At 45.0% G+C, this 142,395-nt stretch overlaps 23 protein-coding genes across 23 annotated transcripts; 14 read left to right on the forward strand and 9 right to left on the reverse strand.

Annotated features, from left to right (window-relative positions):
- Window positions 1-4,184: 4,184 nt before the first annotated feature.
- Window positions 4,185-4,367, forward strand: CORC01_00039 (uncharacterized protein; the record flags this gene model as incomplete). Its single annotated transcript, XM_022611697.1, has 1 exon — window positions 4,185-4,367. A coding segment is annotated over one exon (183 nt), but the record flags the coding sequence as incomplete, so codon positions are not given.
- Window positions 4,368-4,654: 287 nt separating this feature from the next.
- Window positions 4,655-5,443, forward strand: CORC01_00040 (uncharacterized protein; the record flags this gene model as incomplete). The annotated part of the gene is made up of 4 exons (XM_022611698.1): window positions 4,655-4,680; window positions 4,735-5,070; window positions 5,124-5,191; window positions 5,256-5,443. 4 exons carry the CDS (start codon window positions 4,655-4,657, stop codon window positions 5,441-5,443), a joined length of 618 nt encoding a protein of 205 aa, XP_022481703.1.
- A 9,113-nt stretch (window positions 5,444-14,556) lies between these two features.
- Window positions 14,557-15,943, forward strand: CORC01_00041 (uncharacterized protein; the record flags this gene model as incomplete). Its single annotated transcript, XM_022611699.1, has 2 exons — window positions 14,557-15,022; window positions 15,081-15,943. 2 exons carry the CDS (start codon window positions 14,557-14,559, stop codon window positions 15,941-15,943), a joined length of 1,329 nt encoding a protein of 442 aa, XP_022481704.1.
- Window positions 15,944-17,920: 1,977 nt separating this feature from the next.
- Window positions 17,921-19,501, reverse strand: CORC01_00042 (alpha-L-fucosidase 1; the record flags this gene model as incomplete). The annotated part of the gene is made up of 1 exon (XM_022611700.1): window positions 17,921-19,501. The coding sequence occupies one exon, from the start codon at window positions 19,499-19,501 to the stop codon at window positions 17,921-17,923; it is 1,581 nt and encodes a 526-aa protein (XP_022481705.1).
- A 3,817-nt stretch (window positions 19,502-23,318) lies between these two features.
- CORC01_00043 (efflux pump) lies at window positions 23,319-26,649 on the reverse strand (the record flags this gene model as incomplete). Its single annotated transcript, XM_022611701.1, has 11 exons — window positions 23,319-23,747; window positions 23,821-23,981; window positions 24,049-24,558; window positions 24,612-24,683; window positions 24,741-24,764; window positions 24,825-24,999; window positions 25,051-25,102; window positions 25,179-25,264; window positions 25,330-25,756; window positions 25,874-25,907; window positions 26,148-26,649. The coding sequence occupies 11 exons, from the start codon at window positions 26,647-26,649 to the stop codon at window positions 23,319-23,321; spliced, it is 2,472 nt and encodes an 823-aa protein (XP_022481706.1).
- A 1,792-nt stretch (window positions 26,650-28,441) lies between these two features.
- On the forward strand, window positions 28,442-32,033 carry CORC01_00044 (hydroxymethylglutaryl-CoA reductase; the record flags this gene model as incomplete). Its single annotated transcript, XM_022611702.1, has 2 exons — window positions 28,442-31,566; window positions 31,658-32,033. 2 exons carry the CDS (start codon window positions 28,442-28,444, stop codon window positions 32,031-32,033), a joined length of 3,501 nt encoding a protein of 1,166 aa, XP_022481707.1.
- Window positions 32,034-32,500: 467 nt separating this feature from the next.
- Window positions 32,501-40,183, reverse strand: CORC01_00045 (polyketide synthase; the record flags this gene model as incomplete). Its single annotated transcript, XM_022611703.1, has 6 exons — window positions 32,501-38,400; window positions 38,454-39,027; window positions 39,069-39,585; window positions 39,659-39,992; window positions 40,048-40,105; window positions 40,163-40,183. The coding sequence occupies 6 exons, from the start codon at window positions 40,181-40,183 to the stop codon at window positions 32,501-32,503; spliced, it is 7,404 nt and encodes a 2,467-aa protein (XP_022481708.1).
- Window positions 40,184-41,421: 1,238 nt separating this feature from the next.
- Window positions 41,422-42,930, forward strand: CORC01_00046 (beta-lactamase; the record flags this gene model as incomplete). Its single annotated transcript, XM_022611704.1, has 4 exons — window positions 41,422-41,554; window positions 41,661-41,940; window positions 42,024-42,735; window positions 42,805-42,930. The coding sequence occupies 4 exons, from the start codon at window positions 41,422-41,424 to the stop codon at window positions 42,928-42,930; spliced, it is 1,251 nt and encodes a 416-aa protein (XP_022481709.1).
- A 547-nt stretch (window positions 42,931-43,477) lies between these two features.
- On the reverse strand, window positions 43,478-45,296 carry CORC01_00047 (P450 monooxygenase; the record flags this gene model as incomplete). The annotated part of the gene is made up of 4 exons (XM_022611705.1): window positions 43,478-44,144; window positions 44,218-44,380; window positions 44,685-44,856; window positions 44,922-45,296. 4 exons carry the CDS (start codon window positions 45,294-45,296, stop codon window positions 43,478-43,480), a joined length of 1,377 nt encoding a protein of 458 aa, XP_022481710.1.
- A 643-nt stretch (window positions 45,297-45,939) lies between these two features.
- CORC01_00048 (beta-ketoacyl synthase domain-containing protein) lies at window positions 45,940-55,719 on the forward strand (the record flags this gene model as incomplete). The annotated part of the gene is made up of 10 exons (XM_022611706.1): window positions 45,940-46,461; window positions 46,544-46,756; window positions 46,827-47,052; window positions 47,116-47,448; window positions 47,522-50,318; window positions 50,405-50,625; window positions 50,709-52,965; window positions 53,052-53,394; window positions 53,489-53,903; window positions 53,993-55,719. The coding sequence occupies 10 exons, from the start codon at window positions 45,940-45,942 to the stop codon at window positions 55,717-55,719; spliced, it is 9,054 nt and encodes a 3,017-aa protein (XP_022481711.1).
- Window positions 55,720-55,990: 271 nt separating this feature from the next.
- CORC01_00049 (uncharacterized protein) lies at window positions 55,991-56,395 on the forward strand (the record flags this gene model as incomplete). The annotated part of the gene is made up of 1 exon (XM_022611707.1): window positions 55,991-56,395. The coding sequence occupies one exon, from the start codon at window positions 55,991-55,993 to the stop codon at window positions 56,393-56,395; it is 405 nt and encodes a 134-aa protein (XP_022481712.1).
- Window positions 56,396-57,703: 1,308 nt separating this feature from the next.
- Window positions 57,704-58,711, forward strand: CORC01_00050 (uncharacterized protein; the record flags this gene model as incomplete). The annotated part of the gene is made up of 1 exon (XM_022611708.1): window positions 57,704-58,711. The coding sequence occupies one exon, from the start codon at window positions 57,704-57,706 to the stop codon at window positions 58,709-58,711; it is 1,008 nt and encodes a 335-aa protein (XP_022481713.1).
- Window positions 58,712-58,880: 169 nt separating this feature from the next.
- Window positions 58,881-60,122, reverse strand: CORC01_00051 (uncharacterized protein; the record flags this gene model as incomplete). Its single annotated transcript, XM_022611709.1, has 5 exons — window positions 58,881-59,001; window positions 59,091-59,191; window positions 59,267-59,363; window positions 59,506-59,843; window positions 59,907-60,122. 5 exons carry the CDS (start codon window positions 60,120-60,122, stop codon window positions 58,881-58,883), a joined length of 873 nt encoding a protein of 290 aa, XP_022481714.1.
- A 3,640-nt stretch (window positions 60,123-63,762) lies between these two features.
- CORC01_00052 (uncharacterized protein) lies at window positions 63,763-65,736 on the forward strand (the record flags this gene model as incomplete). Its single annotated transcript, XM_022611710.1, has 4 exons — window positions 63,763-63,791; window positions 63,861-64,930; window positions 64,983-65,527; window positions 65,599-65,736. 4 exons carry the CDS (start codon window positions 63,763-63,765, stop codon window positions 65,734-65,736), a joined length of 1,782 nt encoding a protein of 593 aa, XP_022481715.1.
- Window positions 65,737-71,498: 5,762 nt separating this feature from the next.
- Window positions 71,499-71,993, reverse strand: CORC01_00053 (uncharacterized protein; the record flags this gene model as incomplete). The annotated part of the gene is made up of 1 exon (XM_022611711.1): window positions 71,499-71,993. The coding sequence occupies one exon, from the start codon at window positions 71,991-71,993 to the stop codon at window positions 71,499-71,501; it is 495 nt and encodes a 164-aa protein (XP_022481716.1).
- A 7,121-nt stretch (window positions 71,994-79,114) lies between these two features.
- Window positions 79,115-80,659, forward strand: CORC01_00054 (uncharacterized protein; the record flags this gene model as incomplete). Its single annotated transcript, XM_022611712.1, has 1 exon — window positions 79,115-80,659. One exon carries the CDS (start codon window positions 79,115-79,117, stop codon window positions 80,657-80,659), a length of 1,545 nt encoding a protein of 514 aa, XP_022481717.1.
- A 770-nt stretch (window positions 80,660-81,429) lies between these two features.
- CORC01_00055 (LysM domain-containing protein) lies at window positions 81,430-84,185 on the reverse strand (the record flags this gene model as incomplete). Its single annotated transcript, XM_022611713.1, has 3 exons — window positions 81,430-82,473; window positions 82,573-83,642; window positions 83,738-84,185. 3 exons carry the CDS (start codon window positions 84,183-84,185, stop codon window positions 81,430-81,432), a joined length of 2,562 nt encoding a protein of 853 aa, XP_022481718.1.
- A 1,329-nt stretch (window positions 84,186-85,514) lies between these two features.
- On the forward strand, window positions 85,515-91,775 carry CORC01_00056 (uncharacterized protein; the record flags this gene model as incomplete). Its single annotated transcript, XM_022611714.1, has 8 exons — window positions 85,515-85,663; window positions 85,751-86,044; window positions 86,170-86,319; window positions 86,387-86,537; window positions 86,666-87,108; window positions 87,200-87,515; window positions 87,567-89,639; window positions 89,865-91,775. The coding sequence occupies 8 exons, from the start codon at window positions 85,515-85,517 to the stop codon at window positions 91,773-91,775; spliced, it is 5,487 nt and encodes a 1,828-aa protein (XP_022481719.1).
- A 661-nt stretch (window positions 91,776-92,436) lies between these two features.
- On the forward strand, window positions 92,437-94,334 carry CORC01_00057 (dihydroxy-acid dehydratase; the record flags this gene model as incomplete). Its single annotated transcript, XM_022611715.1, has 2 exons — window positions 92,437-92,556; window positions 92,673-94,334. 2 exons carry the CDS (start codon window positions 92,437-92,439, stop codon window positions 94,332-94,334), a joined length of 1,782 nt encoding a protein of 593 aa, XP_022481720.1.
- A 424-nt stretch (window positions 94,335-94,758) lies between these two features.
- CORC01_00058 (uncharacterized protein) lies at window positions 94,759-96,291 on the reverse strand (the record flags this gene model as incomplete). The annotated part of the gene is made up of 1 exon (XM_022611716.1): window positions 94,759-96,291. The coding sequence occupies one exon, from the start codon at window positions 96,289-96,291 to the stop codon at window positions 94,759-94,761; it is 1,533 nt and encodes a 510-aa protein (XP_022481721.1).
- Window positions 96,292-111,570: 15,279 nt separating this feature from the next.
- On the forward strand, window positions 111,571-111,720 carry CORC01_00059 (uncharacterized protein; the record flags this gene model as incomplete). The annotated part of the gene is made up of 1 exon (XM_022611717.1): window positions 111,571-111,720. A coding segment is annotated over one exon (150 nt), but the record flags the coding sequence as incomplete, so codon positions are not given.
- Window positions 111,721-124,295: 12,575 nt separating this feature from the next.
- Window positions 124,296-125,805, forward strand: CORC01_00060 (uncharacterized protein; the record flags this gene model as incomplete). Its single annotated transcript, XM_022611718.1, has 5 exons — window positions 124,296-124,552; window positions 124,646-124,746; window positions 124,829-125,123; window positions 125,176-125,566; window positions 125,626-125,805. The coding sequence occupies 5 exons, from the start codon at window positions 124,296-124,298 to the stop codon at window positions 125,803-125,805; spliced, it is 1,224 nt and encodes a 407-aa protein (XP_022481723.1).
- A 15,975-nt stretch (window positions 125,806-141,780) lies between these two features.
- On the reverse strand, window positions 141,781-141,930 carry CORC01_00061 (uncharacterized protein; the record flags this gene model as incomplete). The annotated part of the gene is made up of 1 exon (XM_022611719.1): window positions 141,781-141,930. A coding segment is annotated over one exon (150 nt), but the record flags the coding sequence as incomplete, so codon positions are not given.
- Between the last annotated feature and the right edge of the window lie 465 nt (window positions 141,931-142,395).

The following is a 142,395-nucleotide window of genomic DNA, read 5'->3' on the forward strand; positions in this document are numbered from 1 at the left end:
TAATATTAAAAAAATTTATTTTTAAAAACTCGACTTTTTAATGATATTATTATATTTAAATAAATGTATATATATATCGGATTAGAAGCCTTACTCGACCTCGAGTTAGCGCCAGCGTAAAGATGTTACGGATAGGCTATGAGTAAATAACTCGCTAATACCGTAGGACTTAGACTGTAGGATAAGCGTAAGCCACAGACGGCGGTAAAAGTGGGAGTGGTGGCATGAAGGCTATGGAAGTAGACTTGCTAAGAAGAGATTTAGCATTTCCAAAATTAGACAAGGCTGGTGATTATGATAGTAGAAAAGATGCTGTGAGATGTGCGGACTTGCTGTGATGCTGATTGCCTTTTGTAAGAGGGAAGAGGTGTTGAGATGAAGTTGACGATTAAATGAGAATAATATATGATGACATTAATGAGGAGAAAAGTGAATGAGTTGTTGCAATGATGAAATAAGGTAAACGATAGAAAATGGAAAAGTTTTGTGAGCCGCGTTCGTGAAATGCGAGACTATAGGCGTCTATGAATAGAGCCAGGTCTGACACTCAGCATGAGTGGAGCTGCGTTTTCGATTATACAAAAGGTAGATGTCCCGAGGCTCGTTGAGAACATTCTTGGCAGTAGCTGCCAAAGCTTAAGTGAAATCGATGTTGATTTCGGAGCCCCGGGTTGGAACATGCTGTGGGTTCGTCAAGTCAGTGTTCAAAACTTGTTCATCTTTGTGGCTCTTTGTTAGCGCTGCGCCGGCTGGAAAGCCGCATCTTGTCTTTTGGCCACTTCGTATGTCTGCCATGATGGCATGGGCAGGAGATCAAGCATGATCATGTGACAATCACACATAAAATTCTTCAACATGTCCATTACCTCTCTATGACACATAATCATGGGGGTCAATATGTTTAGAAGCGACGGGCCGGAATCACGCGATGAATAGCCCATCTCTTGTATCAGTGCGCTGGGAGACTTAGGTGCTGCTGACTCAATCATTCTATGGCGACAGGCAACTTCAAGTGCTGCAGCCGATTGCCTTTGATGCTGACGATGGTGAATGTGAAGGGGGCAACAGTGCTGTATTGCGGTACTGTGAGAGGCGTTTGAAGGAAGGAAGAAGCTCCCCGGGAGATGAACCGATGATACGCCGTGGATGTGCACTTCCATAGGCTTAAGTTTTGTTGACTAAAGAATACGGCTCTCCGAGGTTAAGCCGCGAGGGAAGAGTAATTTTAGCAACAGGGCTAGACGTCTGAGTGGGTAAGGGGTACTAGAAGGAGAACTTATCGCTACAAAAAGTACGGTGGTCTTAATGAAGCTTTGTTGAATTGCTATTCTGCGTTTGTCGCCGCCTATAGCGAAAGGATGTAAGAGTGTGCCCGAAAATGCAGAGGGTAAAGAACGAAAGAATCCGTTAGTCAATTTCTACTTAATAGGCGTCTTGTTCATCGTCATCGCCATCATTATCACCAGCGCATCAGGCTATTGCTTCCAGGGCTATCCCCAGAAGGCATGTTCTAGCTACAACTTTTTAGAATCAACGTCCAAGCTGGTAGACCTGTTTCCAGAAAAAGATGACAAACCTTTCTTACTCCTCAAATGATCTTAATCCAGCTGTGGGGCCCAATTAATGTCAGAGCGGTATCTCCGAGTGATACTGGGTCTTGCGTTGATGCGCTGTCATTTTCTCTACCGGCCTGCACAGTATTGGCCGCTCCATAAGACACGACTCCAATGATATTATCTCATTGAGTGCGAGTTAACATCAGTGCAGATCTCACCAGATTATCGACAACTAGATGCCATTTTGGAATTTATAATTTATAGAAGCAAGGAGAATAAGGTCAGATTACTATCTGATTTGCTACTATCCCTCAGAAAAGTGCGTATCTGTGTATCGACTTTAACTTGCCCTCGATGGGATATCCTCACCAGATCTTGCTTTTAATCATTCGCCCCGCTGAAATCTCAACACGTTCGGCTAGGCGGCTGTAGTCTTTGGCAATAAGTGTGAAAGTGTTGAGCATTTGCGCCTCCCACGTGTTCTCTGTGTTTTCCACCTTTATCATTATAGTGGATGCCACACAAAATTAACGCGTTCAAATCGATTCCATTCGCGTTGACCAGCATGGGAGAACTGATGGAGGAAAGGGAACAAGAAAGGGTGATGAAGCTGGATAAAAGCTTAATACCGATGTGGCAGGACTCATGTGCAGCACTAACGATACCTTTTCATGCGCGAGGCATGTGGAAGGTTTCAGCTTCGGAACATCCCAGCCAGGTTGTGTTATATTATTGAAACTTTTCTAAGCATCCTGAGAGTGTAGATGGTTCGGCAGCAACTTCCCGCCTATTAGTCCAGCCAAGCATCGAAAACCAAATTCCATATGACCATGCTCACAAAGAAATGTGCTGAAACTCGAGTAAGTGCCAGCTGTGGTGGATTTCATAGCTTCAAAGACAACTTCTCATCAACTCCATCTGGCGCCCGTTAAGAGGGACTTCTCGAGTCAAAACATACAGAGGAGTGTAGAGTTCCTTCCAATGCACATTGAGGCACCGCTTCCAAAAGCCCAGAACCACTTACGCATGTTGCTCAGCTCTGAGGGTGTTGTGTTAAGCTGACTCCAAGGGCAGTGGCCTTCCGCGTTTAGAAACATTTCTGCATTTCAATAGAGGCTGTGAGAACGATGTCAAAAAATAACCCTATTATTGAAGAGAACTGATTACCAATAGAAAAAAAGTGTCTCCCCGAATCATTTTGCCCCTCACTGGCCTGAAACAGACTTCAACAACCAGGACCTGCCTCAGTCAATTTTCAAGCTTCCCCGCCGCTCTCCCTTCCTTATAACGATGAGATGATGGAGCACTCTGCAGGTTCCGTTCTTTGTGTTAACCGAGTATGGTAGTGTGAACTGACATAGAGTTTCAGCAGGGTGAACTGACATAGAGTTCCAGCAGTGTGCACGGTCATATTGTCTTCGGCCTAGACAAATGCGGTGACCGTGCCTCATATTTCACAACTATTAGAAGCTAAGACTGGTGCTCATGTCCGCGTGGCTTACACTATGGTCTCAATTTGGCCTAGAAGCTGTGGATTACCAAGGTTTAAATGAAGATGAGAGAATTTGCCCACATGGACACCCCGAATTATGAGTGAAACAAGCGTGTTTAGAAAACCCTGTTACCATTGCCGAAAGACAGCCCATTCCGCTAATCTCCTATAGTGGCAACTAAACCTATTAGCGTCGGGCTCCGCGTGCAGAATTGTTCTAGCGTCCTTGAATCAGTTCTAGCATCGTGAGACAGCCATCGCTTTCTGGCTTAGGGCTATGAATGTAGCGCCGGCCGACGCTGCTAGCAGCCTGGAGCAGGCGCGTCAGTCTTGTCTTAGACCTTGCGACTAGCGCCATCGCCCGTCGGCGTCCATACTCAAATCACTGTCAAATCCCGCTCCTAAACTGTTCCGGCATGGTGAGCGGCACCTACGGCGGCATCAGTCTCTTGATCAGAGTAACACTGCGGGTCATTGGACCCGCGCCGCGGAAACCACCCCGCTGTTGGGGAAATCAGATCTCATACTTGAGCTTGTCAGTCCCGTGATACAAGGGTATCAAGGTCCCGTTTTTCTCTCTTTTACATTTCTCGCGAGGTCTCTCACCACTATCGACAGGGTTTGCGTTGGCAGGGATTTTCGAGTTCATCATCCCCAAACAACCCGACTAGTACAAAGTAATCGCCCTGATGAAGTCCAATCTCCTGAGGATAGCCATCTTAGCAGCTTGTGTGGTGGTAGAAGGGGCGGAGTCAATCTTCGACACAAATACGACGGCAGTTGCCCAATGGCTTGCTACAACGCCAAAATGCTCGGTACGTGATGATCCCCTTGGCTAAGTCACTGTTCCTTGTCGTTGACTTCTCAAAACCGGTACAAACCAAGTCCTATAAGAACTTTTACTTAACCAAATCATCTTAGATGCCATGCTTCTCCGAGGTTCTCTCATCTGGAAGCTGTCAGCTCAACGGACTTGCGAAATGCGCCTGCACGAACGATGACATTCAACTAAGAGTTTCAACATGCGTACAACTGTCCTGTGACTTTGCTGATCAGGTTGGTGAGTGCATATCGCTTATGCTTAGCACTTTTGAGCCTTATACTAAAGCTTTTCCTATCTAGATGCTACACGAAAATCACAAATTCTGTGCCACGAATACCCGAATCAGCAACGGAAGGGAAGTTACGCTATATTCGCCATCACGCTGCCAGCTATCTCGACACTCATCGTGTTTCTAAGACTTTTCGCCCGCTGGACCGTTGCTCATAAGCTATGGTGGGATGACTACGTTACAATGCTCGCTTTGGTATGCCCGTGACTATTCTCATCCCGCCTCTTGACTCTGCCTTGGGAACTAATAATCAAAGGGCTTGCTCATTGTTATATCGGCATGTGGCGTAGCGAGTAAGACACATACGGTTTCGCCATGATAGGGGATACATATGCTGACTTGATTCTGCAGTCTGCTCCCTAGGATTTGGGAAGCATTACTGGGTCATTGACCCTAGTAATGCCAAGCCCATTCTACAGGCAAGTCGACCTTTTCATGGCTGTGTCTTCGCGTTCAAGTATCTAATTAGTGTGCATACCTAGTTGTTCTACGCGATGCAAATCATCTACGTTCTCGTAACGTGAGTCTCGCACGAAAGCCCAGTTGTGGAAACTTGTAAGCTAAACGTTAATAGTGTCACCGCAAAGATCACAATCTGTTGTTTCTACCACCGAGTCTTCCCAGGGAAGCGATCACAAATAGCTGCGAAGGTCGCAATTGCGGTGCTCATAGTCCGCGGGCTCATCTTTTTTTTCCTGCTCGCGTTCCAATGCGTTCCGCTTACCGCAATCTGGGATAAATCGGCCAAGGGACACTGTCTCAACCTCAAGGCCATCGGGTACGCGGGTGCTATCTCTGGTATCGCCGAGGATGTGGTACTTCTCATTATGCCGATCCCCGAGCTTCTGCACCTGCAGCTAGGACTCAAAAAGAAGCTCGGCTTGATCTTTATGTTCTGCCTCGGCTCATTGTAAGAAGCATAGCCTCCTCTGTCTTGATTGAAAATACTGACGAGGCATTTAGCGGCTGTATTGCGAGCGTCGTTCGACTTAAGTCCTTAGTCTCCTTTGCTAATAGCTTCGACCCAACATGTCAGTCACCACCCAAGGGAGGAATGTTGCGACATTCGATCGTTACTAACATTCTTAATGCTAGGGGATAATGCAGATGTCGTGAGCTGGAGTGGCGTAGAGATGAACGTGGCCGTTGTGTGCGGCAGCTTGGCGGCACTGCGGGCCCTGATTAACTATCTAATACCTTTCTTTACTACCGTAAAGGAGGACACAAGCGAAAGCATGTATTCTTTACAAGAGGATAGAAAAGAAGGGGCGATTGAAGTATGAAGAAAGCTATCAAGCGAATTCATTACCTTGAAATAAAACCATACTTAAAATCAAAAATCTAGATATACTACGTCTAATAAATTATAATACTGTCTCTTTAAAATGCTCAATAAAAGTAAATAAAAAATATAAAACATAAAATAACGTTAATTACATAAGGAAGAATAAACTCAATTGAGATTTCTTTTTTATTATATATAATTTATGTATATTAAAAGCCAAAAGTTTAGAAAATTGAATATTTCATTATATATTTAGCGTGGTAGCCGCCATAGACCTGCGGGGGAACCTATGGTCTTGTTATGTATGTTGGGTTGTAACATTAGGGTGCAGTGAGAATAGAAAATAAAGAGTAAGCGTTAGTTCTATCGAACGGTGGGACAACCCCAGCGCACCGCTAGAAAAATGGGAACTGAGTCCTGCGATCGAACATTCACTCCCCACTTTTCCTTATCGCTTATCTCTTAGCGGGAGAGAAGTCAGCATCTAAGTAGGTACGTTGGCGTGTCGTGACGTAAAGAGCTCTCAATTGTCACGTCCATCTGCCAGAAGTTAGAACTGGGCCGCGCCACATCTTCTGAAAGCACCACGTCCTTTTGATGCCATGTATGGCCGTTTGGAGCGCGCATAGAAAGGGATATGGCATTCGACTCCAACAGATTTCCAACAACTTACAAGAGACCATTATAGAAATGATGCACTTGCGGATGGGTGTTGTTGACCACGGGGTGAAATTTGTGCCTGCAACACATTGGGGTTGCCCACGTCCTATGCCAATCAACGTAAACCGCACCATCATGGTGGACTTGCCAAGCTGGAAGATACGCGCCATGTGCCCAAAGTTCGCATCCCAGGAGCAGATGACACTCGTATCCTTCGCGTAGCCCAACTGCCCATAACCTTCCTTATACTTCATCGACTCTTTCATCCTCGGGGCCCCACATGAACCAAAAGAGGCGCTCAACCAGCAGCTCCATCACCCCGCACATCCAATCAAGCATCGGCCACGAAGCACACTTCTCGGTCCCAAAAGGGCAGTGTGCTTGGCGTGGTTGGGCTGAATAAGATATTATCGATCGCAACCGACTGCTAGCCTGACGCTGCCTCGAGATCTTGAACTTCTCGCTGATGTGAGAAGTGGTGCTTACGCAGAAGGGGTATTTGGCCAAAGCCGCGGAGCAACTCACCATTCATTGCATCCAACTCGGTCAAAGGAGCTTGAGCGCTCTGCTGGGAGTGCGTAGTGGCGGTCGAGGAGTTGTGAACGATATGGCGCGAACATTGTCGCGCCAAGTCCAGTTTAGCGAATTGGACATGGTTGAAGCATCGATTAGCAGTGGCTTACACCTGTGGAAGAAAGCTTGGGGCATTCAATTGAGTGTGTTGGGCGTGAATTTGTCAAAGAGGCAGGCAATCTGGGTATCTTGCGGTCTGATGGGGGTGTTGAGTCTATGTGTGGAGGAGGAAGTGGGAGACGCTCCCAGCAGCTTGAGCCACAACCTTGGGGGCCACACGCCACACGAGCCCATACTGAGCGGATGGCGGGTCCCCAGCCACACTGCCCCTCCGGTTCCCTGACGCCACCCCCACCCTGCGCCAGTGTCTCCGGCAATCGGTCCATCTACCTAAGGTACTCCTGAGACTACAGGTACGGTTAGCCTCGTAGCACCTGCCTTCTCTTTGACCGAGGTGGTTCGAACGTTGCTGTTCTGCTCCACGGCCGCCTTCACCTTGATCCAGATGCGATCGCGCTCGTCGGACGAGTGCACTAATCACCGTAGTACGTCATTTTTATTTTCCTCGCCGAGCTCCTTTTGCGTCGCCAGTCTCGACAACACAAGTTCGACAAGCACCGGAGCCTGCGCCATAGTGGCCTTGTGAGATTTGTATGTGCGTCGGACGCCAAAGTAGATCGAGATTAATAGGACCGCAGATCCATTTGTCGATGCCTTGCCAAGTGTTTCGTAGAAAGCACTATGGTTGGCCGAAGAGGCCAAAACCGTAGAGTCTACCAGAACAACGACACACCGGGTGATGCTCGGCTGTCGTTGAATCCCTGGCATCTCATCGACTAATGCATCCGGGACAAGTCCTCCGCTCAACCGCCCGGGCGCCCCTCAACCCAATCCATCCAATGCATGTGCTTGGGCAGAGTTCTCATGAGGCTATGTGCATAGTGGTTTTGGTGCTTGTTGATGGAAGGAAGTGAGGGGATCATGAGTATACCGCCGTGTAGGTAGCTTAGCGTAAAATTGGCGATAGGAAGACGATATGGGGATTCGGAAGCCATGAGCTAATCGTTTGCCGGAGAGGGTGACCTGGGTCTTGGACGGGTGAATTTTTAGGGTTAGTGAGAACGCCGCCGTCTGATTAGCTAAAAAACTGGCGTCTGGATCGCCCCAAGATGTGACCGACTGACGGATGGAGGGTCCATCCTCGGGGGTGCTGCAGAAGGAACAAGGATTCGAGAGAAGACCGTGACAATCGTAATTTGACAGTTGGAAGTCGCGCTGAGCTCTGGGCTGATCGATGAGTTGGCGGAAGGAGGGTACGTCGTCGAGAGACGCGTAGAAGGATGGTGTGCCATCAAGAACGGCAATGTAGAAGGACGACGCATGTCGTCAGTAAGGCAGAAGGGGAAGTCGACTTTGTGACTCGGCCGATTAATCACAGCGGTCGCGATTAATTAAACGGTGGAAGGAGCAATTTGTGTCACGGTAGGTACCTTTGGTGATGTGTATGTATGTGGAGGAAGGGAGGGAAGTATATAAGGCACCTAGGCGAACCAGGCCTTGAGGCTAGAGATGGATGTACCTTATGCTACCTGCCCACCATATTTTCTTCAAGGTTCCGCCAGAAGTCGAGCTCGCCGCGGGAATGCCCACAAGACTCACTCCACCAAGTCTTCGGCTGTAGGAACACTGGCCGCAGCCCGATGAGAGAGCATGGAAGGTTCGGGCATTCCAAAGCGCCTAATCCGACCTCCTTCCGCTCAGATAGAACACCACATACTGCAGGAAGGATCATTGCGACATTTTCTCAGTCATCAAACTAGGTGCTAGTTACTGTTACAGGAAGGGGTAATCTCATACTCATACCTCAATCCATTCTACTTGAGCTCGCTACGGAAGGATCATAATTGACAACCTCCTCCACCAACTGATCTGGCATCAATCACTTGCTTCCGAGTATGTCACGGAGGACTCGTGACTTTCTCCTCCTTCAGGGATGTGGAAAAACAGTCAATGTCTCGTTACATGTCAAGTTATCAAGGAATCAACAAAATCTGGAAACGAAAGTTGGAGTCTGCGATCCCGTTTACCTCAATCTGCTTTATGTGCGACACAAGTACAGATCTCACAAGGTCACCATTTTCGTCCGCTGGATTCACCTTGGCGTGGCAATCCCTCCATCCCTCTGTATCCCTCGGCTTCATCCCGCTCATCTCGCCGAGCTGTTCGGCAGGCGAATAGACACGCCTCCTATCCTCATGTTCTTCTCGCCTCGGCGGTCAATTTATTTTCACCTATGGTATTGATGGCCTAGGAACCTTTTCCCTTGGACAGTCCTACATGCCAATCTTGTCTCTTTCTACAGATTGCCACATCACGTCCACAAACGTTGAAATAGACTACTCAATGTCATACGGCAGCATTCTCGCCAATCCGCCGTCATCTTCAACCTTTCAAACCATGAAGAAATATATGCGCAAATCTGCAGTGAATGCAAGCACATACACTCAGGCGCAGTGTTCAATGAGAACGAGGACCAAAGCTCCAGCCAGAATCAACATTTTGATCTACAAGAGCCATCTACTTCCCATCCAGCAATCACTCTACAGCTTGCCCGACATTGGTTCCCCTCGACCCCACCGGTTGGAAACGTCGCCGTCGTCGCGGGAATAAGGACGTTTTCACCCACCCTCAAACACTGCCGCACCAGTGACGAATAACCAGCATGAGGAACAAGGTGCGGATTCCCGTGCTCAAGGGTCCGCAATATTGCGACCCGGCCGTCATTAAACGTTGCCCCCCACGATGACTTGCCAACTTAGCTTATACGTAACTTGTAAGTAAGCCTGGCCCAATCTTGGCTTTTCTCCTTTAATTATTCCGCTAACTCGAGGACTATTCTGCAGGAAAGCCCCCATTTCAAATTAAAAGAGTCTGAACATAAAAATGAACATGGTTTTACATGACTTTCGGTGTCAGGCTTGTTTGGTTCAGAAGTGAAGAAGTCAGCAGAGAGTCACTTTACGAAGAGATCTCGAGATAGATATGAGTTGTAGGCAGCATTCGAATCTGGCTGGGCGCCTAAAGTGGTTCTAAGAGGAGGGTTTTATATCCCTCAGATGACTAATAGGGGCCTACCAGAGGAACCCTTGTCAGGGATCTGACATTTGGGCACTGCGGCAACAATCACATCTATGCCTTTGGAGGATTCGACCAGTACACCGACGAAGTCTACAATCGTATCTTCAACCTAGATGTGGTCAACCAGCATTGTAGTTTGGTTAACACTACGGCGATATCCCGGCGTAAGGACGGTATTGGTTTACACGTCGGCAAGGCAAGGCTTTTCGGCTGGAAAGAAGCTCAATAATCGTATATTGAACTATATGAAGCCAGGAGATGGGAGAAGGAGGAGGTGGACGTAAAGTTGGATAAGTTGTCTATAATCATGGCGCCCCGCAGGTTTTTCCATCGTCATTATTTAACAAAGTCTAGTCCACACTACTACTCTATACCGCGGTGACAAGATTATTCTCTTTGACGGCGAAGTTCGAACGAACACAGGACCTATCTCCGCAACTGGATTATTTTATTCTCGAGACCGCGCACTAGACACATCCTTTAGTAACAGGTCTCGCATCGAAATGCCGAACATAACACTCACTAGTCCTGCACGAAGATAAGCTGTTCATCGTTGGAGAGATGAAGGATCACGAGAACGGACTTGCACTCCTCGACCCGACCAGGATCACACTTGGGATTTTGAACAACAGCAGTCAGAATGAAATGAAGCGCTGAGCAGGTAGTCACCTAAACGGGGAAGTTCAGGCCAATAGAGACAGAGGAGAAAGATGGGCGAGCTATGGAGAAATCGCGGATTAGAAATACGAAGGAGGGTGAAACTAAGTTATGGCGAGATCCATGGCGGTTGTTATTGACGGAGGTGTTGGAAAAAGCAGGGTTTCCTCGACCTAAGCAAAGACTAATATTACAACTATGACCATCAAGGATCGCATTTTCCCTGTCGACGTGATGACATTGACGAGGAAGCATTACTCGCATCACTAACATAGCCGCCGCATACTAGGCACACCCGTCGTTCTGTTGGAAGAATTGAGGTCTCATACACCCGATGCCAGCGATTTGCACTACCTTGTCTCCAAGTCTCTCACCGCCTTCGCCGTCGCGGCTCGTCCTTGAGGCCGTCAGGGTTATCGAGCTATTTACTACTTTTGTCGACGCCAAGGAAAGAAGCTACGATATGAACACCGATGCACTACTCTTGGAGTCACCTCTGAGACTTGTCCGTTCTTGGACATGGCAACGAGCGGAGACGTTTGATCTTGTCTCTTATCGTTTATCGCAGGGGCGCCATCATCTCATCCCACGACTGAACTCTGATGGCTACTATATTTGTTGTCAGCACTCTTTTGTTGCTATGCCGTCGGGCTACGTTGACCGTATGTGCCAGTGCTAACCCGTGCTTACGTAATTCCATCTCGCTGCAATCGGCGATTTGCAATTGACGATTCTTCAAACGGACATATTTAACCAGTCGCAGTCGTCAACATTTGAGGTCTCAGAAATCTTTAGCTACGCCAAGTCAACTGCGACTTAGACTACAGGAACTTACTGTTCATACAAGTACGGGCAACAGCTGTGCCCGACATCTGCTGTGCATTCTGGCACATGTTCGAATCAGCTGGACTCTTTTACTCTAGATACTGCGATGCTCAGTCACGCATCCCTCTCCACCTATGTTGGCTCGGCTGTTATTGTTGTTATGATATAGTACTCGTGCTTCGCTCCACAGGCACGTAGGGAACTTCCCACCTTCCTCTTGGGCCGTGTGCCCCTGATGCAGCAACAACTTGTCTGTCCCAGTCTGTTACCTATCACGCCCATCTCCTTGCTTACTATTTAAAAGTAACAAGTGAATTCAAAAGTACTTTTAACAAAACAAAAGAGTATACGCCGTAGTCATCGACATTGTAGCGTTTTTTTTTTTTCGAACGGGGATACGATTCCGGATGTATGGGAGATGGTGCGAACTACTGGGAGAGTCATTATTGCAGGACTGGCCTGAATGCGACACGGGAAATGTTCAAACGTGCGAGCGGCAAGGATTGATGTCAATATGAAATCGTCTGCGTCACCTACTCATACGGTCAGTAGATGGATATATCCATACGATCCTGTACATAGATGGTGAGATGCGTGTGACACTATTGGAGTCGGCGTGGTTGAGACTCTCTATTGAGAGATGCGGGCACGCTTCTAGACTCCGATAACGACAATCTACTCACCGTGGCAGGCTAGAGTGGTAAAGCCAAAGAAAAAGAAATAACATAAATGCGATAGTTTACAGTTCAGTCCTATTCACATAGAGTACCACTCAGGATCAAATTATGCAATCCACCTATAATCAATCTGCTGAATTCCTACTTTACATACAGTTGCACAGGGAGACAAAAATTCCGTATTCTGTATAAAACTAGCGTTCTATAGAAACCCTAAACTTTCGAATATCGTTTACTAGAAAATGATTCCTTTTATTATATGAATAAATCAGCTTGTCGTTTGACTGCTGTTGATCTGAGCCCCTGACAGTACCAAATCATCGAGTGTCGTAGATTTATCTAGACGACTCCATCCTTCTAGGTATAGAAGTCTTTCCTCTTCTGTTTCAGTTGGTTACTTGAGTGTTCGGGGAGATTCGCCGCTTTTAGACTTCGGGGTACTGACCAAATAAGACACGTATCCATTCTGAATTGGTCTCTGTTGTGTTATTTACGCGGAATAGTTTCGTAATGATAGCCATTTCGAGAAAACTTCCAGACTTTTAAGAACCCGTGACATGAAACTGGGGGTTTTCAGCCATGCTCGCTTAGAACCGAGCTGCTCTCGCCTTGAAAAAGCTTGCTAGTGCAATTGGAGCTTTTATAAAGAGTATTAAATTCCTTCCGGCCTATCAGGTTATCGCTCAAGCAGGCATCTGCGCGGCTCAAGCTGGCATGATGCTCAATAACTGAGCCATTATAGTATTGGATTCTGGAATAAACAAAACTCCGTCAACATTTTGGCACTTAAAATCTCCGTGGGCCCCTATATCATTTGAATAAAAGGTTTTGGGGTGACCTATCGTCGATAATTTCGAAGCCAAGCCACCCAGAAACTCGCTTAGACGGGAGTAAATATTAACAGACTTATTGACCGCCTCTGTCAGAATCTCCAGAGAAACAGTCGCTCCGTCTCATGGAAGATATACGTGTTTAGCAATAGCCTTAAGGCCTAGGCATAGATCACGATCTATAGTACCGATTCATCGTTAAGCTTCCGCTTGCGAGTAAATATAAGTTTTTGCAACAATACTCACGATCGACCGCTCGAGGCTTAATCTACGCATGGCTTTGGAAGTTACATGAAAACAAAGCATCGGTTCCCAAAGCAAATACTAAAAGCGGGAGAAGAGCAAACATCCGTAAATTATAGACTTTTCCGCAATTGCAAAGGCAGATAACTTAGTTAGGAAGAAAAGCGGGTTCGGAAATTACTCTGTTAATTTTTCATAAACTTTCCAAAATTAAATGAGTACTTTAGGATTCCCATTATATATAGATAAAGTTTTAGGCGGGCGAGGTAACTTCATAGTTCACGGTTACACATTTCGGCTATTAAGGTGCTGAGAGTGGATTTTCATTATCGCCGGCTATTCAAAACTGTTTTCTCAGTCCGCGGATACCGAGCCCTAATAACACAGTTATGCTCACGGCTCCTCCGGATCAGACGAACCTTTATTGAAAGAATGTAAAATTGGTTTCCTCTATCCTGTCTTATGCCACACTCGTGCCTGTTTCATTTAGAAAATAATCGTTATTTTCTCGGTCCGCGGATACCGAGGACCAAAACTCTAATTACGCTCGCGGCTCCTCCGGATCAGACGAACCTGTACTGAAAATTAGTAAGAAGGTTTCTCTATACCCTGGTTAGTGCCAACATTTGCCTTCTATAATGGTGGTATGGGTAAGTTTAAACTCCATGTCCCTACCAGGTAGTGTGGGTCTGGCCCATGCAGAGCAGTGACTCTCAATGGCCAAATTTGTGCTTAACGTGCTCGCAGATCTCAAAAGTTGTGCTGCTGCTATAATCTCTGGGAGCACGGCCGAATATATCTGATAGGGGCGTTAAACTTTGGCCTGATACAGTAGTACACTCTGAAAACAATCGTCGTCGCTAAAGGGGCCCTTCATTTGCTAAGCCACTGCTGCAGCTGTCATGCACGGTTGGGACGAACCCACTTGCCATCTTTCTACATCACCCTCCCCCATCAATTACACCGGTCGTGAATACTCTGCTCCATTTCACGCTTCCAATGTTTCACTCGAGCAAATATTATGTTAAACCTACTTTTACTTGTCGTAAGTGGAGTGCCCACGGCTCTCAGTCTCCCTCAACCCTTGGCGCCTTATTCAACGCCGACTTTAAATAACTCGGCCCGAACTGTCGAAATCGAGGACACTCGTCAAAACTTTACATATGGGATTGATGACACCCTCATCGGCGTTAATCCTTGGCCTGCCGGTTCTCTAGGTAGCAAGGCCGTTAATCAACAATTCCAAGATTTTGGCATCCATCAGGGACGCATCCAACAGCTGGTAGACCAAGATGTGGCCGATATCCAGGCGGCAATGAACCAAGTATATACTTACCTCATCGCATTGGTGACAATATAAGGGTTTTCTAATTCCGAACCTCCAGACACTCCGCCTGAACTCACTCGAGGATTATTCCAAGCTGTACAAAGGACGATGGCGAAAGAGCGTTCCGAGTGGGATCGCTGAAGGGGTTCTCTCCAATGACCAATCGGACTTGCTTTTCGCTATGGAGCGCCTCTCAGTACACCCCGAAAGCCTCCGAAGAGTCAGACCCGATGAGATTGTAACTATACAAGTCGAAGACGAAATTGCCCAGAAGATCTCCACACAGACGCAGAGCAGCCTCCAGGCGCAAGGACGCTTGTTCATTATAGATCACAGCAGCTTGGCTAACCTCACGTTGACGGCCGGCAGATACGCCGGCGCTTGTCAAGCCTTCTTTTTCATTCATCCGGTCTCAGGCGACTTTCTACCACTCGCAATCCGCCCGAACAATGGCTCGCCCCTGACTTACACCCCCCTCGACTCGGCTAATGACTGGAAGTTGGCTAAAATATTGCTCAACTCTAATGATGTCTGGCACAATCAGTGGTACCATCTGGCAGCAGCACATTTCTCTTCCGACCTTGTATGGATGTCGGCTACTCGGGCGTTCAGTGACGCCCATCCTGTCTGGGGCCTGATCCGACGCCGTAAGTTGTCAACTCTTAGCCGTGTCCAAAGAGTGAAACTAATATAGTACCGCAATAGTTGGTGTCAACAGTTTTGCATACAGAGTAGCAGCAAGTGAAAGTCTCGTCTGTCCCGGGTGCGATATCGAGAAGAACTTTCCATGGAATGGCGCCGAGGCCGTCACGTACAGTCAGCAAGTGTGGCAGTCTGATGGCAAAGCTTGGCGCAGAAACTACCTCTCCACCAAGCTCGTTCGACGAGGTCTCTTAAACTGTAAATACGGCCCGACGCTAAAGTTTTTCCCGTATTACGAAGATGTATCCGTCATCATGCACGCCATGCGGGCTTTCCTCACGGACTTTGTGGACGCCTACTACGAAAACGACGATGCCATTGCAAAAGACGTGGAGTTGATTGGGTGGTTCAAGGAAGTTGCTGTAGAGGCTTCTATTGTCGATTTTCCAAGCTCGATTTCAACGCGACTTGAGCTTGTCGATGTGCTGGCCCACCTGGCGTATCTCATCTCGATACTTCACGGATCGCTCAACAGCAACAGCCTGGTGCAGTATAGCGGAGTTCTTCCGATGCATCCTCTCTGCCTCTATCATCCCTTTCCTGTCGAAAAAGGGGTCACCAGCCTCCTCCCTTTCCTCCCCGATCTCAATGCTTCATTGCAGCAGATTGCCCTCCTAGCCAATTTCAATCAGGGTCCAATTATCAACACGCCTGATTCCATTTTATTCCTTTTTGATGAACCTTCATTCAAAGGAAGAGTGAACGACAAGGTGCGGGCCGCCGCTGAGAGGTATACATCAACCCTCCAGAAGTTTAGTGATGAGGTTGGCAAGCGAAAGCTAGATTCGGACGGGCTGTCCCAAGGCATGCCATTTGTATGGAACCTGTTCAATCCGGAAACAGCGCCAGGCATCCTAGCTGCTTAAGCTTGAGGCTTGAAGATGTACTGTTACAACCGAAAGAATAGCTCGGCAATGTTAGTGCACGGTAGACGCATCAACTACGGAAGCAAGTGGGCTACGACGGTCGGCAGGAGATAATGCCAGAGGGGTGGTTGTGCCAGTTGCGAATCAGCGCTACCAAGAATAGAGTTCGTAGAGAAATTATTTCACATCTCCCCCACTTCCATCGCAATGGGCCGTAACTCGTTGTTTTCAGGCTTTCCTCGAGATTACTAGCAGAAGCACCTTAACAACATCAGAGGCTAAGCAGATGATCCCTAGAATATTCTGCTTGGGACATGTCGTCTATGTGTGATTTAATGCGGTCTAGGTCAGTGAACAACAATTTCATAGCATAAACGATGTACGTCTTAGAGGCTCTAGTTAAAGCATCCTGGTAACAAGCGGCGGGCCGATACTCGCGTTGCTGATAGACATCTAACAATGCTACCTCCCTTCACCTACCAAGTAGCACTCTGCCCGCAGTAGCCTTCATACTGAAGAGGTGCCGAGCGCTTGAGCGGCACATAGCCGCTCACGCATCTAACTACTAAACTCGAACAGGACAACTGCCTCTCGTGCTGCTGTCCTTGTATAGCGTCAAGCATGGTGAGAAGTTGGGTACCATCCGGGCAGCAACACTTTTGCTAATTATATGAAACTAGCGCTGTTTCGTTTACCGCGCGGCAGTATTATAGCGTTGGGTAGTATTTAGTCCTTCGTCCAAATGCCGCACTACTTCGGCTAATCTGTCCCCGTGATGGTAAACTAAGATGTTAAACGATGTATTAAGGATAGAACGATAGACTTAGCTATGTTTAAATCTATACTGATAAAGTCTGAATGTAGGTTAGTCATATCTTGATAGAGAAAGCTATTAGTATTTCTTTCTAGGTTAGCTCATTTTATAAGGAGCTTAAGAATGTCTTTTTAAAGGATACTGTCCGAGTGTTAGAAGTATACTTAGAGGACTTGCCTATTTTCATAAAAGGCTTCTTAACGCAGCTTTAGAATAGAATACTAGAGCTAATGGACTTCGATGTATTTTGAGTTGTGTAATAATTTGTGCACGGCCACTTTTTTCATCTTCTCTATTGACTACTCGGGACTATAGTAACGCGGCTTTTCTTCGCTTTCCTATCTTCTATCCACTTTTCTGTTGACTATAAATATATCAGGTACCAAGAGATCTTGCTTGTTTGACTTTATATGCTTTTTTCTAATGATGGAGGTCCGTTGCTCCGGGTGCTGATCTAGTATGACGATGCCGTAATCATTAATCCGATGTTTTAACATTCCTAAATAGCAGTCTCCGGAACTGTCTATAATAATGGCGGCTATTCTGAATTCTAGTTGTTTTCTAATATGTTTATAACTATATACAGAATCCGACTCGATTAGTTTCTGATACGTTCCTTAACTATTCCATGTGCCGATGTTATTCACTGATGTTCAGTCTCTCAACAGCTTCTAATATCTTAATCTTTTGACTTTTTTTTAATGTATCCATACACCGTTTTCATAACTGTCGAATTCTGTCCGCAGAAAGTGCCTGAGGGTTATGCAAGTAGCAAACGCTGATATGGAAGATACATCGTTAAAGACAGAACCCTTCAGGTGTAATATGCGTCATCAATCGAGAGCCATGTGATAAGACATGTTAATTTGATCCCCTTAGTTTCACGCCGGTCCATTTTGCAGAATCAAAAGGCACTAGAGAGATTGCCACATCGAAAGATGAGGGCCTTCAAATAGACCCGATAGAAGTTGTGAAGTTGGTTGAGAGGAAACACACGACAAGCACAAACAATCTTCAGTTTCCAAAATAGTCTCTTGCGGATGACAGATGTACACATGGAACATGATCTTAAAACATTTAGATAAGACTTTTAAACGACACTCAAGAGGCGGCCAGAAGCAGGAATTGATTCAGCGCAGACACTATGATTTTTGTCTTCCAACTCACGATATCTGAGTGCCGAGTACTTGAATATTCTGTATCAGAGGCACTGCATTTGCCTGTGTGACCCGAAACCGGATCTGGGTAGTTTCCACAGGAGTTTCAAGCCGGTCGATCCGTTTGTAGCCGAGGGAGGTGCCGTTTACAACTGTCTTGAATGTTCCGTCAACAACACAGTCAATGTTATACCCGCCAACTCGCTGGCCCAGGGCAACATGCTCTTGGACAACGAAAGCATCGACATGGCTTGTACCATTCAGGTCAATATCCAACCAGCCAGTGCGTTCTTCATCATTCATGCTCCAGTACGTGTCGGTTGAAGAACTCAGCACGTTTGAGGGACCAAACGTAGAGTTTTCCCCGCCTCGGACACTACTAGCCGTGGTTTTTGACTCGGTAGTGACCAGGTTCCGACCAAGGAAGTCGTCTCTGAGACGCTTGAGTTCCATCAGTGCATCAATATCTTCCTTGGTTATTCGACCCGATGCATCCGGCGGCACGTCAAGTAGGAGGCTCACGCTTCGCCCGACAGACTGAAAGTACATGTCCAAGAGCTGCTGTCCCGTCTTAGGCTGTTCGTCGGCGTGCCAGAACCAGCCGGTACGGACTCGAGCATCGGCCTCGGCCGGGGTCCAATGCAGCCCGTCTCGCAGGCCTGTTTGTAAATCTGTTTCGCTGAGACGCTCTTGGTCCTGTGTTCGGCTGATGGTATGCCAGTTGGTGGGGACCGTGACCCCGTCCTCGTTGCCCACCCATCGAGCGTCCACACCTTGGTGACCCCACATGATTGCTGCCGGTTGATGCGTACGGATAATGTCGCGAAATCCTGCCCAGTCAAAGGTTTGAACAGTGCTAGAGCCGCTGGCGCCGTCCAGCCAGATCTCGAAGAGCGACACAGAACTACCATCTACAAGAGTCATATCCACCAGTTCCGTGAGCTGGCGCCGGTAAAAATCATTGTAGTCACCGGCGCTATTATCGCCAAAGATCTGCGGCTCGTCGAAAATAGTGCCGTTAAGCAGAGGCTTCGGCATGGCTGGGTCGCGGTGGATGTCCCAGGGCGACAAATACACGCCAAACTTGAGACCGTATTTTTTGGCTGAGACGGCAGCCATGCGAACGACATCAACTTCCAGCCCAGCTGCCGTGCGGTTCTTAGCCCAGCCTCCGTTGGCAATCTTGTATGTGGTGGTTGAGGTGTTCCACAGCGCCATGCCGTCATGATGTTTCGCGGTCAAGATCATACCAGACATGCCCGCATCGGCGAATGACTTGGCCCATTGGTCCGTGTCGAGCGCCGTCGGGTTGAAGACATCAGGCATCTGTTGGCTCGTACCCCATTCTTCGTTGGTGAAAGTGTTGGGTCCAAAATGGATAAAAGCATAGTACTCCATGCAGTGCCAGTCAAGCTGACGCTGAACGGGGGTCTGTAGATAGGCGCTCGGGGCAGCCTGAGCGTTGGTTGGGCTGATGACCAGGATGAGACATGCAGCTACGAGTAGCATCTCGCGACAAAGAGAACCCATGAATTTTCTCACTCGCGCAAGTAATTGATGAATATCGAAAATCTCGTCTGCAGCCATATTGGTTCGGCCGCTGAGTCGCGAAAACAATGCCATTTCACGACTTTGCTAGGTCCAGTATTGTCCGGCCGGATAGTTCTGAGTTATGATTTAACCTTTTCTCTACGGCCATTTCAATTTCCATGCTCAGTGGCTTTTCACAAGGGCGAGTTTCTCCTCACCATCCCAGGCTTCCCCTCACTTCCACGGGTTATGCTCAACCGAATAAGCCGCAGCGCCCCACTCATCATGGTTTTGATGTTACCTCGCGACAAGCTCAACTTCCTAACAGGGTATAGATAGCTCTCCATGGAATGTCACATATCAGATGTCACGCCTGTTCTTCAATTTGAGCTCGAAAGCTCCGGGGCCTGGAAAGTACCTGACGACTCTTGTTGTTCATGTTAGTGCTGAATCCTTTGGTGACAATCCATGCAAGATGAAGCCCACCGCACTCGCAAAACAACTGGAGAAGTTTGGTTGAGGTTAGGCGAATCCTGTCTATATTGTTCAATGCCACGCCGTTGTTTGTTAGCATTTGGATTACATCCACCACGCCAGGGTTTATGTCAGTGTTTTGGAATGACAGGGGAATTCTGAAGCGGTCGTAGTTCTCTCCTGTCTTGGTCTCCGTTTTTTTAATTCCTATGCGATGTATTGCCTAGTTGTATTTGCGAAGTGGGTAATGCGTGAAGACTTCATGTTCGTTGCGTTGAGACCTCTAACTACTAGTTGGTAAGGTATTAGCTGATTATGGTGCCACTGCCGTACCCGAACTATGTTATAATAATGGTTATGGTTTGCATCGGCTTCACGATGATTGTTAAGGTGACAGCTGTCATTAAGCGTATGGAATATGAACCCCAAATCTGTGATGGAGTCTCATTTTCCCGTAAATGTCAGCTTGTCAGTGCGGGTGGTGGCCATAGGCAGGGAGGTAGCCCACCTCAGTCCTCCAATGCACTTGTCCTCTTCACCGGAGCCGAGATTATTGGAAAAGTACTGGTCACAAAGGATCAGTAAGCCTCTGTTTTCACCTGTTGCTTCATCGATACGCTGGATAATTGGCGCGAACCTCCTCAATGGCCATGTGGCGCAATGAGGTCATAGTCATTACCCTCAGAATAGTCAATCTGGCAGTATTGGTACAGCCCAACATTGTTGTTTACCACTGACAAACTGTATTCTAATTTTTGATCATTCTCCTCAGACTTCGGATTGCCTGGCGTCCCTGACCCCGACTAAGAGACATTGCAGACGTTCTTTATGGTGCCACTTTGTTTCCAGATATTGCGGGAAACGTTCAAAAAGCATGAATCGAGATTCCCCAAGCCCTCTTCAATTTGCGAGGGCTTGATATCCAAAATCATAATGCCATAAGTAGCGTTATACACGGCTCTAGGTATTACAGTTGGTCACTACTAATACATGATCGCTTTGCGGCATGAATATTCTTGCAGGTAGACTATGCCCAATTCTTCACGTGCAATATTTCAATACCTTTGACATTCATGCCGTATTCTGTTGCCGCCACTCCCAGAAAAGCAGCACACTAGTTGACCAGAGCATGCATGATGTGTGTGGTGGCCCTGTTGAAGGTTTAGAACACAGTCTTAATAAAGCCACGGCGCATTGCAAACGTAGGATAAATATCAGCCCTTGACACAAATGCCAAATACGCATTTTCTCTATGATAAATTAACAGGTGCGTGAGGTCTGCTGGCCTCCCCGTTTGACTAATATATGATTCAAAGACTCAGACGAAGCATAAAGCCTAGATCTACGACACCGTGCAGTTGATGCCTCAGTTTGTGGAAAGACATCCAAAGTCCCGGGGTGTCCGTCAGCCCCACAACACACTATAAAGAAGACGATAATTTAGCGAAGTACTGCCGTACAGCTTTAGATTTCCCAGCCCTGGGACGTGGAATTTCAGTGATACACACCACACATAAGGTCAACGGCCTGAGCCGCTGAACCACCAAAAGTTGAACATATGGAAAATCGTACTAGAGAGGACTTGGTCTGTGGACAACTTGAGCGGATTCGGATTGCCTGATATGCAGTTGACTTAATTCATTTAAGGTATGCTGAGATAGGCTATACTAATACACGTTTCAGCTACGCGGTCAGTGAAACCCATAGACGAACCCCTATGAGGTTACGAGGCAGAAATCAATTGGGTATAAATTTGCCGACTTTATCTCTGACCACCCGACAGTCATTCCCGCATTCATATCCTACCAAAGTGAGGAAGTCGATTCGGTCTGTCGAAGATTGGAATTTGGCTTAGAATCAATTTTCCGGTCTACTCATGATTAGTTTCTTTCCGTCAATTTTAGGTATGAAAAGTGAGAAGTCTTCTGTCATTTTTGCATTCAGAAATGATTGGGTTAAACTCGTAGAGACCACACGAACGAGAGGAAGATGCCAAGTTCAAAGACTCATTCAGGGCGACCTCCAAATATCATTTAGGAACAAGATTCTCTTAAAGTGTCATGATATCCATAAGGACGTTCGTAGCGAGTAATTCATTCTTCAAGTTTTCATCACCACACGCTTTATCGCTAATGCATGCTCTGATTGTGAGGTAGCTCTTCATCAGCTACCCACAGTAGGTGTGCTGCATTATTTGTATATTCAGCAATACTCAAAATAATATTCTTGCAGTCACAGACGTCTAGTGACCACCTCCCCTAATCTTTACATGGGAAAAGGTTTTCGCGTGACTGAAGACTTCCCACGTAACTAAAGGGCTTTGGTCATGGGACTCTTTACTGTGATCGGGGAGAATTCCGTCACATCTATTATTTCGAAAACGTAATTTCTTAGTTACGCTTACTAGTTAGTATCCGATGTGTTAGGTCACGCTAGCCATTACGTGACCAATGTTCTTTAATCACGCTAGTTCTTACAGGACGGTGATGTATTTAACTGCAGCCCTGAGACATGGGATGATTCCTAAGCTAACTAAATAACGGTGTCTATTGGCATGTAAGATCAAGTCGTCAAAAATTTCGAATTCATCTTCATTGGATATAAGTTGCGGATTGGCTGCGGTCGAACTATTCGAAGGATACATTCTAGACCAGGATTCACATTGACGTATTAAGTGTCTGAGAGTCTTGCGCAGGCCAATTTCGCTTCAGTAGTCTCGCTCATCTAAGTAGTTAAAAGTCTCTTTAAACTTATAAGATACATTTAATAAAATCTTCAAGTTATTAATAAGTTAGAGGTAAGTTTAAAATAGCTCAGATTTAAACCTATTGAATTCATTAGCTTTCCTAAGTAAGAAAAAGCTTTTACTAATTAAAAAAATAATTTCTCTAAGCTAAGCGTTATAGATTTAATATATCAAAGTACGTTTTAATATATTATATTAAAAAAAAGTTTTTTATAAGTTGATATTAGTTAAAATAGCTTTAAATACTTAAAAAACTTTTGCTTTTATATACTAAGCTATTTAGTAATTATTACGCTTTATAGAAAGTTTAGTAACGATTAGATAAAAAATAAGGAAGTTATTAAAATTTGAAAGTAGTATAATATACTTTTAATGATTTATTTTGAGGTGGTCTGGATGTGGTAATCCGTAACTAGGTGTGGGACGTTAGATTGAAAGCTTGAGAGAGATATAAATGAACCCATCTTGGATTCGTTGCAGGCTGCAAGCCTCTAATCAGTGTGCCTTGGTATTAAAAACGGTAACAATATTCACAGAAACATTTCTGCCACAGTCGAAAGCTAACTCTTCCACCCTCCACACCTTTCATCTCTACAGATGCCACTTCAGCGAGCGCCCACCTGGCTTAGTTAGTCAAGTCCTCTTACAAGCCATCTAAGCCTCATTGCTCTCTGTTCTGCTTCCATCACCCGATGCTGTTTGGATTTGAACGCCCGAAGGATCACTGCCCTTCTTTTGCTGAATCTTTCGCCATCCCATGCCCCAAGCAAACAAAAACGTCCCTGCTGAAGCACCCAGCGCAACGTAGAAAGTCTTGTCGATGGCATAGGCGTAGGAGCGTAAAACACCGGGAAGCTCGTCTGGAGTGACCACCGAGGAGAAACCGGTTGCGCCAGCATAGATTATGGCGTCCACGTCTGCCGTAGGTGCGAACTTGGGGATGGCCGCTTCTAAGCAGCTGTTGAAGACGAGTTGCGCAATCGTCAGCGCGAGGGACCCTCCGAAGGTCTGTGTGAAGATGACTAGTGACATGCCGAGCGGGATTTGCTTGGCTGGGAGCGTGTTTTGGATCGCAATGACGGGCTGGTTGGCAGGAAGAGAATCAGCTAGGAGACGTTTCTGGTGTGATCTGGGAAACAAGAAGGAGAGGTCTCACCGTTTGCATGCCACAGCCTCGACCGAATCCGGCGACAAACTGATACATAACCCACTGAGCAACCGTTGCCTGCACCGTTAGAGTTGTCGTCAAACCAGCGCCAACAAGCATGATGGCGGAACTACCCAATGCCCAAGGTAAATAGTATCCCATTTTTCCAACTGTGAATGTAAGTTATTCAGAACCATGCAGCCAGTGGCATATCCATCATCCCTATTGATTACTTACTAAGTGCGCCGGACAAGATGGCCATGACCAGCTGAGGCAAGATCCCGGAGAGGAGATAAACACCGCTCATAAGGGCGGATGCTCCTTTGACCGCTTGGAAGTAGATGGGCATGTAGTATGAGAAGCAAAGTAACGCGCCAGAAAAGAAGCCTAGGTAAAGGGATGCGCTCCAGACTTCACTCCGGCAGGCAACAGAGCCTGGGATCATGGCATCGTCACCAACGCGGTGCTCCCATGCCACAAAGATGGCCAAGGAGACGCCGGCCCCGCAGAACAGGCCGATCGCGGTAGGACTGCTCCAGGGGTAATCGGACCCTCCCCACGAGAGTGCCAGCTCTATCATGATGGCGAAACCAGCGAAAAGGAGGAAGCCAGTCAGGTCGAGTTTGGAAACTATTGTTTTCAAACGCGTTTGTCCAGACGCAATTTCAGGGGAGCGATGATCAGGAATACGAATGGTGAGGAGCAGAACAGCCGCCAGAGCACCAATGGGTAGGTTGACGTAAAAGCCTAAGTGAGTTGTTAAAAGAGACATGTCGATTTGATATCAGAAGGACACTCACACCATCGCCAACTAGCTCCCTGTGTGAAAGCGCCTCCAACGAGCGGTCCACACACGATGCCCATTTGGCTCACTGATTGCCAGTCAGAGGCGATATCACTAATTTGGTTCTGCTTTGATTGTTACTCACATCCCATCATGGTCCCTACCATGACTGTGTACACTTTCAGTTAACCAATTGAGTAAGAAAACAGGCAAGAGATGAGCCACGCACGCGGTTGCTTGTGTATGGGGGAACTGGCAGAGACGATGGTAAGGGCACCATTCATGATACCAGAACCACCGATGCCGGCCACAGCTCGACCGACTATCAATGCCTTGGACGACTGGGCAGATCCGCAAACGGCAGATCCGACCTCGAAGACGAAGAGGAAAGCAAGAAAAGTGTACTACACTGTGTTAGCCATGTGGCCGGGAAAGAGAGCAGCCAAGGGTTATACCTTGTAGCTCGTCAATGTGTATAGCCGGCCAGCTAGAGGTTGGAGGGCGCAGCTATTGTACCCAAAAGTAGTCAGCAAGTGGATAATGGGAACGACAACGTGGGCTGGATCGGCGGTGGTGGAGGGACGTGACGCACTTGGCCAGGAGAAAGGCGCTGCCGTACCACCCGACGTCGCCAAGGGAATGGAAGTCGTTTGTGATTTGAGGAATCGCCTGTTCGCACGAGGTCAGAGGCTTATAATATAGCAGATGGCAGATTTGGAACAACTTGCCGTCACGATGATGGACATGTCGAGGAGCATGACGAAGGCAACAAGAGTGACCGAGGCAAGCACCAGCCAAAGCTGGACGCCGGAAATATACTCCTGTTTTTCGACATCCTCCACCACCTCCTGCGTATTGCTGAGATCTTTCGGGGGTATTTCGTCGACATGATCGCGTTTTTCCGGCGCGCCGATGGACACAGAAGTGTCGTTGACGGGTTTTTCCATCGTCCCGGATGCCGGTGGCCACGCGACGTGTTTGTGTGAGATAGAGGTCAGTGGGGGTTTCTTAAGGGCAACCGAGTATAAAAAGAAGAGCGAGTTATCAAAAGCACGTTCGTAGCTTGATGCAGAAATATCAACAGCCAATAGAGATGGCCGGGTGGAGACAGGGCTGCTGCTGGTGCTGTTATCTTTCCGAGAGAACCAAGTGGCTTGGCGCCTATAAACCGTCTTTATAAACAGTAAGCTAGGGACGGGGCGAGCCGCTGCTTAAGTAGGCTGGGCTTGGCTTAAATTCCTCCTCGGTTACGGACGGTGTTAGTCAGCTTTCAGGTACCTAGATAAGACAGCCGACGCGCCGAGCGAGCGTTCTGAGTGAGAACACAATCAATAGCACATCCCAATCGCGGTCCTTAGGGAGCGCCGCCGTTACTTACATGTAGATTCGCTTATTCCGTTTCGCTATTACTACTATATTGACGAGATAAACCGCGAAAGCAGCTGTGAATCCAATCAAACCTGCTCCTACTAGGCGTTAAGCGCTTTGGGTTTCTAGTTCTTATACGAGTTAAGGAAACGCCTTGCAGCCTCATCAACGTCACCCTTCCTACTGGGAATGTGGTGCCCGCCCTGAAACTGTAGTATGTCGGCGTTTCCAGGGGAAAAGTGCGTCGCGGCCAGTTTCCGCGACCCTTGGAGAGCAAAATCTTGCAGGCCTTGGAGATGCACACTCGGCACGTTCATCAGGATCGCCTTTTGATCATCCGGCGACTCGGTCTTTATGTAGTCTGTGGCCTCCTCGGTGTAATAGCAGCAGATGAACATGGCCACATCCATCTTTGGGAACCACGGCGGCCTTCCCGTCTGTTGCTGCCAAATCAGCAACGCGGCCACCAATGCGCCGTCGGAGAAGGCGATGACCCCAACGATAGGAATCTGCGGGTTGTTCTTCTGCCAGTCCTCGACAACCTCCTGGACGGGTTTATTCACGGCCAAAAGCCGGCCGCCCACCGACGAAGTCTCCGCGCTGGGCTTCTCTTCGTCGTTCGCTCGGTTCACTCTGGTGGTTTTGTCACCGTCGTCCTTCCAAAACCATGAACGGTACGGGCCCATGCCTCGAAACAGCGACAACACACCAGGGTCGGGTTCGGATTCGAAGGGAGCGATGGCATAGACAAATTCGAACTCGTGTCGTAAAGCCGTACGAAGTTTGGCTGTCTGGACGCGGAAAATGTTGGCTAAGCCACCAAATCCATAGATACACAGAAGCGCTCTGGGGGGCTTCGGCAGACGTCCATTGTGTGTACTGCAGTATCCCTGTGACTTGGGAGTCGTGACAAAGAGACGGAAATAAGAAGGGGGCCGTTTTCAAGAATCAATCCCGAAGCTTAGAAGGAGACTCTACATGGAACAATCTGTAGATATGTCATAGCCTGGTACACAGCAAACTTTGGCTGCAACGTCTTGGATATCAATAAGATTGATCCAGCTCACTTGTCTAGCGTTCCGTTCCAACAGGTATTTCCAACTTTGCTACGAGCTAGGGAATCGTATCCTTTGGGAGCAGTAGCAATAATCTGGAACTGGTGGCCCGCCAGAATACGACATAGCAGCTGACATCCTCTTTCTCCATATGCATCTTCCAGCCCCTAGAAGTCTCCTCTTTTGTCTCCATAGCCGAGTACATGCATAGCCGAAGCAATAATCGAGTTATCCGGGTGGAGCAATTCGGAACTTCGTTGCCGTTTCACCAATCAACCACTCTGGAGATGATTGCCCTGTTGTTGGCTGTAATTATACGTTTTTTTTTCGCCAAAAAAACAACGTACCCGTATCGGACCGTAACAACGTATATCACGTTTTCAACGCTAGTTCAAACAGGCAAACATCTCCACTGTCCGGAAATAGGATATGCCGAGGGGTGAAAGAGTTCCGAACGGAGATGAACCCTGGCCGAAAGCGCTACCGTAGGGGCTAACGTAATGCTGTCTTAACCCCAAAGAAACAGCGTTTTGATAGTCAAAATACGACGTTTTGCCAAGAAAACATTGTTGTTCTCGATCCCCAGCTACAACCGCTACGTCGTGTCTGTCTGACCCGCCAACGCCGCTGGCGGGTCGTAGGACTCAATGCTGGGCAGCACAGCACTCCAAAGGTCCACAAACTGCTGCAAGGCAACTCAATCATTTTCTTGTCATCGATCCAACCCCGTCGCATCGTGGTCTGAACCCGTGCCGTACGACCCTTGGTGCCACTGTTGGTCAAGGAGTTGAGGAGTCGAGGAGGATTCGAATCCCTCCTTCTTCAACATCCGCCTACCAAAATGGTACACCAGGATCGGAATCCGGATTTCCAATCTGAGACCCAATCCCGACCACGCCAGCCCCCGACGTGAAGAAGCCGCAATATTGCAGGTCACTTGCCCTACCACCGCGGTGTCAATCTCGTTGTCTAGTTTTGCCTGGCCTTTTCCTTCACACATACATACTCTTCGTCACACGCAGATACATACGACGCGGCAGCAATATCGATTTTCCATTGGCGCCCTTCAGAGATATCGCCGGCTCTGTTTTGAAGCAGAAGCACCCCTCGTTCTGATGGATCCGGCCTACCTACTACTTCACACCTAGAAAGCTGGGAGATGAGGTATGCCGCCTGGTTTCTACTGTGACACTACTCAATCCCCCTTTGGTCCTCCAATGCGGACATCCAATGCGGCCGGGATCGTATCTAATGCAAGCAGTCAGCGCAGTCAGCGCGTCGCAAGACCTCTAGGGGGGATGCCGGTGGGCAAAAAGGGCGCCAACAAATCATTCTATCGTGATTGCTGACGACGGATGTCGAGCAGATTGTAGGATCTACTCTTTGTGCTCAAGGCCCGTTTTGGTGCAAGCCCCAATCCGTCATGATTCCCTCTTCGCCTCCACCGTCCCGCTTCCGGGGTGAACAGCCGGACAACCGGCCTTCTCCGCCTTCCAAGCTAAACAGAAAAGTTGCCTCCATCATACAATGCGTCTCGAAGATCGCCTACACCCACCCTGTACACACAATATGCATCACAGCCATCTTAGCTAGCACGACCTACGTCCAAGTCGTCAAGGAAACCTTCTCGGATGCCACCCATACCACGTCCATAACGGCCGAATGGACCTCCTTAGCCGACGGAAGCAGGCATCTCATTGCTGGCCCCGAGACCAGCTGGGAGTGGAACAACTTTGACGTCGCAACCGACCTACCCAACGAAGCCGAGCACTTGGCACTGGCTACCCTCATTTTCCCCGACTCATCGACTGACCGCCTCATGTCTGCGCCTTCTCCGCATACTGTTGCTTTCCCAAGCAATCTCTCCGTCTCTCATCTGCCGCTGACCTTAAACAACCCGACCGCCTACTCGCATGAGAGCGCTCTGGCCTTCTCCATCAAGTACAGCGAGGTCCCTGACTTTCTGGCCGCAGTCCAAGAGATCCCTAGCCTGCCTGCCGACGATGAATCCTCCGCCGCCAAGTTGAGAGAGACGGAACAAAAGATGTGGATCATGAAGCTCGCCTGGGCTCATACCAAGAGCAACGTCGCTCGCTGGTTCCATGACGCCTGGGCCGAGTTCTTCTACCTGGTGAGGAGCGCAGAGACGACCGACACCATAATCATGGTTCTCGGCTACCTTTCCATGCATCTGACCTTCATTTCTCTTTTCTTGAGCATGCGGAAGCTGGGATCCAACGTGTGGCTAGCCACCAGCGTCCTCATCTCTTCCACTTTCGCTTTTTTCTCCGGCTTGAGTATGACGATAAAGTATAGTGTTCCCATCTCCACCGTTCTTTTGTCCGAAAGTTTGCCGTTTTTAGTCGTTATTATCGGTTTTGAGAAAAAAATCCTGTTTACCTGTGCCGTCTTGTCGCACGCATTACAGCACCGCCGTCTCGAGGAGACATCCACTAATCCTGCCCAGGGGGTTATCCAAACCGCCGTGCAAAGCGCAATCAGGGACAAGGGATACGAAATCGTCCGGGACTACGCCATTGAGATCGGTATACTTATTACCGGAGCTGCGTCTGGCGTCCGGGGGGGTCTACAGCAGTTCTGCTTCTTAGCGGCCTGGGTCCTTGTTTTCGATTGCCTCTTGCTCTTTACGTTTTACACCGCTATCCTCTGTGTTAAATTGGAAATTAACCGCATCAAGCGTCATGCTGATATACGAAAAGCCCTGGAAGATGATGGCGTGAGCCGCCGTGTCGCTGAGAATGTGGCCTCGAGCAACGACTGGGCACTGAACGGCAAGTCCGGAAAGGATGGACTCTTATTTGGCCCGGAGGCCCAGAGAGGAATCGTGCCAAAGTTCAAGTTCTGGATGGTAGCAGGTTTCCTCGCCGTCAACACCGTCAATCTTTGTACCATCCCTTTCCGTACTGCTGGTGTGGCATCCTGGACTGGTGGGATAGTGGCGACGCCCCCCGTTGACCCCTTCAAGATTGCCTCCAACGGCCTGGACGAGATTCTCTTTAGGGCGACAGGACTTCAACAGACCACCGTGGTCACCATTCTGCCTTCTATCAAGTACGAGCTGGATTTTCCTTCGGCATACTACGCTAGCTCCTCGACTCAACACGGCGATCATATCGGTGACGACAACAACCACCATCAGCCTCTCGGGTACGGATACGGAGTTGGTGCACAAATGGTCGGCATCGTCTCCACTAGCCTCGAAAACACAGTTGTCTTGAAGTGGGTTGTCGTAGCCCTGGCCATGAGCGTGATTCTCAACGGCTATCTTTTCAATGTTGCTCGATGGGGCATCAAAGATCCCGGCGGCCAACACGATCCCACTGACTTCCCCGAGGCGGCTGCGGCTGAGTCGTTGATCGGTACGCGGGGTACTGACTTCCGTTCAGGTGAAGCCGAAGATGCTATCCAACCCGAATTTATGTCTCCTGCATCGACCGATGATGAAGACGACGCAGTCAAGGCAGGACTACGCGAAGCCAATGTCACCCCCCACAGCCAAGCTCAGCTGGACAAACTACTTGCCGAGAAGCGCATATACGACATGACGGATTACGAGATCATTTCACTTTCTCTGCAAGGCAAGATCACTGGGTATGGCTTGGAGAGAAGCCTTCGGGATTGCAGCCGCGCTGTTCGAGTGCGCCGCTCTATTATCTCAAGAACCCGCGCGACGGCCGAGAAGACTTGGTTCCTCGAACAGTCCAAGCTGCCTTATGAGAACTACGACTGGGAACGGGTTCTGGGCGCTTGTTGTGAGAACGTCATCGGGTATATGCCTATCCCCGTCGGAGTCGCCGGACCCTTGGTCGTCGACGGCCAGAGCTATTTCATCCCCATGGCTACGACAGAGGGAGTGCTTGTGGCCAGCGTCAACCGAGGCTGTAAGGCAATTAATGCAGGAGGAGGCGCTGTCACTATCTTGACCAGTGATGGCATGACCCGTGGTCCCTGTGTGGGCTTCGACTCTCTAGAGCGTGCCGGCGCCGCTAAGAACTGGTTGGATTCTGAAGCTGGCCAGAGCATAATGAAGACGGCTTTTGACTCCACTAGCAGATTTGCGCGTTTACAGCTCATCAAGACCGCTATTGCTGGCACTAACCTGTATATCCGATTCAAGACAAGCACAGGGGACGCTATGGGTATGAATATGATCTCGAAGGGCGTCGAGTACGCGCTTAACGTCATGGCCGCCGAAGGAGGTTTTGAGGATATGACGATCGTCTCGTTATCCGCTAACTACTGCATCGATAAGAAGGCTGCTGCTATCAACTGGATCGATGGGCGAGGAAAGAGTATTGTAGCTGAGGCTATTATCCCTGGTGAAGTTGTTAAGAGCGTCTTGAAGAGCAATGTGGATAGCTTGGTCGAGCTTAACGTGTCTAAAAACCTCATCGGCTCTGCAATGGCGGCTTCTTTAGGTGGCTACAACGCCCAGGCCGCCAACATCGTTGCCGCAGTCTTTATTGCAACTGGCCAAGATCCTGCACAGGTGGTTGAGAGCTCCAACTGCATCACCATCATGAAGAAGTAAGTATCTGTCCCTGCATGACTGTACGCGCATCAACACACTTACACGAGGTTTTGGGTTTCTATACCAACGGATACTGACAATTCCTAGTCTCAACGGCAGCCTCCAGATCTCTGTCTCGCTACCTTCTATCGAGGTCGGCACATTGGGCGGCGGCACCATCCTCGAGCCCCAGTGCGCCATGCTCGACATGTTTGGCGTCCGGGGCTCTCACCCCACGGAGCCGGGCGCAAATGCCCGCCGGCTGGGACGCATTATTGGTGCCGCCGTCCTCGCCGGGGAGCTTTCGTTATGTTCCGCCCTGGACGCCGGTCACCTTGTCAAGGCACACATGGCTCACAACCGATCCGCCCCGGCCACGAGGAGTACTACGCCCGCCCCCAGAACGAATGGAGCCACGACACCTGTCGGCCTCACCATGGCATCGTCTACCGGGGAGGGACCAAAAAACGCTACGACTGCATAGGGAGGAACTTATAGATGACCAAGATTAGAAAAACCGGTTTTGTTGCTTTATGTCATATCACCTTCTACTAATGTATTTCATTTTCCATATATTTATAGACATAGGCCAAAAGGGGAAGAAATCGATCAGAGAGATGCTCGCACATCTCTGTGCTGCTCCAAGACTGATCTTCCTCTGCCGCTCAGCTAGGTCTGAAGCACTCACGAGCAGTCCCTCTATCTATGTCTCATGGTTCCATGACGGGCCAGCTAGCTAGTACAAATGGGCTGAACTGTGTCGATGGCATCCAGGTAGTGTTGTCTTCGAACAGTATAACTTGTCACTCGGACCATTTATCGAGCCAGGGTGAGGTTCCCGTAGTATGATTGATATGTGACAAGACGACAAAAAACCTATCTACCCCTATTTTGCTCGCAGAACAAGAAGCATTCCCATTCAGCTCTGCCTATTGTCCGCACCGCCGACTTCTAAGACTGATCCGCCTTGATATGACCCAATTTCCTCACCACCACCTCAGCCAGGCCTGTCACCGTGTTCCCTTCCATCAGCTCGAAGATGGGCACGTCGACGTTGAGCTGCGACGTGATCCAGGTACGCAGTTCGATGGCGACCAGCGAGTCGACGCCGACGGACGTGAGACTCTTGGACGCCGACATGTCGTCCTCTGCGAGTCCAAACATCCTCATCAGCTTGCGCGACATCTCTCGTAGAACGACACCCATCGCCTCGTCGTAAGAGGCCGCGCGGCCAAGTTCCCCGCGCATGTCGTCGAGGCCCTGCTGGCTGGAGGACCCCGCAACCCGGCTTCCCTTTACAGGAGCCTCACGGTACTTGAGCCCCGTGAAGCGAGCCTCCTGAATCCAACGGGCCTCGGACCAGTGGGCTCCCATCGATGTGTTTATGCCCGTGACAATGACCCCCTGCGACGGGTCCGAAGAGTTTGAGGGCGCAGAAGGGGACCGGATGGCCTTTTCGAGCAGCAGCAAGACATCCTCTTCATGTAGAGCTTTATAGCCGATCCTCACGAGACGCTCCGAGATTGACTGGCCAGCCTCGGCAACGTATCCCATAGACTTGACCATGCCGAGGTCGATGGTCGTGGCCGGCTTGCCCTGGGCTCTCCGATGTTGCGCGAGGGCGTCTTGGAAAGCACTGGCGGCCGCGTAGTTGGCCTGGCCCGCGCCTCCCATGACGCCGACGAGGGAGGACAGCATGACGAAGAAGTCGACATCCTGGACAACGGTCTCGTGGAGGTTCCAGCTTCCCTGGACCTTGGGCCGCAGCGCCGCGTTGAAGTCGTCCGCCGTCATCTGCGTGAAGAGGGCGTCCCGGAGCACCATCGCGCACTGCAGGACGCCTCGGATGGGCGGCATCTTCTCCTGCTCGCGCCGCCGGAGCATCGCCGCGAGCTGTCCTTCGTCCGCCACGTCGCACGCGTGATGCAGCACAACGCAGTCGCGCTGTTCCAGACTGGCCACGAACGGGCTGCGCTCCGCGCTGCCCCGGGACAGAATGATCAGGTTCTTGGCGCCGTGGTCGACAAGCCACTCGCAGATCCTCCGCCCAATCCCTCCGAAGCCTCCCACGACAAGGTACGATGCGTCGGGTCTCAACCTGAGCGGCGACGCCCCCTTGCGCACCGGGACCAGATCCTTCTCCGACGCCGTCACGACGAGCTTGCCCACGTGTTGGCCGCCCTGCATGGTTCGGAACACCTTTTCAATGTCGGAAATGGGATATGCTGATACCGGGTCGACCAGACCATGTTGCTCATCCTTCAGGAGCTTCATGATGTGCTTCAACGCCTCTTGGACCGCGTCCCCCTTGGCCCTCTCCCAGGCGAGGAGATCAACGCACTGGAAAGACACGTTCCGCATGAACGTGTGCATACTCAGCCGACTGTCCTGCTCCAGGTCCTTCTGACCAATCTCGACAAACCTGCCAAACTCGGCCATGCAGTCAAAGGTTGCCTGCAGAAGGTGGCCTGCCAGCGAGTTCAGGGCCACGTCCACGCCCTCGCGGCCCGTACACTCCCTGATACCGTCGACGAAAGAAGCGTCTCGGCTTGAAAAGACGTGGTCCGGGCTGATGCCGAACTTGTGGCAAACAAAGTCGCGCTTGGCTTGGGTTCCCGCCGTGACGAAAACCTCGGCGCCTGCCAGTTGCGATAGTTTGATGGCGGCCTGGCCGACGCCGCCCGCGCCGCTGTGGATAAGGACCCTTTCTCCCTTCCGCAGGTTCGCCGTCGTGAAGAGTGAGATGTAGGCGGTGGCGAAGGCTTGAGGGATCGAGGCCGCATCCTCGAAGCTCATGCCACTGGGGATGGGGACGACGTTGGTCGACGGGGTTTGCACCCTCGTTGCCCAGTGGCCTCTTTGGAGTGCGCAGACACAGTCTCCCACCTTGAGATTCCCTTCGGCTGCTGCGTCTCCCAGCATCGTGATCACTCCGGCACACTCGAACCCCATAAAGGGCTCGGGATCTTGCTTGATTTGATCCATGGCGACCATGATATCCGTGAAGTTCAACCCGAATGTGACCGGTTCGATTTCGACCCAGTCGGTCGGGAGATGCGGAATTTCCTCTTCCCGGAAGCAGAGCGAATCCAAAAGCCCCGGTCTCTCGACGTGCATCCTGAGTCGGCTGCCTGGACTGCTCTTGAAAGGCTTCAGCACGGCCTCGGCTGTATCGAAGTCTCTCCAGCTAGGACTGTTGACGGCGCGCGGGACATTAACGGTGCCGTCTCGCTCTGCATATTCGAAATCCGAGTGCTGGTAGGCCGCGCCCAGGGAGGTGTGGAAGACTTTGCGGATGGCATCGATCGTCTCGGGGGTCCACGGGTCACGCGAGGGATCGATGTCGAGCGAGATGCATGGTTTCCCGTTGGTCTTGTTCCGCAAAGTTCGCAACAGGCCGACATGCAGAGCCTTCCTGGGATCATCACAGTCCATAGTCGCTCCCCTAGCCACCCAGATGACGGCTCTAGAGTCCATCAGCATCGACTTGACTCGCGTAAAGGTGTCGGTTTCCATGCTTGAAAGCAGATTCTGCTGGACTTCGCCGAGAAATATGACCGTCTTGCCGGCAACATCTGCTTCGTCGAGCGAAGTTATGGACGGAGCGGAGCCTGTAGTTGTGGCGCCTGCGACGGATGATTGTAGATCGTTCAGCCACTCCGAAGGAGGAGGACGGTCGCCGTACACCAGAACGGCATCCGAGGACGAGTCCGTATCAGTCGTCACAGGCTCGACTGTTGCCGAGGACATGATTGTGCTGATCATGTAGAAGTCCGGATCGTTGCAGTCACGGACTTCCAGCTCCACACCATTAAAGCCACTCGCACCCAGCATGGTGCGCCACAAGTGAGGAGTGAGTGATGGAGTCAGCTGTCGTTCCTCCTCCTCGCTGAGCCACCAGCCTGGCAGTAGTCCAAAAGTGAAGAACAAGTCGAGCTGGTCGTTGGTGGTCTCAACGAGAACGAGCTTCCCCCCCGGCTTGAGAAGTTTCCGAACGTTACTTAGGGTCCGCTTCATGTTGGTGGTCGCGTGCAGAACCTGACAGGCCACGACAATGTCGTAGGAGGCACAATGAAACCCCTGGCCCGCCGGGTCTTTCTCGATGTCCAGAGTGCTGTAGGTCATTACGTCTTGCCAGTCTGAAAACCGCTCACGCGCAGCTTCGAAGAAGCCTGCCGAGACATCGGTGAAGTCGTAGCGATCCACGGGCTTGGAATCTCCCAGCGTACTCAGTATGAGTTCCGTGCAGCCTCCCGTCCCTCCTCCGACCTCCAGGATACGGCACCGGGGATTTTTGTGTGCAAGTAGTTTGATGAGCTCGCTCGCTTGCGTGTTGGACCGTTTCCACTTGAGCGCCTCGACATAGTACCTGGACAAGAGCCGCCCTTCCATCATCGGCTCGAGGGGCTCGACCTGGCCACGCAACATTGGAATCAACTGTGGTCCCAAACGAGTGATCATCTCGCCGTTGACGCCGCCATCCACGACCCTGGCTCTTACGCCCGCCTTGCGCTCGGCATCATCGAGGAGCCAGCTGGAGCTACCGGGGCCCAACCGGTCCTCGCGGGCGAGCGCAAGCTGTGCCGTCATCCAGTGGTAAAACTTTTTCCAGTGGCCGTCTAGTCGTTCGATGTCATCGGTCGTTAGCAGTTCCATTGCTTCCGTTATGAAGTGGATCGTGCATCGTCGGAGGTCCATCATGAGATCCTTTTCCCATGGCTCAGCTTCAGCGCTCAACTGACTATTCAGTCGACCGAAGTCCATCATAGTGATATCTGGGGCCCATGACCAAGAACTGCGAATATCCCCACCGCCGTCGGAATCCACTTCTTTGCGCGATAGACTTACTCCAAGAGACTGAAAGGAAAGACCCTCCATCTCGATCAGTACGTCTAAGGTAGAAGGGTTATCGTCGCCAGTCACGCCATCAAACACGGCCAAGTCTGCGGAAAACGACTGAGAAGACTGTTTCTTCACACAGACTTGCGCACCCAGCACGGATCCAGCCCCAAAATTGAAGAGGGTAGATACTACTTTGAGCTTCTTGAGCCGTCTTGGTACCAGAGCGGCCTTCAATCTCTTGCCTGTCGAGACAAGTGGGCAGTATGCCGCCTGGATAGCCGAGTCCAGCGTAGTCGGGTGCACTATATGCTGACTTTCGTAAGAACATGGCATGATGGAGGCAGTGTCGGCGACGTGGAAAGTGCAGAGGGACAACCGTCCGCTGCTCTGAATCCGTGAGATGTTTTGGAAGATGGGGCCGTGACATATTCCCGTCTCGTGCAAAGATTCCCAGAGCATCTTTGGATCCGTCTTGCGGCTATACATTGCCGAATCCATCATCTTCAGCGCCGGCAAATCCGGAGCGTCCCATCTCGTTCGGCCATGCTTCTCGATCCGGATCAGCCCAGTGCAATGCTCAGTCCAGGTGTTCTTCTCTCCAGAGATGGAGTGGACAGAAAATGCGTACCAGCCCTTGACCCCCAGAGACTTCTCATCACAAGGGCGAATGGCCAGGCGCAACTCCACGTCCAGCTCTGCGTCGACAGGCAGTACGAGAGCCTGCATGAGTTCCACATCCCTTAGATTGAAGAATGTCTTCTCGTCCGGGCTTGGCTGATGAGCTTGAGACATTGCGTCAATGGCCATGGATATGAACCCGGCACCAGGAAAGACCACGTCAGATCCAACGATGTGATCCCGAACCCACGGAATGTCAGACATCCGGAGCGTGTTCGTCCAGGTTGTCGAAGATAATGGCAATAGCGGGTCTCGCGATCCAATAAGATGGTGTGGCGGGTGCTCGTTCTGCCTGAGAGCTCGACTGTTGCGCGGCTCTCTCCAGTATCGGATTTGGTGGCTCCAAGAGTACGTCGGCAGGTCGTGGAGAACCTTGACTTTGGCGTCATCTCGACCGTGGGGAAAGTTGATGGCGTCCATCTCCAGACGATAACCTTGCCGCATAAGCGCCGTTGCAACGGCCTGGGTAGTGCCTACAGCGCATTTCCCGCGAGAAAGAGAACTGAGATAGGAGACTCCCGCTTCTCCAAGGTCCGGTTTCTGCATGATTTGCGCTATCGGGCCGGCCAGTGCACCATGAGGTCCGATTTCGACAATGACGTCGACACATTGATCCTTCGTCTTAGGGTCCCAGCACATCTCGAGAAAGGAGGACTCGAACTCCACGGCTTGAAGCATACTCTCTGTCCAGTGGCCGGGAATCAACAAAGATTCAAAATTGCTCATACGTCTTCCAGTCTTAGGAGACGAATAGACCATCGAACCAGGTGTTATCGCTAGGTCGACGTCGTTCGCCTCAAGCAGCCCAACCAGCAGCGTCGCAAATCTGGCTGCCATTGGCTTCATGTGACTAGAGTGGAATGCCTCGGTAACTTTGAGCTTCCTGGCAAAGACTTTGTCGGCATGTAGCAGGTGTTCAAGCTCTGCAAGGGCGGGCAGGTCGCCCGAGACAGTCACACTGGACGGGCTGTTGACACATCCCACCACCAAGTGCTTGGCTTTGTTGTCTCCGATGACACGAGAGATGTAGTCATCCGTCTCGCTTCTACCGAGGCCCACGGCCATCATGCCGCCCTTGGGACCCGATGCCGACTTATCCTTACGCGTCAAAGCACCTCGGATATAGGTAATGCCAATCGCAGATCGAGCCGACAAGACGCCAGCTGCAAAAGCTGCCGCGGCTTCTCCGCTGGAATGACTGGTGATGCCTGTGGGTCGAATCCCCCATGACCAGAACAGACGCACGACTCCGATCTGAATGCCGGTTGACAGCGGCAAGCTGAACTCGGCATCATTCACTCGTGTCGTCTCTTCGTCGCGGTGGAGCTCATCTGCATGGTTTAGTTTTGGAACCCGAAAGATTGTTTGGATCGTTGGAACTTACCCATGATTGTCCATGTTGCTCCCATTTCCTTAATGTAGGAATCGCATTCAATGATCGCCGTCTTGAATACAGGGTAAGCCTCGAACAGTTCGCGGCCCATGGCATGCCATTGCGCCCCCTGGCCGCTGAAGACCCAACCAACGCGGATCTCCTTTCTAGATCTTTCGGGTCGGTTCTGGCCGCCATCTAGACTAGATAGGATGCCATCGAGGCTGTCAGCCGCAAAGACAGTTTTCCATGGGAGAACCGAGCGACGAGACCCGAGAGTGTGTGCGAGACTAGCGAGTAGGGTTCTCTCCTGGTTTGAGTCGACATTTTCGATGTAGTTCCGCAGGTTCGATATCATGCGCTGACACGCCGGTTCGTCTTTTGCACTGAGAATGTAGGTACGAGCTGGGCCGGAGGCTGCATCGACTGTTGCAGATCCGTTGGTTTCGTCTTGATCCTGGTCCTGGGAGTCTGGGTTATGCCACTCGAGAATAACATGGGCGTTGGAGCCTCCGAAACCGAAGTTATTGACAGATGCGCGACGGATACCATCTTTCAGCGGCCAAGTTTGGGCGCTCGAAAGGAGCTGTTTAATGTTAGCCTCGCAAGCACATAAAATGAGGGTACACGCGCCTTGATATGTTTTTCCTTCAGCATCAACTTCCTGTTGGGTCTTAGAAACCGGGGGCTGGGGGGCATCATGCCCTTTTCCAGGGATAATGCTACTTTGATGATGCTCGCCAGACCACTAGCAGCCTCCGTGTGTCCGATATTGGCCTTGACAGAGCCGGCATACAAGGGCTGACCCTGAAATGCTCTTGATATGGCCGAAATCTCCAAGGGATCCCCTGTGGGTGTTCCAGTCCCGTGAGCCTCGATGTAGGACGTCTGCGATGTGTCGATCCCAGCTCTGTTGTAGCATTCCCGTATGAGCTTTTCTTGTGCTATGTCGCTGGGGGAGGTGATGGTAGATGTTTTTCCGTCTTGATTCAGCGCCGTTTCCCGGATGATGGTTCTGACAGGGTCGTGATCGGCCAATGCTTTAGGGAGCGCTTTCAACACGATAGCGGCCACTCCTTCACCGCGACCGTAACCGTTGGCGCGAGAGTCAAAAGCATACGAGATGCCGTCAGGGGACAGGAACCTGATCGCAAAATTAGACGACTCGACTTACACTTCGTTACTGGAATGGGGATGCGGGAAGGGATTGGCCTCACCCGAGATTGGACATGGTCACGAAGACATCCGAGTTCAACATCAGGTTTGCACCAACCACAACGGCCATATCCGATTCTCCCGCACGCAAGCTCTGGCACGCCAGGTGCAGAGCGGTCAGTGTCGTGGAACACGCAGTGTCGATGGTTACACTTGGGCCACGCAGATCGAAGAAGTGCGATATGCGGTTTGCTACCATCGCCCCCGCATTGCCCGTGATAAAATAGCGAGGCAGAGATTTCGGGTCGCGGTTGAGTGAATCGTGATAATCTTTATACATAATGCCACCAAATACCGCTGTGTTAGTTCCTGCGGCACTTTCGAGAGGAATGCCAGCTAGAGAAGAGTGTTAGCACTAGCACATTGTACGTCTCAATGCTCCGGCACATACCACTTTCAAGAGCCTCATAGACAACCTCCAGCATCAAGCGATGATGCGGATCCATATCCTGTCCGTTTATCAGATTCTGTTGTCGCTGGCCTCAACAAGCAAATTCTGTTCTCACCCTAGTGACTTCACTGGTCATATTGAAGAATGAAGCATCGAACAAAGCAGGGTCTTCATCAAGAAAGTGCCCGCCCTTCACATGAGTCTATTTTGAAAGAGCCTGCTGTCAGAAAAAATGATGACGAGTATCGGGTCCCTTGGTCCAGTAGCTGTGCAAATCAACGTGGTAAAACGTACCGAACCAACCCTTTGGCCATCTGGGTGAAATACGCCGCCCACATTGAATCTCGAAACTGGGATTTTGGACCAAGTACTCCGTCCTTGCTCAAGCAGTTCCCATAGCTTTTGCGGACTTGTTGAATCGCCAGAGAACCTGCAACCCATGCCAACTATGGCAACGGGGCTATGAACGAAGGCTTGACTCGAGGTCGACATTTTCCCTCAAGATGCTAGGCAGCGAGAAATGGTAAGCCGTGAATCTAAAACAACGATGAGAGATAAGGGGGTGTAGATGAGTAAAATTGGGTTGACAATCGCTTCAGCTTCAATTTGAGCCTACTCAGTATACCTCTAGCTGTGCACTTAGGCACAGGGGCAGCTATCAGAATCAAAGAATCACGTGTAAATGGTCAAGTGTTATGGAACTTTTGATAAATGTGCTGGTTGTAATTACCCGGCTTGGTGCCAGTGAGGATACTCAATGCGATTTGCACGTCCGAATCGTGATGCCGAATCATACCCTGTGGATCTCGGCAGCTCGAACCTCCATATTTACCATCGGTACTGCCTGCTCAATACATAAACACTCGCTATATTCTAGCGGTGGGTGACTACAAGGAACGGTCAGGCTGTGCTTCAGTCTATCCAACACATCGGCATTAGACCCCTGACACTGCATGACGATGATAGAGACGATCGGCGTGACTACGCACTAAATCAAGTCACCGAGAGCTGTGAGCCTATCGTAGTCCTCGGATATCACCATTATTCAGAGGTAAATTAACTATCGGCCTCTGTGGGGCCGGACTGAAATTTGCATTGTAGCCAACAGATCAGTGGATTATTTGCATATAACCCCGATCCAAAATCCCGAAACACGCCGTGTTATCCGCCGGGTTTAAGGTACCTAGGCGGGTACCAGATAGAGCGGAGCTCAGTATAGTATGATGCAAGCTTCAACGCCAGGTTTTCTGATGTGACAGCCCAGAACAGACTGACTGCTGTTATTTCAATTTCTGTGAAGTTCTTTCACGTTGCACCTCTTGAGTGAGCCCATCACGCAGCCAGCGTCGTTGAGCCTCATCTTCAAGCCTAATCATGGGGAGTATTGCTTTTGATTGCGGTTCAACCGCCGATACCCCCACAATTCCAGCTATGGAGGCAGCGTTTACGGCCGCCGTGAAGTCTGGGAAGATACCGGGGGCTGTTGTCATGGCAAAGAACACTACCGGTATGTTCTTTGAATGAATTACTCAACCTCCCCTCCCCCCAGAGACAACCTGTGCAAGCCTTTTACGCATTCGAACAGTAACTCAACGGCAGAATACTTTCTAAAGGCACAATCGACTATGCGCGTTGCTTCGGGGCCAGGACGGTAAGACGTGATGAGACCCGGAGACTTCCCCCGATGGAGGAAGATACGCCAATGCGGTTTGCTAGCGCGACCAAGCTCCTCACCTCCATCATGGCGCTGCAATGTGTAGATCGAGGCCTCTTCGGCTTGGATGAAAACGTCGAAAAGATTATCCCAGACTTGACATGCATGAAGGTCTTGGCTGGGTTTGACGATGCCGGAAACACAATCATGAGGGATCGCGAAGGTATCATTACTCTAAGGTTGGTACATTCCGTTGCCGGATACATGTCGGGGTTCGCAATGGTATTCTGACTTTGTTAAACCCCTCTTTGGAAAACAAAAGACATCTCTTGACGCACACATCGGGTCTCTCGTATGTGTTGATCAACCCTCTACTACAGCAGTACATGTCAAAGGGATACCTCCCGGCAGCCGACAAATTCGGAATTCAGAGTCGACTAGCACCGCCGCCTGTCAACGACCCTGGTGTCGAGTGGATGTACGGGTCAAATCTCGACTGGGCCGGCAGGCTAGTAGAACGAGCTACTGGCATGGACCTGGAGAGTTACATGCAAGAGAACCTATGCGATCCCTTGGATATCATTGATATGACCTTCAAGCTACAGCAGCGCCCCGACTTACTGGCCCGCCGAGCCGATCAAACCCAACGCAGCAGGGAAGATGGAAAGCTCGTGTACGACGACACGATCTATTTCCGCCAGGATGGCGAGGAATGCTTTGGAGGCCAGGGTATCTTCACAAGCCCGGAATCCTACATGAAGGTCCTGTTTTCTTTGCTGAAGAACGATGGTGTCCTCTTGAAACCGGACACGGTCAAGCTCATGTTCCAGCCCGCTCTGGATGCGAGACTTGAAAAACAAATGAACGCTCACATGGACTCGGCGACGCACATCAACTTTGGCGGGCCCATGCCCATGACGGGGCTGAGACGAAACTTTGGGCTTGGCGGTATCATTCCCATGGAGGACCTCGACGGGGACAAGTGGCGGCGGAAGGGATCGATGACCTTGGGAGGCGGTCCGAATATCATCTGGGTAAGAAACCCCTAATCTGTCTCAGGCATCGCTGGACATGCTGACAGTTTCTTTTCCAACCACTTGCAGCAAATCGACCCTGCCGCTGGTCTTTGCACGCTCGTTACATACCAGCTCGAGCCTTGGAATGATCCGATTTGTCGAGGCCTCACTCAGACATTTGAGAAGGCTATATACGCATCGTTACCCAAGTAGTTAGGTTATCTTCAGAGGCTGAGAGCTTCGGATTATTGAGATTTCAGGATGTATTTGTCTGAGATCTACAGCAATTATGGACATTTCACTTTTTGCTAAAGTTATGGGACTATACTTGAATGACTTGATATCAATACTAAATGTGACGACTGTACCATTGCCGTCAGGTGACAATAAAGTCTTGGAGGCTATACCTTTCCATTAGAAACAGTGGCCAAACAAGAAAAAGAACCATGGAGAAGGAAACTCGACACAGACGTATAAGCTCAAGGTGGCTCGTCGGGCTATCGCCATTGTATCAAATTACTATTGTTGGATGTCAGGATCAATCTAGCAGAGCAGGCAAGTGTAGGTCAGAAGCGATAATTTTCAGATTTTCGGTGATCTTTGTTTCAGTTCGTCATTTGATTACATTGGAGATACTCCTCTTTCAAGTATCATCCTGAAAAACCAGATGATCCCAGACAATGGCTCGAGTCGAAAATCTTCCAATGCCATCTGCTTCATGCTTCACTCCGGGGCTTGCAGACGGTCTAGGAAGCCCATTCTACTGACTAACTGGGAGCGGGAGTTCCTCGTTACGCCTTCGGACCATGAGCCTCGTATTGGGATGGATCCGAACACTGAATGAGTGGCGGAAAAGCTCGAGGTTGTCCCCGGGCACAGGCTTGAAGTCATACTGGATCAACAGATGGGCCAGCAAGATCTTCACCTCCTTGGCGGCAAAGAAACGGCCGGGGCACGCCCTAGGGTTCCAGCCAAAGCCAACGTGGTCGGCGCTGGTGTTCTCCAGGAGAGCGCCTGCGGCCTTCTCAGGATCCTGGCGCATACGCATAAATCTGTAAGGGTCGTATTTTTCCGGCTCTTCCCATACGTTGGGGTTGTTCATCCGGTCTGCTGCAACGGCTACCAGTTCGCCCTTGGGTATGAAGGTACCGTTGGAGAACGTCACATCCCGCAAAGCGTAGCTTCGCATGGTGGCACACTCGACCGGCTTGATGCGTTGCGTCTCCTTCATGCAGCTGTCGAGGAGCTTCATCTTGAATAACGAGGCGGGCGTCCAGCCTCCCTCTGCAATGCAGGTGCGGATCTCTTGACGCAGTGGTTCGATGATATCCGGGTGTCTGCATATGTCTACAAGGGAACCAATAAGGAGATCTGATGTGGCGTAAATTCCGGCAAAGTGCATGGCGAGCTGAGCGCCGGCAGCATCGCTAGTGTACGTCAGAGGGGGCAATAAGAACTGGGATAGAACATGATGCTGTCCCAGGCAGGAGGCAAACTCACTACCAATCGCCATTGGCCGCTTCTTCAAACCACTGTATCGAATCGACGTATACTGGCGGTTTTACGCCCTTCGTTAAGCATGCCGCTCTCTCGGCGCGTCGTTTCTGCACGATGGGTTCGACGAGGCTGCGTGTCTTGTCTACTTGATCGCGCAGATTCTTTCCTAGAGGGCTGAGGTAGTGGACAAAAGGTCGTAGCAGTTTGGACCATAAACGAAGCTGTCGAGCGTGTACAGCCATCGTCAAGGCATGCTTTTTTGAAATGTCCAACCATTCTGGATTGCTACTCATCTCTTCTCCCACCATTATAAACTCGACTGTGCGTACGATCAAGTCCAATCCTTGGTTGTAGAAATGTGCCGTGTGCCATTCTAGTGCGGCAACGAACCCACGTCAGTTTACCGTGTGACCAGTGAGTTTCGAGAGCCGAATGCATTCACTGTGTGGTGGAGGAGAGTAACCGCGTACCTTTGTCGTCGCCCATCACATCCGATATAGCAGCCTTGGCTTTTATGGACAATGGGACAACGTATTTATTGGCTTGTGTCTGAAACTGACCCAAGACAACCTTGGTCGCAAGATGCGCATCTCGGGTGACCTCCTTGAACCCATCAAAGCCATGGAGATGGGAGTGGAAGTCCTATGCCCGCCAAAATGTTAGATCTTGGGTTGGAAGTGAAAAGTATGAGGGGGGCTACATCTTACGGTTGCCAAGAACTTGTACATGCAAAGTTCCTTCATTTTCCGAAACTCGTCAGCCATGGAGGATGGGAGGATGGAACAGTATCCCGAATCGACAACGAAGCGGATGGGCTCGTTGTTCTTTGAAAACCAAGCCTGGATCCAGTCTGGCCCATGTGTGTCAAAGTCCCTCCTGGACCTCATGTTGGTGAACTCCCACCATTGTTTCGGGTTATACACTCGCAAATTGGACCTTTTTCTGCGAAAGAAGAAGGCAATAACGGCGATTCCCAAGATGAGTGCCGCGTATGGCCAAAGCCAAGGGGCACGCTGTCGCGTGTCTCCCCATAAGCCTGTTCGGAAGCCCTCGATGCTCTCCAAAAGAGAGCGAACTAGCATTGCGGTTGATGGATGAATAGAGGGTACAGCCTAGAGAGAGGGGACTCTTGGAAAAATAGAATCGGTGCAAACGAGATCGGACATGCGACGCTGTATCTCACAGGACCAATGGGATTATTGTATTTACTAAGACAATAGGGCAATGATAGCCCCGAAATTTTCTCTTTCGGTCTCTTCCCGAAATCCCTTCGTTGCTTGGTGCTTTCTGCCATCGTTTGTATCACCGAATAATACCGACGGCCGAACAATCTGTTGGTTGTGGACACGCCGAATCATGCCGAGGGCCCTTTGCAGAGGATTCGGGCGTCTGCTTTGTGATTCGCCAATGGAAGTAGTAGGTGGATTCGACTTCCTATCATGGATTGACCGAAACCGAAAGTCTGCAACTTGTTGGGTCTTTGATAGCATGGATACGCTTGTGTACAAATCTCATACTTATAACAATGGCAACGATACTATGAGATGCACATGACTACGTAAAATCAAGGTCTCGATATAACCATCTTCTCAGATCCACTTGGTAATTACAGCGCTTCACTCGGCCTTCTTCTTGCCGGAGCATTCGCTAACGCCCAAGCAGTTCCCCCTTCAATTGCGCCAACCAGAGCTCGACGAAGGTCTCAGTCAAGGACTCAAGGTCGTAATGGCTCAGAGAAATTACCCGAACGAGCCGGTGGTGATTGTCGGAAGTGGGTGCCGCTTCCCCGGGGCAGCAAACACACCTTCAAAGTTATGGGACCTCCTGAAAGAGCCTCGCGATGTTCAGAGCAGGATTCCAAAGGAAAGGTTCGATGTCGACACGTTCTACCATCCAGATGGCACCCACCATGGACGCACCAACGCGTCTTACGCATATTTTTTGAAGGAGGACCTGCATGCCTTCGACGCACCTTTCTTCAACATCCAAGCAGGAGAGGCAGAGAGCATGGACCCTCAGCAGCGGCTTCTGCTAGAGACGGTGTATGAGGCTGTATCCAACGCTGGAATGCGGATGCAGGACCTTCAAGGGTCGTCCACGGCTGTCTATGTCGGAATGATGACCCATGACTACGAGACCACTTCGACACGCGATTTGGAGAGTATTCCCACTTACAGCGCCACGGGCGTGGCGGTGAGCATTGCCTCGAATCGCATCTCCTACTTCTTTGACTGGCATGGCCCGAGTGTAAGTGACCGACCCCTCTGATGCCTGCCTGGGTTTAGTTCGATATCTGTCCCACAATGCTAACCTGCTTCGCTGAACGCAGATGACGATTGATACAGCATGCAGCTCATCGTTGGCCGCCGTACATCTTGCCGTGCAACAGCTTCGCAGTGGACAAAGCACCATGGCTGTTGCCGCTGGCGCCAACTTGATATTGGGCCCTATGACGTTTGTCCTGGAGAGCAAACTGAACATGCTGTCACCCTCGGGCAGGTCCCGCATGTGGGATGCTGGCGCTGATGGATATGCCAGAGGAGTAGGTTACCAACTCTCTGCTAGGCCTCGGCCGCAAGACATGTATGATGCTAACACGTGTGGCCCTTCAGGAAGCGGTGTGCTCTGTAGTCCTAAAGACATTGAGTCAAGCCCTGAAAGATGGTGATACGATTGAGTGTGTCATCAGGGAGACCGGCATTGACCAGGACGGCCGGACAACGGGCATCACCATGCCTAACCACGACGCACAAGAGGCCCTCATTCGCGCTACGTACGCAAGGGCAGGCCTGGATATCAATAACCCCCAGGAACGCTGTCAGTTCTTCGAAGCGCACGGTAAGCGGCCGTCTCACTGATTGCCCGGAAGTGTCCATGCCTGAGTCTAACGGTGCTGTACAGGAACTGGTACACCGGCTGGAGATCCACAAGAAGCAAATGCCATTGCATCTGCCTTCTTTGGGCAGGGAGGCAACAGCAATGCAGGCGATGACCCTCTTTTCGTCGGAAGCATCAAGACAGTCGTCGGACATACCGAAGGCACCGCCGGTATTGCTGGCCTGCTCAAAGCTTGCTTGGCTGTGCAGCACGGTGTTATCCCGCCGAACCTGTTGTTCGACAAGCTAAGCCCTCGCGTAGCTCCTTTCTATAACCATCTGAAAATAGAGACCGAGGCCATCCCTTGGCCGACAGTTGCACCTGGCCAGCCTCGAAGAGTCAGTGTCAACTCATTCGGTAAGAGATTATCGCCTTCGTGTATCCAGACAAGACAGAAAGAACAAATAACTAAACCATTTTGGACACACAGGTTTTGGTGGAACAAACGCGCACGCGATTGTGGAGGAGTATCTGGGCCCCGATCAGAGCACGCCTATAGCTGAAGCTGTCGTAGAGGCAGAAGCATCTTGCCTGCCTCTTGTTCTTTCGGCGAAATCGAAGAAGTCTATGAAATCAACGCTAGAAAGCATGATTCAGTTTATCGACACCCAACAGTTCAGCCTGCAAAATCTGGCTTGCACCTTGCTCGAGGAGCGATCCGTCTTGCCGCTTCGTCGCGCCATCGTCGGAAACAACAAAGAGACGCTCCGACTCGCACTGGAGACCGCCATCGAGGATGGTGAAGTCTGGACCGACTTCAGCACCGATACCAAGGGCAAGCCTCAGGTGCTGGGCATCTTCACAGGACAGGGCGCGCAGTGGCCCGGAATGCTGAAGAAGCTCCTCCTCGGCGTGCCATACACCACAAGCATTATCGAAACGCTCGACGAAGCGCTGAGAACACTGCCCGAGAAGTATCGGCCATCATGGACCCTCCACGACCAGTTGATGTTGGAGGGCGAGGCCTCCAACGTCAGGCAAGCCAGCTTCTCGCAGCCATTATGCTGCGCTGTGCAGATTGTACTGGTCAGACTCCTCTCTGCCGCCGGCATACAGTTCAATGCGGTGGTAGGCCACAGTTCGGGCGAGATCGCCTGTGCCTTTGCGGCAGGATTCATCAGCGCTGCTCAGGCCATCCGGATCGCCTACCTTCGCGGCGTTGTGTCCGCGGAGCACGCATCTTCGCCAAGCGGGCAACCTGGTGCCATGTTGGCGGCAGGCATGTCGTACGACGATGCGACAGAGCTTTGCGAAATGGAGGCCTTTGAAGGCCGAGTCTGTGTTGCAGCCAGCAACTCACCCGACAGTGTGACCATCTCCGGTGATGCGGATGCAATCCAGCACGTGCAGGGTGTTCTAGAGGACGAGTCCACCTTCGCAAGGCTTTTGAAGGTCGACAAGGCCTACCACTCACACCATATGCTTCCATGCGCCATACCCTACGTACAGCTGTTGGAGGAATGCGGTTGCGCCGTTGCCGATGCTAACCCAACCCAGACCGGGCTTGTTTGGTATTCATCCGTCCACGAGAACAACAAGGAGATGACTGCGGAGGATGTTACCGCCACTTATTGGAAGGACAACCTCGTCTCTCCGGTTCTTTTCTCTCATGCCGTCCAGAAGGCTGCCGTAACCTGCCGTGGGCTACAAGTTGGCATTGAAGTCGGCTGCCACCCTGCTCTCAAGGGGCCTTGTCTCGCCACCGTCAAGGACGCTCTCGACGGAAAGGAGTTGCCGTATACCGGGTGCCTAGAGAGAGGAGCCGACGACATGACCGCTTTTGCACAAGGTCTCGGATACCTCTGGGAGCGCTTTGGAGTCCCGAGTATTGATGCTAGCGGCTTTGCAAAGGAAGTGTCGCCTCAACAACCTTTCCAAAGCCTGGCAAAGGTGCTGCCGTTGTACCCCTGGGATCATTCTCGCCGCTACTGGACCGAGTCACGCTCTACAAGGGAGCATCTTCGTGGACAACACCCTCACCTCCTGCTCGGAAAGCTGTCCTCCACCGCATCAACGTTCCAGTGGAACAATTTTGTAAGGCCCCGTGACCTCGAGTGGTTAGACGGCCACGCTCTCCAAGGACAGACCGTCTTCCCTGCCGCTGGCTACATCGTTATGGCGATGGAGGCTGCCATGCGTGTGGCCAGCGACAACAACTACGAAGTGGAGCTTCTTGAGATTGTGGACATGGACATCAGCAAGGCCGTGGTATTCGAAGACGACAACAGTTTGGTCGAGCTTAACCTCTCAGCCAGCGTGACCAGCGAGCCCGGCCAGGATGGCATCATTACGCTCAAGTTCTTCATCGACTCGTGTCTATCCAAGGAGAGTGAGCTTTCGACTTCGGCCAAGGGAGAGATCATCATCACGGTGGCTGACAAGTCACCCCCGCCCGCCGGCGACGACGAATCCGTCTTGCCGGCACCCGAGGAAGAGCACCCCCAAATGAACAGGGTCAACATCGATTCCTTCTACAAGGAACTTGACCTGATGGGGTACGATTACAGCAAAGACTTCCGTTGCCTGAAGACCATGAGACGAGCTGACGCCAAGGCCACTGGCACACTTGCTTTCCTCAAGTTGCAAGACGTTGGACGCGGCCAGCCTCTGCTGATGCACCCGGCGCCCTTGGACATCGCCTTCCAGACCGTCATCGGGGCTTACTCGTCGCCGGGTGACCGACGTCTTCGCTCACTATATGTCCCGACCCATATTGACAGAATCTCCTTGGTCCCTTCGCTCTGCCTGGCGGCTGCTGAGTCCGGCGCAGACGAGCTCGCGTTCAACACCACCAACACGTATGACAAGGGCGACTTCCTGAGTGGCGACATCACCGTTTTTGGTCCCGAGAAGAAGACGCTTCTCCAAGTCGAGAACATCATGTTCAAGCCGTTCTCCCCTCCGACAGCATCCACAGACCATCGCATCTTCGCCAAGTGGTTCTGGAATCCTCTTACGCAGGACAAGCTTCTAGACGATCCGGCATATTGGGCCACGGAGCAGGATAAGCAGGCCATACCAATCATCGAACGCGTCGTCTACTTTTACATCAAGTCGTTCCTCAACAAGCTCACCAGCGCCGACTACGACAGCGCTGCCCCCCACTTCAAGAGACAGATTGAATGGTTCAAGCATGTCCAGAACGAGGCCCGCAGCGGAAACGACTTGTGGTATGATGCGTCTTGGGAGAACGACAGCTCTGCCGAGATCGAGGAACTATGTGAGAGGTGTGTATAAGATCCCTGTCCCGTTGGATTTGATAGTCCTACGTTTGTGTGTTTGCATTTGTGTGTCTGACTTGAGCACTCGACAGCAATTCCTACCACCCGCATGTTCGCCTTGTTCAGCGAGTTGGTGAGAACCTGTTCTCCGTCACCTGCCAGGGTCAGAGCCCGTTCGATCTCATGGACCACGACGGCTTGCTGACTGAGTTTTACACCAACAAGCTCAGTTTTGGCCCGGCCTTGTACTACGCCCAGGACCTGGTGGCCCAGATCGCTCATCGTTTCCAGTCCATGGATGTTCTCGAGATCGGTAAGTCCAAGAAACAATACGCCAAAATCGCCTTCCTGATTTTTTGTTGTATTTCATCGTTACTGACCTGTTATTCCTCGTAGGCGCTGGCACGGGCGGCGCTACGAAGCACATTCTGTCAACGCCTCAGCTTGGACTCAACAGTTACACGTACACCGACATCTCGACGGACTTCTTTGAGCAAGCTCGCGTCAAGTTTGCCGAGTTCGACACGGAAGAGCCCATGCAGTTCGAGTCTCTCGATATCCGTTCGAGCCCCGCAGAACAAGGCTTCAAGGAGTACTCGTACGATCTCATCATCGCATCCAACGTCCTCCATGCTACCCCCAAGCTCGAGGAGACCATGGCACACGCCAGGTCGTTGCTCAAGTCGGGCGGTCACATGGTCATCCTTGAGATCACCCACCGTGAGCATAGCCGACTCGGCTTTCTCTTCGGCTTGTTCTCCGACTGGTGGGCTGGCGTTGACGATGGCCGGGTTTTGGAGCCATTTGTCTCGTACGACCGGTGGGACGCCATCTTGAAGCGTGTTGGGTTCTCGGGCATCGAGAGCCGCACTCTCGATCGAGATGCCAACCTGTTCCCCACGTCCGTTTTCAGCACGTACGCCGCTGATTCCAGGATCGACGCGCTATACAACCCTCTGTCTTCCCCCCTCAAGACCTCCTACCCACCATTAGTCGTCGTCGGCGGCAAGTCCCCAGAGACACGACGCATCACAGAGGAGTTGACCGGTACCCTTCCGCACAGATCCGTTCAGTCTATCACCAGCCTTGACGAGCTCGCGTCGGCGGACCTGCAGCTCAAGTCCACCTTTGTCGTTTTGTCCGAGATCGACGACGAGATCTTCGCTCACCTGGACGAGGACAAGTTCGAGGCCGTCAAGAACCTGCTCTTCCTCGCCGGCAAGATGCTGTGGCTGACGGAGAGTGCCTGGATCGATAACCCGCACCAGGCCAGCACCATCGGCATGCTGAGGTCAATCGCGCGGGAGCATCCCGACCGGGGTCTGACCCTCATCGATGTCGACTCTGCAAAGGAACTGGACACCAAGTTTTTGGTCGAGCAACTACTCCGTCTCGAGGACAGCGACGACGACTTCACCGCGACATCGACGTGGACCGATGAGCCCGAAGTGTACTGGTGCAAGGGTCGCGCCTGGATCCCTCGCCTGAAGCATGACAAGGCTAGGAATGACCGCATGAACTCCTCTCGCCGCCCTGTGCTGGGCAACTTCGACCCCAACCAGACACCTGTCGCTCTAAAGCAAACGAAGCCGTCGGCATACTACCTCGAGGCCGTCGAGACGTTCCCGGGCCTGGGTGACTCCCAGAAGGCCGATAACACGACCGTACGTGTCCGCTACGCTCTTTCACAGGCCATACGTGTGAGCCACCTTGGATTCTTCCACCTTGTGCAAGGAAACACTTTGGACGGCGCGTCCGTGGTGGCCCTCTCGGAGCAAAACGCGTCCATAGTCCATGTCCCGCAAAACCACGTCTTTGCGGCACCAAGCAATGTGGCCGATAAGGCCCCTGGCGAATTCTTGATATCGGTGGCGGCAACACTCATCGGCGAAGCCGTTTCCCGTAAAGCCCAAGATTCCGGGCCCGCGGCTTCGGTTCTCGTTTTCGAGCCGCCGAGCTTTTGCATCGGTATCCTGCTGGAGGAGGCCGAGCGACGGGGCTTTCAGATCTGCTTCGCCACGACATGGCCGAGCTTGAAGAGCACCTCCTCCGCCGCCAGTTCCGCTCGATGGATCATCTTGCACGGCAAAGAGACTGATGGCCGGCTGAAACAGATTCGCCCGGCCAACCTCACGGCTTTCTTCGACATGTCGATCAACCAGCCCGCCGTTGAAATCGGCCATCGCCTGGCCAATATGCTTCCCCCCAGTTGCTACAAGTATGGCTGCGATTACATCGTCCACAGCACAGCTTGGTCATCTTCCAGAGGCTCGGCTCAAGAAGCAAACGTGGTCGAACAATCGATCGTTGCTGCGGCGGGCAGAACTATCGGCAACGAAGTTTACCAACTCTTCCCTGCGAGCCAGTTCTCTGGCCCAACTGATAAGCGCCTGGAGCTGTCCACCCTGGTTGACTGGAAGGCGGAGAAGCCGTTGTCGGCAAAGATTCGCCCAGTCGACTCAGCCAGTCTCTTTGTTGACGATAAGACCTACCTGCTCGTCGGCCTCACCGGAGACCTAGGGCGGTCCTTGGCCCGATGGATGGTCTTGCATGGCGCCAAGTATGTTGTGCTCACCAGCAGAAACCCTCGAGTTGATCCCAGATGGATTGCCCACGTTGAAGCTTTGGGCGGAAAAGTTACGGTTTTGCCCATGTATGTTGATGCAGTCCACCAATCCCCCTCGCCCACCTTTCGACATCTCATTGTCGTTTTCTGACCACAAATCCTTTTCTTTTTAGGGATGTTGCCAACCAAGAGTCGGTCGACGCTGGCTTTGCCAAGCTCCAAGACTTGAAGCTGCCGCCTACGGCCGGCATTGCCTTTGGGCCTTTGGTTCTTCAGGATGTCATGCTCAAGAACATGGACCTCCAGTCCATGAGCATGGTGTTGGAGCCCAAGGTACGGGGCGCACAGATCCTCCACGAGAGGTTTTCCGATCCGGCCAGCAGCAATCCGCTCGATTTCTTCGTCATGTTCTCGTCCATCGTGGCGGTCATGGGTAACCCAGGCCAGGCGAACTACAGTGCGGCCAATTCCTACCTGCAAGCTCTGGCTCAGCAACGGTTGTCCAAGGGATTGGCGGTAAGTCAAAGCTCCGATTGTGCTTTCTTTTCATCGTGCCACTTTCGATTATCGGCGTGGGTAGAGCTCAACTGACCGTTGTGAACAACTCCAGGGTTCGACTATCGACATCGGAGCCGTCTACGGTGTCGGATTCGTCACCAGGGCCGAGCTTGAGGAAGACTTCAACGCGATCCGGTTCATGTTCGACTCGGTCGAAGAATACGAGCTTCACACGCTGTTCGCCGAAGCCGTCGTGTCCGGCAAACAGACGCTCGCGAGGTTTCAGAACGAGGAGAAGCGTGAAAGGACCGTGATCGAGATGGCGGACGTCGAGTTGACCACGGGCATCCCCGCACTTGACCCTGCTCTCAAGGACCGCATCACGTTCTTCAACGATGCTCGTGTTGGAAACTTCAAGATTCCTGAGCAACGCAAAGACGCCGTGGAGGGCGGCGGCGTCAAGGGTTCCGTCAAAGAACAGCTGCAGCAGGCAACGACCTTGGGCCAGGTTCGACAGATTGTCATTGGTAAGCGCCCGAATCTGCCAACAATTCCTTTTCCTCTGTGCCATTTTGTTTTTGTTTCTGGGAACGTATCAAACTGATGACCCATTTAGATAATTTGTCGGCAAAGCTGCGTGTCACTTTGCAAATCGCGGATGGGGAGGGCCTTCACCCGGATGTCCCCCTCATAGACCAAGGTGTCGACTCTCTGGGGGCCGTCACCGTTGGTTCCTGGTTTTCGAAGCAGCTGCTCCTTGACCTTCCACTATTAAAGGTGTTGAGCGGTGCGTCTGTGGCCGACCTGGCCGACGACGCCGCTGCGCGACTGTCGGCGAGCGCCATTCCCTTGGTGAACCAAGGAGAGGAGACCATCGCGGACAGCTCCGACGATACCAGGTCCAACACGGCGACGAATGAAACTTCTACCGGAACGCCCCTTACTGGCTCGGTCGACTCGTTGTCGGATGACGAGGCCGAAAAGTTCGACGACGACGACGGACACGTTGTCGTACGGCACGAGAAGATGTCCTTGGCCCAGGAATACTCCTGGAAGGTCCAGCAGGGGATCGAGGACCCTACCGTCTTCAACAACACCATCGGCATGTTCATAAAGGGCGCCATTGATCTCGAGCGGTTCTCTCGGTCTCTCAAGACCGTGATGCGTCGTCACGAGATCTTCCGGACGGTCTTCGACCAGGGTGGCGACGACTGCGACTCGAACAAGACCCCCCAGCAAACGGTCCACAAGCATACGAATAATAAGGTCCAGATCCTGCAGGTTTCAGACCGAGCGGCGGCGGAAGAAGTGTACCAGAAGCTCCACGAGACAAAGTACGACATCGCAGGGGGCGACACGCTCAGGCTCTTCGACTGTCACTGGGGCAATGACGAGCACCTGTTGATCGTTGCCTATCACAGACTCGTCGGCGACGGATCGACCACAGAGAACCTCTTTGTTGAAGCAGCGAAGCTCTACAGCGACGTGCCGCTGAAGCAGCCGACGGTTCAGTTTGCCGACCTTGCCGCCCAGCAGCGCAAGGACTTGGAAGAGGGCCGTCTCGACGAGGATATCTCGTTCTGGAGCTCCATGCACAGCAAGTCATCCGCGTTCGCGCCGCTGCCCCTCATGCAGTCCTTGACGAGCGGCGACGCCTCGTCGCAAGAACCAAAGGGAGCGTCGGTCATCTGGTGTCAGCACGAGGCGATCGGGCGTCTAGATCCCATGGTCGCTTTCCGCATCAAAGACCGCAGCCGGAAGCACAAGGCGACGCCAATGCAGTTCTACCTGGCCGTCTACCACGTGTTGCTGTCGCGCATGACGGGCAGTGACGACATCGCCATCGGCATCGCCGACACCAACCGCTCCACCATGGACGAGTTGTCGGCCATGGGCTTCTTCGCCAACCTGCTCCCGCTGAGGTTCGGCGAGTTCACCTCCTCCAACACCTTTGGCGAGCACTTGGTGTCCGTCAAGGACAGTGTGAGGGAGGCCCTGAAGCATTCTCGCGTGCCCTACGGTGTCATCCACGACCGCCTTGGCTCCGGTCTGCCTACTGCGACCACAGGCGCTCCGCTCTTCCAGGCCGTCTTCGACTACAAGCAAGGCCAGGCTGAGAGCGGCGCGATTGGTGATGCCGTCATGACCGAGGTCATCGCGTCCCGAGAGCGCACCCCTTATGACGTAGTGCTCGAGATGTCGGATGATCCCACCAAGGATCCTCTCATCACGGTCAAGCTGCAGGGCTCCAAGTATTCTCCCCAAGGTTCTCGTGTTTTCTTGGAGAACTACATCTCTCTTCTGTCGATGTTCTCCATGAACCCCGCTCTGAAGCTGGCATAGATAGACAGACTATTCGGCTTTCCTTGGTGGATGAAGATCTCTGGGTAAGAGATGGTGTTGCATGGGTTTAGTCGTCATTACACATTTCTCAGGCCCCGATTCTGAGCATCATCCTTTCTTTTAGTGAGGACAACATCTAGATCAGAGTATATTGCTGGTTGCGTATGTTATCAAATGTCTCTGTAGTAGAAACAGATAAGAACACTGAAGACAGTTTGATTATTTGGACAATTGGACGGTTGCCTTGATTACATAAATACCTTATCGAAGCATGGCAGGCCGATGCTGCATAATTAGCATCCTACTGGTGGCCGGCGTGTCCCTCCAGACGGCAGCTCTGATGACCGTGGGTTGGCTTGAAACAATCGACATCCCATTTTACGGTGTCAGATCTGGCGTCTCAGCAACCGTGACCCTGTTTGGTATCGGGTTCGGCCTAGGCTGGACACCTTCATCTCCCGTTGTGGCTGCCGAGACTCCTACCACAGGTGCTACGATATTTCGCGTCCTCTCTTTCAAGGAACTTCAACTTCACCTTAGAAAGTTTCAAAATATTGAAGTTGCAATTCAACACCAGACCAGGAAACAAGAGGAAATGCAACAGAGTGAGGAGTTCGAGAAATACCTGGCCGATCTCCGCATCACCGACCCAGGCGACAATAAGAAGCACGTTTAGGAGGCTGAGGACGGTTTGCTTACAGACTCTTAAGTCTGGGTGCTCCAGAACTCCAACTTCTGCGAATGGCGTGACGACCAGAAACGATGTCGGTCGGCATTGTCAACCGGACAATTCTTCTTTGACATTTGCCCTGGAGAACGTGGGAGACGTGAAGCAAAATCTCCAGCAATGTCCAAGAGGAGGGAGACGTCCGAGAAAGTTCCGAGGACGAATGAAGTGATGGACGAGAAAAAGCTCCCATCTTCGTTTCTGTCCGTAAACGATACGGGAAAATAGCCATCAAGATGAACAAGACTCTTAGGACAACACCAAGAGGCGCACAAGCTAAAGTAGGTCACCACTTGACGAATTCGACAACCCGACCCTTCATCCATCGCCAACGAAATTAATTTATAATTATCCCTCGGACACTATCAGCCTATTATTTTCCTGCGCCTTAACTTTAGTAGAATTGCAACTGGTTACTTTGACCTTGAAAGACTGAAGTAATATAAATCCTCGCCGACAGCCATCGACACAAGCGTGGAGAGCTTATTTCGGTCGCTGGGTTTGCTACTTGTATTTGGCTGATAGTAGTAAGCCTTGGTTTCCACACAGTTCTACCAGGGACGAATGAAGCTTCAAGGCTGGGCAGTGCGACAGTAAGACATGTACGGGCGTTAATGGGGAAATATTATTGAGGCTAGTATAGATACGTAGATAACAATAGGACCCCATGGGAGCTTAGTCGGGCGTAATGCACTCCTCACGATAAAACAAGCATCTGATCATAGCCGCTTGAAGCCCACATTTAGGAGTAAGTAACTCGACAGAGCCAAAAGTGATGGATGGATTGAATGTCTCCTGGAGACGCCGTCAAAGGATGTCTGTCCAATCATCCAGGTTGGCTGCGACTGTGTTAGCCCGACTCTGTGTCTTGACGGATATATGGCTACGCACAGGTAATAAGTCTCAGCTCAACTAGGGGGTGTTATTATCCGTTCATTTGTACTGCGATAGACTCTGTTAGTTGCATTCACTCAGTTATTGGATTTTGCTGACTAAAGCTTCACATTCCTCAAGCATATAAGCAATTTGCGCACCTCACACTCACCTTACGCAGGTCGTCACAAAGAAATCACCATTTCACCGTATAACCGCCCTTACTGGTCGACTTTCACGTCCATCCTCCAAGACTTGGCGACGCAAAATCGAGACTGCAACTATTGCGCAATGACGCCACTAGAGCAGTATCGGCATATGTTAAATGAAATGCGCATTCTTAATCAAGAGCCCAGACAATTCCATACAGCCGAACACATCCCCATGAAGAACCGGGCGCCTGTTTTCGGCCTCACTACAGTCGACGACAATGCCTGGCTTGTCGGAGACCGCGCCCTGCTCTCTCGTCGCTATGACCAAATCTGGTCTACCCATACGCCTGGTCTTATCAGCACCTGGACCGCGTCCGACCAAGCCCACTACGCCATTCTGGATGTAGCTGGACCGCCACCGCCTTCTCGTCCATGGGAGCCGGAAGACGACCCGAAACTTGTTCATATCGCTGCAGGCGGAGGTATTGTCATCGAAGCCGGGGCTGACGAAGCCGGGGTGGCTCAGCTTACAACCAAGTGTGTTTACTCAATTGGAGATGTCTTCATCAAAATGCACCATACGATACACTGCGACTCAACTGATGAGGATGTAACTATCACGGAGTTACAGAGACTTCTTCCAGATCGAACATTCACACTTCCGAGCGTCCGTTACCACGCTCGCTACGATAACCGCTATTTCCTCATCACATCTGTGGTGCCTGGTCAAACAGCAGCACAGCTTTGGTGGGATTTAGATGATACAGTCAAGGATCGCTATGCAGCCCTCATCGCCAAAGCTTGTATCGAAGTTGCTACGATTTCTTCGGATAAGTTAGGCATTGGTATTGATGGAACTATTGCGCCAAATGGGCGTTTCGGCAAGTACCTGACGCGCAAGGACTTACCGAATATTCTTGCAAATTGCAAAGCGCTTAAGCTCGATGTGGAGCCCCCATTTCACCTCTTTCATGAAGATTTAGGGCCTACAAACGTCCTTATCGACACTCAGAACGAATCAATCGGTATCATCGACTGGCAAGCTGCTGAATACGTTCCTAGGGAATGGATCGGCATGAACTTTGCTCGTGCGATGGCCATGGTGCAAGACCCACCTATCCCAAGTACATACCAATCGAACGATTATGCTCAACGAGTTTGGAAAGCGCTGCAACGCCATGGTTTCAGTGATGATGGGAGTGTTTGGCTGAGCTGGAAGTGGATAGACTGGCGCGATTGATCTATTAGAACGGCTCCGCGCAGAGAGGCTAGTATGATAGAATACAAAGTCTCGTCACGGTTCAATGATATGTTAATAATGACATTAGTAGTGTAACGGGCTGGGCCCGTATGAGGCCTTGCTGGAGATCGCGGCCACGATCCACCCCTGACTAGGCCCACCACGAAATTCACGATGCCGACAGTCCGATGGCCAGTGCAATATGGCCCTGAACAGACCTGCGGTGAGGCGGAGACTTGCTGATTTTCCTTCTAATCCTCATCTGAGGATACTCGTAGTAGTCGCCAAAGCTACTTGCAACTATACTCGCGTTGGACCTTTACATTATTCTCAGACCCCAAACGAACACATCCTTCTAGGAGGCTGAGCGCGGACGCACCCAGTCGAGAGGGTCAGGTCAATCAACAGTAGGACGCCAGTCTCAGCGTTCTTCTTCCATGCATCGAACATGATCTTGATCGCCGCGTGTAGGTCTTTGATCTGCTTGCCCATTGTCAGGAGCAGCGCTTTCTCGTCATCCTCAATGGTCTTCACGCGTTACTTAACCAGGGTTACGACTTGAGTAGTGGTCGCCCGCCGGCCATAACCAGCAGTCTCGGTTTCTCGCTCCATCATATCTTCGGTTATCTCCTGGTGCGTCTGGTCAGTTGGACTTTTGCGGACGGTTTTCAGCCCCTTTGTGAAAGCAAGTCCTCGTCGCTCGCTACTACCACTTGCCTCGCAACGGTGATGGACGTCGAATATGGCTCGAGGTCCATCACGTCGGGACGTGCGCACATGCGTAGAGTCGACACGCGGTGGGTCGTGCTAATGCTACGTAGCGATAGACGTCGTGAATCCTCTCTTGTTCCCATTCTGACATGGGCGTAGCATGATCTGACAAAAGAACGCGGAGGTCTATTGGTGTTCTATCGCGTCGCGACACTCTGTGTCCTATCAAATGAATGATCTTAGAATATGGCTCAATATCGTCCTCGCGTCTTTCCGGCTGGGTATCGGCAGACGCGAGGTCGAGGGTCCGCATGTGTGAACTGAAAAGCATCGCCCGAGCTCTGGTTTCCAAAAGAAGAGGCCAAAGAGCATTCACCATTTGTTGTCTCGAAGTCAGGAACCCGGACAGGCTCAGCTTGTTCTTGCAGGCTTCAGAGAGTTTGAAGTCAGTCTACAATCCTATCAAGCAGAAGGAATGACTTACGACTTGAGAATCTTCCATCTGTTTCTGAGCGCCTGACGTAGCAGTCCACTGCTTTTCCGACTTCTTGTCGACAGATGTTTGGGCGGTTGCGCAGGTCTCTGATACAGACGGCGATGCATCACAGAGTGCGTGTGTTCCGGAAACGCTGGTCGTGAGGCAGCTGGCGCTCGAAAAGAAGCCTGGTAGCGCCACCGTCATCGCCGACTCGATCATCATGCTTTCACTTGTCCCGTAAGAAGGAGCTTGCGGTGCTAAGGAAGATAACGCGACCATACATGCTTATCGGGGCCAGTATCGTGTACAAGCTTTTGGTGCGAAGTACACAAACGTATTATCCACCTTATCCGTAGCCACGCGAGCGGGTCTCTTACTCGGTCGATATCAAATAGCTCGTGCTCAGTAAGAAGCTCTTTTGCGGGCCTGCTGCTCCCAGGGTCGTCAATCACTTGGGTCGTCAATCACTTGAGCGGAGACGATCAGCAGCAAGGGGGGTTGAGGTGGCCAAAGCTTTACTTGCTGGTCACGCAGCCCTGGTTGGAGTGTGAACATCTTGCAGAAAAGCAACAATCACGAGCATGGCGTCGGCCAAGCGGGTGCCGAGCGGACGTGATTACGGTAAGCCTAATCACGTTTGGTCATTCTCATAGAAGCTGTAGATGATTCTACGTGATTTGTCATCAATGCAGCTTCAACTTTTAAGTTAGCAGTCGATCGTGATTTACATCCCCAATTTCTGGCATTACCCCAGCCCCTTCCATTCTGGATTTTACAGAGTGCAGTAGAACAAGCTTGACTACTCACATGGCTTGTCATCGAAGGTAAAGAAGCGGCTCTTGGTCTTGGACGCATAGACGCCATAGTAACGCGGCATGTTCAACTCCTCGGGAGTCCACTCGACCGCGTTTACAGACAGCTCCAGAGAAAATACCTTCCAAGGCTGGATCTTGGTAATGGTATATATGGTGAGAATCAGAAAGGGTAGGTCTGACAACGGACTAATGAAGAAGAAGGTGCTTCATTACGTGTTTAGTTATTGATATGGCAGGCTGAGAATCGAGGGGAATGATGGTTGGTATATAGTTGTCGGTCTGCTCATGAGGTATATAGAAGCCATCCTGGCAGCATCTACTCACGCCATCTCCAGTTTCAATGGCGCACATGAGCTCAGTCAGCTCTCAGTAATTCTTCCCCCAAACCCTTGGCTTTATTCACTGGAACTATTAACCTGGGCGTTCGCAAGAGTTGAACATGTCCAAAAACTAGCTTGTCCCATCATTGGGGGCTATTTTTCTGAGAATACCAGCTGGAGGTGGACGTTTGGATTTCTAAATATTACCGTATATGCCGGTGCTCTTTAGCCTCCATGCAGGCTCCTCTTCATTGAAACTTGTTTCTGCTCAACGAGGGAGTTTTAGCCACAGTGGCCACCTTTTGTTTTCTTGAGGAGACCTATCCGCACCGCCTCCGGGAGCTTAAGGAAAGACGAGTGCGAAAGAATGTGGCAGACAATCCATCTTATCTACCATGTAGTGAAAACTTGAAGGGGCGAGGCTCAAGAAGGCTGCTTGAAGCCTTCGTGTTCAGGCCCTTTCGGCTTTTAACCCGTTTTCCAAGCCTTGTTGCTGTGTCTATATTCCTCGGCGTGAGTAAGAGTTACGTGTACTTCATGTTTACCAATTTCAGCGAAAACATACGGATTCACAGCTGGAGAGGGGAAGTGTTAACTACTTGGTTCTGAGTATCGGATGCCTACTCTGCCAGTACAAGGTCTACTTGTTCATGAGGTAATATCACACCGGCAACCAGGCTGAAAACGTTGGCGACATGGTGCAGCCAGAGAGAAACCTGCCGTATTCTAACTTGACAACGCAACTGTCTTAGCCTTTCCACATTGCACATGATAATCAAGCTGCTGGTAAACTTTTCCCTTGACTCCTTGTTGCTGCACGCGAATGCCTGGATGTCGGCACAGGGAGCGTCTAGTCCCAGGTCAGTTGTGAGATAGGATACTTCGTGCAGCTTCAAGGTCTTGAGGATCTGCAATTGAGCTGGGTGTGTGCGGGGTTTGGTGGCGAGTACAAGAGACTTTTGTCACCCAGCAGACCTGGTAATTTCACGCTCGCCAAATGGACGAGCTGGTCGGATTTGACCACACTGCGAAGAGTTGATGAAGACGAGCCTGCTATGCACCCCAATGGAAAAGGCCGACAGACTCCTTTAATATCAGCGCAATACTACTCAAAGCCTCGTGTGGGATTAGACTTAGGTTATGGGCCGGAGTACTTGTGAAGAATACGTGATAAGAAAAAAACGCAACGGCCGCCTCCACCACACGCTGCTTAGCGGAAGCCTTCAGTCTTAAAAGAAAATTGGTGGCGTACTGGAAGCATATGGGTATCATCACAATTAAGAAAGCTTGCAAGGGGTTTGAGCAAGTTTACGTCTCGAATAAGTAGAAGGAAGAAAACGACAAGGTATAGTCGCACAACCTGATCGACCTTAATCCTTCTAGTCTTCACCCGGCTCCTCCCTTCATCCAAACATCCGACAATCTGTTAACATGTCCAATACTTGTCAGGTCATGATGACGCCGTAGCTGCGACGTAGGGCAACTACACCAATCTGCCCTCGGGTCGCCTGGAGTCTCAGCTCATCAAGATAGCACTTGTTTACTCCACTGGCCTCACCACCCTCAATCTAGCGGTTGTGGCATTCATGCCCGCGAAGTGATTGAGCTCGGAGCAGCCTGGGTAGACTTTTTCAACATCTCCCCCAATCACGAGAAAGCACTGGGCCGCAGGAGTTTCGTCCAATTCCTTGAAGATGACGCCGCGTAACCCCTCTCGCACCTCGGTCTCGCGGAACAAACATGAATTTACGACATCGTGATGGGCATCTAATATCTTTTGCTTTGTCGACTCAGTCGATGTAGTGCAGGCCATCTTCTGTAATATTGTAGTTTATCTGAAACCTGGTTGTCGCTTTGTTGGTGTGCGTGATAATGACCCCTGGAGCCTTGCTCTCGATTGCGGTAGATATGGAGGCTCATGTAAGTGGGTTGAGCGTATCCCGGGAGGTGTTCGGTATCGCTGCGTGCTTTACATGACGCCGCCTATCGAGTTCGACGGTACATGTATGGAGACCATCTACTCAGGGTCCTCGGAGACTTGGGAGCTGTTCGGCTTTGACCGAATGGAGATAGTGCCGTGCCAAGAAGCGGAGACAATCTTATAAAATGACCCAGAATTCTGTTGGGTATTTGTCAACTGGCCTAATCTAGCATTTGTTATTGCAAAGTACACCGGAACACTACTATGGTAGTATGGGTAAGTTTAAATACCCTACCAGGTAGTGTGGGTCTGGCATAGGCAGAGCAGTGACTCTCAATGGCCAATTTTGTAATTGATATGTTTGATATATACGCAGATTTTAGAAATTTGCTGCTGATATAATCTCTAGGAGCATGGCTGAAGATACTTAATAGGGGGGTTGAACTTTACCTACATACTATAGTATAAGAGGTGTAAAGCTGTATAAGTGCAGAAGCTCTCTCATTCTCGAGAAATTGAGATATACTTTGTAATCAATTCGCCGTCGACTAAACCAGCACTAGGAGCGTATTCGCAGCAGCTTATATAAAGATTTGCCCGTCTCCGGCGCAATGACAGCTGGGACCAGCTGCCAGACTCAGTGCCGAGGCTATCACGTGCCGGTAACAGCCCTGTCATGATTGGGTGTCACATTAGCCCGCACCGTCACCGCTGACAGTGACTGGTGATTCCCGAGGTTACTCCGAGCCCGAACGTTTCGCGGATCATTATTATGTCAGCACGAAAAATGACCCGTTGCCCCGCCAATGCTTCCCGTCCCGTCCACAATGCTAAGGTACCTAGCTAGACATCGACAATCATACAATTATGCTGCACGATTTCAACATGTCATTTGATCTCCCAGCTTCATTTCGCGACCCAATCCGCGTGATGATCGTACAATCGTGTCGCTGCTGGACACGTCGACTATTCCCATGACCTCAGCTTGCCCATCTCCGACCCACCTTCGGTGCCGGAAACACGTCGTGTCCGCTTGGCTTGAAGACGTTGCTGCAGCCACTTCACCATCAGCGACACCGTCAACAGCAGTATTACCATTAGAAGACTTTCAACCTCAACCCGAGTACCATCTACCATCACCTACGCTCTCTCGAAGAGTCTCCACAGGATATGCACCACGTCAGCCTCAACGCTCCAAACGCAAGCGCAGCTCCGTGCTGGCTGACCGAAACCCAAACACTGCCATGAACCCCGAACCCTCGACGCCGACGAAAAGGAGGTCAAAACGGACGGCAGCGAGGCGCAAGCCAGATACTCAATCTTCAAAAACACAGGCGCCGTCTCCCCCGATCGATGAGCACGCAATCAGCGACGAGCACGACTTGAATACCAATCTCGAAGCCCGCCACGGTTCCCCAACGCCCAGGCCGAGAGCGCGCGTGGGCCGGAAACGGCTCGAAACTCACGAAAATGCCGACGATATCAACGAGGCTCCTTTGGGCCTCCAAGACCAATCAACGTTTCCTTTCTTACCTTTGCGATCTTCCTCCACATATGCCCTCGCCATTGGTGCCGGCGCTCCCGAGCTCCCTCACCCTTCAGACACGTCGAGCACATGGTCACGAAGTCCCGTCAAGGCAATGGCAGACCTTGGATTTGCACAACCACCCGTCAAAGTTGTGCCTCTGGAAAAACCTAACCAGATTCCAAGCGACATCAGACCTCTGTTCGACGCTATACAAGGCATTAGACTTGATAATGGCATTGTGCCGTCCGCAGTGGAAGAGCAATTCAACAACAAGGTCTTGGCTATAACGCCCTTCGATCCACCCCTTGAGGCGAAGAATATAATTACGGCCTCTACAACACGTTCCCAATTCCAGCTGCTGTTCGAACTCGAGGTCCTTAGCCAAGTTGTGCAGGAGACGAGCAAGGCCCTGGCCAATGATCGCGCCGAGGCCCACTGGAATGAACGTATTCACGCGCCATTGCTAGTCACCGCCGTCGAGCGAGACCGGGACGATAGCCGAGGGCCGCGTCAACCTGTTTAACTCGACGCAGGCTTGTATCGCCCCAAGCTGCATTCCTCGACATGCCCACGGTCTCAATTTCCAGGCCAAAATGGTCGACTACTGCATCGCCATCTCTAGTTCAGAAATCGAACAAGCAGCTCGCACTGCCGTCGCTGCCCAAGAGCAACGCCGTCCAAGGCTACGACGCGGCCACGGTGTAGGCAGCGGCGCCAGTAGTGTCAGCAGCGCGAGCAGCGCATCACAGTCGAATACTAGCAGCCCAAGGAAGGACAAGCAACCGCCACCACCACCACAGTCAATCAACCATACCGAATACGATCCTTTCCGTCTACAGCCCATCACCGTCAGCATCGAGACTAAGAAACCCGGCGGCGACGAGGATATGGCCAGGGCGCATCTCGGCGTCTGGGCATCGGCACATTTCCTCCGACTACACGATCTTCTGGGACCGAAGCGCCTTGGTGTGACTCTCCCGCTTCTTCAAGTCACTGGAAGCACATGGCAGATTCTCTTTGCTACAGAAACAGAGCATGAGATTGTGGGTCTTTGGTTCCGAAATCAAACTCTACCAAGGAGCATCAGCTAATATCTAGACAGCACATCTGGCAGTCTTTTCGTTTACCAGGAACGGATTCTCTCCTTGGATGCTACCGTGTCATGGCACTGCTGCGGGAGCTTCGGAAATGGAGCGAGACGACGTTCCACGACTGGTTCTTGAACGCCATAATGGAGGCCACAGCTAGCTGATGTTGGTACTTTGGCCAATCTCGCCCGACTGACACTATTCACCATATGCAGGTACCCATCAGACGCCAAGGACCTCAATGTAGGCAGTCAGAAGGCTTAAAGGATCTCGATTCGGATGACCACTCGAATTCGCCCAGCGGAAGCGATACGCCTCTTTGGTTGGTACGCCTATAGAATTATGAAATGACGGGATGATGTAATGGTAATGAATAAATTTTTGTCAAGGAGAAGGGTTGTCAGGCGCTGGGCTGCTGTCAAGCAATATGTCCCGTCAGGCAAATGTCACTCTTGACTCTACTGAAAAGTGTGATGCATGTTCAATCCATCCAGCTCTGACTTGCGTCCCCAACAGACAGCAATGCTACTCATCCATTTCACACCGGTCAAAAAGCACCCCGGAAATGGGTTCAAGAGCTTACTAGAGCATCATTTACCCTCAAGTCATGAAAACGTGCCCCCCAGTTGCCAGAAGCTCCTCCACCTTCTAAACAGCAGTCTTAGCTGGTTGGGCTATAGCTGTTCCCGGCTTGCTAGTGGCCATCATTAATTCCAGCAGTGCCTGGCTTCCGAAGCGAGGGTATATCCCAAGAGGGCCCATGAGCTGGCTTAGTGGACTGCACTGACAGACTACCCTCAGAAGTGCAAGCAGGACGAGGTGAAATACCAATATTATATCAATAGGAAAGCGGCCTTAATTTATCATTTTCGATAAGTTGGTATGGTATCCGCGGCTTGTAAAGAGGCCGTCTCGAAACCTCTGCCACCGCCACCTCGGGTTCGAAACAACGCTGCTCAACTTTTTCAGCCCGCGGTTAGATACAAGTGCCCCACCCATCTGCCTCGGTTATCTCTCATCGAGATCCCCCTGATTGCCTGGGCCATCCTGGGTAGCTGTTGCTGATGGTTTTGGGACTATTTTGGCAACGTTGTTGTTTTACTACCTTGTCTCCAATCATTCTATACCCCGTGTTGGAGGCGTTAGTCAAAATCATCGGGTTAGCTAGAATGGCTCCCAATGGAACAGCGACCGGATGCCGCGTTAGCGTTTTCATGGGCCAAGTCAGCATTCATTGGTTTGCGCCGTACATGTGCATAGCTTGTTTAACCTGGCCTATTGCTTGCCTGTTTTTTTTTTTTTTTTTTTTTAAAAAAAGTAGCATTTCGCTGAAGATCCTTTTGTTGGTTTACGTATCACAGGTGTGATTGTTCGGTTCGAACCGGGGTGACGAAGGGTCAATTAACTGTAAATTGATCTCTGCGTGAAGTGGAAAAGAGAGGTTACAACCGGAGGTTGGACCGTCAGTTGAACGCTGATATGGAGACCCTCGAGGTCGAATTGGGCTTCCAATCCGACACCTTTTCTTCTTGGTATGACCAGGCATATTGAGCACCCAACAATTGCTTTCCGCGACTCTTGCCTCTCGTATTTCTGTTTAATCCGCTTCTTTTCCTCACGATTGCTTCCCCCGCAGAAGCTAAATACCTGCCTCGAGTTGAGCTAGTGACATCAATCAATGCTTGGGCTGTCACACAAGGCTAAGCGTTCATTACCCGAAAGTCAACCACCAAGACTAGCGGCCGTAAAATCGTGAAGTATGCATGCGATAAATCTTAGAAGCCCAAAGCTACTGTTGGAAAAGGAACCAAGCGCAAGACAACGAATTGAGGTACTAGCTGCGCGTTTCTTTTCTTGGCTAGGGAATCACTCGACAAAACTAAATGGTCTTTACATTACCGACCAGATACACAATTTCGAAGTATAATCATTCGCCAAGTCATCATCCGTCAGCTCATCAAGTGCATCGCCAATTAGATGCTTCAGGCAAAGCAATTCTTTCAGAACGTGTGTCTGCCGGTATCTGCGCTACAGATATCCAGACATTTTTACGCAAGCAGGATCCTGGTTCATTGGCAATTAGAAAGTATATTTACAATCGGATTGCCAAGCCAAAAGATAATATGCATAAGGTTCAAAACTCTATTCATGCCGTGAGCAACCAATTGGACCGCCAGGGATTTCGGAGTCGAGTGCGAATTGATAAGAATCAGCGGGTCCAAAGCAATCTTAATTGCCCACCCTGGTTCAATTCAATATCTCCAAGCTTATTCTGACCTCCTGCTCTTAGAGTGCACAAATAAGACCAATAAATACCAAATGCCACTTCTTAATATGGTTGGGGTTGATGCTTGTCAGCGGTTCTTCTGCATCGCATTTGCATTCCCGTAAGTGGTGAGCAAGAAAAAGATTACGTCTGGGCCTTGGAGCGGGTCCCATCTCTCTGAGCTTTGCAACGCCAAGCTTCCATCTGTGGTTTTAACAGATCGAAACTCCGTCGTGCTGGGGATAGAGCATTGCAATTATTGCCTGATTTAATGCTCTTCATAAATCCTTCTTCGCCGCCGTAGATATATAATACGCGGAAGTACCTTCGAAACTCAAGGTCGCCTGGGTGACGGCCGTTCTTGTAGGAAGTATAGAAGAATTGTTTAAAATCGTGGTTTTTAGATGGGTATTAATACGTTAATATTTAAGATAGAGTATCACGTCCGTATTACTATGCGACGTAGAGGATAGGGGTCAGAAAGGGAAATCCTTTTGGATAATTATTATTATATTGATGACTAGATAGGATATAAGGATAGTGATGTTAATAGGTCAGAGGTTGGAGAGGAGGAGAGGAGAAGAAGAGAGAGTAAGGGGAAATGAGGAAAAGTAAATAATGGATGTGGGCGAAGGAAAGGGATTGTGTGGGAAATCGCAGGCTCTTGTAAGTGTGGGTCTTGGCGCGCTCCTTCCTTGGGAAATCTTTGAGATTTCACGATGGTGAACGAGAACGCGCAGCGCAAGCTCTTCGCAAACACCCCCACCCCCCACTCGTCCAAGACGAAGATCACTCCCACCGCCACCGGCAACATCATGGCCGCCGAAAAGGCTTCATACTATTCTTATTCTCGGCGGTTAAATTGACACTGCTCACCGTGGGATCTCTCTGAGGTTTGCAACGCCAAGCTTCCATCTGTGGTTTTAATAGATCGGTGTCTTGTCTGTATAAATGCAGTCACAGTGGTCTTTCCATTAGCAGAGCCATTTAACTTGCCTTTGACATGCAAAGGTTCTAACCCACTGCCTCCCATTATTTGCGCTGCAGGAGCATTCAGCTGCCGGTATTGTGGCAAAAGCAACAGCGGAAAAAAAGGATCCAAACCTGACGAGTGGGCAGCCTTTTATACCTTTTGGGATTCTATCATGCAATCTTCCACTGAAGCCGTTTTTGATGAACGTGTAGCGGAATTTGAGGAGAATTATCTTCCGAGTCATACCGAGGAAGTTACGTACATTAAAAAGACGGGGCTTGAGCCAGATAAAGAAAAACTTGTCAGAGATTGGGTAGGTCAACACATGCACTTCGGCAATACGGCCACCTCACGCGTTGAAGGTATCCATGCGTTATCGAAGCCATATTTCAAGACAAACAAATTTGATTTCTTTGACGTCTGGAGAGCCATGAAGCACGTAGTTGACGATCAATTGTCAGAATTGCAGTCAGCGCAAGCCATACGGCATACCCGGAAGTCGAAAGACCATTTAAATAGTGCCTGGTTTGGTGCTTTGCATGGTTGGGTTTCTCATGAAGCAATGAGGAAGGTCGAAGAACAACGGGGGCTATTGGAAAAGATCGACCCGCCTGTTTCTTGGTCTGTTCAGGGATCTCTACCCGCTTGTTTGGTCTGCCAAAGTCAAGTCATTACAAGACCAGCATAAAGGCCTTTGGCTAGATAACTTCCATCGACAATGGCGTCTCATACACAACGGAGTGCAGCTGCGACCAATTCTCGAGCCAGGTAGAGTTGATTCAAACATTCAGAACAGGCCATTCATTGTAAGTCAGGCATTCAGAAGGAACCAAGTGTATTTGACCAAGGACCTGATAGACCACAGCCTACCACGATCGACAACCATTTGCTACTACTTCTTCAGAGACCAACATCAGAACACCGTGAGGCAAGCTCTTTGCGCCCTGCTTCGCCAGCTCTTATCTCTAAAGCCGCTTCCGATTGAGCCTTTATCCCATACGAGGAACCCAACCAGTCTCATCTCAAATCTTGGCAGTCCAAAGATCGCGATGAATTTAATCCAGTGTACACTATAGATCAGTAAGCACTAATTACCTTTTTATAAAACTGAGTACTTACACAAAGAATCTATTTACTAGTTAGCAACTATTATTTGTCGATTCGAGTAACTTACCAGTCCCTGAGCCCCCTTCCAGTAACAAACATTACCATCTGCCTCCCAACAATTATTGCGTCCATTAGGGAACGCAGCGGCGTTAGTGTTCTCTCCATGGGTACCTGCCCCAAGTCCCTTGTCGACCATCAGCTGAGGTAATGTCAAAAAAGTCGATATCACATACGCAGAAATAATAAACAGAAGCGGTGTTCTCGCATTGGGCGCTGTTGTACTTAGCTGGCTTGGACCAGCCACTGTTTGTCCACCAATGGGGAGAAGCCGACGCCATAGAGAGGCAAAGGAAGAACGCTGGAAGCTTCATTATGCTAGCGAAGGAAGTCTTTTAGTAATAAATAGTTAAGCTGTAAGTAAACACTAAATGAGATGTCCTTCCTTAGATCGAGGAACTGATTGCTTTATATGAGTAAAGAAGATATTAAGGCTTACAAGTTCCATAAAAAGCCACGTAATATGGACGTGCCGTTCAACCGTTTTAATAGCTGAAAGATATTAAAACCCCCCTTGCGTGGGCAGGGGTATTAATAGGGGTATTAACAAGGGCCAATCTCGCCGCCGTTTCGACTAACATCGTCGCCACTGTGAGCAGTGTCAATTTGACCGCTGAGAATAAGAATAGTATGAATTTTGGGCTATGGACAGCACTTGCCGACATCACGGCCTTCCTCATAATCATTCCCGCCTCCTAGAGTAATGATTTGTAAGATATGGACTGGGACGCGTTCTATCCAGCGTTGGATTTGATTTAATAATAATTCTTCCCAGCAACGTTCTTTTTAGGCGCTATAGCGAAGAGGAAGAAGGGGCCATTATAATGGCGGATATTTGAGGATTTTGGTGTTTCAATAGAAGTGGCGGTATGAAGTGGAAGTTGACGATCAATTGGGGCAAGGCTGGGGGCCTTGTGGTTAGAAAGTAAAATAGATTAGTCTACGCCATAAATACAAAGTGACTAGCCTGATTGGGCAAAGCGCCCCTTAGGGCGGGATTGAAATGTACTAACGCTGACTCGCATCGATTATCGTCTCTGTACTCTTCAGCCAAAACTTTTGAACGGCACCTCCGTAGTATTACGACTTAACGTACATAATAAGGCCAATGATTTACCCCGCAGGCCTACGACTGCTACTGAACTATATGTATTATAAATTATAAGAATATAAGTATTTTACAAAAAAATAAAAAAAACTATATATAAGTTATAAATAATAAATAAAAACATTCCGTATATTTAATTTAAAAAGCTTATTTCTTGAATAATTATAATAAAAAACGTTAAGGTTTAAAAAAAATTAGTAAATTCAATACTTAAAAACGACAAGATTATAAAATTTGTTTATTATTCTTAAGAGTTTTTAAAATTGTGTATAGAATAAAAAAAAAGTTATTATTTAAAAAAAGTTTAACGCTTAGGATTAAGCGCCGAAGAGTTTACGCTTGTGATACGTAAACTAACAATTGACTAATCCTTAACTCCGTAGGGTTCAAATCTATAGTCACTATCGCACTGAACCTAAGATTTAATCTCGCGCTCAGTGCTTTCCTCTATCCCGGAAGCACTGCTATTTAGCCGGTCTTTATCCTTAGGCTCATCATAGTCTCTGTCGATATCTTCTTCATCAAGCTTCTCTTCTAGCCTTGTGTTAAACACGGAGGTCTTTGGTTTAACGTGTGTAGGGACTACGCTGTCTGGAGATGAGGTAGCGCTCTCCGCATCAAAGCTGATCGGCTGGGTGGTGCCAGTAGAGAACCGTTTCCGGCGCGGCGGGCGCCGTGGTGGTGTCGCGAGTAATCGAGGAGACTCCCGCCCTCGACGGCCGAACTCGGCGCCGTCATCTACGCCCTCTACGGCGTCAATAGGGCGTTTCAACTGCTGCGAAAATCTCCGCGGTGGGGTCTGCAAAAGGCCAAGACGGGTCGGTGTTCTTGCAGCACTATCCACGGTCTCTTCGAGAGGGAAAGACGAGAGCCGCTGAGGCGTCGCAGGATCGAGGATTTCAGTATTCATTTTGATGGCATTTCTCTACCAGTGCGGTAGAGCGGGTGGCTTTGTAGTAATCTCAGGTTGGTTTCTACGCGGTCAAGTGGTGGACTTGATTCGCGGTGTGCCGTGTCCAAATTTTCAATTGCGGCAGACCCCGAACGGCTGGCCCGGCACATTAGAATGACGTAATCAACAGTGAACAGAGCCCAGGCCCCAGGGTGACCGAGGGAGGGCCTGGGTGATCAAAAGCAGACTGGACTTGATTTCACTGCACTTCACGCCAACTGTGATACCCAAGACAAGCTAGCGCATCGAACGCCCTGTTCTCCTCGTTATCTTCATCGTTTAAATATTGGGCGGAGAAGAAATAAATATGTTAGAATTAGAATACTCAACAGCAGATGACGCAATCTTTGCATCAAGCGACTTGATTTAACAATCTCATTTTTCATATATGGTTTCCTTCAATCACGGAGATACTAGCTGCGTACATCACAAAAATTCTTGATGCAAGGTCTGTACGTTCTGGTTCTGTTAGAGATGTGGTGTGCGATCAAAGTAATACGGTGGGCAGCGGAGACGGCCATCAGAAACGCATGAGTCTTGCGCTAATACGACCTGCCGATACTCCGAATCTCCGGTGCAAGTGACGAGGCTTAATTGCCCACGCGGCGAAGGGAGAAAGGGAAGGAAAAAGACAACGTTTGACTGCCGTATCCAAAGTGGTGAAAGCGTCTATATTTTAGTCCAGAAATCATAGGCCGACCCAAACCAACCGGCGGGAACTTATTGGTCACACTCACACATCAGTCATGCAAACGACTGTCAGCGGTTAGGAAGGCCTGTCGCCAGCTCCAGCGACTCTTCCGTCGAGACAAATGTAATAAAGGGAAGAGAGTACTTTGTATAGATGGAGGCTGGAAATAGTACCTTACTGCAACAGGGTATGGTTTTGCTTGGGAATTCCCAAACATCCAGCAGTGACGTGAGTCCCGACGGCAGCGATGATGAGCGCCGGGGGAGGGGCAAACGTGACCTCTGTTCTACAACATTATGTTCATATGCATTGTCGATGAAAGAGATAATCCGATGAGCTCAGCTGTAGGAAGCTCTCCCGACACATAGACTGGTGTCTCTCCGTCGGCGGTAGTTTGTCTGAAGCGAAGACGTGGGATTGGGAGAGAAATTTACCCGGCAAGCTTTGAGAAGAAAAATAATCCCTATTCCAAGTGGTTGCCCTGTTCTCTGCGGTATAATACGGCAACTAAACGTTCTCTGCACGTTATTGAGCGGCAAACGATCTCTGCAGCTGCGTCATTGATGCAGCCAGTGCTTCGAATTCTTTATTACCACATTCCCATGCGTGCTGAGGACTACGAACTAATCGATGGGCCTCGCTTCCTAGGTGTCAAAAAAACAGGAATTGAGAACTTCTTTAGAGAGAACCCCGATTTGTAGCCAGACATTTTGTTGACATTGAGTTTCAACGTCTCGCGCTATCACATATAATGCCTAACAGCGGTTTTAAACAAGCCCGAACGCGATTTGAATACAAGTGAATGTGTAGTTGAAGCCTGCTGACTGGGACAAGTGTATTATCTGATTTGGACATCCTAATGCGAAATTTGACAATCACAATTAGGTCAAACGTTGGGGGAATGCAGCCCCCTTTTGCGGACTGGTGATAAACAAAATGTTTAGAACTCGAATACTATAACTAAGACTTATTGCCGTGGAGGTACTATATATAATATGAACATGGCGAGAAGTGCTGATGTTCCGTCCCTTTCTAATTTGCTAAAGACTACAGAATGGATGGGGGCCCTCCTAAATAACTAAAGAGGCATGTTCAGCAACTCATGAGAATATGGACCCTTCTTATTCTGACTTGTTCCGAAAAGTCAGTCCGCAGTGACTGTAGAAGAGCCTCTGAAAGAATGCAATCAAGGTACCCAGCGCCTCAGTTAAGGGCGGGAAGACGGCGTTTCACTTTGACGAGAACAACAGAGAAGAGTGTTTGATATATCCTTAATGTACAATGGACATCCCTTCGGAAGCTCGGAAGAGATGTCGGGGGTGCCCTTGGCATGTATCAAAAAGCGAGGTATCGAGCGGAAGGCATATATAATAATAAGGGGCTTGATTAAGCCAAGTAAAATCCTGAAGCGGGATCACGGATTTATTTGCCGTACGGAGCGGTCGTTCCGTGGTAAGCGGAGTCCGGTGGCAACATACTGAACGGCGCCACATGTGGCGCTGCGACACCATGAAATGATATGGCAGGGACGCAAACTGAAAAGCAAGATGTTCCCGAGCCATTACATACAAATAGGCCATCGAATACTGCCCCGCTGTTAGCGGTGCCAGCAGTGCTATTCGTTCGCATTGATGATCCGCTCTCATTGATCGTGTTGATGAGACTTGAGAGGAAGGATTCCTTATGGATTTTATTATTGCAAGTCTTATTGATCACTTTGAAGTCTTGCCTAGTAGTCTGTCGGCATCTACTAGCGATGGCAGCGAGTTTGACACTCTCAAGTCGACCATGCCGGCCTCGTCCCGGTGAGAAGGTTATCAGTCATCCACATAACCAAGGCCAGCGCGCACTCAGGTCGTCAGCTTTTCCACAGTGAATGTGCGACACACCCTATCAAGTTCTTTATGTAAGCGACTGCTGCTTGGATCGTCTGATAGAGTTTATTAATACTTAGTCCCGTCTTCGCACCTGGTACACCCAGTTTCCCTTAGTGCCTTTCAGATCAACAGCAGTGATCCGCCAAGGCTTGGTCTAACGGTGTTATCGCTTCTTTGGTCGTGAAATGTCAAGGTTAAAGAGAGCTATTCACACAGACACATGCGCGCGTGCGAGTATCTTGGTAATACTTGTCTTGTCATATCCCCTGGGATTTTTTTGCCGCCTCTATTCCCTCCTGTTGCAACCGATTCCTCGCTAGAAACAAAGCTAGGGTGTCGGGAAATTGTCTTCAACTGTACCCTGGGGCTCTATAGACTTTCAGCTACCAACACTCTGTCACATACGACCATACCCACTGGAAAACTCGGGATCCCGTCCGCTCTCCCATAGATAAGCCAATGAGGGCCGGATTAGTAGTTGGGTCGGTGACGACCAGCGAATGCCTGGTGTTGTATGTACCTCGTCTTTTTAGCATTTTGACCCCCTTGGTGATGCAGCTAGGCGACCCCAGGCTCTCTAGACATTTTCCAAGCGGCTTGAACGGAGGCAAACACTTGGCCAATAGTAAAAGTCTCATAGGTAGTTTAAGTGTCTTATTTTAAACCTGGTAGTGTTGGTTACCTAGGTACCTAATTAAAGTACCGATGTCTCTTTTACCACAGGTTCTTGCGGGAGTAGGGATAGTTGCTAGTCGAATAGGATTTAATCCGTGCAGTTTGGATGCGGATCAAGATCCATCTCGGGTTCGTGCACATGACACGACGCCCATATATACTCAATACAACGTGGCCAGAAAGAAACCATTGTTTCCACACAAGACGCGCCAGTACATCATCACCAGTCATCGCAACCTCTTCCGCTCATATTTAGTTTGTGACCACTTTATGCCACACACTATACATTACGACTGTACAAGACACGGGACCCATTGCAAAGAGCACAACGCCCCCGTTTTCAAAACATGCTCCCCAGCGTCAAATACAAATAAAAGATCACCACAAAGCCGTCGCGAATTCTCGCGCTTATGCTCACATGCCCTCTACCTCGCCCTTCGGTATCGCGGCCTCGTCTCCCTCACAGCCTCTCGCGCAGCCTTTTCCTCCTCCAAACGCTTTCCATCCTGGCTCTCACTGACTTCTACCGCTTCGGCTTCGTGGTTCAAGACTCAAACCGCGTCCGATAGTCTCGACACCAACGCATCAAAGCTTTCAAGTACACATGACTTGTTCCCTACCCAAGCCTTCCCATGCACCTCATGTAGTGTCGAATTGAACATATTCATTCGTTTCGCAGCCTCGTCGAGCCGTCCTACCACAGATTCTAGTGTGTGTAGCAAGGTAACGCGGCGCGCAAATAGGGGGTCAAAAAGATGGTTACGACGAATGCATATGGGGTGTTCTTACACAATTCACTCACGCTGTGTATTTCTTTTGTTCTCATACTTTTCCAACGCTTGAAGATACCATCACAGCTTCTTGACGCGCACCTCACACTCCACCGCCTAAAGCGAGTGCTTCTTCTGTCGGTCAACGACCTTGCGCATCTTTATCGTCACCGCCTCGACCGAAGCGAAGCCGCGTTGTACCCGTTGTGATGGCCAACGCTCATGCATATGCCACGCTGCCTAGTACTGTGGGTTACGTATCGTCTTATGTAAGAGACGACGGTCCTTCATTGACAAGTTGCGCGCGTTCGTCGGCAGTAAATGGCTGACATGGGTGGGGTGGAAAACCTGGACTAAGTACATGTACCTTAGGTGGTGATGGTGATGGTCGGGTGTTATCATCTTGGTACGGAGAAGGCATGAAGCGAAGACTGGCCACATTTCCATCCGTTGCCGTAATCGAGAGACGAACCGCCAATTCCATTCCAGATAAAGTACAGTACACCAGATCCCTTTCTCCAGACTTCCTTCTTCGCCGCTTCTAATTTCAGAATCCGAGACAAGCCCTCTGACCATTCTCATCCCTCAGACATTAGACAAAGGCATTCATGTCCCACCTTATACACAACAGCCTGGTTGTCCCGGCGACATGGTGATTTCATTTTTCAAAAATTAAGCTCCGCTCCGCAGTTCCCCACCCCTGTGATGCCTTGCTCACGCAGCCCGGGGGTTGGATCAGTACATGCTCATGTGGGTCATGTGGGTGAGCTTGGTGAAGATGGCCAAGGCTGTCGCTGCGTCATACAGGCTGGGCGGGCAGAGAACATTGTTGCCGAAGGCGATGATGATGAGGAGTAAGTCGGATCTTTGGGCTTCGTGGCCATCATTCTCGCTTGACCGGCTTGACGTGTTGGTTATGCACTGGGAAGCTGCTCTCAAATGAGAGGACGTTGCAACCATCTCACTAAGAGCCTCTTAAAGCAATGAACTCAACGCTGCTATGCTTATCGTCACATGCCCAGTTCTCTCTTAAATCCGTATCAGCATCTTCGAAGTTGTCTTCTGCCCTGACGTCACCTTTTCTTCTCGAAGGTTCGATCGCGTCGACAATATCAGTTAGTTGCTCTGCGTTTGTCCCCCCGTTTTTTTGCCCACTAGTCCTCTCATCCCTTCGACCTGACCGATGATGGACTCGGCCACAGTCTGAGACTCGCGGTCCTGGTGTTGCTTCCTGCATTGTGAGTGTGATATCATACAAAAGAAGGCAAGACCGTGCCGTCAATGCCCTCCAAAGTATTCCAAGAGTTGACCATAACTACTAAAAGGATGGATGACATCGGTCGGTCAAATACGTCCACGAGTGCAACTGACCAGAATATGCATTGATGGAAACCAGTTACTTCCCACCCCAGAATATGACCGAAATTATGACGTTGCTGTTTCTTTGGGAGACTTGATGCTTCTCCAAGACTTCCACCTTCTTCTCATTCTGAACTGTGCTGTGATCCAGAACCTTGTCGCCAATGTTCGATGGCAAGGCACACGTTGTGTCAAATGATCAATTTTCAGGCCCGTCGAAAGCCGGTAGACACCTCCGTGTTACAGACGACTTCGGCAGCGTGATAGCAACGTTGAGAGTTGACCTAGATTTCAAGCTTGCTCAACTCTGGGTAACGGGCCGTATCAATGAGGTTCTTAGTCTTCATCTCAAGGGGAAGAAAGCGCAGAAGCAAAAGCGGCAGGCCCGAGATGAACTTCAGGACTCATCAGAATACGCGGCCTATTGACGGAATGATGCCTTTGTTCATGCTCGTGAACATGTGCATTTGCTGCTGCATAGCGAGCAGAGTTGGAGGCAGCCCCATGGCCAATTCCACGCCCCGTGGGCTTATGGCTTTCAGTATTCATGGAGAGTTCCAGCAGAGTTCCAGCAGAGATTCTGGCAGATAGGGAGCTTGAATTGAGGCCCTCTGCCGGAGGCGTTTGGACGATCGAGTTCGCTCGTGCTGGGAGATCTCGAAGTTTGCAAGTAAGTTCGCGTCTCATGCGGGATGGATGGAAAATACGTCGTTGGAGCTAAGGAAAGGCCTGGAGTCGGGACGTCGGGAAGCCCACGCGGCCAGCGCGTGATGTTAAATATGCAGCTGTTTGATAGAGTTATAGATAAAAGGCTGGTATAAGAAGCTATTAAGAATAAGGTAGTTAACATAAAGGTGTATCCGCTTGTGGATAATAATGCATTATATTAATGCATTTACTAGTTAGGCACTGTCTTACAATCTTAATTTTGGTACAACCTTAATCGCCTGCTTAGTCATGGCATTGACTTAAGCTCTTTAAGACTTTGGTTTTCGGGGCTTAGACAGACGTACGGACGAGGGCTCATCCAATTGCAGACCGCCAATGACAGTGCGTATACACTTTTTCGCTCCAACTTGCCAATCTTGGGATTGGTAGCCTTGGTAGGAACGTCCGCATGCTAACGGCAGGCCTTATTGTTGTGAGTAAGCTTGAGTCACTTATCTTCCACGCCACGAGAACTGTTGATAACTTGGTATTGCTCTGCACGTCGTTATGGGTCCGCATATTTTTCGAGGTGAACCCCGCTCAGATCACGGTGCCCCTCACCGGCCCGGCCATCCGAATGGGCCGAGCGCTTAAGGGCCGGGCGGGACTGGCCCATGCCCGCTCTGCCACAATACCCCACCTGGCCGTCCCCACCCCGGTCGCACGGTCCCGATCCGGCGCTTATGAGCTTCTCGGAGACTAGAATCAGAGACTTCAGGGTATTTACGCGCCGGAGTATGCGTAATTTTTGTCTCTCTAGTGCGCCTGCTGGCATGGGAGGCAACAATGAACTGGTGCTGCCTTAGACATCCAGACGGACCCACTAACGAGCGACCTTTCCATTCAATAGGCAAACTGGGATCGAAGCGAACAGGGGGACCCCCCGGATATATAATCACTTCCTCCTCCCCCTCCACTCCACGTCCTCCTGCATTCCCCGCACCCTCGTCAAGCAAAGGAGCAACTCCAACACTGATCCATCACATTATATCAATCAACATGCCGCTTCGCGAGACCGACCCAGATTTTGAGAGCGACATCTTCAAAAAGCTCAAGGCAGCGTTAAACGCCAAGTTTGAGGTTGCCGAATACGAACCCCCGCTGCCGCTCCTCCTCGTCGATGAATATGCGCCGAAGCAACTGCTGTGCCATGAACCTACCGAGGAGACCATCGCCATCAGCACCCACTTATCGGCGCGCATCCATGCCTATTACGAACAGCTTGCCGCCGCCTACAACGGGATCGAAGATCCGCCAGCCAGTATCGCCATTGAGCTCGAAATCCAGCCGCAGGAATTTGACCCAGAGGAGCCGCGTTGCCACCATCGCAGGTATCACTCGCGCCGCCTGCGGCTGCACGACCCCGAGACACTGCCAGATCTGCCCTTTGTGAACAGCCTGGCCATCAGGTCAAGGGCGTACGGCGGCGCCGAGCTCGCGACAGACATACGCCCTCTGTCTCCCCTCGTGCCTCTGCAGTGCCTCATCCACCTGCCGGCCGTCCAACAATGGAATGCTCCCTGGTTGTGGGAGCGGCCCATGCCCGCCGTCATGCCGAGTAGGGTAATGCGCGAGCACTATAACTGGCCGTGGGAGGGCCCTCTGCGAGACGCCCGCCACGAGTTCGGCGCCGCTATCATGGACCAGGAGAAGCACCTCTGCGGGAAAAGGATCCCCGCCACTCTGGCCAGGGTCGTACTGCACTTCTGGACCATCTTCCGGCTCCCCAAGGATGACCAGTCCGTAGCCCGGCCAAACCTAATCCATCCTGCGGACAAGGACCTGGTGTCTGTCGGCCTGTGCAGGCTTGGTGCGCAGCTGAGCCTGTTCGACGTGCGTGCTTTGGTCACTTCAGACCTGTTCCCTAGTCCCGAGGCACCAACCGACCAACAGTGGTCACAGATGCGGCGGTTTCGGCTTGAGTTCCATTCCCTCCGTCCGGACGGACGGTGGTATTTTGTCGGCCCCGGTGGCGAGGATCCGCACGACTCTGATCAAGGAGGGTACCAGATCTCATCCATAGAACACTACCCCCGCGAAACCGACACGGAGGAGGACGAGGCCCTACACAAGGAGTACGACAACAACGCGGCCGACGAGTATGAACTCGACCCAAATATGTTCCGCACCGAGCCTTGTAGGGAGCGGATCGAGCCCCTGCTTGCGGCGTTCGCAAAGTCTCTCACTTGCGATAATATGCCGAACCTCGAGGACGCCGAGGTTTTCACGCACGTGTGGTGGCAACCCTCAGACGAGAGACTAGAGGAGAAATACGGTTTGCCGATGAAAGAGGGCCATAGATGGGGTGTCAAGTTCATTGCCGGGCATGGTGGTGAGGAAAAGCAGAAGAACGGCGATGCTGCTGCTGCGGCAACGACACCACCGGTGGTGCAGTGGCAGGTTGGCGACTGGAGACCCAGCGAGGAGGTCATGAGTCTGTTTGAAAGCCTAGGACGGCAGGAGTGGCTCGATTTCGAGTGGACTAAGTATAGACCTATGGGGGGACACGACTTGCTGGGAAATCCCGACTCTGTACCTATATAGTCGGGTGGGCAACCAGAAATCTGTTTAGGGATCTGAGAATAAGTGGTCTGATGCCTTTCAGAAATAGGTGCCTGAATATGCGATCGCAGCAGCGCGGAGGGCGGGAACGTGTGCTCATCATCACTAAAAGATTCGTCCCGAAGAATTCCGCTTATGGTCATCTCAGCAGATGCTTAAGATAAGCAGTATAGGTTTAGGAGGTGTCAGTAAAGAGAATACAAGTTTCCGTCATAAGTTTGCACCAAGACGAATTTATCCTAGAATTTACGCAAAATGGGCAAAAGTTGCACTATGCAGGTAATTGCCCGTCATTCAACCACCCGGGCTCTTCTGGAGCGACTTTAAGACAAACTAGAACTTTTTTTTACACAAGTGCCACATCAGCCGAGTGCTTCTGGTTGTCTTTGAAATTAATGACTCTGTATTTTTTTACCTGCTTGATAGTCCATCCATATTAGACTGACATGCGACCATTATGACCACCAGCGGAGTCCTTGTTCATGAGGAGAAACATGATCTTTTAGAACATTGTTCTTTTTGGGGGAGTTTGTCGTTTAGACACTTAGCAGAACACCTGTGATAGGATCAACCACCCTGGAGGCACTTTTGAGACAATTCTCACGCGTTATCAAAATGAACGAGAAATTTACAACTTCAATTACAGAAAGAAACCATTAATTTACATTACTCTCACTCGGAGCTCTGCGAAAGTATGGATTCCCCACCTCCGCGAAGCATTCAAATCATGTGAAAGATCCTAATGGTTGTTTCTAGCTAGAAACGCCAACGCAGTAGGCCTGGCCAAGCCAGAAGTTTGTTACGCAATCCCTTGAGACGGCAGGGTTCCAGTTGTAAAACTGATCAAGTGTGATACCGTTGTCACTGGCCATAGACGCACAGCCGTCGCCGCTCACCACGACATCCCACTTGTTACAATTGGCCGGCTGGCCGGTGTGTGTCGGCGCGGGTGGCGTCGGCTTCGCTGTCGTTGCTATCGGCGGCGTCGTGGTAGGGCTACCCCCGACACTAGATCGGCCGACGCAGTAGGCCTGCCCCAGCCAAAAGTTTGTTACGTAGTCCTTGGATACGGCCGGATTCCAAGCGTAGAACTGGTCTACGGTAATACCGTTGTCCGAAGCCATGGATCCGCAGCTGTCGCCGCTTACCACAACGTCCCACTTGTTGCAGTCTGACGGCTGGCCCGTGTGTGTCGGCGCGGGAGGGGTCGGGGCTGCCGTCGTAGAGGGTGTAGAAGGTGACGTTGTCGTGACGCCGGAGTCAGCCCCAGATACGCCGACGCAGTATGCCTGCCCCAGCCAGAAGTTGGTAATACAGTCCTTGGACACAGCGGGGTTCCAGGCGTAGAACTGGTCGACCGAGATGCCGTTGTCGCTGGCCAGGGAACCACAGCTATCGCCTTCTGCCACAACGTCCCACTTGTTACAGTCGGAAGGTTGGCCGGTGTGCGTCGGAGCCGGGGCGGTGGGCTTGGCCGTCGTCGACGCCGTGGTGGTCGAAGCAGACCCCGAGGCCGTGATGCTGATGCCCTGGCCCTCCCTGTGTGTGCAGTACGCTTGTCCGAGCCAGAAATTGTGGGTACAGTCGTCGCTGACGGCAGGGTTCCACTCGAGGAACGTCGCAAGGGAGATTCCGGCGTTGTCAGCGACGGACTGGCACGAGTCGCTGCTGATCACGACGTGCCAGGCGTCACAGTCTTCCGGCTGGCCCTCGTGCGTGGGCGCTGGCGGCTGTGGCCCGGTCCCGGTCCCGGTGGGCTCGGGCTCCTCGGAGGTGGTTTGTGTGGGTTGTAGACCCTAGGAGCCGCAGTACCGCAGGCTGACCTGGAACACGCATGCCGGGTCCGTGACGTTCGTCGCGAGGGAGTTCTACGCGACGAAGCTGTTAAAGTCGACGTTGTAGTTGGACGCAGCAATCTCGCAGTTGCTGTTCCAGTAGCCGAACACGTCAGGCGAGTATTGATACTCATCGCCCTTGAAGTAAAAGACGTAGTCGTCGCGGACGCCGGGGGCCAAGGGGAGCTCGGTCGGTCTTGGATCCAGGGTCATGGTGGCGTTGGGCAGCATGGTGAAGGGGACGCCGGTGAAGGACTCGTTGGGGTCAATGGTGACGGAGGCATATCCGGGACGGCCGGGATAGTTGTTGATGTCACCGACGGCCTTGATATAGTAGCTCTCCTGGGTAAAGAGGTTGGTGTAGTTAGAGTTGATGCCCGTGTTGAGGAACATGAAGTCTTCGAGAGAAATGGCAAACTTGAGAGTGATTAGGTTGCAGTAGTCGCTAGCCTTGACCTTGTACCAGCGGCCGTAAGGCTTGTCGGATCCAATGGCGGTATTGGAGGGGATCGGAGCAGCAGAGGTAGGCGTCACCGGAGGAACACCTGTCGTCTGGGCGGGTGGCAGCTTGGGTCCGGGTGGTTCGATGCAAAGCGTGGTGCCGTTCATCATGTCGAGGTTGGAACAGACCGGGTTGATGACAGGATTCCAAGCCAGCAGCTGTGGCTCTGTGATGTTCGCAGCAGTAACGATGGCTTTGCACGTCGTGTTGACTGCCACCGTGACAGTTTTGCACGTATTGGTGATGCAGAGACTACCCGAAGTCGGGAATTCGTAACAATAAGCACCGAGGTGGTTGTCAGACAGCATCCAGGCCGTACCGACACTCTGAGTCTTGGAGATGCTGTAGCAATCATCACCGCCCTGTATCTGGTACATGGTGCCGTCGCAGACCGACTCGGTGGGTTCAGGCTGACTGGTGAAATAGTCGACGGTAGATGTGGTAGCAGGCTTGCCCGTGATGCCATAGCTGGATGTCAGGGTCTGGTAGATGGACTCGCTGGCCACGACGGGGCCGTCAAAGTAGGGCGACCCAGATCGCAGGCGCAGTCTGGCTGCGAGACACGGGTCACAATCCGCGGGCTGAACGGCGCCCTCGGGAAGTTCGTTGATGTAGTTGAAGGCGGAAACTGGCAAGCTGTTAGTGAAAGTGTGCTAGCAAGTCCGCATTTCGAAATTGGTCATCACATCATGTCGAAGCCCGTTCACGGAACGGGAGACTCACCTCCAGGATTGGTGAAGAAAGATGCCAATGCCGCAACAGGCCCACAGAAGACATCATTCTCCTTGAGACACGTGAAGCTATAGATGTACCGGAGGCTGGCCGGGATCACAATCGGTGATGCGTTAAGGTCATACTCGTCAGGAATAACAATGTCGTTCCCACAGGCAGACCGGACGGAGCTCTCCCACGACTCGAGCGCAGAAGCGCAGCCAGCGGTACACGTGCGGGTCAGCGTGGCAGTAGGGTAGTAGAAGTCATGGCGGAGGGCCGGCACGAGAGGATCGCAAGCAATATCAGCCATGAGGGCCGCAGAACATGCCGCATCGAGATCCTCGGGAAGACTATCGTCGTAGAGCATCTTGACGGCAGAGACAGGGCTGGGGCTCAGGCTCAGGCTCAGTCTCAGAAAAGCCCCGAGCCCAAGGGCACAACGTCGGGAGGCCACCATGATTTGATGGATCGTGTTTTCCTGCCTCTCTCACCAGGAGTTAAAAGAATGAACAGGGAGGGGACGAGACGAGCACATCCAAACAAGGGACGAAGGAAGTGTTTTGTCTACCCAGACACAAGGAGGAACAGGCGAGCGTAAGAGTGATAAGTAAGTCAGAAAGTGTCAATGACTCCAGACCAACGGAGATGCAGAACAGCTGCCTACGGCCGATGGGAAATTTGGTTCTAGGAAGTGCAGCCGATCTAACTTGTCGTCGTCCTATCTGAGACGAGACGAGACACAACCAAGCAACCGCCCGACGCGATGCAAGAAAAAGGGTCACAAAAGTCCACTTTCAACATGTCAAGGATCATCGGTCCAGAACCCGAGAGCATCCTAGGATGTTCTAGGGTTGAAGAAATATCTAGGTACTGTACTAAGGCTACGCAATCTGCTAACACCTGCCTAAATGATTCTGGTCTGGTGATTAGGTGAGATTATCATGAACCCTTACGTGAGACGGGAGGAAACCATGGAGAGTGGCGTACAGAAGCTTGTTCACAGTGATCAAGTGAGGGAGGTGAGGGAGGCCAACCGTCACCCAGTCGTTAAAATTTAAAAAAAAAAAAAACCCAAAAAAAGGCCGCATTTTGGTCGCGACCAATAAGAAAACTGGCCTTTCTTCCACTTCCGGAACGGACCGTTGACCTTCTCGCCGAGACAGGGGCTTTAAATTGCCTCCATGCGGGGTTCATGCAGAGCTTAATGGAGCGGTCCGCTTTTTAGCACCAAGAATCTGCAGCAGTAAGCACGAAATCACATTGAATGTCACTCTGACCGGACCTTTTCTACTGAAGAGGCAACAATGACTAGGTATCTTCAGACGAAAGTACCAAAAAAATAGGACGATGGCCTTTTAATATTGACATCAGACGATCAGACCCCTGTTATCCCTGCTTGGCAGCAGAGTGCATCAGAGCTAAGCCCTCGCCGCCTGGGCTCAGCCTGGCCTCCGGATCATGTAGGGCAAGGGGATGTAGATTTGGCTGGTACCGGGATCGTGACTGGAAGTGGGGCTGGGTTGCTCTAGAACACTATCTACTCCGTAAGCTCTCTTACCAGGCAACGCTCTTCACGCTGCGAATACTCTCTCTATTCTCAGTCGGCTTCCCTTAAAGATATCTGGGCCTGCTGACTTGGTTTTTTGCCTTTGCAAACGCTCTTTTCCTTGCTGTCCTTCTCAACTTTCCAACCCGGTTCACTCTCTCATCGGGGACTACATTCTTTTGATTATCATTCTATGTGTTTCTGGGTACAGCTCCTAAGAACTCAGCCCTAAACGCAACAATGGGACCTTGGTCCTATCTCTCGTGGAGCTGTGTGCTTCTATCGACTTTCATTACCCCGTCTCTTGGAGCAGCCATCACGGCAAGGCCTGGTAGCGCCAGCTCAGTTGTGGTGCCCGAACTCCCTAACACGTGCCGCGCCGACATCTCGTAAGTAAACTTTCCTCAGCCATGTCCGATAACATGGACCTAGACTAGTAGAGCATGTTGTGCTGACTGGGTATGGAAATATTTTAGACCCTTTGATTACTCGGCCAAGAACCGTTATGACCATGAGCTGCCAGTCTGCAGTGCTGACAGCCCCGGTCTTGTCGCTGCTCACGACAACAGCCGTGTTGTTGACGCCGACGGGCGCGAAATCGTCCCTGCGTCACTCGAGACCGACGTATCCCTCGTAGGACGCACCGAGCTTTCTTCCCTATTTGGGAGACAGGTAGTCGGCGGCGATGACTACACCTGCGGTCCCGACCGTCCTTGCAAGAACAAGGCTTGCTGTCCCAAGGAGACTGGCCAGTGCAACTACGGCGAGGAGTAGGTCCTCCTTTTCTCCTTTTGCCAGTCGTTTTTCTCGTTGAATCATGTCTTTTCTTGCGATTCTTCTTGTTCTTGCTATTATTCTGGAATCTGGCTAATGTGTTCGTTTCTCTCTATCGTAGAGCCTGCGGCACATCTGGAATCTCTCCTAATGAGGTGTGCTGGTCTAACTGCGATGCTAAGGCAGAGTGCGGCAAGAACGCAGCCGTGCCTGGCCAGAAGTGTCCCCTGAATGTCTGTTGCGGCAAATGGGGTTTCTGCGGAATGACAAGGTATGTACACGTGCAGAATATGAAGATGCCTTCGGAGTAGAACAGTATTAACTACTGTGAAAAATAGCGACTTCTGTGACAAGGAGGACCATGGAGCCACTGGCGGTTGCCAGTCCAACTGCGATCAGCCAGGTCCCAAGGACAAGGCTTCCGATCAACTGAATCGCGTTATTGGATACTATGAAGCATGGAGACACGACTCTAAGTGTCAGGATATGGTAAGTTTCCTAGGCTTCCTCGCAACGTGTATGTCCCACTGACCGCGAGACAGGGCTTGGACGACATCCCCGTTAACTCCTTAACTTATCTGTATTTCTCTTTTGCCTTTATTATGCCGGACCTTTAGATCGTCGGTATGGATAACCTGCCCGATAAGCTGTTTACCGACTTTACTAACCTTAAGAAGAAGAACCCCGCCCTCAAGATGGTTATTGCTATTGGTGGATGGATGCATAACGACCCAGGCCCTTTGCAAAAGGTGTTGAGCGATATGGTTAGTATTAAGGCGAACCGTTCCAAGTTTATTAGCAACCTCATGTCCTTCCTCTGTATGTACGCCTTTGATGGTGTCGACTTTGACTGGGAGTACCCTGGCGCCGACGATCGCGGTGGTGTACCCGAGGACGGTGAGAACTTCACTCAATTCCTTAAGGAGCTTGAGGAGGAGAATAAGAAGCAGCCGGTCAAGTATATTGTGTCCTACACAGCGCCGACGAGCTTCTGGTATCTGCGCCACTTTGATCTCAAGTCAATTGACTATACCGACTTTGTCAACGTCATGTCATACGAGTAAGTGCCTTTTCTTCTTCTTTTCTTCTTCTCCTGTACACAGAAACCCCGACAGTCACCTTTCTCGCACTTCGACTAACCATACGTACAGTCTTCACGGTGTCTGGGATCGTGATAACCCGATTGGGTCTCACATCTACGGCCACACCAACCTGACTGAGATGAGCCTCGCATTTGACCTCTTCTGGAGAAATAACGTCCCGGCTAAGAAGCTGAACATGGGTCTCGGTTTCTATGGTCGTGCGTTCCAGCTGGCCGATCCGTCCTGCAACAAACCCGGCTGTCTCTTCAAGGGAGGCGCTACCAAAGGAGCTTGTAGTGGCGAGTCTGGCATCCTGAGCTACCGCGAAATCCAGGAGGTTATCAAAGTCAACAAGATCAAGCCCGTCCACGACAAGGAGGCCGTTGTCAAGTACATTACCTGGAACACTGACTAGTGGGTGTCGTTTGACGACAAGGAAACTTTCAAGCAGAAGAAGGACCTCGCGGCCAAGCTCGGACTTGGAGGCTATCTGATCTGGGCCATCGACCAGGACGACGCCGAGATGTCTGCTCTTGCTGCCGTCCTGGACCCCAAGCCCTTGGGCGACTTCAAGTCGATTGACAAGGGTGACGACAACTGGACGGGCACCAACGAGATGTGCTACATCACGAGCTGCGGCGTCACAGACTGCAAGGCGGGCGAGATTAAGATCACGGACCAGAAGTGCGGTAAGGACAAGAAGAGCGCTCTCTGCTGTCCCTTGTCGGGCGCCCCTGACCCCAAGTCTTGCACCTGGCGCGGAGGCGAGACGAGGTGGTGCAACGGCTACTGCAAGGACGACGAGGTGATGACGCACATGAGCAAGTATGGCGGCGGCCACGACTGCTGGGACGGCCAGATGGCGCACTGCTGCGAGAGCTCCCTGGGCGAGAAGAACATCTGCAAGTGGCGCGGTGTTGGCGAGAAGTGTCACAGTGGCGAGCTGCCCTTAACATTCTCCGGAACCGTCCTGGACATCCTCGACGACGTCGCCAAAATCATCTTGCGGGTTGTCGGTCGCGCCCACCCGCTCGCGGCCCTCACCGGTCTAGTCCTGCTTGAGGTTCTCGACGAGCTGGATATTGACACCCGGAAGCTATACTGCTGCCCCGAAAAGGAGGTTGAAAAGTGGAAGAACTGCGCCTGGTACGGTAAGCCCGGCAACTGCTTCGACGGCCACTGCCCGGATATGAAAACGGTGCAGATCACCGACTCGTACTTTGGCGGTAGCGACAACTGCGGCCGCCACTTGACTCGTGTCCGCACCTTTTGCTGCGAGTCGGACGGCGAGCCCCTTTTCCTTCCCGTGGACCTCAAGAACCTTTTCGAGCACCCACCCGAGGGCGGCTCTGACACGGACTTCACCCTCAAGACGGACAAGACGTCGGACGGCGGTGACGATGACCCCAACGATGCCGCGTTCCAGTTCGTGGTCCTCGTCTCGCCCGAGGCGCTCCAAGTCTCGCTCGATAAGCGCGACGGGTCCCACTGGGACGTCTTTGACTGCAACGACTCGGTCTCCGAGGGGGAGCACACGGTCCGCATGGTCTGCAACGACCACACACCGGACAGCAACTGCCACAAGATCGGACTCGGCCACGGTGTCCCGGGAACTATTCTACAGATGCCTAAGGGCTGCGGCCCGGGCAAGTATGCCGTCGCCAAGAGCATGACACCGGCCCCTGGCAGCGACCACACCAAGCTCCTACCCCGTCACCTATCCCACCTCGCCGCCCTTGAGCCTGTCGTCTACGACTTGACTTTTGACTACGATTTCCACCGCGTGCCGCGCGACCTCGGCAACACCCAGATGCGCATCGACTACAGCAACCAGGATGACTACTGGAAGAACATTGTCGCTGGGTCCGTCAGCCGGAAGCGAGACGTCCACGGCCGTAAGAGGTTCGCTAAGCGCACGCTTGAAGACGTCGGCGGCAACCCAGCGCGCTGGCTCGAGGAGGAATTCCGCGATGACTTCTACTTTGATAAGATTGCCTTGCGGGACCTGCACGAGCGGTGGTTCGGCAAGAGCATTCTCGAGTGGCTGGCGGCCCTCGTGAAACCCGAGATCAAGCGCGAGTTCACGCACAAGTACGACGACAGCGTCACGGCAAAGTTATTTGACGAGTCGTGGAACTGCCCAGGATCGGTGGAGGGGGTCAACTACGACGGCCATCTCCTCGGCCAGGCCGTCCTCGATATCGAGGTCGAGTCCAGCTTCGGCTTCACCCTCATCGTCGAGAGTCTTACCCTGCCCCTCAACCTCGACCAGAGCTACTTGACCTTCTACAACAAGGGCAAGGTCACCGGTGTAGTCACCCTCGAGGCCCTCGCCCGCCTGAGGTACGAGAGGAAGAAGGTCATTCTCAACTTGCCATTCCCCGGTGCCTCGTTTAAGATTCCCGGAATCGCCACCATAGGCCCCGCGCTCACCGTTGAGGGCAGCATTGACGCCTCCCTCGGCATGGCTGGTTTGATTGAGACCAAGCTTGAGATTGCCAAGTGGGAAGTGAGTAGCAAAACCCGAATCCCAGCAACGAGCCCCTTTTTGCTTCTTTGCCGCTCATGCCCCCCCCCCCCCCCCCACCACACAAACACAAAACACACACACACCCCCAACTCCCCTCTCCATCCTCCCCCCCCCCCCCCCCCCCCCCCCCCACCCCCCGCCCCCCCCCCCCCACAACAAAAAAAAAAAAAAGACCAATTGCCAACCGCTCATGCTTCTTTCTAGGTCCGACAAGTCATGCCCGACACCAGTGACTATAAGCCCGAGCTCATCGATAACAGCAAGCCAAGCCTCGATCGCACGGGCGACTTCTCGGGGATCCAAAAGCCCGAGTTCTATGCAGGCGTCACGGCGTCCGGAGATGTCACCTTCAAGCTGTCGGCCGCTGCCGAGTTTGGCGTTCGCTTCGTCGACAAGTGGGAGGTTGACCCGGCGGCCGCCGCAGTCGTGGGCGAGGTCAGCCTAACGACCGGCTTCAAAGCGGGCCTCTCGACCACGGGATCGTGCCCCTTTACCTACGGTGTCGACGTCGGCGCTCGTTTATTCGCGAGAGCAACGGCGCCCAAGGTGTTTGGCTGGGCTGGTGGTGAGGTCGACCTGACGGACAAGTGGAAGAAAACCGTCATCAAGAGCGGCACTTGTCCCGATCTGGGCCCGATACCTTCCAAGAGAAGTCTCCGAGGTCTCGGCCACCCCCTCATCGAGGGCCGCGCCGAAGACAAGGACGTGACCAGGAATATGTCGAGGTACCGAGCTGCCGAGTCCGGTGCCTACGGGGCCCTTGATGTGGAGTCCATGCACAGCTCCGGCGCCGGCCTGAGCACGAGGGACATCTCCGGCGCGCACATGTCGTCCCTGGTCAAGAGAGGTGGTGTATACGGCCCAGCCTTCAGCATCCCCGCCGGCAAATTCTTCTGCCCTTCTCAGGACAGTGAAAAAGGCACCACGTGCGAGGAAGCATACGATTCCATGGCAAAGAGCAACGAGGGCGGCATCTGGACAGATGCAAAAAAGCGCAAGAGGGAGGAGCTGACGCCGACGTCCACTATTGATGAAAACGCCATTGCCGCGCATTTCCATGTTCATCAGCAGCGAAGTGGTCGCCATGGCCACCACGCAAGAACCGAGGTACTGCACATGCTCGAGGCGAGAGCGGGAAATAAGCCGGTCAAGGCCTGTGATGCGGAATGCAACATCGCGGACGACTTCCCCCCTGGTGGCCAGCTGAGGGGCGCCGATTGGGGCTGGGTCAATCCCAAGAACTGCGGCGACTTTGCCTTTGGCAGCCCCCTGACTGCACGCGCCGCCAACACCGAGTATCACACCGAGCATGTCCTGGAGGCCCAGATGATCGACCTGTTCTTCAAGCACCTCGACAAGAAGAAGCCTAGGCTGCCCGACCCGAGGCCAAATGCGCAGCAGGGGCAGACCGTCTCCTTCTGTACGTATGTCAATGCGTTATGGGAAGTGCCTGCTTTCGTGTGGCCCGGCCAGGACACGACTGGTGGCGTCGGAAAAGCTTGGAACCCCATTATGCATGTTGCAGCGCAGTTCCCGACAAGGACGTTCAATAAGGCCGAGTTTGTCGCCCTCGAGTCCGCAATCAACACGCCTTCTAAGACGAGAGCCTGGGCAGGCGGAAACCCGTGGGACTTTTCAGACTGGACCAGAGATATTTCCAAATACGCGGAGGCCAGGCAGATTCTCCAAAAGTTGCGCAGCACAATGGGCTCCCGCATATACCAGAACCACTTGACCATCAGGACAACTATGGAGACCCAGGTAGATCGAATCGGCAACGTGCTTAACGCCCTCGACACGACCCTGCTGCCCGCCAACCGGCGCGCTGGTGGATACCAGCAATGGTCGCAGCAGAACCTCCAGTCCGAGTGGCTCAGTTACATGAAGGGCCAGTACACCATCATGCAGTCCAAGACCAACGGCCTCATTACCAATTTTCTGCCTATGATGACAGCTACGTGGGTCACGCCGGCAGAGAAGGCTAAGTGGGTGGACGTCGCGGGTGATTCGCAGGCGGTGCTAGACAACAAAAGGGAACATCGGGCTTTCATACAGTCTATTGAGGACTTTGAAACGACATGGAATGGGCTACCTGCGTGGACAAACCCTCTTTAGTGATAATTAAATTAGAGTAATAGTATTATTATTATTACGGGGAAAGACGGCGCCAGATAGCCAGTCGAACCCATTTCTTGGGCAACTTTCGCTTCTACTGTGTGTTTCGCAATCACTCAAACCCCTTATTTCCGGCCATACCCCATAGAGCAAGTTTCGGGATGCAAACCTCGTGAATTTCGTCGGTTGGCTTTGCTCCCTCGTGTTCTCCTAAGTTCTTCGGACTTCAGAACCCTTAAAGGATGCCGGACTGTTCCCCGAGTTGGTGCGGGGTTCTCTCCCCAACACTTGCCAGCTTGGCTTGCTCCACCGCACCGTACCAACAAATGGTGTCCGGCCTATTGCGATTAGTCGTCAATTGTCTGTGGAGAGGCTCCATCAAAAATTCAATCTTCTCCTCACGAACTGATATTGAGTGTTCTTTGATTGGAGGCGGACTGGTGTGGTATCGTTGGAAGCTCGGGTGGTTTCTACCCCGCACTCCATGTTGTGGATATCTGTGAACTGCTGAACTGATCTGAGACCATTGAAACTGCTGGTGTTTTCTTGTGCTTCTTTTTAAACAGAATTATAAACCTGATGTTCCTCTGATTGTAACGTTTCTTATCGGGTCATCTCTTTCAGTCTCTTCCCCTTGCCAAGCCTCTATAAAGCGTACAAAATGACTTCAAATTTTGGCGCGGTTCATCCTCCTGCCGGTAAAGAACAAGGACACCAAGACCCTCGTTATGTCGAATTCCCCATTGCACCAGATGACGCAACTTGGGAAGATGGACAGCCGGTCCTCAACAAGTATTCGACTTTCCTTACTCGCGAGCATGACTTTCCTGGTGCTAAGGGAAGAATTCGCCTCGAATGATCTATCGTGTGACTATACTTCGACTAACACGACTCCAGGCCATGCTTTATGCTGCGGGTGTCCCTAATGAAGAGATGATGCAAAAGAGTCCGCAAGTTGGTGTCGCTTCAGTATGGTGGGAGGGAAACCCGTGCAATATGCATCTCCTAGATTTGGGAAAGACCGTCAAGGAGGCCGTCCAGAAGAAGGGCTATATCGCCTGGCAATACAGCACGTTGGGCGTGTCCGATGGCATTGCCCAAGGCAACGAAGGCATGAGATTCTCCCTGCAGTCGCGTGAGCTCATTGCAGACAACATCGAAACCATTACCTGTGCACAAGCTCACGACGCCACTGTGGCCATTCCCGGATGCGACAAGAACATGCCAGGCTGCGTCATGGCAGTCGCCAGGCATAATCGTCCATCGGTTATTGTGTACGGTGGCACTGTTGCCGGCGGGTACTGCGAGGTCCTGAAGAAGCCCATCGACATTGTCACTTGCTACGAAGCCCAGGGCGCTTATCTGTTCGGTACGCTGGGCTCCTGGTCCGACGACGAGTCTGTCAAGCCCGAGGAAATTCTGTCGTCAATCGAAAAGGGAGCTGTCCCGGGCCCCGGTGCTTGCGGTGGCATGTATACCGCGAATAGTCTGGCAACCATCATCGAGACTCTCGGCCTATCCGTTACCGGCTCGTCAAGTACCCCAGCAGCCTCCCCGATCAAGATGAGAGAGGCAACAAAGGTAGCCGACGCCATTGAAGTCTGTTTGCGTCGCAATATTCGACCTAGGGACATTCTCACCAAGGAATCCTTTGAAAACGCACTCGTCATCACGATGGCCCTAGGAGGTTCTACCAACTCCGTCCTACATACCCTTGCGATGGCAAGAGCAGCCGAAGTTCCTCTCACTCTCGAAGATTTCCAGCGGGTCTCTCGTAAGACTCCCTTCATCGCTAACCTGAAGCCGAGTGGCAAGTACGTCATCGAAGACCTATTCCACGTTGGCGGGGTACCATCAGTCACCAAGCTTCTCATCGCTGGTGGTCTCCTTAATGGAAAGACTCTCACCGTCACTGGGAAAACGCTCGAAGAGAACGTTGCCTCTTGGCCATCGTTGGTCCCTCAACAGGACATCATTCGACCCCTGTCTGACCCCATTAAGCCCGCTGGACATCTCGTTGTGCTGCATGGGAATATCGCCCCTGGCGGAGCAGTGGCCAAGATTACCGGAAAGGAGGGTCTCCAATTTGAAGGTGAAGCACGCTGCTTCAACAAGGAGTCCGAGCTTGTCACCGAGCTCAATGCCGGCAACATCCCTAGGGACAGGAACATTGTCCTCGTCGTTCGCTACGAAGGACCAAAGGGTGGCCCCGGAATGCCTGAACAGCTAAAGGCATCCGCGACTTTGATTGGAGCCAACCTGAAGAACGTGGCACTCATCACTGATGGAAGATATTCTGGCGCCAGTCACGGCTTTATCGTCGGCCACATTGTCCCCGAAGCGGCCGTTGGCGGGCCTATTGCCGTCATCAATGACGGCGACATGATCGCCATCGATGCCGAGACATGCACGATTAGCATGAACGTGAGCGACGAGGATATCAAGGAGAGGCTGCGCTTGTGGAAGCCTCCCAGGCCTCCTGTGACAAGGGGCACCCTTGCCAAGTATGCTCATCTAGTATCGAGCGCCTCAGATGGTGCAGTTACCGACTTGTTCTAGAACAACTTGTAATAATTCAATCTTTCCCAAGACAAACACCGTACCCATTGAGTTTGTCTACGCGGCCCCTCCAGCTCACCAAAAAGTAGCCATCCGCGTGGTGCTTACCAAGCCGCCTGGAGCCGTCACGGACTTCTTCCCGATCTGACCCCCTTCCACCCTCCCCCCCCAAATGATAGCCCCCCACCCAGCGGGGTAGCGTCTCGACGCGGGGGTGGACATCCATGGTCGCTTAACCCCAAGCAGTTCATGTGTGCTTTCGACTCGTTTCGACTCGCTTGATCCCATTGCGGATTTCCCCTGTAGAGTTGAGCACTCAGATAATTGGTTTTCATTAGAGGTGAAAGAATATTGCTTCTGATGATATAGACAAGTTGGTGAGATTGCGTAAATGCAACTATGCACTTCAAATTGCATACCCCCTCTATCGGCCAAAAAACTTCAACTCCAAGTAGCGAGCAGGCAGGTATACCACAGCAGTCACCACGAACGTCAATTCATTGGCGATATCACCTCCAGATTCGCCAATGAGGCCGCCAAGAGGTCCCACAAACCATGTCTCAACCATACCCATGCACCACGCGGCCACCCCGATCAAGAAGGCAGCGCTAGCTCCGATGCCAAGAGGCAAGCGGCTCGGGTCGTTCCAACCCTCGAGATCGTAATTGGCAAAGTCTCCACGTCTAAAGATGGTGTGTTCCATAAGCAGGATAACAAAGTAGCTCGTGCACCAATAGCCCAATAAGCTGAGGAAGTTTTGCAAATAGGTGTTAAGCTGGCTGCGACCACCCAGAGCCAGCCCAATAACAACAGCAAAACAGACGAGGGTCCACAGGAACCGGGGGACTCTGGCAAACGGGCGGGCCATTTGCTGGAACGAGATGGCCGCAGAGTACAGAGAGATGATGTTGGTGTTGATGCCGCTGAAGGAGAAGATGACGAGGAGGAACTTGGCGAAACCGCGGGGGTGCAGCATATCTCGGATCAGGAAGCCAAGACCTTCGTTCTTATAGGCGTCTGCCCAAGCCGCCTGATTGTTCAGAGAGCTGGCCACCACGGCACCGGCGGTCATGCCAAAGGCGGTCGGGAGAGCGATGCCAAGAGTCGTGAGAATGAAAACCTTGAGTCGGGAAACATTGGTTGGGTAATGGACGTAGTAGTCGGAGACCATGGTGGCCCATGATGCGGAACTTCCATATACGACGGCAAGAAGCGAGAGAGCGCTGGCAGAGAGCTCGGCACCCGTGACCTGGGCCGGCGTGACGTTGTCTGCGTACGGGCCAACCATGCCGAAGATGATCATGAAGATGATGAAGTAGATGAGCCATGCGTAACGCTCGTAGATCAAAATGTAGCGCAGACCGAGGAAGCTGATGAGAAGAGAGACTACAGCGATGATGATGACGCCGACGACCAACGAAATGCGGCCATCAGCCACGGCAGTCAGCGCCAATCCACCACTAATAGAGCCGACAGAGGCCCAGCCAAGCTGTTCCAGACCGTTGAGAAAGGCAATGAGCTTATTGGGCCACCATCCAAAGCTGTATCGGGAGACGGAGATTTGACGCAGACCGGTCGCGGCACCAAAGGTGGCACAGTACCCAGACACGGCACCGCCGAGGATGGAACCAAAAATGAAGATGGGAATGGCACGCTTCAGGTCGAGACCAAACTCCCAGCCGAGGAACCCGGTGGCAAAGCAGCTGATGCCCATGGTACCACTCGCCCACAGCAGAGCCATGGTCAGTTCCTCGTGCCACTTGACGGGCTTCTTGTCGGCGTCCGTCTTGCGATCAATGGCATGAGACTCGACGCCCAGGGCCTTGTCCATTCTGCCCTCGAATCGGCGTAGAGTGGCCATGATACCGGTCTGCCTCGGATGGCCTTCGCTGCCCGCCTCGAGGGAACCCTCGGGAGACGTCTTCTCGCTCATGCCTTTCTCGTCGTAGCGATCCATGGCAGCGGCTGTTTTCTTGACCGAGATATCGGGCTCAGCCTTGAATTGGTGTAAGTCGCGGGGGAGGGAGGCTGAGGAGGTTGATGGAAGGTTAACGAAACCTAGCCAAGAAAGGGGTCTCACGTCTCTTGGCGCAGGATAGCTGCCAAGACGGGCGTTTTATTCTACGAATGCGCCTGGTGAAGCGCCTTTTTATTTTTTTTCGCCATTATCTCGGTGGGTTCATCTTCAATGCTACCCACCTTGTCGGGTGGAGGCCCTAACGTGGAAATGATTTGCGGGCTTCTAGATTGTCGCGTGCACGCTCCACACCACCCTTCTGCGTGCTTGAGTTACTGTTACTGTTACTGTGGAATGTGGTTTGGTGGTGCAGAGTCGCTCTACCTTTCTTCTACCTCAATCGGCTTTCTTCGTTGCGAGCTTTCTGTCCTCACCTCAAGCTCGAGATTCAGTGTGGGTGTTTTGCCAGGGCCCAGATCGGAGGCCGCGGTTCTAGAAACAATAGTTGCACGATTCTCAACTGACAATCTTCGGGTATTCCGGACTTCGGGTGTTCCGAAGTGACACCGAAAAACGTGTAACGAGAACGAACGCAGCGTCAACAAGTCAAGACGAACGCGAATCTTCGAATGATCCTTACACTCAGATAACAAGTGCTTTATCGAATGCATGAAAAGTCAGGCAAATCGGAGATTTTTCCATTCAATTACACAGGGGAGAAGAGCTGCCAGCCCGTGAGCAATGCACTGCCATTCTCGGTCATAGCCCGTACGGATACAGAACCAGAAGTGAGCTTATCTTCAATGTGCCGCGCGGACAGCTCCGGTTGTGGGGGGTTCCCGGCTCTTATCTCGGCTATATCGGCAGGCGTTGGTTCCACAATACGGAACTTTTGTTGTGTGTCCTGCCAATCATGTTGTGGTATATACTACTCCGCAACGGTGAGTATCAAACTAGAGTAGATAAGAGTTACACAAACGAGTCTGGTCGCGGCTGAGAAAGGGGAAGCCCTGCAAAAGTCCAGCCTCGATTCGATTTTACAGCTGCTTTAATTGATACGACAGCTGCAGCCCTAGTTTATCTCACATACACTATGCTGTCACGTCCGAACCCCCAAGCAACGATCGAGGCTCGAGCCGCAATCTTCGCAAACAACTACACTACTGCGGATGGGGAACAAATTCACCCTTGCTGAATGTCACAATCAGCAAGACGAACTGTCTATTTGATGCAGCAAGGGAGCACTTCTACGAAAAGCCACTCTTGCCTATTGAACTAAAAAAGATACATCATCATAGTCTTTTCGCATGGTGACAAGCTTGCGACTTTCAGCGACGGCTATCAAGCAACTGTTAGGTATGCAACAACTGGTAACGTGTGACTCAAGCAAGCGTATCACAGTTTGTTGAAGCTGTTACATAACTTAGAGAGGCTTGCTTCCGTAAAGCAGACCTATTCCTAGCGAACGTGAATATCTGCTATTTGGAGCAGTATGACGCTTGTCACGGCTACAAAAGCCTGAATCAGTATCAGTAAGGTAGTTCCGACCAAGAAATTTATTCTCCACGCCAAGGCGTTCCGGACATACCCCTTCGTCTTCCAAAATCCTCCTCGAGACCGAGAGTGATGTTGGCGGCATTGAAGAACATGAAGATACAGAGGAGCGAATTTTGTTTGGAACTTGTTGACTCGCTCTTGTGAGCTGGTTGCGCCTACGGTATTTAACAGTCGTGTGAGTTAGCCGACCTGCTTTTGTGAATGAACGCACAAAAAGATATCACAATGTACTTTGCGGGTTTGGGCAAAACGAATTTCAAATGTTTAAAAGTTTTGGATTGAGATTTGCGGAATCTCTCTACTAGAACAAGAGACCAACGCGAAATTTACCATTTCTACTTGTTGGTGTGATGAGGTGGCCCGCGTATGTTGACAACAGAAGTAACCAGTATACCTAAGCACTTGGACTATACGCCCAGCCTGATGTTGGTTATATGAAGTACGTAAGCACAAGTCCCTGAACTATATTCGTAGTTTGGTTGCACTGAAGCGCTCTTTGATTAGCCGGAGGATGCTCTCTCATGGGTCCTAGCCCGTAACAACTGATTAGTGACCTTCTTCTAGTTTTCACGGCAGGAGTTCGTGTTCTGGTTTGAGCAAGTCGTGGTTGCTCATTATGATTCCTCCGGCGGAGTCGCTCTGTTGGAAAGCAACTCTCACTGAAAGAAACCATGGGCCGATGAAGGGTGGTGGCTTGGAATCTTGTCAATAATATAAATACATTCAGAGAGAGGTAGAAGAGACCAGCTGGGATCACCATTAGGAGGGGATGGATCGGAATCATGGCACGGTGGATAGTAGTTGTCAAGAGCGAATATAGGAGCGTTCCTACTCCGAAGTTTGCAAGAAACTACAAAGATAATCATTCAATGTGGACTGAAAATATCACTGTTTGAGGAGGGTTGTTGGATGTCTTTTTATGCTCAGAAAATCCGGGGACACATGTAAGAAGGACAGAGAAGCGCATTTCTGCCATGTTCCATTACTACAGCAGTCGTGTATATTAACTATATCCCCTAGCTACCCGTGGAATTGTTAATCTAGCATCTTGCATTCCTTTCTTGGTAAATCTTACTATATAGAATGGTGTGAGCCTAATAGTCAAGCCTTCCACGTCCAGACAGCTTTAAGTAAGGGTACCACTTTATCGTCTCTTATGCTTCCATCTTAGGTATCAAGGTGCGTAACAACAGCTCTATCGAATTATAAAGGGCATTGTTTTCGGGGAGCCGCCTCAAACTCGTTAATTTTGAGCGGACCTGAATCCAAGTTCACCCATTGAGTGGACTCGGGTGACGGCCTTTGGTTGGCAGCCTTCATGACCACAGATAGTCACAGCAGAGACTCCGGGGACCTATCATTTTCAATAATAGCTGCAAAACAACCTTATCCATACTGATGTGTACGCAAATAAATTTAAGACATCAGGTTGCCTGTCTATGATGGGGGTCACAAGTTAATACCTGTTTTGCCTAGGATGGCGCTGAGCGCCATGACACGAACAGCAAGTTGACTGAAACAAAATACTGAGACTGTCGAGAGGTTTTTGAATCCTTTGGATTTTCGCCGTGACTGTGAGTTTCTGCAGCGGAAATTGGTTATGGAACAGTTGGTAGCCGACCGTCGCGATGTCTTCGATTTATCGAGTGGTCCTTCTCTGCCTGTTCCGTCATCGTGACTTGTGATGTGGAGTTTCTCGCCTAAGCTCTGCTCAATGGTTGGAGCTAGATGAAAAAGAGACGTTTGATTAGAAGGCTGGAGGTGCGTTCCCATTTAAGGAGAATTCTCAAGGGGTACGATGATGAGCGTAGAATAAAACCTAGTGGGCTAGAAAGTTTTAAAACGCAGTCACAGTGTCTAGCCACTACGGAGGTGAGTGGCGGGTTGGCTGAGGATGAGTGTCACTTGTTGAGTATGTCCGAGGATGATGCTGCCAGGACTTACGGGAATTTTTAGCCACTGAGACAAGTTCACAAGAGTCAACATGAGCACAAGCAACGGGAGGGAGACCGACTGTAGAGGTATTACACTGGAATCAACATCCACATCACTAACTTTGGGCGCTGCGTTCGTTATTAATCTCGCGCTCAGTGTGGGCTATCGACTTTTCACTGACCGTGGCCTCGAGATGAAGTGCCATTTCATGGGTGAAGGGCAGCTGTCGTCAATGCTGCTGGTTGCTTGTAAAGCTAAAAATATGTTCGTCGTTTCCATTCAGGGTGGCTAAAAGCTGGACGTGGCCGGCTTATATTCCCTTGTGGAATCGAGGAGAACAAACATGAGCGGATCTGGCGGCACGGCCGACTTGCGAACAAAGTATGATAATGTCGCGGCTGGAGGAGGCGCGGAAGGATGGAACAAACGAAACGACCAGCGCGGGAGCTTGCACAGGTCTTAGAGCACGTTGAAGGTGTCAAGATGGGACTCTCGGCGATGGCAGATTAAACCTGCGGTAGTATGATTCTGAGGACGCTTGAATTGGTGCTGCGACCAGGGGCAGCCACACAAAAGCGGACATTATATCATACTCTGTGCCCCCCGAGCCACAAAGCATGATACCAGTACTGTTGGTTTACGTAATCACAGGGTGATTTGTTCGATCGAACCGTGGTAACGAAGGGTCAATTACTTTTGTATTAATCTCTACGTAAAGTGGAAAAGAGAGGTTCTAACCGTTAATTAGATCGCCGGTTAAACGCTAATATAAAGACCCTTAGATGGCCCCTGCGTTAGCGTTGACTTAAGGTCGAATTAAGCTTTTAATCCGATATTAACTATTTTTTTATTATTATTAAACTTATATAATTAAAAAAGTAATTTAATAATCTCGTAATAATATATAATACGCTAATAAAAGGAGTATTTATAATTCTTTTTTTATTTTTTTTTAGGCCTTTTTTATAAAACCTATCTTTTTAGATATATTATAATCGTTTTATTATTAATAAATCGTTTTAAACTTAGGTTTAAGTTTTATTTAGTAAAAGTATTTATTAAATTATTTTCGTTATTAATTTAATAGATTTTAAGAATTTTACATTATTTATATAATTACTGTAAACTTATGATATTTATTATTAGCTTTTTTTTTTAATAATACTTAATTTAATAAGGTATTCGTATAATAAATAAGAATTTATATAAATAATCGTTAATATTATAAATAAAGTTAATTAATCCGTAATCTATTTAAATATAATAAAGATTATGTAGGCGAGGTTAACGCTATTAATTATTTTATAAATTTTAAAAGCTAGAACATTTTTAATTACTTTTTTATTTTTAATTAATAAATAATGGACGAGATTATTATAAATCGTAAATTAGTCGTTTTTTATAGCCTTATTTATTAAGATAAGAATATATTTAAATTAAGAGGTTAGATTTATGTTATTTATAAACGATTTGTTAATAAAGACGTAGAGCTTAGTAGAGGCTAAATTTAGCGGATAATAAGTTAACTTACGATTTAAGTTTACTACTTACTAACTTAGCCGTTTATTTAGTACCGTAACGTTTTTTTTAATTAGATTCGTAGTTTATACTACTCTTACGTTATTAAATATTACTTTTAATTAGTAAATATTAATAATATATAATCCTTTTACCTATTTTATTTAATATCTCTTTTATTAATTATATAATATAAAGTTAATAAGGGTAATCTTTTTTCTTTACCTTTTTTAATAAAAAACGATAATATTACTTTTAATTATAAGGATCCCGTTATTAAATATTAATAAGTAGTTAATAATAAAAATCTTTTTTGATTTAATAATAAATCCGGTTTTTTTAAACTTTTTATTTTTTTTATATAAATTTAATATTAAATACGCTTAGTATATCGTCGGTTTATATATTAACGATTTTATAAAGTCTTTTTAAGTAATTAAAGATTATTAGGTATAGATCGTAAGTTAATATAATTATATTTAGTTATTTAATATAGAAATCGTAGTAGGTCGCTTATTAATAAGTTCTTGATTTTATTAGCTTATATAATAGTTTAAGTATTTTAATAATTATGCCTTTTAGATATTTATTAATTATTTTTTTTGGGAAGTAAATAAGGATCTTCCGTATTAAATTAGTAATAGATTATATATATATTTATATAATATCTTTACTTTATATATAATATCCGTCTTTAATAAAGGAAAGGATTAAAATTAATATTAACTATTAATTACTTTTTTAAACCGTCGGCGATTATATAAATAATTTTATTTTTTTAACGTCGTTATATTCTTAAATTACGTAACGAGATTTTTTATATAATACGTTAATTCTTTTACTTTTAATTTTTTAAACTATATATAATTTAAAAATCTATAAATTAGCGTATTTATTTAAATTATATAAAACGAAACGATATATATTTCGATTTTATAAGGTTTTTATTTTAATAATATTTAAAACTTTATAAGGCTTACTTTTTATCATAATAATCCTTTTTTTTTATAATTTAAAAGCTAATTCGAAATTTACTTTCTTTTTAACTAAATAGAAAATATTAATATAATCGTTAATTAATTTATTATAGTTAAAAGGCTATAGAATTAGGTTTTTTTAAAGCCGATTTCGCTACCGTCGCGGCGAATTTAGTAATTAATTATTTAATTTATTAAATATAACGATTTTATTAAAAACGATTTCTAATTAATCGATTTAATCTTTATTTTTTTAAATAAGAGGTAATTATTTAACCTCCCTTAGCTCTTTTCTTTTTTCTTTATAAATTATTTTTTTATTTATTTAGTTATATAATTAGATCGCCGTTATTATAACTTTAAATAATTAATCTCGATCTCTTATAACTATATAAAAGCGCTTATTAATAAAAATTAGTTTATATAGTCCGGTTTATTTATTTATAATATCTTTTTAAACCCGTATATTTAAATTTAATAAGATATTAAGATTTTATAATATATCGGGCTTATTATATACTACTAAGGCTTTATTAACTTATTTTTTTACTTTTAGATTTTATAAAGCTTATATTACTTTTTTAATTGTCTATGCCTTTTAAATAATATTAAACGACGGCGGTAATAAAATAATAGTTTTAAAATACGATTTAAATATTAAAAATATTAAAATTAGATTTTATAGTCCGGTAATATTATTATAATATTTTAACGTTATTTATAAATAGTCGTTATTTATAAGATCCGGGCTTTTATTTTTAATAATTTTAAATACTTTTTTTAATTATTAATAGGCTCGTTCGATCTTATTGATATTATAATAGGCCTTAATTAATATTATTTTTAATTTAATTTTATATAATTTAGTATTTTTTTTAAATTTAATAGATTTAAAATTAGTTTTAGTATTAGTTTATATACTATTAAATAGGCCTTAATACGTATCGATTTATTACGCTTTTAACGCTACCTAAATCGTTTTTATTTAAAGATTAGTAAAGAATTGCCTTATTTAAAAAAAAATAGTTAAATTAATTATATAAAGAATTAGCTTATTATTTAAATAAAAAACGTTTATTACTATTTTTTAATTAAAATTAAGCTCGTTGTAGATTTTAAATTTAAATCGCTATAGGCTTTATATATTTATTTAATATTAATAATAAAATTTAATTAAATATTTTATTACTGCGATTTTAATATTATTATTTAATTATTTAAGTAAGGTATAAAGTTTTTAAATTAATAAGTGACCGAACCTCTGATAAAAGCGCCGTAGTTCGGTCTTTATAAAATAATAAATTAATAAAATACTAATTTTAAGCCTTATAAAAACGTAGCTTTATTATTATTTAACGGTTTTAAACGTTTTACTATTAGTAATCTTATTTATAAAGTTTTTAAATATAATATTAAAGCGATTTATATTTATTAAATATAAAAAAAAAGGTAAATTAATAAGTAATATATAAAAAGTTATAATACCGAATTAGGTTTAAATATTAACTATTCCGATTTTAATAATTTATTTATTAAGTCTAAACGTAATCTTAACGATACCGGCTTTAGCGGTATTAAATTCGGCTAAATAGACTTTTTTTAAAATTTAGAATTATTTTTTTCTTTTTATTAACTATTTTAAAATTCTTATATTTAGGATAATCTTTTAAAAAGTTTCTAATCCGTATTAATTATTAATAAAATAAATCTATACGATCCCTTTTATTTAATTAGTTAAATTATATAAAAAGGGTCTTATCGCTGCTATTAAGCCTATTTTTTCTTTAAGATTATTTTTTTTTTTACTTATTTAAAATTAAAAATAAGAGGTTTCTATTTTAAAATAGACTAAAAAGTCTTAAAATTAAGTAATTTTTTTATTAATAAATCGTAATTAGCCGTAAAGGAAAACTTATTTATTTAAAACTTTTATAGCTTATTTTTTATTAAGCGTTAAATAATTAGTTATTGATAGGGTAAAATAAAACTATTAGGTCTTATTTAAAACGTTTAAATCTTCGTTATTATCAATTAAATAAGTAATTAAATCTTTTATATTTTTAGATTTTATAATAAAGTTTATAATTTTAAGCGATTTACTTTTATAATCAATAAGGAATTAATTATATTTAATTAAGTTAGTTTTATTAACGGTTTTTTTTTACTTTTTTATATCGCTTATATATTTTAGTTTTTTTTTTTTAAATAATTATTAAACTAATAACCCTTTTTTTACTATATATAGTATTTTTAAAGTCTGCGGAACCTTACCGTAAAAGGCTTTTGAAAGCCGTTTAGAACTATTTTTTTATTTTAACCTTATAATTAAGTATTATATTTAGCTTCTCTTTTTTTACCATTATAAATATAATTAACTTAATACTATTAATACGGTTTTTTATCAATTTAAAACTATTATTATTTAAATATCTTAATTTCGATATTAAACCCGGTTTTAAATTAAATATAAAGCGTTTTATAATTATTAGGTTAGCTTTATAAAGTAAATTTTATTTTATTAACCCGTTAGACCGTAATTAATAAATAATCGACTTTCTATTCGTCAGTTCTTTTTATTAATAGGGTTTTACTAATTTTATCGATTTATAAAATAAGCTTTTTAAGGATTTTTATTTTTAGTTTACTTTTTATTTTTTTTATTATTAATCCGAACAATAAGGCTTTAAATTTAATAAAAAGCCTTTTTTTTAAATTATTAATTTTAAAAAAGCGTTAATAATTATAATAAAGTCGTTTTAATTAATTATTATACGTACGACTTAGTAATAATATTCCTTAGCTTTTATAATAAGAACGATAGTAATTATTAAATAATATTAATAGTTTTAGATTTTAGTTTTTTTATAATTAGCGTAGAATATAGTTAAAGTCTTTTATAAAACCTCGTACTTTTCTTTTAAATACTTTTTTTTTTAAAGAAGATTTTATATAAGTCGGTTAGTTACCGTATATTAACCGTTTTTAAATTTAGATTTTTACAGTTTATTTAAAAAAAAGGATTAAGGCCGTATTAACTATAGTTAATTAATTATAATTTAATACTTATATTTAATTAAATAAGGCTAAATAGCCTCGTTTTTATCGATAATCCGCTAGTTATAATAAAAGTTTATAAAAGTAATAATAACTTTATTTTTAATAATATTTTTTTAATTAATATAGATTTCGAAGCCGAAATAGCTCTATTTATAATTTTAAATAAAAATTTAGGTTTTTTAGTCCGCTAAGTAAACTATTCGAATCGATTAATTACTTAGTTAATTTATATTTTAAATTAAATTAAAAAATTAATTATTTAAACCGTTATTATAAAAGTCTTATAGGGCTACTTTGTTAATATTTAATTTAATAAGACCTTATTATTATAAATAAATCCGCTAAATTTTTTAATAATCCGTTTATTTACGAATTTAAATTAATTATTGGGTTAATAATTTAAGTTATTAATTATATAGTAAAATAGGGTTTGCTTAGCTAGGTTCTATTTATAATATATTTCGATTATAAATAATACCGCTATATTACGACCTAATACGCATTACTAAACTAGGGCCCTGCCCTATAGGACCTACGGCGACTACTATACTATATATATAATAATAAGAACTTAGACGGCCTTTTTTAAAATAAAAAAACTATAAATAAATTATATAACCACGATCGTATAATAAAATAAAAAACGGACGCTTATAAATAAATAAAATAAACGATTATAAAAATATAAAATAAATAACCGCTTAATAAACGGTCGGATAATAATAAATAAAATATTATAAAAAATATATTTATAATTAAAACTTATATATAAAATATCCTAAATTAAATTTAAAAATAAACTTTTATAACTTTTTTAATAATTAATTCTTATATTAAATTTAATAATCGTTTTTAACTATCTTTATTAAAAACTTATTTAATAAAACTATAATTAATTATTAAAACCTTACTTATTTTACGATTTATAAATAATAATTTTATTAAAATTATTTTTATAACGACTATTATTTATAAATATCATAGCCCCGATTTTTATTAATATAAACCTTATTATAATTAATTAATTATAATATTTTAATTACTCCTATTTAATAAGTCGACTTTGTAAAAAACTTATTAAATAATACGAATGATATTTATTTAATTTTTTTTTAATAAAAATAAATAGCCTTAAGTTTTAAATACCGAACTTTCTTAAACTAAAAGAAATTCAAAAATACTTGATATTAAATTTAATTTTAATAAAAACGTAGTTTATAATTAAATAATATACACTTAAATACGTAAGGCTATTAAAAAAAACGTTAAATATAATAAAAAACTAAATAAATTTTTTAATATTAATATTATTTAATTAATAAAAACTTAAATTAAAAACGATTACAATATTATTAAAATATAAAAAATATTTAACGTTATATTTAAAAAATTTAAAAATAAATATTAAAAAATTTTAAACTTTACTAATTAAATAAATACGTTTTAAAATATTATTAATATCGTTACTATCTTTTTTAATAAAAAATAATAAAAACTTAAATTTAATATATTTATTATTTTTAATAAGATTTTTAAAATTTTAAAAAGATTTTTAATTTAAATTAAAAACTTTTAAAATTTTTATTAAAAAGATTTTAATAACGAAATTAAAAAAATTATATACGCCGTTAATTTTTTTAAAAAATAAACTTTTAAATAATTTAAACCTTTTTAAAAAAGATATTTTAATAAAAAAACTTTTAATAAATACTTATTTAAAATACGAAATATTTATTATAATTTTAAAAGATTTAAAAAAATATTTAAATTATTTTTTTAAAATTTAAATAAAAAACGATAAACCGAGTATAATATATTATAATTCTAGTAAATTAAATTAATAAAAAACTATTTAGTTAAATTTAAATACTTTAATACTTAGCTTAATTATATTAATAATACTAAAATTTTTATATTTTATTAAAAACTAAAAAACAAAATTAAAAATAAACTTATTAAATTTAATAAACTAAATAATTTCTTTTAATATATTAAGCTCGTAATTAAAATCGATAACCGTTTTTATAAAAAAAAAAAAAAAAAAAAAAAAAAAAAAAAAAAAATAAATATAAAAAAAAAAAAAAAAAAAAATTTTTAAAAAAAAAAAAAAAAAAAAAAAAAAAGAAAAACATATTAAAAAAAAAAAAAAAAAAAAAAGAACCGGCGATAAAAACTTAATTTAAAACATAAATATTAATAATAATTTTAATATAACTTTAATTAAAAATACCGTTATAACGAAAATAATAATCCTTAATAAACTATTATTTATAAATAATATAATGGACTTATAAACTTTAATATAATAAAATAAGACTAATCTTATTAAAAAAGAAATTTAAATATTATAATTACGATAAATTAAGATATATAGTTAAAAACTATAAATAGTTTAAATAAATTTAATAACGACCTATTTTTAAAAAATAAATCAATATTATTTTTAAAAAAAAAACGTTATAAATCGCTTTTATAAACTATATATTACGATAATAATTACTTTATTTATCGAAACGGTAAAAAATAATTAAAATAATATTTTAAAAAACCTTTTAATAAAACCTTTATTATAATAAATAAATAAAAAATAATTTAACGTTTTAAAACTATTAAAAACTATAATAAAAAGTATATCCAAATATTATTAATAATATATAAAATAATTAGAATATAACTTATTAACTTTCTTAAATAAATATAAACCTTTATAATAATAAAAAATAAATTAAAAGAAAATAGTAATTAAAAATAAAAACGACCTATTTTAATTAAAAAACGAGATTTTAATTTATAAAATACGGATTCTAAATAAATCTATTTATATAATATAATAAATATTTAATAAAATAATTTAATATTACGAATAACGCTTTTTAATAATAAAAAATTATAATAAAATTTATATTTATATTTTAATTAATTATTATTAAGCCGGCTAATTATTAAAAAAAAAGCGATTAAATATAAAAATAATACTCGCCTTATTTTAATAATAACTTTAAAAACGATTAAAAATTAAAATAAAAAAAACCTTTTTTAATTAAAATATAAAATCGATAAAAAAATAAATACTATAAATTTAATATATAGATTTTAAATATTAAAAAAACGTTATTATTAATATATTAAAAAACTAAACGAGGCTTATTATACGATAGACGTTTATATTTTTTAATATTTAATTATAAAAATAATTTTTATTATTTTATAATAACGATTATATAAATAATTTAAAATATTAACAAAAAATAATATATTTTATTTAAAATAAAACTTTTTTATATTTAAAAAAAATACTAAGTTAAATAACTTAAATAAAAAAACTATCGATAATATATTTACGGAATCTAATATTAAAAAACTAAATTACGACCCTTTTTTAAATAATATTAATATATTAAATTATAAATAGTTAATAAGCTAATAATCGCTTTATAATTTAAACGAACCTCGTAACGTTATTTAACGACGTATTTAATTAAAGATTGATTATAAAATATTACCCGATATTAACGATTTTATTATTAAAAAGGAAGCCGATTTAAATAAGTAATTAAAATAATAAAAATCTATAAGCTTTTAAAAGGAATTAAATTAGCTTATTAAAGATTTAAAAGACTACTTATATAACCGATATATTTTAAATATATAATTTAATATTAAAACACTTAGAAATTATAAATTATTTCTTAAAAAAAAAGAACTTATTAACGAAAAAATAAACGATATTTACAATATTATTAACGTACTATATTTACTTATTAAAAAATAAAAACGTCCTAATTTAATAATTAATTATAAATAATTTATAAAACAAAACGGGTATTAGCCTTTAAAATATTAAAAAACTCAGCATATTAATTATAAAAAAATAATAAAAAGCGGCCAAAATCAATAAATTCTTATATTTTATAATACTTTTTAATAAAAAATATTTATAATTTAAATTCTAAATAAATAGATACGATATAAACACTATTATTAATAACGGCGTTTAAAAAATTTTTATTTTATTAAAAACGGTAAATAAATATAAATTATTATAAATATAAAAAACGAATTTATATACCTTATAAATAATAAAAAGAAAATAAATTAATTATAATAACGGATATATTAATTAAAAAACTATATACCTTACGATATATATTAATAATTAATTAAAATAATTAAAATACGATATTATAAAAATTAAAAATACCGACGTTATTTTAAAAATTTTATAATTATAAAAATATAATTTATAAATAAATTAAAAAACCGGCTAACTTTATTAAATAAACTTAGTTACTAAACGACTTAATAAAAAAAGTTTAAATAAGTCTTACGTAATACTTAATAAACGAAAATAAATTAAATATATCGCTTTTATTAAAATAATAAAACTTATTAAGATATTCGCACCCGGTATAAACGATTAAAAATCGGACCTATTCTAAATTATATTTAAAAAATACTAAATTTATATAAAACTATTTATTTTAAAAAAAGAAATAAAACTATTAAAATATAATAATTAAAATATAAAAATCGAATTAAAAAAAAAGATATAACTTAAGTTTTATTTATTATATTTTATAAATTAACTTAAACGCGACGAACTTAATAAATATATCGACGATAAATTTACAAAAAGGTTATATAAAACTATTATCCTTTTTAATAAGAATATTAATTTTTTTTATATTTAAAAAAAATAAAAAAAAGTTTAAATTTATAATCGATTATAAAAGACTTAATAAGATTATTAAAAAGAATTATTATTTATTACCTTTTATTTTAAAACTTAAAAAAATATTATATAAAGCTTAATAATTTATTATAATAAATTTTAAAAAGAATTTTAATTAAATTAAAATTAAAAAAAAAAAACCGAATAAAAAACGGTATTTTAAATATATAAAAGATTTTATAAATATTTAATTATACCTTTTAGACTTATTAATATACCCGCTATATTTTAAATAATAGTTAATTATATATTTAAAAAGTATATCGATATTTTTATAATCGTTTATTTTAATAATATTTTTATTTTTTTTTTAATTTCGAAACGTATAAAAAACACGTTTATATAATATTTTAAAAATTTTAAAATATAAAGCTTTTCGCTAAGCTTAATAAATATAAATTCTATATATAAAAAATAAATTTCCTTAGCTATATAATTATATTAAAATAAATTTATATATAAATATTTAAAATAATAGTAATTAAAAACTAGTTTATACTTATTAATATTAAAAATATATAATTATTTTTAAAATTCGTTAATTTTTATTAATAATTCTTTAAAAACTACGCTAATATTATTAAACTTTTTAACAATTTAATAAAGAAAAATATAACCTTTATTTAAAATAAAAAATATAAAAAAGCTTTTAATAAAGTTAAGGATTTAATTATTTCGGAATTAATAATTATAATTTTTAATTTAAAAAAACTATTTAAAATCGAGATCGACGTTTTAAACTTCGTTATAAAAGCTATTTTAAAATAACGAAATTAATAAAAAATATTTTATTTTTATATATTTTATTTTAAAATATTTTATAAAGTAAAATTAAATTAATAAATTTATAATAAAAAATTAATAATTATAATTAAAGTTTTCGAAAAATAGAAATTATAGTTTTTAAAAACTAAATATAAAATTATTATTTATATAAATTATAAAAACCTTACGAACTTTATAATAAATAAAAATCTAAATAAATAATAAATTAAATAAAACGAATTTTTATTAAAAAAGTTTAAAAAATAATAAAATAAACATTTTTAATAAACGATTTAATTATAAAATTACGATCCTTAAAAAAATATAAATAATCTTTAAATACGACGATAATAATAATTTATATTTATTATAAAACTTTTTATAATAATTAAAAAAGTTAATATTAACTTATTTAAAAAAATAATCCCTAAGCTTATTATAAAAATTTATAATACTTAAGTATATAGTTATTAAAATATTATAAAAATATAAAAACGGATACGTTAATATTATAATAAAACCGTTATAAAAATAAAAATCGTTAAGGTTATTAAAAACTATAATATTTATAAAAAAAATAAAAATAACTTTTATAAGCCTTATAAAAAACTATAACTATTATTAATATTTTTAAAAATATAGTATTTAATTTCTTAAAATTTTATTATTAAATTATTAAAATCTAAAAAATTATTAATAAATATATAATACGATAATATTTTAATTATCGTTAACCGATTTATTAAGTTTACTTATTTTATATTATATAAAAAAATAAATAATATTAAAAAACTAATATATACCTTTTTTAAAATAGTTATTATTAATTATAATTTACTTAAGGAAATAATTTCTAATAAAAATAAACTATTTATTATTAAGTTTTAAAAATTTTTAATTTTATAATTTAATATAAATTATAAACTATCGACCTTTTTTTATTTATAAATCGATAAATAAATAAAAAAATTAATTAAATTTTTAAAATATACCTCCGCTATTATATAAATTACGACTAAAATAATTAAATAATATTACTATTAATAACTTAATTTATATATAATAGCATAGTTAGTAAAAACATAAAAGAATTCCTTTTTTATCTTAACTACGGATTCTAATTAATTATATATAGAAAATTACGTAAAGGACTATAGGTTATAAAAACCGTAGTAAACGTAAATAAATTTAAAAAAATCTAAAAGGAAGCCTTTTTAGATTTTAAGTTTATATAATAATATATAAAAAAATACGTTAATAAATTAAAAATTAATAAACTAATTTTAAAAAAAAGAAATAACGTATATCTTTTTTACTATAATATTAAAACGAAACAATTAAATAATAAATTAAATTATAAAAAACTTAAACCCTTCGAAATTATTAAAAAAGGTTTTATTAATTAATTTTAAATTAAAACTTTTAAATATAATATAATATTATTTAATTTTTTATATTTTATTTTTAAAGTTAATATCTAAAAGCTTATATATTAAAAATCGTATTATCGTCGAACTTAACGAACTAAAATATAAAATCGAGCGAATTTTTAATTACTAAATTAAAAAAAGTTAAAAAAATACTTTATTAAATAAAAAGATTATAAATACGAAAATAATATATAAGAACCCGTTACGAACCTTTAGAATTCTTAATAGCTTTTTAAAAAATATTAAAATTAAATTTAAACTTAACACTCTTAATTATTACGGCGTTTTAATTAATAATATTAAAAATATTATTAACTTACGCTTCTTAAATTATTAAAAAAGTACTCTCAGTATCCTTAAAAAATTCCTTTAATATAATACGACTTTTTTTAAATATTATTCGTTTTTAAAAATAAAAGCGTTTTAATTTAAATAACGACTTATTTAATTTAATTTAAGCTTTTTAATAAGCCTTAGCCTCTTTCTATAGCTTTATAATTTTCTTTTAAAACCGTAACTCCTTTATTTATTTTTTATAATTAAAATAATCGAACTTTATTATTAAATAATTTATTATATTTATTAATTAAGATTTATAAAAAATAGTTTTTAAAGAACTTATAAATATAAATACTATTAATAAAAATATCGTACGAAATACTTAAATAATAATATATTCCGTAAATATCGGAATTAAAAAAAACTAAATAACGAATACTTCGAAAATAATAATTTAAATATAATATTATTTTTATATTTTTATTAAAAAAATAAATAATACGTAATAAATAGCGACGAGACGTAGCTATTTATAATTTTGATTTTTTAATTCGATTTAATATAACGTTAACGTATTTTAATAAAAATACTTAATAATTCCTTAATTTAAAAATAAATAACTTATTTATAAGCTTAAAAACTAGACTTTTAAAAAAAGGAGCTAATATTATAATTTAATACGTATTATTAAATTAAAACCCTACCCTATAAGACTTACGGCGGTTATTATATAATATATATATAATAATTAAAACTTAAATAGCTTCTTTTAAAATAAAAGAATTATAAATAAATTATATAACTACGATTATATAATAAAATAAAAAACGGATATTTATAAATAAATAAAACGGGCGATTATAAAAATATAAAATAAATAACCGTTTAATAAATAGTCGGATAATAATAAATAAAATATTATAAAAGATATATTTATAATTAAGATTTATATATAAAATAGCTTAAGCTAAGTTCGAAAATAAACTTTTATAACTTTTTTAATAATTAATTCTTATATTAAATTTAACGATCGTTTTTAATTATCTTTATTAAAAACTTATTTAATAAAATTACGATTAATTATTAAAATTTTATTTATCTTACGATTTATAAATAATAGCTTTATTAAAGTTATTCTTATGATAATTATTATTTATAAATATTGTAGCCCCGATTTTTATTAATATAAACCTTACTACGACTAGCTAGCCGTAATACTTAAATATATCTTTACTAAGGGCTTATTTTTTATATTTATAAAATTAATATTACGACCTAATACGCATTGCCAGACCAGGGCCCTGCCCCATAGGACCTGCGGCGGCTACTACACTATATATATAGCAATGACGGCTCCCCTTAAGACGAAAGAACTATAAATAAGTCATATAACCACGATCGTATAATAAAATAAAAAACGGACGCCTATAAATAAATAGGACAAGCGATTATAAAAATATAAAACGGACGACTGTTTAATAAACCGTTGGATAATAAATAAATAAAATATTATAAAAGATATATTTACGATTAGGACTTATATATAAAATAGCCTAAGCTAGGCTTAAGGATAGACTTTTATAGCTTTTTTAGTAATTAATTTTTATATTAAATCTAACGATCGCTTTTAGCTATCTTTATTAAAAACCTTATTAATAAAATTACGATTAATTACTAAAGCTTTTTTACTTAACGACTTATAAATAATAGCTTTTTTAAAATTATTTTAATAACAACTATTATTTATAAGTATCGTAACCCCGACTTTTATTAATATAAACCTTATTATAATTAATCGATCGTAATATTTTAATTACTTTTATTTAGTAAGTCGACTTTACAAAAATTTATTAAATAGTATAAACAATATTTACCGAATCTTTCTTTAATAAAGGTAAAAAGCCCTAGGTTTTAAACGCCGAGCTAGCTTAAGCTAAAAAAGACATAAAAATACTTAATATTAAATATAACTTTAACAAAAACGCGGTCCTTAATAAAATAATATACGCTTAGATACGCCGCGTCGTTAATTAAAATATTTAATATAATAAAGAACTAATAGACTTTTTTAATATTATTATTACCTAATTAACGGAAGTTTAAATTAAAAACGACCGCGATATTATCAAAATATAAAGAATATTTAATATTACGTTCGAAAAACTTAAGAACGAACGTTAAAAAGCCTTAAATTTTATTAATTAAATAAATACGTTTTAAAATACTATTAATATCGTTACTATCCTTCTTAATAAAGGACAATAAAAACTTAAATTTAACATACTTATTATTTTTAATAGGACCCCTAGAACTTTAAAAGGATTCCTAATCTAAGTTAAGAATTTTTAGAACTTCTATTAAAAAGACTTTAATAACGAAATTAAAAAGGTCGTATATACTGCTAGCTTTTTTAAAAGACGAGCTTTTAAATAGTTCGAACCTTTTTAAAAAAAATATTTTAAAAAAAAAACCTTTAATAAATACTTTACCAAAATATAAAATATTTATTATAACTTTAACGGGTTCGAAAAAGTTTTTAAATCGCTTTTTTAAAATCTAAATAAGAAACGATAAGCCGAACGTAATATATTATAATTTTAATAAATTAAATTAATAAAGGACTACTTAGCCGAGTTTAAACGCCTTAGTACTTAACTTAATCTTATTAACGATATTAAGATTTTTATATTCTATTAAAGATTAAAAGATAAGGTTAAGGACGAACTTACTAAAATTAATAAATTAAACGATTTCCTTTAATACACTAAACTTATAATTAAAATTAATAACCGCCTTTATAAAAAAAAAAAGGAAAAGAAAAAATAATAATAAGAACCTAACTTAAAACGTAAATACCAATAATAACTTTAATATAACTTTAATTAAAAAAACCATTATAATAAGAATAATAATCCTTAATAAACCACTGCCTATAAATAATATAGCGGACCTATAAACCTTAACATAGTAAAACAAGACTAATCCCGTTAAAAAAAAAAATTTAAGTACTATAACTACGATAAGCTAGGATATATAGCTAAAGACTATAAATAGCCTAAACAAATTTAATAACGACCTATCCCTAAAAAGTAAATTAATATCACCTCTAAAAAAGTACCTTATAAATCGCTCTTATAGATTATATATTATAACGATAATTACTTTACCTATCGAGATAATAAAGAATAATTAAGATAATATTTTAAAAAGCCCTCTAATAAAACCCTTGTTATAACAAATAAGCAAAAAGTAATTTAACGCTTTAAAACTATTAAAGACTATAATAAAAAGTATATTTAAATACTTTTAATAATATATGAAGTAATTAAGGTATAACCTATTAGTTTTTTTAAACGAGCGTAAACCTTTACGATAATAAAAAACAAATTAAAAAAAAGGATAATAACTAAAAATAAAAATAACTTATTTTAGTTAAAAAAGGAAATCCTAGCTCGTAAAATATAGATTTTAAGTAAATTTATTTATATAATACGACAAGTACTTAATAAAATAATTTAATATTACGAATAACGTTTTTTAATAATAAAAGATTATAATAAAAACTATATCCGTATCTTAATTAGCTATTATAAAATTAACCGATTACTAAAGAAAAAACGACTAAATATAAAAACAATACTCGCCTCACTTTAATAACGATTCTAAAGACGGCTAGAGGTTAAGATAAAAAAAGACCTCTTCCGGCTAAAAAACAAAATCAATAAAAAAATAAATTTAATTTACGAACTTTAAATATTAAAAAAACGTTATTAGTAACGTATTAAAAAACTAAATAAAGCTTATTATATAGTAAATACTTATATTCCTTAATATTTAATTATAAAAATAGTCTTTACTATTTTAAAATAATAAATATATAAATAACTTAAAGTAATAATAAAGGACGATATACTCCGCTTAAAATAAAACTTCTTTACGTTTAAAAAAAATATTAAACCGGACGACTTAAATAAAAAAATTATTAATAATATATTTATAAAATTTAATACCGAAGGACTAGATTACGACCCCCTCTTAGATAATATTAATATATTAAATTACAAATAGTTAATAAGTTAATAATCGCTTTATAACTCAGACGAACCTCATAACGTCGCTTAACGACGTACTTAATCGGAAATCGATTATAAAATACTATTCGATATTAACGATTTTATTATTAAAAAAAAAGCCGATTTAAATAAGCAGTTAAAATAATAAAAATCTATAAGCTTTTAAAAAAAACTAAATTAGCTTACTAAAAACTTAAAAGATTACCTATATAACCGATATATTTTAGATATATAATTTAATATTAAAGTATTTAGAAACTATAAATTATTTTTTAAAGGGAGAGAACTTATTAATAAAAAAATAAACGATATCTATAATATTATTAACGTATTATATTTATTTATTAAAAGATAAAAGCGTCTTAATTTAATAACTAATTACGAACGGCTTATAAAAAAAAGACGGGTATTAGCTTTTAAAATATTAAAAAACTAAATACGCTAATTGTAAAAAAACGATAAAAAATAGCTAAAATAAACAAATTTTTATATTTTATAATACTTTTTAATAAAAAATATTTACGACTTAAATTCTAAATAAATAAATATAATATAAACGTTATTATCGATAACGGCGCTTAAAGAATCTTTATTTTATTAAAAATAATAAATAAATATAAATTATTATAAGTATAGAAAACGAACTTATATACCTTACGAACAATAAAAAAAATAAGTTAATTATAACGACGGATATATTAATTAAGAAATTATATACCTCACGATATATATCAATAATTAACTAGAATAACTAAAATACGACATTATAAAAATCGAAAATACTAACGTTATCTTAAGAATTTTATAATTACGAAAATATAATCTATAAATAGATTAAAGAACCGGCTAACTCTATTAAATAAACCTAATTACTAAACGACTTAAAAAAAAAGGTTTAAATAAGTCTTACGCAACACCTAACAAACGAAAATAAACTAAATATATCGCTTTTATTAAAACGATAGAACTTATTAAGATATTCGTACCCGGCATAAACAATTAAAAATCGGACCTACTTTAAACTATACCCAAGGAGTACCGGATTTATACAAAACTATTCGCCCTAAAAAAAAAAATAAAATTATTAAAATATAATAGTTAGGATATAAAGATCGAACTAAAAAAAGGAACATAACCTAAATTCTATCTATTATACCTTATAAATTAATTTAAACGCAACGAACTTAATAAATATATTAACGACAGACTTAAAAAAGGTTATATTAAACTATTATCCTCTTTAACAAAAGCACTAATCTTTTTCGTACCTAAAAAAAATAAAAAAAAGCTTAGACCTATAATCGACTATAAAAAACTTAACAAAATTATTAAAAAGAATTATTACTTATTACCCTTTATCGTAAAACTTAAAGAAATATTATACGGAGCTTAATAGTTTACTATAATAGACTTTAAAAAAGTATTTAATTAAATTAAAATTAAAAAAAGAGATAAATAGAAAACGGTATTTCGAACCCGTAAAGGACTCTATAAATACTTAATTATACTTTTTAAACTTACTAATATACCCGCTATATTTTAAATAATAATTAATTACGTATTTAAAAAGTACGTTAATATTTTCGTAATCGTTTATTTTAACAATATTTTTATTTTTTCCCCCAATTTTAAGACGTATAAGAAATACGTTTATATAGTATTTTAAAAACTTTAAAATACGAAGCTCTTTATTAAGCCTAATAAATACGAATTTTATATATAAAAAATAGATTTCCTTAGCTATACGATTATATTAAGATAAATTTATATATAAGTATTTAAGGTAATAATAGTTAAGGACTAGCCTATACCTACTAGCGTTAAAAATATATAATTATTTTTAAAATTTATTAATTTCTATTAGCGATTTTTTAAAAACTACGTTAATATTATTAAACCTTTTAATAACTTAACAAAAAAAAACATAACCTTTATTTAGGATAAAAAATGTAAAGAAGTTTTTAATAAAGTTAAGGACTTAATCACTTCGAAACTAATAACTATAATTCCGGACCTAAAAAAACTATTCGAAATCGAGACTAACGCTTTAGATTTTGCTATAAGAGCTATCTTAAAATAGCAAGACTAATAAAGAGTATTTCACTTTTATATATTCTATTTTAAAGCGTTTTATAAAATAGAATTAAATTAATAAATTTATAATAAAAAATTAATAATTATAATCGAAGCCTTTAAAGAATAGAGACTATAGCTTTTAAAAATTAAATACGAAGTTATTATCTATATAGATTATAAGAACCTTACAAACTTTATAATAAATAAAAATTTAAATAAATAATAAATTAAATAAAACGAATTTTTATTAAAATTTAATTTTTGAATTATCCATTAAAAAAGTTTAAAAAACGGTAAAGCGGACGTTCTTAATAAACGGCTTAATTACAAAGTTATAATCCTTAAAGAAATATAAATAATTTTTAAATATAACGATAGCGGTGATCTTATACCTATTATAAAACTCTTTATAATAGTTAGAAAAGTTAATACTAGCCCGTTTAAAAAAATAACTCTTAAACTTATTATAAAAGTCTATAGTACTCGAGTATATAGCCACTAAGGTATTACAAAAATATAAAAACGGATTTATCAATATTACAATAAAACCGTTATAAAAGTAGAAGTTATTAAGGCTATTAAGGACTATAATATTTATAAAAAAAATAAGAATAGCCTTTATAAGCCTTATAAAGAACTATAACCACTATTAATACCCTTAAAAATATAGTATTTAATCTTTTAAGACTTCATCGTTAAACTACTAAAGTCTAAAGAACTATTAACGAACATATAATATAATAGTATTTTAGTTATCATCGACCGATTTACTAAGTTCGCTTATTTTATATTATATAAAAAAGTAAGTAACACTAAGGAATTAGTATATACCTTCTTTAAAATAGTTATTACTAACCACGGTTTACCTAAGGAAATAGTTTCCGATAAAGATAAGCTATTTACTATTAAGTTTTAGAAATCTCTAATCTTATAGCTCGGTATAAATTATAAACTATTAACCTTTTTTTATCTATAAACCGATAAATAAATAGAAAAGATTAACTAAATTCTTAAAATATATTTCCGCTATTATATAAATTATAATTAAAATAATTAGGTAGTACTATTACTAATAGTTTAGTTTATATATAACAGCGTAGTTAGTAAAAATACGAAAGAATCCCCTTTTTACCTTAACTACGGATTTTAATTAATTATATATAGAAAAGTACGTAAAGGATTATAAACTATAAAAGTTATAGTAAACGTAAGTAAACTTAAAAAAATCTAAAAAAAAGCCTCTTTAGACCTTAAGTTTATACGGTAACGTATAAAAAAATACGCCGATAGATTAAAGATTAATAAACTAATTTTAAAAAAAGGAAATAACGTATATCTCTTTCGCTATAATATTAAAACGAAATAACTAAACAATAAATTAAATTATAAAAAACTTAGACTTTTCGAAATTATTAAAAAAGTTTTATTAATTAATTTTAAATTAAAATTCTTAAACACGATACGATACTACCTAGTTTTTTATATTTTATTTTTAAAACTAATATTTAAAGGCTTATATATTAAAAATCGTATTATTATTAAACTTAACGAATTAAAATACGAAGTTAAGCGAATTATCGATTACTAAATTAAAAAAGGATGGGAAAAATACCTTATTAAATAGAAAGATTATGGATATAAAGATAATATATAGGAACCCGTTATGAACTTTTAAAACTTTTAATAGTTTTTCAAAGAGTATTAAAATTAAATTTAAACCTAAAACTTTTAATTATTACGGCGTCTTAATCGATAACGCTAAAAGTATTATTAACTTACGCCTCCCGGGTTACTAAGGAAATACTCTCGGTATCCTTAAGAAATTCTTTTAATACGATACGACTTTTTTTAAATATTATTTATTTTTAGGAATAAAGGCGTTTTAATTTAGATAACGATTTATTTAATTTAGCTTAAGCTTTTTAATAAGCCTTAGCTTTTTTTTATAACTTTATAATTTTTTTTTAAAACCGCGACTTTTTTGCTTATTTTTTATAATTAAAACGATTAAATTTTATTATTAAACGATTTATTATATTTATTAATTAAGACCCGTAGGAAACTATCTACAGAACTTATAAATATAGATAATATTAATAAAAATATCGTACGAAATACCTAAGCAATAGTATATCTCGTAAATATTAAAATCGAAAAGAACTAAGTAATAAACGCCTTAAAAACGATAATTTAAATACGGTATTATTTTTATACTTTTATTAAAGAAGCGAATAATATATAATAAATAGCAACGAGACGTAGCTATTTATAATTTCGATTTTTTAATTCGGCTTAATATAGCGTTAACATATTTTAATAAAAACACTTAACGATTCCTTAACTTAGGAATAAATAACTTATTCATAAGCCTAGGGACTAAACTTTCGAGGGGAGGAGCTAATATTACGACCTAATACGTATTACTAAACTAAGGCCCTACCCTACAAGACCTACGGCGGCTATTATATTATATATATAATAATAACGGCTCTCCTCAAAATAAAAGAACTATAAATAAGTCATATAACTACAATCGTACAATAAAATAAAAAATAAATACCTATAAATAAATAAAACGAGTAATTATAAAAATATAAGACGGACGACCGTTCGGTAAACCGTTAAATAATAAATAAATAAGATATTATAAAGGATACGTTTACGACTAGGATTTGTATATAGGATAGCCCGAGCTAGGCTCAAAAATAGATTTCTATAGCTTTTTTAATAATTAATTTTTATACTAAATCTAACGATTGCTTTTAATTATCTTTATTAAGAACCTTATTAATAAGACTACGACTAATTATCGAAGCTTTTTTATTTAACGACTTATAGATAATAGCTTTTTTAAAGCTATTTTAATGACGACTATTGTTTATGAGTATCGTAGCCCTGACTTTTGTTAACATAAACCTTATTACGATTAGCCGATCGTAATAATTAAATAGATTATATAGTTTATTATTTACGTCTTTTTTTTGTGTTTATATTTCGTAAGTTATAAAATAAATATAAATATTACGTAATCCGGTTACGGTTAATATAAATATAAAATAAATAAATTTATATATTTATTACGAAAAATAAATAAAAAAGAAAAAAAAAAAAAAAGGTCTTTTAAAATTAAAAAAGGTATAAAAAAAAGGGATTTTTTAATAATCGGCGGTTAATTTAAAGGGTTTTATTACTAAATTATTTAAAAGCGTTATTAATATAATAAACGTCTCCTTTTTAATAAAAGTTTAAAAAATCGGAAATTTTTTATTTCGTACGGCGTTAAAAAGTCGTTTTTTTTAATTTTTATAAAAAGTTAAAATAATACGATTCTTTTATTTTATATAATATTAAAGGGTCGCCTTTTTTATTCTATAATAGCTTTATTAATTTACGATAATAGTTAAATTATTAATTAATATTAATTTACGTAATTATAAAATGATTTATTTAATCGAACTATGGTGACGAAGGGTTAATTATTTTTATATTGATCTCTATATGAAATAGAAAAGAGAGGTTTTAACTATTAGTTAGATCGCTGGTTAAACGCTGATATAGAGACCCTTAGATGGCCCCTGCGCTGGCGCTGACTCGAGGTCGAATTGGGCTTCCAATCCGACAAGTACACTTGAAAAGGCAGGCGTTAAGATAGGGTCGAAATCAACGTGCTTGGAGCCGGGTGCCCTGAGAAGCCCAATGAAAATTCAACTGGCGAGCGCATCATCTCTCCCGGCAGATGAGTGAACCGTACGGTCGGGCCAAGTGAAGCTATCATCAACTTCGATGAAGGAGCCTTCGATTTGGCTGTACGGATAGGCAGGTTGGTAGCCACACAGCCAGGTTTAGTGGGTCTCCGAGGGTGGGGTGGCGGGGGTGTGAAGAGTGGGGGATTGTGAGAGCCGATGGTACCCGCACAACCGTTGCCAACTTTTTTTGTAAGGGCGCCGCAACGAAGAGGACCCAATCCGTGCCGGGACCTTCTTTATGGACTTGGATGAGGTCTTGCTTACGTTTGTGTTTTAGTTATTAGCGATCAATCGACCGCTTCATGGAAAATACGTGTTCGTTTTGATTGTGGTTGGCAAATGAATGGCCACGGCTCTGTGTTTGCTTGGCTTGGTGGCTTGGAAGCGGCAGCCGGCGACTACAAAGTAAGAGGATGTGAACGCGGATGGATGCATGTTCACTTTTAGTCCACTGAAATCAGGTGGACTTGGAGTGGGACTGCGGGCCACCGGATACCTTGTGCGCTGACACTTGGGCATTAAAGTTCTGAGCGTTGAGATGGACTATCAAATGCAAGATCTTATATTGCCGATTTCACTCCGCATGGGAGGCAGTTCCCTTGTCCTGCAGACGCAAATGATAGCAGGTATGGCGGTGCTGCCCTAGTTTGTGCTCATCATGGGGCCGCGAAGGTCGAACGTAATGGGGGAAGGGCCTCATGTTGAGAGACAATGCCGCTGCGTACGCGCTTTCGCCCATGTCGCAGTGTTAGGCGAACACGTCAAGGGAGAAGGATCAGACAGAACTTATGGGACATTCAATACGACAATGCGGTTGAGTTTTATTCAGGCCATGGAGAGGAAGACGTCCTCTCAAACCAACTACTGCTGCAGCCAAGATAGTGGTCATACCACGCTTCCCATATCTAATAACAAGATAGCGACGGATGCAGCGAGAGGGAAGGTAATAAATGACGCCTGTTTTTAAAGAGGTTGTCCACGTTTGAGACTGCCAGCTCCAAATAGCGCGTGACAACTACTTAAATCCAAGTTCACCTATTTTAATTAGACTTAGAATTTCAAGTTCCCTTCTTTCGAGTGTACCTGAAACTAGGTCCTCAAGTCCATCTATTTCGAGTGTATCTAAATCCAAGTCCTTTTGTTTAGCTATTTCGTGTATATTGAATTTAAGTCTATTCGTTTTGATTGGACTTGAAATTTCAAGTCCGCCCGGCTAGGTGCTAAAACTCCACCAGCTGCAGATTCCACACCCGCAAGCACTCCACAGTCACAGATCAGTTCTTATTGAGACACTGTTTTATCTTCGCTGTTGGCGATGTTGTTAGTCCTTCTGTGGCCTCGTGAGCGATTATTAATTTAGGTGCATTGCGGCGCATTAGGGTAGAAATCGTCAAGTGCGGCTGCTGCAAGTCGGCAGGTGGAACGGGCTGGCGGGGAGTCTACACTAAACCCGCAGCTCGACTCGCACCCTAACCCACCCCATCCACTAACCTTGATGAGGCTAAAGACCCTATAGACCTAGGTACTGCCCGGCGGGCACTGGAGCGCTTTTGAGTCAACCTGGCAAATCCCATATCACGTGCGCATCATTGCTGGCAGTGAACCACCAGCTAATTAAAGCCACAAGGATCAAGGCTAGGTACGTTGCCCCGCGCGACTGCACAGACCGCCAACCACAACAGGGAGCTGATGACATTTCGATGCAGAGCGAAACCCCACGGCCGATTTGGCGATGCCTTCGTTGCGCTGCAGCCTCAACATTTTCACCCCTCGACGGTATCTACCGCCAGCATGAGAATATAAATTATCTTATCATCACCGAACCTTGTCTAAATAATGCCACCCGAAGCGCGCATCAAATGACCTCCCCGAACCGTTTGCGAGAAGACGTCCTGGCTTGGCTCAATACTCTCTCGCCTTGTCCGGATCCGCCCTCCTTCGCACATCGCACATCGAGCAGCGGCATTAATTCCAGCAAACGCCGACATACCGAATCGGACGTTTTGCAGCCCTCTCCGAAAAGGCCCTGCCGCCTCGCCCCTCCGGCGTCACCGACCATGTCCGTCTCGCCGACGAAACGATCGTACGATACCCACGACTCCTCGAGCATCGCCTCGTCTTGAGATGATGACTAGACTCCCAGAAGCAAAAATATTAGGATGATACTTGAATGGGGAAATCCACTAATTACTGCATCCTCTCGCCGTAGCGGCTCTGTCTCCCCGAAGAAGCTGGCCCGTAACTGGGCTGTGAGAACCGCTTCTGCACGGCAGTTCACCATTAGGGAGGACATCCCAGCCTCGCTCCAAAGTATGTGGAAGGATATTGGTCGATAGGACAGGGGAATCGGTATAATTGGTCTCGCGGAAAAGGTACAAACCTCTCATTTGAGAGACTATACAGGCCTCGGTTGAGACCGCCCAGACATCGAACCCAGAGTACGAGCAGGATGTTTTCGAAAGCTTCTTCTACGAGCAAGCGACGCAGGGCGCATATGGCTCGCGCACCATACTCGGCCCCACACCCTCCGTTGCCGCCGTGCTGGACATCATGGATCGAGGCATCAGCTGCCGTGACGAACAGATGGACGAAGCCGGATGGAATCAAATTGTTCATAGCCGCATTCTCGAACTCGCCTTCACCGGCTTGTGGTCCAAGAACGACGACATAATTGCGTTTGCTCCATGGTAATTCTCCACCTCACGCCTTCACCTTGAACCGTTCTGACACGGCTGACAGCACGTCCGCTAAGATGTTACCCGACTATGCCGATCCTGTGAGCCGCAAGGTCGACTTTTGCGCGTGCATCCGTCCCGACGCATTGGCAACCATCGCCATCCAGTCTATTCGTGACCAAGATGCATTGGCCAACCAATCCATCAATCACACCGATTTTCCACCACTCCAGGCCCGGCCGATCGCTCTTTCCATCGAGACTAAGATTCACGGTGAGGGGATGAACAATGCCGAGACCCAGTTGGTTACATGGCATGCTGCGCAGTGGCAGTCGTTGGACCGGCTGGTGGGACGGGCTGAACCCACGATGCAGCTACCAGACTTTCGGCCAGGGATAATCATCCAAGGACACGAATGGTTCTTTGTGGCGAGCACAAAACGGGGCGATCAAGTGGTGAGTTGTTGGACTTGATGATTCGAAGGCCGTGGCTCTGAAGCTGACACTTTGAGCAGACATTGTGGACCAGCCAACACATTGGCTCTACGGCCAAGGCCACGGGTGTGTATCACATCGTATGCGTGCTGCAATACTTGAAGCGGTGGATCGAGAACACGTACTGGCCTTGGTCCAAGCAGGCCGTCCTAAGGCTTTCGGACGAGACTTCAACTACTGGACTAGTCGCTTGCCTATGAGTGCAGCAGGACGATTCTCAGTTGTATCCAGGTTGATGCATTCAAGACCATGATCTAAACACTATGCAACAAGGATTCGTCCACTTAAGCTTGAAGAATGTGCTTAACCCGACTCTGCTCACCGCTGGCATGCTTTCTCTTTCAAGTCCACCCGTTAAGAGTGGACTTGAAGTGGACTTGAAGTTCAAGTTCACCAGTTTTGAGTGGATTTGGACTATGCCATTTGGCGAACAGGTATTTCGCCTCCGTCACTGATTCCACCCTATAAGGTCTGCCCGCCCATCCAGCTCCTTGTCACAGGAGCAGCTCACGTCCCCGCGGCCTATCTTCGTGTAAAGCGAACGAATAGCTCGACTCTCACCGTTGTCATGCAACTTGGTGTGTTTGATGGGTCGGCTACTGTTAGATAGCCTCGTCTCCCAAAGGAAGCATTAGTTGTCTCCTGGTCTGGGCATTTCCGTATCGCGAACATGAGCAGGCCAGGGGATTCTCAAAATTTGCTACTGTCACACCGGCGCACCCAATGAGACAGGGTCATTTGTGAAGCCTAATACTCACCGTTTGCCTGACATTCGTCATATGATTGGGCGTTTATGGCAACGAGGAAAGGACGAAGTCGCCGCTAACAGCAGCTGGACTCTGGCATTGGACGCTGCTTTGGTTCCTAGCACTAGTTACTATGGAAGTCCCTTGAGCACCATGGCGTCTACTTTGGCGAACGCAAGTCGAATAGATGGCAGACGGCTACGCATACACCGACGCAGATCCTATGAAACACCTTGCAAGAAGGCTTATCGCGGCAGCTTGATGAAATGAGAGGTGTTGGGAAACGGCGGGCTTGAGCTTTCTGTGTTGTTACTCTCTGTGGTACGGGGATAAACGGCGCTGGGACGATGTGGCCCGGGTGCGGAACATTTGGACCGTGACCACAAGGGTGAAAATAATCGCTGGCAGCATCGAAACGACTCACAAAACTCTACTGGAATTCCAAAGAGGTATTACTGAAACGCCAAATTGATATGACTGCAGTTAATACGTTGCAAAATGATCGAAGCAGTCTTGGTAGAGGTGACCTTGGTTGGGGCGGATTCGTGTGGATTTCGAAACAGCACCAGCCCCCACGGTACCCAGGACGTTGTTAAATCCTTTGCGAGGACTCTGGAATGCAAAGAATTTTGTTTCAGTTGAAATTGGCAAGTCTCGGTCAACCTGGTAGAAGACTGCGACCGTCGCCTCCCACCAGCCCGGTAGTCGCGGGTTTGTAGAGCAGCCTCTGCTATGCTCCATAGAGAATTCACAACGCACCTAGACTCGTGAAATTGAACGTTCGCCAAAGACGACTGTGAGACGATGTGCAACTCCTAGAGTGGTGTTGTCGGCCGGGGGGGCAGGAGTGGGGGACGAGCGATCATGAGTGTGGTCGTGGCGAATTGCTCCAAACCCAGAAAGGCAGTGACACCATTTAGTTAGTAACAGGCAGTGCTTTCCTTGTCAAAATCAAACAAGAACGGCAAGCTTCCGGCGGTTGTGATCAGGTTTTCGCAATGCTATACCTAAGCGTGAGTACTCAGCTCGGATGTCTTCTCGGCGTGGCCGTGTTCAGCGGTTTCATCAAATCTTGGATAGATGCGGAAATTGAAGGGAGGGGGAGCGGGTGGCGCCAAGAGGAAGTTGTATGGGGAATAAGACAGAAGATGTAGATAAAGCAGGCTGGGAAATGCGGACTTGACGGTGAAGAAAGCTTGGAATAGGGTTACGTGAAATCTAAAGTCCAAGGATTTCTCCAGCGATCCATGCCTACTTTGGCTTGTCTTGTCACATGTTCTTCGATTACAACGTCTTGGCTTAGGATTCCCCCCATGCATGCAATGAGGTGTTCGTTGATAATAAGAGCGATCAATGTCGGCAAGGATGATCTGGTCCCCTCCGAATGTCAACAGAAGCTTGATGGAAATTGGTAAGGTGATGCGGTGGCTCGTGAAGGGGCGAGGTGGCACCTTGAAAGGGGAGGGATGAACTTTTGTCACGATTGAAGATGGCCATGCTTGCCTTCTTAAGCCCACATGCAATACGGAAGCGGCTGACCGAGTAATCAAATTGCGATCATCCGACGTCGATCGTGCCTAAGCGCTTGGCACAACTGCGTATCCAAACATTGGTTATCTCTTCTAGCCCCAGGGGACGGTGAGAAAGTGAAAATGAGCTCGCAAATAAGGAGCAAGCAATTATCAATCGATTGGGTTTGCTCAAGAGGGTGGTAATATATCTTGCAGGATATACTCTTGGTACTGTAGCATTGAATTTACAAGAATACCAGACGTTGCCGTTGCTCCTACGCTCGTTTTCCCCCACGCACTTTTTGAATGGTGGTGGCCAACTGGATGGTTTCAAATTGAATGAGCAAAAGACGAACATGAAGGAAACAATAGCCTTAATTAAGATTAAAATAAGTTTAAGCTCAAGCTCACTTAATAGGGTGGGCCTACAATCAGATTTAATCATCTCAGATGGATGGGCTTTCTTCTTAAAGATTTATAATAGCTTTGTTGAGGTCCTCTTGTCACATACGACCATACCCATTGGAAAACTCGGGATCCCGTCCGCTCTCCCATAGATAAGCCAATGAGGGCCGGATTAGTAGTTGGGTCGGTGACGACCAGCGAATACCTGGTGTTGTATGTATTTTTGCTTAGCTAGGTATGTCTTTTGCTTCAGCGGCTAGGAAGCTAATCTCAACATTGCTTCTGCCAAGTCTATGGACAGCCCTCGCTATGGTAATATGCCAAAAGAGACCGTTGTAGATGTCTTTGACATCCCAAATCTGAGTGGGAATGTATTGAGAGTGGGCACCTGGAACGTGGGGAATTACTGCCAAGTATGGTCTCCCCCACCTTTCGCATTCGTAAAGTACTCGGAACCTTCAAGTCAAAAATTATGACATGGAATGATTGCTCTAAACAACGATCAACCCTCGTAGGTCACGGTAGCAGTCGAGCTGAAATGTTATCTGGCTCTCCAACATTCGTAACCGTTTCCTTGGGTAAAGTAATTGGGTCACTAGTGTCGCCGTGAATAAATAGCTCCCTACTCTTGTTTTACGCCTTTTAATCAACAGTCTACACGACCCAGCTACCGGAAGTTATGAACTAGTTAATCGGCTGTCTCTTTCTTCTAATTGAACAATAGTAGCCTCCTCCTCAATCAAAACCGTGCAGGAAACATACTGATATATCTTGAACACGTTTCTAGCCGTCTACCTCCTCTATTGTCTTTGAAGATAGGCCTATGACTCTGATCCTTCTTGCATTCTGAATGTCACAGGTTGACATTTCCATTTTTCAATTCATCGTCTTAAATAGATCTCGATCGAATAAAACGATATTTGAGATATGTCCGAGCTTCCAGCTCGGCAAAGAAACAACGGAAGCAATGCTACGGGGTTCCGGGCATCAATGCTAATACGCCAAGCGGATTCAACCCGTTGACTCGCAGTAGCTTCTTTACAGAGTTTAAGTACCCGAAATTAAGCAAAGCATCATTCGTTTCAAAGATAGAAAGAACAGGGAAAAAACCTCTTCAGAAATAAACAGACACACCCTCATTATTTCCGTTTTCAAGATCCATAAAACCTAAACCTTGGACTAATTCAGATACCTGACCGTAGTCATAGTAGTCTAAGCAAGAACCCTTATTACGTTTCTCTAATTAACGCTCTTCTGGATGAATTAGAGTATCATCATCAAGTCGCAAGCTTACCGCCGTTTTCTGGGTATACACGTACGCTATATATACAGTGGCGGCTAGGGTCTCTTCTTAGGGAGAACTTGCGTCCCGAAGGAAGGAATTCTCGACGAGAAGGTTCTTACTTTATTCAAGTACCTCCAGAGTCTTTTTTAAAAGACTTCAATTATTCATGAAATTCTTTTTAACACCTCCAAGGATACACAGGGAAGTAAACAGAGCCGTGAACATTGATTAGTGTCTCCGTTGTGATCGAGGAAATTAGCTGTCTTCTACTCAATCTGCCCATGTTTCCACCTACACTGTATTTTTAGTCTTAATTATCCCTGGTGATTAGTGTCTCGTTGCCTCTGAAATGCCAAGAACAGTTGTCCTAAGCCACTCAATCTTCAGGTGAAATGACTTCCTGAGAGGTTATCTCCTCTTTATCACCGATTACTGGGTCTTTGTCCGTGAGGTGTACATAGAGCATAAGATTAAAATCTAGCTCAGGCGTAATGTCTACCTACTCCAATTCCGGACTTTTCTCAAAATCTACTAGTCCTGAAGTCTTCTCCGAATATGAAAATTTCTCTGTATAAGTATCTGCCATAGCAGAGTCAGGGTTTAGGCCGGCAAGGAGGGCCGCGGAGTGATTTATTTGACTCGGGAGCGAACACGTTTATCTTCGACTGCCGGTCCAAACATGAGTCCACGACCTACAGCGGACATGAATTCAATTGATTTGAAGCGCAAGGGATGTTTAATGACTGTAAATCCTTTCTATCGACATAGCATCATCTCACCGCCCAATATTCATAGCTCCAACATGCTAGCCTGGAACGAACTGATTGCCCATAGCTCAACTCTTTAATGTAACCACTTTTGGCATACTGTGGCGAAGATAATTCCGAGTGATGCAAATGCGCTGTCGATAACAGCCGTCTTGAGCTCAACATCGAGATTGAACCTCGGGAATGCCCAAGGAGTCTCGGAATTCTTGTGTTTAGTGAACTGGAACATCCCCCTTGTCAGTGCAATTCTTTGAACTAGGAGACGAGGTTTAGATGATCTTCAGAGAAACTACCCTCCGATGATAGGAACACCAACACAAAAAGTAGCAATCTGACTAGATCCTATTGATCAATACAGAGATGCCGACAAGGGAGTTTCACTGATTCAAGCCATGTTTATGAAGAATCGCTCAGCAGCTGGAATAATCGCGTCCGACATCAACCAAGCCTTGGCCCGCATCACGGTACGTTTAGGTTGTCGAGCACGCCAAGCTGAAGCGTTCTAATCATCCTTGCAGCAGCCCTACGATCCAAATCTGATCCAAAGACCAGCTGCCTCCGGATCCTCGCACGCACTCATAACATCCCACCACCAAAGGCAGCCCCCCTCCCAGGCCGCCTGCGTGTCCCCAGCCACCTTTCATGGCCGTACTCCAGCAAGTTCTGTGACCATCAACCCCGTTCTCGAAGACTTGACAACGTTCTCTTCCCTTTTGTAACGCCAGACGCCCAGATCGCCTCTCTCAATCACCGGAGGACAACCCGCTGTGGCGAGCTCGAGAAGCGTTGATCCTGTCTAGCCTCGGTCTAACAACGCCGCCGCTGCCGCCACCCAGAGCTCGTTCGTACTTGCGCGCCAGTCAATCGCGACCCTCGTCAGTGAGACCACCACTGCTGCAAGTACTCCTGCGATTCCAACCAGTCCGCGACCTGCGAGTCAACTAGGCACCCGCTTCATTGTCCCCACGAGCCTTCAAAGAGCCTCAGTGAAATCTCGAGGCGTATCTCCGACGCTGTCCACCACGCATATCACAAAAAACACGGGTAATATAAGCAACATAGGCGTCATGGGCGGAGCTGAATCAAGCGCGCTCGGCGGCGATTCAATGGTGGATGAAGCTGCCGGGCTGGTTGGTTCTGGGAAGAAACGTCTAGCGGACGGTGAATGCCCCTCGGCCTCATGTTCCCAACCCGAGCCTCATAACCCATTTCTTCTTGCCCTCTTCACGCAACCCTGCTAATGCGAGGGTGAAAATCGATGCGCCATCTGACCAACAGAAGCGAATGAGACTTGCGAACCACATCGAAATTGCCCGTGCCGGGTCGAGTATTACCTCTGGCCACTTGCGAGTTGCGCTGTCGAGTTTGGTCGGAGAAATGTCCCATGCAGTCGTCAATGAATCCGAGATGCTCAAACAATCTGCAAAGCCCAATGCATATATCAAGAAGACAACTCAGGCGTATGTATATAAAATGCAGGTCCTTTTTCACCCAATCTTGGAGAAATGAGGAGTCTGGTCGCTTGCCGTCATGTCGTTAAACCTCGAAAACAAGTATTCAACCACCATGGAACTGTATGACCAGTTCCCAGTCACCGCCAACAGCACCACGGCTCGCATAATTCTCTCTTAACTTGCCCGGGCGTATCTCCCAGAGTGTCCGTCGTCTGCGGCGCGTCTCATCACGGAGCTATCGTGCCCTACATCCGCGGAGATCTCAAACAGTGATGTGCATGTCTCCGCAATGATACGCCTTCTCCTTGCCCATCAGAGCTTTTCTTCTTTCCTCCCAATTATGTTCTCCCTCGTTGTCTTCTCACCTTCACCTCCGCGTACGCATCTTCTCCCCTTTAACCCACCGCTTCATCCACCACGATATCATCAAGCGCATTCCCATATTGTTGATCTTCATCTGCATCCATATCTCTCTCACCCACCGGATTTAATCTCTCGTCCATCTGTTTTGCGCCCGTTTTACCTTTTTGCATCTCCCCATCGCTAAGGTGCCGCCACGAGGGGATGTCGCACCGCCGCTATCTAGGCATCGGCAAGATTGCAGGGTGAAATGGAACCCATAATAGCGACGTCGACATCGGAACTTGAGAGGGAAGTAACGAACGGTGATGCGGCAGTGGGTGAGTGAATTCGGAACTGTCTACTCTGAACGAATGAATATCTAGCCGAAGACGAAAGTGAAGGTATAACACAAGCAACACATCCTAATGAGACCGCGCAAAACGCAGCCCCTAAAAAAGATGCCATTGATTCGAACAAAAATACATACAATACCGGGTATTCGCTGGTCGTCAACGACCCAACTACTAATCCGGCCCTCATTGGCTTATCTATGGGAGAGCGGACGGGATCCCGGGTTTTCCAATGGGTATGGTCGTGTGTGAAGGCTAAGACTGTTTTGGTGATACATAACCTGTTCTTTGCAAATTGTGAAGTCTTGAACCAGTTGCGGGAACAGCTATTAACGAGAGTGCACCGGAGAGGAGGGCCGCCGCCGGCGTGTTCATCTTTTGCTCCATCCGTCTGCATGCAGTCAGCTGTTCCAAGGCTTCATCAAATGTGATTCGCTACCTTCGTTGAAACGCTTTCGATGGTATGTTGATTCAAGCCGGAATGGACTGACAAGCAGCAGTGTCCAGACCTCCCACAGTGGGACTATGGTCGTGATCGTCATGGACCATGCGAAGTAGGTCCAGGATCTATTTAACCGACACTGCTCTAGGAGCTCAAGGCCGCCCGAGACGTAGGGACTGTTGTGCGCTAGCCAGCTCGGCGCATTGAATCCCCGGACACTCATGCCATAGCTGATACTCGCGCCAAGACCGGACAGTAGCCCTTCGACGCGGACCCGGTGGTTTCGATGTGACTTTTCATTGAGGCCTTCATGTGCAGTTTCAGCTTGGCACGGTTGGGAATGGGGACGGACGCCTGAAAATGAGGCACGCGGTTGGCATTGAGGAGGTAGAACAACGGATGGATCAAGTACAATGATGAGTCTAATGAAAAACACACCTTTTTCCCACGCCTTGATAGGCTGCTGCTTTCCCGCAATACGGTCAATTGACCGAAAACGTGGTCCGAGACAAGGATATAGATGAGGTGCGCAACCGCGCACGACGTGGAGATCAAGCTGCCGAATGTGGGCAAGCAAATGGAGTTGACGGCGTTGACGAGAAACATCAAGAGGCCCAGAGGACAGGTGTTCGGGCTCGCATTTGGTTGGCAAGTTTAATGGCGGCCTGTCTCTGTGCGATCTTCACCCCGGGTTGCTCTCTCGCCTTAAGCTTAGTCTCCGTCTTTGTGTCTCTCTGCCTCTTGCGCCGCTTAAGCCGATCCCAGCGCCCTTCTCTGCGATGGCAAGCTACTCCGCAACCTCCAAACCCCCCCCAGTAATCACGAAGCCCTAGTCCAATGCGAAGGACCAGCAGGCGGAAGAAACCCCTACAGATCCTGCCACGTGGCCAGAATTCAAGTCCACTCAGACTGAGTGTCCCTGAAATGAGCCTGAACTGTTCCTAAAGTATAAACGAATCCAGGTTCACCTCCTTTCAGTGGGCTTGAAATTTCTGTACGGGATTCCTAGCTGGGGCTCTTGTCGAACAGAAAAGCTTGAATTGCAGGCGAAAACGGTAGAAGATAATGTCCAGTGGATGAGGGTGGCTGCGGTAAGGCATGGGATACAAGGCTGCAATGTCTTGTTTACCTCAATTCAAGCCCACCCGTTTTGAGCAATTTTTGAATATACGTATGGGAAACCTACCCGGGGGATATGCTCGAGGAGGCTGGCTCGGGGTGCAAGCGAATCGGAGATGGGAAAAGAGGCTTCGTGACCTGGAATTATGGTAGACCGCGCCACTGACCGACTGACTTGCAAATGTGGTCTTACTAAACAAAGAACCCTTCTGCCTAAGTCGCAAGCTCCAGATCCTCTCGTTTCTTTGAGGCGGGAGCCCAAGAAATGAGCCCGGAGGCCGACGGTGTTATTGAGTTTTGGCTACCGCGAACGCGATCGGTAGGTTGGCTGGGTTGATAGAGATGAAGAGGTTCAGTAAAGGGTGAAGCTCTGCCTCGATGATGTAGTGCGCTGACAGCACTTTGCGGCCGAGAAAGATGCCGGCAGGGCCTCGAACAACTGAGTGTCGGGGATAGACGGACGCTGAATGAGGGCAATATTGGCGGCAGGCTCTTCTAGCCATGGGCATGAGATGAAAAACTACCGAAACCCTCTTCCTTCGCCCTCAAGCTAGGGAGCCCTCTTGCCCAAGTATATCCTATAGCCGCAGCCACCGACAGCTTGAGTCTGACTGCCGATGACGTCGGGCTAGTTTGGATCGTTGCCAAGTGGGAGCTCCAGAGCGATCAGAAAAGATCATGAACCACAGGCTGGTTGAGGTACAAGGCGATCTCCTAACCTAGGCAACGTTGATCGAATTACAGAAGCCCATGTTGACCGCGCACATGGTTGATCAGGACGGACGCGGGTTGTCGAGGAGGCATTGGTTCCAGGAGGTATGTCCGTCAGATTCCCACCGCCATGTTGTTCGGTTATCGTACTAACTAGCATCTCTTAGACCCAAGGCATCTCAAAGTAACACCCTCCCTCCACGGTCTTCATCCATAATCCCACACACACGTTCATTTGGACGCCGCAGCCTGCGCCAGCCATGCCAGGCTCGCCCGAGATCCCGACCGACTTGGATATGCTTCTGCCGCCAGGCCCGCTGGAATACCTGCACAAGATCGCCCCCATACATGAATTAGAAACAGAAGGGAGAAGGCTGTTGAGAGCTACGGGGTACCGACCGCAATTGGAATGGGGAGACTCAATGCCGATGGCAATAATCATGAAGGTGGTGAGGGCATCATCCTCGACGGCTTCGTGACTCCTGAAATGGTCAGCCAATCCATCAGTTGACCGGTAACATTCAGATCATTCCCAGTCATCCTACATTTGTCTCTGACGATGGCTTTATCCAGGTCTTTGTTGACGTGGAGACAAGTCCATAGAAGGTTTGCATGTACCTCTAAGCATTCAGGCACTCGACATCTGCCTCTGTCTCTCCTGATCCAACAATATTGAACATATGGAGAGCTATATTCACGGTAAGAAAGCCTGCGCAACGCATCTCGGTCGATACTAACTTTCAAAACACAGTTCACAGGCCTGAAGAGGCTTTGCAACATTTCCATCTGGAGGATGCGTAGACCATGCACGACATAATTGAAGATTCTTGGGCAACGAGGCATGGCGAGATGGACAGCATTGAAAGGACCGTAGGGATGGCAAACAAGTTATAGGAGACATTCAAAAGACAGCAAGCAATATATACAAGCAAGGTGATGTTCTCTGGTTCGTTTTCGTGACCAATAGCATCGGCCTGTCACCTCAGTGTTCTCGAGACATGGACACATCCGTCAGCAGCGACCATCATGCACGCAGGAACACCGTCCGCCGTCCCTATTCAAGTGAAAGACATTTTCTTGGTCTTGGAATCTCAGTCCTCGAAGTAGAGAGCATTCCCTGGTCTGCGGATCCATTGGTGGCAGCAAGGTGATCAAACGCAAGAAACACACAGTAGACATTACGGGCGAATTGCAAGAATTTGGGATGCCGTGGTTCCGACTTGATTAATTACAAAAGATGTTGATCGCAGGTTAAGCCATGTTCCTCCGTGCCACATTCAGCAATAGGCGCGCACCACTACCGTCCCCTAGTCATAAGCTCCAAGATCCTTCGCCCCGTGCTTCTCAAGTATGAGATGGTGTACTAATGGCTCTCACGGTTCTCCTCCTCGGTCCCTCACATATGAATCGCTGCTTACATCCCAACATGATCGTCAATCTCCCTCTGGCGCTCACGTGCGTCTTCGAGAGCTTCTCGAGCCTGGCCCACGCCCGCCTTTACGCCGTCCTCCTCGCGCTATACTTCCTCTAGCTACTTAGTCGCTTTGCGAAGCTTCTCTCGGCTTTAATTAGGGCTAACTCACCCTTGGACTGGATATTACCTAGGTAGTCCTCTAGTTTCGCGAGATGCCGTTGGATTTCCGGGTCCTTGGTGATGACGTCGCCTCCGGGGGATGGTGGCGGGATCTCCATCCTCTCTTGGCCCAGGCGGCCGTCCAGTTGAAGCGATGAAGTTCTTGCGCTTCAGCCTGCTGCGACGCGTCGCGCGTTACCGTGCATGTCCGAACATGGGCGGTGTGGGTATTCTTCAAGGCGCCTAATTGCTGTTCACTCCCATCGTTGACTCTCAAGAAACGCCTCTCGTATTGGCTGCCTATCAATCTCACCGGTTCTACCCCATCCATTGATATCAAGACACCACCGTTCTTATCCCCTTATAACTCTTTGAATTTGCTTGCGGAGTAACTCCTGCGGTATAGTCTAGTTTATGGACCTTCGTGTTCGCGTTCACCTGCCTTTGGTGAACTTCAAGCTCTATGGTGCACCCGGCCTGGATTTCAACACATCAATTGCAAGTTGATACTGTGACTCTCGATTTCTTGGCCACAGCCCCTCTTCCCGCCTTTGTAAGAGGAGTTCATGCAGGTCTGACTGAATTATGGCATCTACCCTTTGCCTCCGCCTCTTTTCGCCTACCGCCTTAAAGATCATGTACACAGTCCAGTCGGTCTACAACGCCCTCTATATCCGGTAGAAGGCCTGTTATTTGGAAAGACAGGGAAGTTTTCTAGATCCAGTTTGAAGCCGCAGTTTATATAGTGGAGACAATCTAGATGAGAGACAAGCTGGCTTAGCGGCATTTCGAATAGAACGGAGTCAGACTTCGACCACATCCGAGCAAAACCCCAACCAGGAGCTTCGGCTATTTATCTTCCCACCCCGAAATACAAATTTAGACTCTTCTCGTCTAAGTGACAGACTGCTAATTCTTCTCAGAAAATCATTCATGTCTTTATATCCACCGATAATCATTATCAAATTCCAGCGAACCACTATAATCTTGACGTAAAACTGCGTATAACTTCATCCCGCTAACTTGGTACTGTAGGGTTTTTTAACCATCCAAAGAAAGCTTTGATTTGTACCTGAGTGCAACCAGACCAGACTAAAGCTTTCAAAAAGGCTGAGACTCCCTTAAGTACACCGGGCTGATGTTCATGCCTATACATCTCCGATTTTGGCGATCTGTTGCGCCGAAGACATTATACTTTTACCACGGTATTTGCTATGTATATTGATCTTTAGATACCCAAGATGCAGCCTTAATAACCCGTTTCTCCCGACTGTGGCCCTAGTCTAAAGAACTCCTTTAGTCTTCGGAGTGGCGCCAAATCGCGTACCCTTAAAAAACACTGTTGATAAGCTTTTTAACGTAGTTGCAATTGACTTGGCTTTCACCGAATGAGATAGCAGTATCCTCCACCGCCTGAGAAAAAAACGGATCTAAGAAGCATCCCAAGTCTGTTGAGGACACCACAATGCCTCAACAGTGCACCGCCAGAGCTTTATTTCCAATATTCTGATTTCGTTTGGATCTCCAGTCCCTCTTCGGCATAAACCATGCTCATCAATCACGTATATCTAGCCGCTGCGGCGAGACCAGCCGCAAAGTAGACACCCTGCCCCAAGGCGGGCTAGCGAAAACCCGGAATTCCCTCCATATTGTTAGCTTTTAGTTTTCCGGAGTCGTAATTCTTGCCGAGACTGTTTAACCTTTGCCAGGTAGGCGATAATGTATTAGACTAGAGAGTTAGAAAGCTACTTGAACAGCTCACACTTTCACCAAATCGAAGAACAGCCCTTTTATAAGATGTGTGCTCTCCACGGTATGTGGCATTCCGAAGGTTCTAACTAGATGGTCAAAAGGAACCCCTGCATTGAGCACATTGTTACCAGATATAGGAGAGTATTCTATCCAAAGTTCGTCTTCCAATTGGCCGTACGGGCAATCTTTACCTGTGGCATAACACCAACAGATGCCTGACCAAATTTAATTTAAGTCCACTCAAAACAGGTGAACTTGGATTTAGGTACGCTTCAGGTACGCCGTACACTTGAAGTACACTTGAGGCGCACTTCATTTCTTTACATCAAACATCTTCTATTTAGATCCTTTTGTGGTCTTGAACAAGTCCTTTAAGTTCAAGACTACAAGAAATGCTGTTGTATTCGAGGCACTAGGCTTCGTTCCCACCGCCTGCGGCATAAGGTGCGCTCAGTCTCACCACCACGACCCGGACTATTCATTAAGCATTTTTGCCGCTGTTAATGGACTTTTGACCTGATGATCCTATTTGTGTACCCTTGCGGCTTCTTGACCGCTATCTATTCTCGATGAAGTCAGGATTTAGACCTCACTGGCAAGGCCCACGCTAGGAGACCACTTACCAAGTCGGACCACTTGTCAGAAGATTGAGCCACATCCTCGCACCTAATGAAGCGTTATGTTTCAAGACGTTCGAGGCCATGGTGGTCGGTTTGCTCTGCGTTCAATCCCGCCAAGGGTGCATATGCTGTCTCGGGAGTCGTACTCAAAAGCTTCCCCAAGTGACATTATGATCATCTTTACTACGCTGTTGATCGTTCGCTATTTGTCTATCGGACGATGTCAGTATCTTTTGACTCAGGCTTTCGCGCCTTTTGCAGCCTTTTAAAGGAAATTTAATACCTAATTGGTCTGGATAGGGGCATCATATGTACGTCTCTTGGCGCTGATGTTGTCAGTGTCTTCTTTTGTATCATCTATTAAAGGAAGGATGAACCTTTACTCAACCAACGTCCTCTGACCATGAGATTTAACTCATGCTAGGTAAATGCTTGGCAATCAAAGCCCTCAGTGGTCTCACCCGGGCGCAGCCCGCCGATGTAGGAATTAAATGCGCCTCGCGTGCACACCTCGACTCCTGAGCTCTAAGACAATGTCGCACACGTTCTTGGTTCCTGGAAGGATTGGCACGCAAATTTAAAGTCGTTTGGAAGAACCCCGGTTTCTTAATGACTTGAATGAGGGACAACTGGAACATCACCCTTAGGCCCAGGTGAATCTCACCTGAAATATTCAGATGACGCGCTTGCACCACCCTCCCAGTTTATACTTGGCCTTGGAGGTTTTCTCGACCAGGGTATTCCACAACGGCACCACTATCAGCAATGATAGGACCCAAGCGTTTTCTCTCATTTTCCTCCATTACATGCTCGTCACCGATGCACCCACCCACGCGCATATCCATCAAGCCCGCGGTCGCAGCTCGGTATATATCTATCTGCCTTATCATTATGATGTACGTTGGGATGAAATGCATTCACAGAGTGAAATCTCTAACCACCTCACTCTGAGGAAGAGGACAATGACCGTAGAGTGAAATGGCTACGATATCATCCAAAGTCCGTGTTTCTGGCAAAACTTCAAAAGACATATAACACCAGGTATTCGCTAGTCGTCACCGACCTAACTACTAATCTAGCCCTTAAAGACCTTGGCTATGGCCGCCTAGCTTTATAAGGTTAAGGTATGTTATTATCCCTAGGAGACGACGAGGGTCTTAAATTACGGAATATAATTTAAATATATTAAATTAATTAGCTTTACCGGTAATATTAATATATTTAAATAATTAAACAAACTATGCTACTATTACTATTACTATTATTATTATTATATAGCGTATAGCCTTTATTATTTTTAATTACCTATTTTTTTTTAATATTTTATTTTTAAAAATTAATCGTTTTAAATATTTTAATTAAAATAAAATTTTATTTTATTTTTAAATATTTTAATTATATTGTTAGTTTACCGTATTTAAAAGTACTTGGCCTTTTGAGTGCTTATTAATAATATAATAAAGGCTAACCCCGCCTTTAATTTAGCGTTTATACCCTTAATATAATATTTCCTTATAATCACTTAGTAGTTTAGTTACGTATTAAAGCGACCCTATATATATAAACGGGCTCGCCGTTCTTTTTACTTAAAAAAAAGATTAATAAAAATATATTTATTATAATACTTATTTTATTATTTATTTTATTTTTTTATATTATTTTTTTATATTATTTTTTAAAATTAATATATTTAAATTATATATTTATTTAGTTAACTTATAATCTTATTTAAAAAAACTATATTGAATAATAATATAACTATATTATAATTTAAATAAACTTTTTTAATTTATAAATATATTTTAATATATTTTACTAATTAGCTACGTATATTAATTAACCGCGTACTTTTTTTAATTTTTTAAATATTTTATAAATTTATATAATTATAATATAAAATATTAATTAGTTTTTATTAATATTTAAATTATTAAACGATTTTATATTTTTAAAATACGTTTATATATTATAATTTATTTTCTTATATATATTATAATACTATTAAGCCGACCGATTTTTTTTTAATAAACCCTTTTTTTTATTTTTTTAAAATATTAAACGGTTTTTTTTTTTTTTTTTTTTTTTTATTTTAATTTTTTTTTTTTTTTTTTTTTTTTTTTTTTTTTTTTTTTTTTTTTTTTTTTTATTTTTTAAAATATTTTATTTTTTTTTTTTTTTTTTTTTTTAATATAACTTATGATTTTTTTATATTAAATACTTTTTTTAAATTAAATAAATATTTTTTTTATTTTTTTATATTTAATAAACGTTATATTAATATTTTAAAATATATGTATTTAATTTATTAAAATCGTAATTAAGTATATTATTATTTACGTACTTTTTATTAATTAATTAATTATTTTAATTATTAATATTAAAAAGCTTTTTTAATAAATTAAAATCTAAATTTTAATAAAATTAAATTATAAAAGCGTTTCGTAGTAATTAAAAAGCGTTTATAATTATTAAATTAATAATATTAAACAATTAATTATAAAAAATATAAACGTCCGTATATTTATATTAATTTTTTTAATTATATAATTTAAATTTTATAATAAAACTTTAATTTTTTAAAAAACGGATTTAATATTTTTATTTAAAAAAACTTTATTATAAATTTTATAAAAAGTAATAAAAAACTCGGATTTTATAATATAATTAATAAAAGATTTAATAAATAAGTTAATTTTATTTTTATATATACGTTTTAAAAATAAGTAAAACGTAATATTTAATAATTAAAATAAATAAAATAAATATAAAGGTATATTAATAATTATAATATTATTTTATTTATAATATTTATTAAATTCGGCCGATAAATAACTCTCGTATTTATCGATTATAAATATTTAATAAATACTTTTTATATAAGCCCGAATATATTTATTAAAATATTTAATTTAGTTTAGGTTAGTTTTATTATCGGTTTATTTATTAACAATCGGTTTAATTATTTAATTATTTAAAAAACCGGATTTTATTAATTAATTAATAAAATAATAAAACCTTTAAATAATTATAAAAAATAAAATATAGTATTTTTTTAAATTAATATATTTAATAATTATAATTTATTTACGATTATTAAATTAACTAGATTTTATTTTTTTATATTTATTAATATATATAACGATTATTAATTTAATAATAACGCTTATTATAAAGCTAGTCTTATTAAAATTATATAAATCTCTGTTATTAATATTATATTTAATTATTATATTATTTAATAACGTAAATTATTTTAAAATAACTTTTAAATCCTTTTAAAAAGCCTTTAATAATTATAGAAATAATTAAATTTAATTTTTAAAATCGGCTACGAATTAATAAACCTTTTAGCTTAATACTTTTTAATAAGCGTTTTATTTTATATTTGAAATAAGAGATTAATTTTATTTTTTATATTAATAAGTTATAAAAAAATCTTTTAAAATCTAATTTAATAATATATTAAAAAGTATTTTTTTTTAATTAAATTGAGTTTATATTGTTAAAATTAAATTTAATCACGGTATAATCGATTATTTATTTTATTATATAAAATCCTTTTAAAAATATTATATATTTTTATAATACGTCGTATATTAAATTTTTAATTTATAATATATATAATTCGAATCGCTTTAATAATAAAAATTATTTTATTTTTTTTAAATATAGATTAATATTATAATTATTAAGTTATTATATATTAAAAGTTT

Source organism: Colletotrichum orchidophilum (genome assembly GCF_001831195.1).
Source record: "Colletotrichum orchidophilum strain IMI 309357 chromosome Unknown Scaffold_1.1, whole genome shotgun sequence".
Lineage (NCBI taxonomy): Eukaryota > Fungi > Ascomycota > Sordariomycetes > Glomerellales > Glomerellaceae > Colletotrichum > Colletotrichum orchidophilum.